Source organism: Ricinus communis, chromosome 1 (genome assembly GCF_019578655.1).
Source record: "Ricinus communis isolate WT05 ecotype wild-type chromosome 1, ASM1957865v1, whole genome shotgun sequence".
In the NCBI taxonomy this organism is placed as follows: domain Eukaryota; kingdom Viridiplantae; phylum Streptophyta; class Magnoliopsida; order Malpighiales; family Euphorbiaceae; genus Ricinus; species Ricinus communis.
The window spans coordinates 8938700-9054338 of record NC_063256.1 but is presented as its reverse complement, the minus strand read 5'-3'; the positions used below and the strand labels follow the sequence as shown (position 1 = coordinate 9054338).

Here is a 115639-nt window from a genome sequence, read left to right as displayed (position 1 = left end):
CAAAATAAAAAAGGGAGAGATCATTGCTCAAAGTGCCCAAAAATTGTCGGCAGATTCAGAAAACAAGAAATAAAGCAATATTTGAAGGGACAAGCCCAAATCCTGAGCCGACCTCTCAATAGATAGTAAATCAGTTCGAGGAACTACAAGATGGACAAATATGTTCTCATCTAACCTTAAAGCAGCCCCTAATAGTGTGACAGTCCCTTGTGCTTGTCAACCCCCTCCAAAGGGATGGACTAAGTACAACTCTGATATAGCATTCAGTGCAAATAGTGCATTGTCGGTATCAACGGAAAATTTGTGGATGGAACGGCAAAAGCCATCTCCTGCTCTTCTACCCTTCAAGGTGAAGCTACAACACTCGGCGAGACAGTGGTTTTGGCTCAATCTTCTAGTACAAGTAACGCTATTTTTGAGTTTGATTCAACAGTTCTATAGGAGATGGTTACACCTGAAAAAAGGGGAATCAGCTGGAAGATTGATGCTCTTGTTACCGATACTCATAGTAGGATAACATGTTTTGTTAAGTTTAGAATTAATTGCACACTAGTTTTTCTAAAGTCAAAAGAACTGCTAATAAACTAGCACGTTGTACAGCTAAGATGATGGGGAGTCTATTAAACAAAAACCATTGGATTAACATGATGGATAAGGACATCATTTTCATTCACATGGGGGAGACAAAGGACCCAGAAGTTTTTCCAGTTAACATGAAGAAAAAAACTTAAAAAGGAAAATTAAACAAAATATATATATGATTTTTAAAGAAAAAAATAAAAAATATAACAGGAGAAAACAGCCTCACACATTATGAACAAATGAAATACATAGGAAATAATGGAAGCATAGGGCGCTATCCAAATAATTTACTAACATTTTCCGTAACAATTCTTTGTCGGTCTCTCAGCATGGTGTGGATGCACACTTGAATATTCACCTGGATACACGAGGAGGAGGCAGAGATAGAATTATAGGCTTGGTGTTTCACCAGCTGGTCCTGGCCGGGCATTTAAGAGGGGCTGAAGAGCTTTAACTACAATACTCATGTTAGGCCTGAAGTCCGCTTCATATTGCACACACAAGGCAGCAACAGCCGCCATCTGCAAAAATTATCAATGTTTAATTCACAAATCTTTTACCTGACACTTTAAGATTTCCACTTTATAGCAGCCTCATAAATTCCATGGCTTCCTTGAAATCTAAATTTTTATTAGGTAAAAAAGGTGAATTCCCATGCTCATGCTCATTAGAAAAACAATGAGGGCGTAAACGAATGTGGAAAAGTTGAAGGGAATTGTGCTAGTGTTGGCGTTGTTCCAATTTTCCAATTAGAGGGAACTTTTGAATCAAATTATTCAAAATTTGCACAAAAATAGTTCGAGAAAGTAATGCCAGACCTTTGCGACTGCCTTAGGTGGGTAATCCCCTTGAAGTCTTGTATCAACACATTGCCTAACCTTGTCCTCGCTAAGTTTCGGTGTGGCCTGAGAATTTCAAGAACTCAATTATCAGTCAAGAAAGCATTTCCTATATTTTAGTTGCTGAAAATAGAGGAAGATGTGAGAATATTAAAATCAATTAGTACCCATGTCACAAGACTCTGCTGCCCCCGAGGTAATGTATGGTCAACTGGTTTCCGCCCAGTCAGAAGCTCAAGTAGCACAACCCCAAAACTGTATACATCACTCTTTGCATTCAACTGTCCAGTCATTGCATATCTGGCAAACCCAATAGGCAAATGTTCAAGGCAAGTAATCTCACATCAAAACTTTCAAACTGAGAATAACCTAGAAAACTCACTTATGATCAGTTTAATTTCCAAGGAGACAAAATAACAAAGCCAAAACCATGATCTAAGATTCCCAGCTGTAGATAATAATAAAAATGCTAACTTTAATTTCCTTGTCTGAGAGTTTCCAGCAATCATATGGAGCATCACTCAGTTTAGATTCCCGGTGGTAACACACAAATAAACCATAGAAACAAAGTGTCAGGTATTTTATATCTAAAGTATAGGCAAAAGGTATTTGATAAGCCACTGAACTTCCAGAGAAAACACAATTTAACTCCTAAACTTCGAAGTAGCTCAATTACATCCCTAAAGTTTGAAAAATAGAAGAAATTACATCCTTGAAGCTAACTCTATTTATTTAACGGATTTCTATTTAAGGCAGTTTCATTTAGCACCTATAACTGACTGAGTCTCATGCCATTACATGGTCAAATAGACAGAGTTAGCTTCAAGGATGTAATTTTTCTATTTTTCAAACTTCAGGGGTGTAATTGAGCTACTCTGAAGTTTAAGGATTTAATTGCACTTTGGCGGAAAGTTCAAGTATTTATCTGTACCTTTTGCTAAAAGTATATGAAACCCTTAATTTTCTCATAACTTCATATTAGACAACAATCAAAATGATATTTGACCTGCTAAAACATAAAAATGATGTCAATTTAACAAAGACGAGACCACCAACAAAAGGATTTCAGGTCTCGTTCTTCTACAAAGAATGTAAGAACAATAATCTATGGCATGGGGTATCCTATTTTCCTATTAAGGTTCAGTTTTCACATCTTGTGATTGTTTAGGTGCTTATATAAGCATTCTTATATATTTTTTGGCATCAGATTGTTGATGGCATTGACAATAAAATTATGTTGAGGAATTGTTATTTTTGATTTGTGTTTTTCTTATTCTCACTGATTGTTCTACATCAGTGACAGTGAAGTCCCATCAGTAACTTACTCAGGAGCATGGTAACCAAATGTTCCTAGAACGCGAGTGGAGTGAAGACGTGCTGCCATGTCTGGAGCTTGATTTGATAAATCAAAATCCGCAATCTTTGCAACATCATCATCAAAAATAAGAACATTGCTTGACTTAATATCACGATGAATAATGTGAGGATCAGCCTTTTCATGCAAGTATTCAAGGCCTTTTGCAGCCCCAACAGCAATTTTTACCCGCTGCTGCCACGAAAGTACAGGACCAGGTTGTGCTCCTTTAACACCTTTCCTCCCTGCAACAACAGGTTATTGATATTTAAATACTAATCACAAATATCCACTTGCATGGAATTTTATAGTATATAACTGAAATAATGAAGCAAGATCAGAAATACCATGAAGAATATCATGAAGAGATCCATTGGACGCAAATTCATAGGCAAGTACACGGGAATTTCCATCAACACAATAACCAAGCAATTGTACAAAATTTTCATGCTTAAGCCGTGATACCATGGAAACCTGTAAATTTGTACAAAAATTTAACAAGTAAACTCAAAAACATAGGCAAAAGTCCAATAAGAGGCAGATAAATTTAAGTTCTCAATCATACCTGTGCCAAGAACTCATCATCGGGCTGTTTGCTTGCATCTAATTTTTTGATAGCGGCAGCTTGCCCACTTTTAAGAATCCCATAATACACTCTTCCATATGAACCCTCTCCAATAAGAGAATTTATCCCAAAGTTATCTGTAACTTCCTTCAATTCATCCACTGAAATGGAAGGGACTTCAATAGGCTGGATTTTAACAGCCTGAGCTCCCCTTGGTGCAGTTTCTGATGCATGATAACCTCCAACATTCCCTGACAAGAAAAACTAAATTCAGATTACAGATAGAATTAATAGCAAAAACAAAGAAACCCAAGAATCTAAAAGCAATTTAAAAAAAAAAACTGAAAAACAAAAAATAACAAATGTGTATTTCTAATTTAAAAGCGCAGCCTTATCACCATAAATTTTATGAAAGACAAATTTCATTAAGAAATTCAACTAGTGGATTGACATAGATATTTATTGAGCTGCAAACTAAAAAATATTGAGTCCTGATGAAAACTGTTCAGTTTGGATAGTACCTGCTGAACTTTTAACAGGGTATGGACCTCCACTGTCAGCAGCTTTATGCATGTCATCTTCCTCACAGCAGCCAAAGCAGCTCATAATTCAGATCCTTAAAGAATGCCTCTCTAACTGAAAAGAAGAGGTTAAAAATGCACCAAATAAGCTCCTGTAAATTTCAAAACACAGAACTCAAGGGAAGAAAGAAAAGACACACTGAAGTGACAAAAAGAGCTGCCTGATAAAAGTTTATCAGGATACGACAACGTATAAACAAGTTAACTCAACTAAGCCTTAATTCCAAACTAGTTGGGTAAGCCTAATGGATAATTATCCTCTATTCTACCAGACTTTGTGATACATTCATAAGATACAAATAATACGGCTGAAGGTGAAGATTTCTCACACATTTTGACTGCATTCAATTTCACCTACTAAAGCTCATGTATTTTCTACTGGGTGATGGCCAGAAACAAAAGAAGAAACATCATGAAGGACCAATATGACATATTTCAAAAGTACAACAACCAAGGTTGAGGGTTAAGGAGATGGTTAAGTAGGACACTAGTACTATAGACCCATAAATGAAGTGAAGAAATCACGATACTCAGGACAGTGGTGACTTGCATTTGTTTGCTTAAAACCCATACGCACATTAGACAACAGCTAAATACGTACCTAAAGAGCAAATGTGTAATCAAATAAATTTAACTATTCCATGCAGTTACTAGTCCACATTATGAAATCAAAAAGAAGCAACAATAGGCTCCAGTATCCTTCAAATATCGAGCAATTAAAAGCACTTATTTATAGGAGTGCCAATAACCAACTGAAAAGAAAACTCCAGGATCAAATTGGGCTCCCTCAATCATATAAGTTGGCCACTTGAAAATGGGACAATGGATACAAAACAGAGATATCCACTTTTGGTTTCTAATATTACGGGCACCAGTGTCTTTAACATTTCTACTTGATCTCATTCTCCCCATAAACCTCCTTTAGTGTACAATAGAAACAAAGATTAAAAACTCATCATCACAAATTGACACTTAACGAACACTATAACTGCGATCAGTCTTTGCATAAATTCATCACTCCTGTATGCAAATAATAAGCAAATTAACATAAACAAAACATTATCTGATAACTGAACAGATCAAACATCAGGAGTTCATTGAAAATGGAAGACAGCAAAAAATTACACAAACAGGAACTCAAACTAATCAACAATTTCCTTTATTTGATTTCTTCAATGAACAAAAAAGAAAAGCTCAACTTCATTACCAGCTTACAGAGTCAAAGCAATTAACTGTAAAGTAAAATTAACAAAAGTTGATCACATGCATGGTAACTAAGCATCATTAACATCAAGGAAAACCGATAATTAAATTTTTTTTTAAAAAGAGAGAGAGAGAGATCGATCCAGACATGAAAAAATGCTGCAAAGAAGCTGATACCGTCTTCGATCAGTAAAGAGAAGGAGTATCAGTTGCTTAGATTGTAAAGATTACGGGATCTGAGCCGGCCGAGGTGTGCAGGATAAGGCGTTACAAGAGATCGAACGGTGGATAGATAGATTGGAGTTTCTTTTGACTTGAAGCTAAAAGACAGTCTTAAAAAATAATGCTAAAGAAATTAAGGATTTAATTTACGGTTTTGTTCTGTTTCATACTTTGTTTAATTGTTAATAATTTTGATTGGTTGTGCCAGCCAGGCTTGACTTCGCTGTTTTCCTATTGAATTTGCAGGGGGGTTTATTGCCTGCGATTAATTTAAGTAAAGGGACTTGCGTGGCAAAAACTTATTGGTTGTTGTCGATGGAACCAGTCGGAGAATAAGAGAAGACCGTTGACTTCCGTAGGCTGTGGTAGGTGTGTATTCAGGCGAACTTCTGATTTGTTTCTCTCCTTTTATTTACTTGACTTTTTTATTTTATTTTCTTTTTCTTTAAATATTTATTATTCCTTCCATTGTAAAATACTATTCTAAATCAAATATCATTTTAATAAATCAAAAGGGCATTAATATTGTATTCTTATTTATTATAAGTGAATGATAAAATAAAAAAGAAAAAAAGTACAATAAAAATTTATATTGAATATCTTATAAGAAATAGAGAAAATATATTTAAAAAATGCATATCTCGTAATTATTATAACTATTTTTTATTTTTGAAGTTTGAATTATCATATGCTATTTGAAAGTAATTTATCTAAATACTAGATTAAGGTCCTATTTGTTGGTTAGATTTTAGTACTCTATATATATGTGGTTAATGAAAAATGTTGTTAGTGAATTTCATTTGCATCATGAAAAATATTTTTAATCAAACTACATTAATTTAAATCAACAAAAGAATTATTGTTTTTTATTTTACTTATCAAGATTTGAATCATAGAAACAGATCATGAACAATAATATCTTTCGTGAATTTTTTTGCTTTTCGAACTGAGTATTTATTTTAATATTATATTAAAATATAATTTATGAATTAATTTACATACATTTGAAATGACTTTAATAATAGATGTAAATATTTTTTAGGTTTATTTTATTTTATACTTTTATCTTTTTTAATTTAAGTTATGTATTTTTACCTCTGATATAAACTTATGTTTATCAAAATTATAATAAAATATAAAATTTTAAAAGAGGCAAATTAACTTTAATTATACATTTCATTTCGGTCCCTAAGAATTTATTTCATAATACAATATGACGTTAATATTTTGGAACAAATAAGTAGCGATGTAATGAAAATTTTAAAGTTCAAGATATAGAAGAGAGAAATAAGAATTATAAATATTTAAAAAAAAAGGAATAAATGAAAGTGAAATAATATATAATATAACCTCCTTCTTAGTACCAACCTTTCCCTAATAATTTAAGATTTTTGTTGAAATAAAAAGGGAATTTTAAAGAGATACACTTAATTTTTAAATTTTAATAAGTCCAAACACTATATTTGTTATTAAATATATATAGTAGGTCAACAACATGTTATAGGTTATACATATTAACTTATTACAAAATAGTGTGTTTAACTTGTTAAAATTTAATAATCAAAGTGTTTAAATTCTTAAAAGTTACAATTTAGTATGTAAAATTAAAAAAAAATTATTAACTTAACAAATGAGATTCTACTATATTTTCACAATGAAAGATAATATTTATATGAAACATGGTAAATTTTTCATGTACATAATAAAAATTACAAAGATAGATAAATATATATAAAAATATATAAATAAATATTACACATGTCATAAGGAGATGTGTTAATAATTAACATTATAGTTAAAATTATCATCCTTAATAATGATCGATTTTGTTTTAGATGTTTATAGTATAAGTTAGAAAAGACAAAGTGTTGCTAAAAATTGGATATAATTTTAAAAAAAAAAATTGATGAAAGTATAACGAAAACAATATAATGATTGTGGTAATAAGAATGGTGTATTAATCCATTAAAAATAGATATTTTTTAAAGACTTTTTTATATTTTATTCTTTTTAATCTACTAAGCGGATAATATGTATTTTAATATTACAGACTCTGTAATTGTTGTTGACCTGCTATATATATATTTTCAATTGTAAGTATTTACTAAGTTCACACACCAATTTGTAATTTTTAAAACTTTAAATACTTAATTGTCAAATTTTAATAAGTTCATATATCGTTTTTGTAATTATTCAGCTTTTTTATATAGATTATATGTTTCCTACACTAAAATGTTAATAATTTCAATTTCACACACTAAATTGTAACTTTTAAAATTTTAAACACTTTATTGTTAAATTTTAACAAGTTTATACATTATTTTTATAATTATTCCTAAATTATAAAGAAGAAAAAGAGTTTTTCATCCAAATAATTTACCATCTATTTAATAAGTTAAATTATTTATTTTTATATTTTCTCCATTGTGGTTTTCTCTTGATTTCTTCACGCTTTAGGTATCACTTGGGTTGAGACATAATTCATAGATTTTATTTTTAAAATTTTATCAATTTGAATTAAATATAAAAATAACAAATTTCTATTTAAAGTTAAAAATAATTTTGGAATAAGATAAATTTATTAGGAACGATATTTGAATAAAAAAATAATATAACAATTCATTATTCTTTAAAAATAGTGAATCTTGGACTTTCCACCTACTAGATAGGAAATTAAAACCCTCAAAAATGAGAAATTTTGGTAGATGAGGGATTATTTAAAATCTATAGATTTAGAACATATTTTTACTTGTCAAATGATGTATTTAAATTATAATTTTTTTATTAATTTATTTATTAATAAATTACATTCCTAATTATATTCAAACTCTAATCTTAAGAGATAGAATATTAATTATATTTTAATATTATATTAACTAATAAATAATTTTCTAATCAAATAATGATACTAATTCAATCCTAAGAAATAGTAGTATATTAATTATATTCTAATATTATATTAACTAATAAATAGTTTCCTAATCAGATAATATTAGTAAATTTATTTTAAAAATTATATTAATTATATTTGATATTATATTAACTAATAAATTAGTTCTGTAATCCAATAATAATTCTAATATAGAAAATAACATCTTAAATTATATTTTTAATATTATATTTAACAATAAATTAAATTTTTAATTCTAAAAACTAGTAATATTAATTATAGTGATATGTTAATTTATAATAATAAAATTAATTAATAAATAAATTACTAATAAAATTTTAAAATTTTTAAAAAATAAAAATATTTAAAATAGTTAATTTATTATTATTTTTAAAATTTTACAAAACAATAATAAATACTAAAAATTTTATTAGTTTATATTTATCAATTTAATTTTATAATTAAAATAATAATTATGGCCGTGCAACAGATAAACCACCGGTTAAAAGACCGGTTAAAACTAAATTTATGGATTTTATAATCTTTGATGTGGTTTGTTGGCACAAATTAAGGACAGCAGACAAGTGTATATTGTGATAGAGAGGCATATTGGCCAAATTTTAAATTTTTCGGTCCAGTTAGCATTCAACTTCTATTGGACATATAGACCTAAGTGGCTAATAAATACAATTTTAATAAATGCTGTTCCAATCAATCAATTTTTCTCTTTTTCCTCCTATATAAATCTTAAATGCCAATTTTTGGCTTATAAACCAGATTTTTTGAAGTATCCCCTGCATATGAAAGGAGAATTTGCAAAATCACTACAACATATTATTGTTTATACGCGTGAATTGCAGATTGAGAAAGTGCAGGAAATAATAATTCTTACACTTTCATCTTCAGTTTTTTCTCATTGAAAAAAGAAGAAGAAGAAGAAACTATTGTTTCCAATATAGAAATGCATCCAAGTTTATTAAACAAATATCGTTGAATGAACATGATGGATAAGGATGATTCACAGCTAAGGGAGATAATGGACCAGATATTTTTTCAGGTAAAGAGGAACAACTTCAAGGAAAACATGACACAAGAAACAACCTCACACATTATGAACACACAGGAAATAATGGAAGCATAGGGCGCTGTCCAAATAATTTACTAACATTTTCTGTAACTTATTCTTTGGCAGTCTCTCAGCATACTTGCATATCCGCGGATGCAGACTTTAATATGCACCTGGATACACAGAGAAAGATAGAGAGATAGAATTATATGCTTGGTGTTTCACCAGCTGCTTCTGGTTTGAAATTTAAGAGGTGCTCAAGGGCTTTAACCACAATCCTCATATTTGGCCTGAAGTCCGCTTCATCTTGCACACACAAGCCAGCAACAGCCGCCATCTGCAAGTTCCAACATAAATAGGGTTAGAAATCCATCTTCACTTTAACCCACTCTTAAGATATCCACTTAATTGCAGCCGCATAAAACTACATGGCTTTTCCTTGAAATCTAAAAATCCATTAGGTAAGTAAAGGTGAATTCTCATGCTCATGCTCATGCCCATCACAGAAAAAGAAATGAGGGCGAAAATGAATGTGGAGGAGTTGCAGACAGTTGTACTAGTGTCGACAATGTGCCAAGTTTCCAATGAAAGATAACTTTCTTTGGTTAAATTATTCAAATTATGAACAAAATATAGTTCAAGGAAGTAATGTCAAACCTTTGTGACTGCCCTAAGTGGGTAATCCCCTTGAAGTCTTGTATCAACATATTGCCTAAACTTGTCCTCACTACTTTCTTCTGTAGCCTAAGAAATTCCAAAATTCAATTATCAGTCAGGAAACATTTCCTATATTTTAACTTCAGAGAATATAGCAAGATGCGAGAAAATTAAAACCGATTAGTACCCATGTCACAAGATTCTGCTGCTCCTGAGTTAATGTATGGTCAACTGGTTCCTGTCCAGTCAGAAGCTCAAGTAGGACAACCCCAAAACCATACACATCACCCTTTGCATTCGACTGGCTAGTCATTGCATATCTGACAAAGCAAATAGGCAAATGTTCAAGGCAAGCAATCTCACATTAAGACTTTCAAACAGAGATTAACTTGGCAATTTTACTTATGCTCAGTTTCATTTCCAGGAGACAAGATAACAAAGGCAAAATTAAGATATGACAAATTGAAAGGCTAACTTTAATTTCTTGCTATGATAGTTTCCAGCAATCAAATGGAGCATCACTCAGTTTTAGATTACAAGTGGTGACATGTAACTAAACCACAGAAAAAAAGTGTCAGATATTTGGTATCAAAAGTATATGAAGCCCTTAACTTCCTCATAACTTCATACTAGACAACAGTCAGAAAAGATATTTGATCTGCTAAGACAGAAATTATATTTCTATGTCAATGCAACTGAGACTAGACCACCAATCAAGGATTTTAGCTCTTGTTATTAAAAACAGAACAAACATAACAAAAATTGAGAACAATAATCTATGATGTATCCTATTTTCCCATTAGGATTAAGGTTTTCCACCATGTGATTATTCAGGTGCACACATAAGCATTCTTATAGACTTTTGGGCATCAAATAGTTGATGGCCATGACAATAACATTATGTTTGAAAAGTTTGTTTATTTCTCTGTGTTTTTTATTCTCACTGATTGTTCTACATCAATAACTAATAGAAGAACAATCTAACTAAGGTCAAAGTCTGACCTTTTGACCCTTAGTTCTAACTGTCTCCTAGGTTAGGTCACGTGTCCTAAGATAGGTGATGTATATTTAGTGTCTTTCCAAGCTTTCATTGTAAGGTTGGCCTCCAAGAGGACTTTAGCTTTGTCTTGTTTTAAGTCAGACATCCTAAGGTCGGTCCTTAAATTGCTCTGGTTAGCTTTCCTACTAGTTTGGTCAAAAGATCAAACTTTGAAGAACAGTGAAATCCATTAACTTACTCATAATCAAACGTTCCTTCATCAATGGCCTGAAGACGTTCTTCCATATCCAGAGCTTGATTTAATAAATCAAGATCTGAAATCTTTGCAACATCATCGTCAAAAATCAGAATATTGCTGGACTTAATATCATGATGAATAATGCGAGGATCAGCCTTTTCATGCAAGTATTCAAGGCCTTTTGCAGCGCCAACAGCAATTTTTACTCGCTGCTGCCATGAAAGGCCAGGATCAGATTGTGCTCCTTTAACACCTTTCCTCCCTGCAACAACAGATCATTAGGATTGTAAGTACTGATTACACAAATATAAGTATGCACCACTATCATGAAATTTAATAGTATATAACTGAAACAATGAAGTATGATCAGAAATACCATGAAGAATATCATGAAGAGAACCATTGGACGCAAGTTCATAGGCAAGTATACGCGCATTTTCATCAACACAATAACCAAGCAATTGTACAAGATTCTCATGCTTAAGCTGTGATATCAAGGAAACCTGTAAAGTGGAACAAAATTTAACAAGTAAACCCAAAACCATAAACGGAAGTCAACTAAGTGGGAGATATAACAAATTTAAGTTTTTAATCATACCTGTGCCAAGAACTTATCCTCGGGCTGTTCGCTTGTATCTAATTTCTTAATAACTGCAGCCTGTCCACTTTTAAGAATCCCATAATATTCCCTTCCATATGAACCCTTTCCAATAAGAGATTTTGTCCCAAAGTTATCAGTAACTTCCTTCAATTCATCCACTGAAATGGAAGGGACTTCAATAGGCTGGATTTCAATAGCCTGACCTCCCGTATCTGCTGTTTCTGATGCATCATCTGCTAGGATATATCAATTTTGTGTTACAGACAAAACTAATGGCAAAAACAAACAAACCCAAGAATCCACAAACAATTGCAAAAACCTGAACAAATTCTTTATGAAAATGAACAATTTCTAGTTTAGCACAACTGTTTTTTTTTGGCCAAAGATAGAGTTAATATATGTTAGTTGTTAATGTTAGTGAGGTGGGGATATTTTTAAGCGGGTAGTTTTACTCTATAAGAAATTAACCTCACAGGAGGTGGAGGGAGGTCTCAAAACTGAGATCTTGCATTAGTTTTAAAGCACAATCTTAACACCTTAAATTTGGTTAAAGACATAAAGTCCATTCAACAAACCCAACTAGCAGATTGGCATAGATATTTATGAGTTGCTAACTGAAAGATATGTCCTGATGAAAGCTGTATAGCTTGGATAATACCTTCTGAACTTTTAACGGGGTATGGGCCTCCAATGTCAGCAGCTTTATGCATGTCATCTTCTTCACAATAGCCAAAGCTCATGATTTAAATGGTTGAAGAATGCCCCTCTATTTTAAAAAAGAAAAGTAAAAAAGAGAAAGAACATTTAAAATGTACCAAAATAAGCTTGTGCAAATATCAAGACACATAAGTCGAGGGGAAAAAGCAAAAATCACAATTTTGAAGAGACAAAAGGAGCTACCCAATAGAAGCTTACAAGTATACGACAATGTAAAATTAAAGCAACTCAACTAAGCCTTAATCACGATCTAGCTGGAGTAATCCTAATGGACCGTTATCCTCCATTCTACTATAACATTCATAAGATACGAATACTATATTCAAGACGAAATCTTTTCACATTTTGACTGTGTTCAGCCTAAGCTACTATAGTCTACAATGCATACATTTTTGTACTTGGAGATAGCCGGAAACAGAAAATATCAGGAAGAATATGAGATATTTCAAAAGTACAACAACCAAAACTTAGGGTTAAGGATATGGTGTAGGAAGAGATCGAGTGATATAGACCCATAAATGAAGTGAATATAAATCGTGTCACTTGGGACAACTGTGACTTGCATTTGCTTGCTTAACCCTATACACAGAGTCAAAGACTAAAGAGTACAAGGGTAATCGAATTAATACTAAAGTGTTACAGTTACTCTTCCATGCAATGAAATAGTCCACATTACCAAATCAGAAGAAGCAACTCCAAAAAAAATGCTCTAGCATCCTTCAGATATCAAACAATTAAAAGAAGACCTTGTAAATATGAGTGGAAATAAACAACTGAAACGAAAACTCCATGATCATTTTTGGCTCTCTCAATCACAATTATGGGCAATCGAAGGGAGCAATCCTTAAAAATGGAAGATTTGAGACAAAATAGAGATATCCGTTTTTAATTTCTAAAATTAAGGGCACTAGTGTCTTTAACATTTCTACTTGATCCCATTCTCCTCATAGACCTCCTTTCCTTTACAATGGAAATACAGTCCTCTTTCTCCAGTATTCATTCAAACTGACTCACTGAATTAACTCAATAAATTCCGAAAGTGACATCAGTTTTCGCACAAACTCATCATTCATATATGAAAATAATAAGCATGTCTATAAAAGAAGTATTTATCTGATAACTACGCAGGTCACCAATTCACTGAAAATGGAAAACAACAAAATTAACACAAAAACAGAGCTCAACTTAATCAACAGTTTTCAAAAAATATATAAAAAGAAAAAACCCAACTTAATTACTGACTTGCACTGCAGAGTGAAGCAATGAACGGTAAAGTACAATCAATGAAATTGATCACATGCATGTTAATTAAGCATCAGTAAAATCAGGAAATTAAAGGAAGAGCAGAGAAAGATCGATCCTTACATGGAAAAGAAAATATTGCAAAGAAGTTGATACCGTCCACGACCAGTAAAGAGAAGAAGTGCCAGATGCTTAGATTGTAAAGATTATGGGATCATTTGCAGGTCTCTTTCATTTTATCCTGTTTCATTGTTAATTATTAATGATTATTTGTGCCAGCCAGACTTTGCTTTTCTTTCTTTTCTGAATTGCAGCCAGAGTTGACTTCACAGTTTTCCCCATTGAGTTTTTTTTATTCGGTGATATCAATAATAAGCTCAGGAAATTGTGAGGCAACAAGTGAACGGTTGTTGTTCGTAGAACCAGTCGGAGAATAAAGGGAAGACAGCTGATTTCAGTATGGCCGGCGTATTCATTTGACCTTCTGATTGAATTTTCTCCTTTCATTTACATGACTTTTCTATTTATCGTTTCTCTTGTTCTAGATTTTCTTTTCCTGAATGTAAATATTTATGTGCTTTGCAGAAAGATTTAAAAGTTAGGATTATAATTCCATCAGCTAGGTTTCCCCTTTGGTTCTCTCCTTCTTCCTAATTGAAAAGTCTGATGTCCTTTGCTAGCAGAAATTACGCACAGCGCAACCGATAATTCTTTCAATCTGCCCGCTGCATTTTGCTCTATCGCTGCCTATTATATACCCGCCATCTTTCGTTTTTCGTCTTGCTGTTTTGAGCTCTTTTTATCTTTTTATTTTGGCTGGCAGCCACTCATGGAAGTCTTAATTATGTTTTAACAACTATCCAGTTTTCAGTCTTCCAAATCCGTATCTTTCTTTAATCAAAAGGAAATTCATGAAAATGATGAAGGAATAGAAAAAACTTTATAGTGCAATGAACCGGAAAATGAAGAAAGAAAAGAGTTTTAACTCCGTATTCAAGCCAGAAAATTAGGTAATTATTTTTTTTAATGTACGAGCAGCAATGTCATTCAAAATGAATAATTGCTGTGGAGAATAGAGTTAAAGAGTACAAGATCCTCGGTAATTGCAGTTACTTGTGGATGCCTTCTGTGGCTGTCTTAATCAAAGTTGATGTAAGAAATTAAGGCATCATTCCTGCCACTAAAACTAATTAATGGATATTTAATTGGAACCTTTTATTCAGAAGTTCCTTTTGGGCGTCTGTGAGGCTCGGCGGCAGGTGGAGGTAGGTAATTAAGATCAACTGAACCAATCATATGGCTTTGGCTTTGTCCCTAAATATGCTAATAATTTCCATGTCGACAAAAATCTATATATGATTAATCCTGCAATGTTATTATTGCCTTCATACATCCCTTTAAACAAACATGTTCATTCGAATCATATTGTCTGAAACTCTTAAACCCATAAAATACTCTCCTTCATTTCACTATCATAATACATGACCAGCCGGAAATTGTTTCTGATAAATACAAGAGTTTGTTAGGCCGCATATTTCTTTTATAAACAAATGCTCCCCTTCTTATATTAATCCCTCTTTCCATCAAAAAGTGTAATTATTCTACAAATAAAATGCACTTTTCTTCCAACCTATTCTGAAAATATAATTTTCGACATGTTTTATTTTGATTGTTCCAAATAAAATTTAGTTGTTTTGATTATATTTTAAATTAAATTGATTGTCACGTTCTTTTCAAATGCTAAAATGATTGTTTAATATAATATTTATAATAAATTTATATTTATCTCAAAATAAGTTTAAATTTAAAAGATATACTTAAATATTGAAATCAAACTTAAACTTAAAATGAATAATTTTTTAAGCCAGGCCTGCTTGGAGTTTGATAGGCTCTTATTAGGGATGGAAATAAATGATCCATTAAGAGATATTTGAAATTCATCTTTTCTAAAATATAAATATGTATATACATACAAACTGATCCAAAATTTGTTTTAAATTTTTTACTACTTATACTTATCTCATATTCGATTAGCACTATTTACATATTATTTGAATTTGTTCATATCTATACATGCATGTATATACTTTTACAAACATCTAATTAAAAATATGTTTATATAAGTTAAAATAAACTAATAAAACAATTTATAGAAAAAATAAAATCCAATAGCTGCAGGTACAAAATTCGAGTCATATCCGGATACATTATTGATGCTAAGAATAAAATATAAATTTATTTAAATCCAATTATACATTTTTAAAATTTATTTGATTAGAGTACGATGAAGTTGCATATTCAAAATTATCCAACTTCTTGTCGTTCTTAGTTATAAAAGTGAAAAAGGCAAGCAAAAATATGTATTTGCGGTTAATTAGTTGGAAAGGTATTTTTTTGTGGTTAATAATTCCATCAAAAGTGTAATTATTCTACAAAGAAAAGGCATTCTTCTTATCCCAGTTAAAATTTAGTTGTTTTGATTATATTTTAAACGAAATTGATTGTAACATTTTTTCAAGTGTTAAAATGATTGTTTAATATAAGATTCATAATAAATTAATATTTATTTTAAAATAAATTTAAATTTAAAAGACATACTTGAATATCAAAATTAAAGTTATATTTAAAATAAATAATTTCTTAAGCCAAACCTATTTGGAGTATAATAGGCTCTATTTAGGGATTACAGTAAATGGGATATGTAATATACTAATTAAAGATATTTGAACTTTAAATATAAATATATATATTCAATCCGATCTAAAAATTATTTAGAATTTTTTACTACCTATACCCATCTCATATTTGATTCGCACTAAATTAAAAATCTGTTTATGTATGTATAAATTAAATTAATAAAATAGTTTACAAAAGAAATAAAACCTAATAGCCATAAATACAAAATTCAAATCATATCTGAATCCATCTTTCATACTAAAAATTAAATATAAAATTTATTTAAATTCAATTATATTTTTTTAAAAATTTATTCCATTAGAATACAAAAATATTGCATATCCAAAATTATCGAATTTCTGAACGTGAAAAGATATATCTGTGGTTAATTAGTTGGAAAGGTTTTCATTATTTGCAATTAGGGATTATAAGAAGAACAAATGCCTGGAATGGTTAAACCAAGAGAAGGGTGGTGGAGAATATATGCGCTGGTTGGGAAAATGTGGGTTCATGTCATGTGGGAGGTTATAATAGATAGATAGCACTCAACCAAAAATCAAAATGCGCGCAAATCGACAGCTTGGAAGAGAATTGGAGAAAAGATCTCCACCAAATTGGTTGGATTCGTGGGCTCATGTGCCCACTACCTACCCATAAACCCAGTACCCAAATACAAAACCCAATTCCATCCCACAAATAATAGAATACAAATCAAAACAAAGAAGAAGAAAAAAAAAAATATATATATATATATATATTTAACACCCTTAATTCTAAATTATATACCAAGAAAAAGAAATCACGTGGAAACACTGAGAAGCAACAAAAATATCCAACACTAAACAAACTATAATGGAAGTGCTTGGGGACAGAATCATTTCAGAACAATTAAAATTGGCATGCCGCTGAAACTATAGAGCATGACAGATTGTAAAATGACTTATTAGAGTATTCATATAAACTCCACAATATGATTCCTGGTAGCATTTTATTGTAATTACTGTTTGAATAAGCAAAATCTGTGAATGTAATTTTATTCCTTAGTTTGAAGACTAGTGTAATTGGCATCCACAATATGCGTCCTGGTAACATTTTATTGTAATTTGATTTATTCAGATTAATAAGGCCTCCATTTTTTTATATTTTATGTTTAAAAAGTAATTTAAATTGTTTTCGGATTCGGTTTAATCTCTGTTTTAATTTATCGAAGAATTAGAGTCTATTATATAAGTAGAGAAAACAACAAAATCATAAATTAAATAGCTAAAAGCGTGTATATTTTATATTTTATTTATTTTTATTTCTATTAAAAAATAATAAATAATGATTTTTTTTCTATTTAAGAAAGTAAATATATATATATATATATTCTACTACTACTACTATTATTATTATTGCTTGTTTGGTGTTTCTTCCTTTTCTATAAAAAGAAAAGATAGGATTATATACAAACTTTTTAAAAAAATAATTAATAAACATTTTTCATTAACTTGAATTTAAAACTATAATTTACAGCTATCCTCTCAAAAAAACACATCCAAAAATATCCTCTCAAAAAAACACATCCAATAGTAACCAAATTGGGCAAATATAGTTTATAAAAAAAAGAAATAGTTGGGCAAATGGAGAATTCGGTCTGGTCCATGAGAGCGTCTAATAAGGCGGTTCATAAGTTAGATCCATGTGATTATTAAGATATCTAATTGAATAACTACAATTATTATTTTAGTTTCAAAAAAGTACTTTTCTTTTCATTTAATCTCATCAGAGTTCCATAGGATGACACGTGGCAACTGGACTGTTGGATCCGGGTGAGACTCGGTTCGGCCCAGATTATTGGAACATGCGGTTGCGGACTCGATTGAGTTTTGACCCTTTCGAGGATAGTAATAATAAAATGAAAAGGGGAGTCAAAGTCAATAATACTGACGGTGACTGATTAACAATTTCTTTTGTTTGGTTCTGAGCCTAGGTGCACTGAATCTACCTTTCAGTATTGTTTGGTGCACCCTAGCAATCTAGTAAATTTCTATTCCGTCCTGCTTATGTAAACTTATGATCAATTAGAACCACATATTTATTTTTTCCTTTTGGTATTTGACAAGACTTTTCTTTCTCTCTCTCTAATCTTCTTAGGATAATTCATCATTTCTGTCCATTTCTATGTAATTGATATTTTATGGATAATAGTTTTATTACAAAGCATATTGTATAACAAGAATAAGAGAGATTAGTTTTTAATAGGACTTTCGCATATATATTTACTTATAACGAGCAAATATATATAAGTAAGCTTAAATTAATATTATTTAAATTATAAAATTAAATATCAAATATCTTTTTTCTTAACATTTTAGTATACTCTTTTTTATTAAAAAAAAAAGAAAAAACTAAAGCATTGCTTAGAAAATAGAAATTAAATTTTAATAAAATAAATTGACAATAAATAATTTAATATGAGTTAATTGGAAAAAAAAGTCTTCAACATAATCCTTTTTTATAAGCAGAAACTGATTTGAAAGAAAAATTAAAAGTTAAAATCAAAATAAGTAATGTGATGTGAGTTAAAAAAAAAAGTAATAAAGTTGTTAAAAAGGATAAAATAATTAAGAAGCGTGAAAAAGTAGTAAGATTTGAAAAGAAAAGGACTTTGACAATGGGTCGTACGTAGATAACTGATAAGCACATGATAAGGGATCCAATCCAAAAACGAAGAAGAAGAAGAAGAAGAAGAAGAAGAAAGGTAAATAAATAATATCCTAAGCAGCGTTGCAGAGAAACATATCCATCACGACAATGCCAGTAAAGAATAATAAATAACAAGGACCCAGCATTGTACGCGAAACACTGGATTATCATCTTCGCATTAAAAGAGAGTACTATACACTCTACGCTCACTACATTTCTTCTTTCTTTTTTTAATAAAAAAATTAAAGCATCTTTTCTCATTTTATTTTTCACAATTTTAAATTATTATTATTATTGTTTCAGTTATGGTGAGTGCGAGATAGACACGCGGTGTGTCAATCGGACCCACCATTTCTATGTTGGGTGTACTGTACACACACTCTCTCTCTTACAAAGGTGAAAAAGAAAAGGTACAAAAGATTGTTGATTACTTAACATTATTATTTTTGTGTACCATACACTATACCATGCCACAACTTTCATTTCCCCTTTAACAAACCGAAAAAAAGAAGTAGACTTCATCATCGCTATCGCCACCGTCCGAGCATTTCGCCTCCCTTGGGTTTTGCTTCTTTTCTGTGTTTTCCGGCATCTGTCCGATCTGGTTCTCGTCGAAGGGTTGGATAATTTTCTGGGCAAGTAATTTATAATCTGTCCTTTTGGTTCTTTGTTTTTGTATCTGTAATTTTACCTTGTTTGGAGTGAAGATTATGAAGTTGGGTTTTAATTATTTTGGATTGGAGAAGTAGGTGATTTGAGGGGTATTGGGTATGTGGGTTGCTCTTCATTGGAATCATGGGTGTGTGGGTGTGTTGTTTTTGGACTTTTGGAGAAGAAGTGAGGCTGATTAGGTGAATTTCACAAAGAAATTTACTTTTTTGTTGAGTTAGATTAAATTTCTGATCCTTTAGGCCAGAGGAACTGGGTTTTGTTTTACGTATTTATTTTTCTTGGATTCTTACTGTTTTTTATCTCAGTATCGGGTTAGTTGGGAAATTTTGGATCTTTTGGGTATTTGGACTTTGATCCATGGAGGCTAGATTTGGAGGTGAAGCTCAAGCTCATCATTTTTATGGTATGAGTGCTGCTGATTTGAGGGCAGTAGAGAAGAGAAGTCTAGAATGGGATTTGAATGATTGGAAATGGGATGGTGATCTTTTTATCGCTAGTCCTTTGAATCCAGTACCATCTAGTAACATGAGTAGGCAATTTTTCCCAATAGCAACTGGAACGCCAACTAATGGGAATTCCTCAAATAGTTCATCCTCTTGCTCTGATGAAGTGAATCTGGGAATTGAGAAAGGAAAGAGGGAGTTGGAGAAAAGAAGAAGGGTTATTGTCATTGAAGACGACAATTTAAATGATGAAGGAGTGGGTAGCCTTAGTTTGAAGCTTGGTGGACATGGTTTTCCAGTTAGTGAAAGGGAGATAGGAAATTGGGAAGGAAATAGTGGAAAGAAGACCAAGTTGGTTGGTGGTAGCATGAGCCGTGCTGTTTGTCAGGTAGAGGACTGTGGCGCCGATCTGAGCAGTGCCAAGGATTATCATAGGCGACATAAGGTTTGTGAAATGCATTCAAAGGCCAGTAAGGCTCTTGTTGGAAATGTTATGCAGCGTTTTTGTCAGCAGTGTAGTAGGTATGCATTTATTTGCTGGTGTCTTTAAATTGCATCTACTATTGTTTTCTGTATGGATTCTTACTACCGTGATAGAACATGAATTTATTACTGGTTTTGGCACTTTACTTAATGTTATGGAGCAAAATGTTTGTCACCAATGTTGTTGTGCAGAATTTTAGGATATAGTTGCTTAGATTCTGTCTCGTAAGATATTTGTCACAGGTTGCTGTATTCTACAAATTACATGGATTCTAATAAAGTTACTGTGACTTGCGGTTGCCTCTCATATCAATTATGTTCTTTCAAATTGTGGTAGGTTTCATGTCCTGCAAGAGTTTGATGAAGGAAAGAGAAGTTGTCGCAGGCGTTTGGCTGGCCATAATAAAAGGAGGAGGAAAACAAATCCTGACACTGTTGGTAATGCAAGTACATTGAATGATGAACAGACCAGCAGTTATCTGTTAATTAGTCTACTGAAGATACTGTCAAACATGCATTGTAAGTAGTTCTGTGTTTCACTGAGTAAAATTATATGGATTATTTACCTGTATGGCTTCCCTTCATTTGCTTTATTGCTACTGGGGACCCTGTGACCACAGTATTGTGCAGTAATTCTGCCTTTTATAAATTGCAGCTAATAGGTCAGACCAGGTGACAGATCAGGACCTATTATCTCATCTTTTAAGGAGCCTTGCAAGCCAGTCTATGGAACATGGAGGAAAAAAACTATCTGGGCTCTTGCAGGAACCTCGAGCCTTGCTGAATGGTGGAACTTCATTTAGAAATTCAGAGGTATTCCTGACTTTTATTTTAAATGCTTTAGGCCTTCTACGGTCCCTAAAACTACATCTGATAGTACCTTTTTCTGGGATGTCACAGCGAGTTCTATGCTCACATGGTGCTAATGGTCCAAATGTACAAACCTCTTCTTCTATGAAACCTAGCATTCCGAACAACTATCCAGCATATTCAGAAGTCCGGGACAGTACTGCTGTGCAAGTCAAGATGAACAATTTTGATTTAAATGACATATATATTGACTCAGATGATGGTGCTGAAGATATAGAGAGATCGCCTGTCCCTACGAACATGGGAACTAGCTCCCTTGATTGCCCTTCGTGGATACAGCAAGATTCACATCAATCGAGTCCACCACAAACAAGTGGAAATTCGGATTCAGCATCTGCCCAGTCACCTTCTAGTTCTAGTGGAGATGCTCAGGTACATTCTACAAAAGAATATGAATCGTTTTATCTTTTTAACTGAATATATATGGCACATAAAATAATTTCTTGGTAGATACTGAACTCCCTCTGAATGTGAGATGCTTTTTTGGCATTGGTATGATGGTATGTTCTTAGTGATTGGCTGATAATTTTTATTTCTTTTAGTAAGATGGCATTCAGGTGTATGGATTGACATAGTGACAGTTTGTCATTTGGGGAGTCATCTTTTGTTTTAAAATCAGATCAAATAAGGTTTAATGGTTGTACTCAAGAAATATTTCAAGGAATTGACCTATTTTCCAAAAAGTGCACATGGCAGCATTTTGGTCTTTGGGGTTATACATGTAAAATTTAACCGTGAACTTCCCCTCCTGTTCCAGAGCCGTACAGATCGAATTATTTTCAAGCTTTTTGGCAAAGAACCGAATGATTTTCCTCTTGTCCTGAGAGCTCAGGTACTTGAAATTCACTATTTTTATTGCAAATATCAGCATTTCTTCCATTCAAAGAATTGAGTACTGAAATGCTTTGATTTCCAGATACTGGACTGGCTATCTCATAGTCCCACTGACATCGAGAGCTACATTCGCCCTGGCTGTGTCATTCTAACCATTTATCTTCGACAGGCTGAAGCTGCATGGGAGGAAGTAAGCTTTCTGCTCATTTTTCTGATTCCCTTTCTCTGAAATGACAGGTTACATTTTTAGTCTCACAGTTTGATAACCTGTTGTATAGCTATGCTGTAACCTTAGCTCCAGCTTGAGTAGGCTTCTGGATGTATCAGATAATGCTTTCTGGAGAACTGGATGGGCCTACATTAGGGTGCAGCATCAAATAGCATTCATATACAATGGTCTGCTGCCTTTGATTTTCTATATAATTTATTTTTTGGTGACATGGTAGAATAATCTGGGAGCGAAAAACAATTAAATTAGAAATAAATGGGCATCTTTGGTACTGCAGGTCAGGTTGTTGTGGATACGTCCTTGCCTCTCAGAAGTAACAACCATAGTAAAATCGCAAGTGTCAAACCCATTGCAATACCTGCAGCTGAAAGAGCTCAATTTGTGATTAAAGGAATCAACCTGTCTCGGCCTGCCACAAGGTAGCTTTTGCCTTTGATTTCCATGCTAGTGAAATTTTGGGATCCATGTTATTGTTGTTGTTTTCTTTTAGTTCAATATGCTACTAAAGGCCTTCTAATGTCCTTCACTTTCACTCTGTCAGATTACTATGTGCAGTAGAAGGGAAGTATATGCTTCAGGAAAATACTGAAGAAATGATGGATGACATTGATAACATCAACGCACATGATGAGCTCCAGTGTATTAAATTTTGTTGCTCCATTCCCATGGTGTCTGGAAGAGGATTCATTGAGGTATTATTGCTACTACCTCTTATAGCGTATTGTGTTCTCATCTCTTAACATCATTCACTTTTGGGATATATTGTTGAACATGTGAGTTTTTGCTTATATGAAAACAGAATTACTGTGGCAGTCTTTCAGATGTAATATTGTTCTGTTGGATATACTGGGTTAGCTATTAGACTAATTTCACTGTCTTCTGGGTCAACATGTTGCCTTTGTCACGTGATAGCAGTGCAGTACTGTTAGTAGTTACCAATATTTACTTTCTAAATACAATTTCTTAATTTTTGCTCAATCCAGATTGAAGATCATGGTTTCAGCAGTAGCTTCTTTCCTTTCATAGTTGCGGAGGAAGATGTCTGTTTGGAGATCCGCATGCTTGAGGGTACATTGGAATTTGTTGGAACAGATGCTGATCTTGGTGGAAGTGGAAAAATTGAAGCCAAAAATCAAGCTATGGATTTTATTAACGAAATAGGTTGGCTTCTTCATAGAAGTCAGTTGCATTCTAGATTGGGCCACTTGAATCCTTGCACAGACCTCTTTCCTTTGAGCCGGTTCAAGTGGCTCATGGAGTTTTCCATGGACCATGAATGGTGTGCTGTAGTTACAAAACTCTTGAACATACTGCATAATGGAATTGTTGGCACAGGAGAGCATTCATCGCTAAACCTGGCACTATCAGAAATGGGCCTTCTCCACCGAGCTGTTCGGAAGAACTCTAGGTCTCTGGTGGAGCTTCTTTTAAGATATGTCCCTGAAAAATCAGGACCTGGAAACAAGTTGCCAGTTGATGGGAGCCATGTGAACTTTTTGTTTAGACCGGATGTTACAGGACCAGCAGGTTTGACCCCTCTCCACATTGCAGCTGGTAAAGATGGTTCTGAGGACGTGCTTGATGCCTTAACTGATGATCCTGGAATGGTAATTCTTTCTTTAGTTTACTTATTTCTTTTTTTGTTTCATTCAGTACATATCTTGAGCACGGACCACTTTCTTCATGGTTATATTTTGGTTAAGGTTTAGGAAATTATGCTAATCGTGTTTGACTGAATTATGGAAAATCTATCATATGGGGGGATTTTGTTTTATCTGTTGGGGTTTGGTTTTGGGTGGGTGGATGCCAGGGTTTAGTCTATTGGTGATCGATTTGGTTAGGTGCATGCCTGAGGATGCCCTTCCCATTTTCCTCTTGACTCTGCCTCAACAGCAAGTCTATATTCACTCGGAAGCTCTTGGCCTTAGATTCAATCCGTGCACTTCAATGCACGTGTCTGAAAGTTGAATTGTTTCTTGGATCATTTTTGGATATAAAAATGAAATTTCTGTTTGATTCAGGTGGGAGTTGAAGCATGGAAAAAGGCTCATGACAGCACAGGCTTCACACCTGAAGGTTATGCTCGCTTGCGCGGTCACTACTCATATATCCACTTGGTACAAAAGAAAATTAACAAAAGACCAGCTGCGGGGCATGTGGTGCTTGATATTCCAGGCACTCTCTCTGAGTGCAACGTTAATCAGAAGCAAAATGAAGGGGTGACTGCAAGCTTCGAAGTTGGACAGCCAGCAGTGAGATCCATTCAGCGATCCTGCAAGCTTTGCCATCAGAAGCTGGATTATGGAACGGCTGGTAGGTCTCTGTTGTACAGGCCTGCAATGCTGTCAATGGTGGCCATTGCTGCAGTTTGTGTTTGTGTCGCCCTTCTATTTAAGAGCTGTCCAGAGGTTGTTTATGTATTCCGTCCATTCAGGTGGGAATTGTTGGACTTCGGAACAAGCTGAGGTCCTTTTTCTCTCCAACTTGGATGACATATGATAGGTGGTGTGCAATTATAGACTGTAAAGTTGAGATTTCCTGTATAACCGGTGCTTTGGACAAGTTTCAGATTCATTAATATTATTGACATATCTATTTAACGTTTAATGTAATTTTTTCAGATGTAATTTTAATAACCTGTGACGGAGATGGTATTACGTGTGATTGCACTATATTATCTCCAATTTCAGAATCAAGGTAAACTATGGTTTCCAAATTAACCAAAGTGCTCCAAGACTTTGGCAATGTTATTTGGGGGTGTTTATGCATGTTTTCGAGTTATTAAGGCATAATTGTGCCTCATTGGCATTGTTTATAACGGCTTATATGGACAGATGATAACCTAGAAAAGCAACAAGGTATGATTTGTACAGAACAGTCTTTCCATTTCCAATTTGACAGTGAACTGAGCTTGTCACTAGAAATACACTTTTCATCCCAGAAAACAATTAACACTCGGAGTAATGTCTCATTCAATATGTTTGACAATTAGCAGAAGAGTGTACTTCTAGCTCTATGATTTATCTGGCCATCATTATGTTTTTATTTCTTATTATTTTCTTTTCTCTCCTGATGAAAAATGAGACATGAAGTTTTCATAGCACCGAAACTATCAGCTGCGTGCTCTGTTATAGTTGCTTCATTTCACCTAACCTAATGGTCATTTTGAACCTTATCATAAAACACCTATAATGTTTTATTAAAAAACAGAAAAAAAAAAAAAAAAAAGCCTTATTCGTGAAGAACAGAGAAATTACATGATTGACAACTCATGCATCAAGGTGAGTCTGTTACTCTTTACACTTGTCCAATTTTTGGCCCAACTGAATCTCCTTTCCATCTTTTCTTAAACCTCCCTCTCCTTTTCTTCCTCTTTCTTTGGCACATGTCTTCCTTTTCATTTTTAGACACACAAGTTAGTAGACTAGTGAGCTGCTTACACAGGGGCTTTATTGACACTTTATGTTTAGGTAGCCATGTGCATATTTTAGTTAAGTGCTGCTATGCAGTAGGGGATTTTGTTACTGTTAGATGAATGAGATTCTTATATGAATCTACTCATCCAATGGGTTTAGAACTTTCTGTGCATCAATTTCATGAATGTAACTTCATACTAAACACACTTTTTCATTCTCATTTCAGTCCATATATACCTCCACAAAAGGTTGCAATTTTGCCAAACTATCCTCCTTTGAATCATATCAGTTGCTTGTTGGGTTATTGCTGCTAAGGCAAGAAAAGATGGGTGTTTCTAGGCATCCATTGGTTTACCTTTCTCTAGCCTTTGCTTTACTTCTTTATTGTGCTGTTTGTGCAGGTGAGGAATTCCCCACTCTGTATAGTTTTTTTTTTTTTTTTTTTAAGCATGTTGCTCACTAGGAGATTATGCATCGTGCATTGATCTTACTCTGTCTCATGCCATGCAGAGTCAAGAATCCAAGGAAGAGACCAACAACCGTGGGCAAATACACTTCAGCAAACGGTATAAAGCTTTTTGAGCTCAATAAACATGATATGTGTTTTATAAACACCGCCCCGTTTTTCTTTTTTCTTTTTGTCTGTTGACATAAATCAACGAAGTCATTGTTGTTATAGGCAAATGATGGTCATGGCATGTGGTGCATTGCTAAGCCAAACACAAACACTTTAAAGCTTTCCCGCAATATTGAGTTTAGTTGTCGGCAAAAAGGAGTAGACTGTAGCCCAATCCAACCAGGTGGTAGCTGCTTCCGTCCAGAAACAACCATTTCACATGCCTCTTTTGCCATGAATCTCTTCTACAAGGCTGCAGGCAAGCACTCGTGGGATTGCCATTTCAATGGCACTGGCATCGCTGTTGCTCAGGACCCTTGTAAGTTCTCTCTAAGACCCTGGTTTTTCGTTTCTTTTTTTTTTCTTTTTCCTGACAATTGTAGAAATTACTTTTACATGCGTTGATTGTCTACTGTGTGAAATTTGACGGCTGAAGGTGCACCCTCGTTTGGCAGCTTTTGGCACTTGTATCTATCCGCTGTGAGGGGAGAGCTTGGGACGATAATACGGGAGTGTCTGCTTAATAATCTAGTAACTATATTATGAAGAGTTTTAAATTGTATTTGCGTAATTATGGCTAGAACTAAAGCTATCAAATAAGACTTATACATTATTTTGCATTACTAATCATATATAAGCGTGCCTCATTCAAATGAAATTGAGCTATTTTTCCTGCTTCCCTTTTTGACAAATTAAAAACAAGGAAAATGATTAGGGATGGGTAGCAGCAAATGGGAAGGCGCAACAAGGATTTAAGACATGAATGCTATATTAAGAACGATCATAGGAATCAAATACATTAAAACTAGCTATGGCGTTTATAATAAGAAGAATCTCAAAGTCAAAATTTGAAGAAGCAGATTAACTCCAGGCTTGCCCAAACACCATAGATAAAGGGTTGCTTAATCCAACCATGGCAAACTGCAAGCATGAATCAACAATTTGGAATCTCTGACATAAAATTGTAGCGCAAGTGACAACAGATAGTAGAGTAGAGAAGTAAAACAATATTTGCCAAAAGGACACGTTAATACATTTCACTGCTGCCCTGCTGCAAGGCAGTCCAGTGCCATAACCTCCAGCCAAAATTTCTTACATTTGCACACCAGCATTGGCAATAAAAAGGACAAAGAAAAAAAAAAGAAAAAGAAAATTGAATAGGGCATCTTATGTATGATATGGGATCATTGCAGATTGATTTAGATATATTGCAGCAGCAAGAAACAAGCCAAATTATTCATCAACTACCAGCCGAGAGCATCTGAAAGCAGCAGGGATAGGATGAACCACGCTTAAGCTTGATCCTTCTCCCACTTGAGGGGTTTGACGACCTCCCAGGTGAAGTCTGGGTCGTCCCTTCCAAAGTGTCCATATGCAGCTGTCTTCAAGAACCTGCTGTTTCCACCCCTCTTGAGATCTAGGTTGATGGTCATCATTCCAGGTCTAAAGTCAAAGTTTTCTTTCACGATCTTGAGTATCTCCTTGTCAGGTATCTTTCCAGTTCCATAGCTGTCCACAAAGACCGACAAAGGCTCAGGCACACCAATGGCATAGGAGACCTGGACAATGCATCTGCGAGCAAGACCATTTGCTACAATACTCTTGGCAGCCTGCCTGACAATGTAAGCACCACTTCTATCCACCTTGGTTGGGTCCTTTCCAGAGAAAGCACCACCACCATGGGCTCCCCATCCACCATAGGTATCGATAATAATTTTGCGTCCAGTGAGACCCGCATCACCGTGAGGGCCACCAATGACAAAACGACCAGATGGGTTAAGGTGGAAGATGGTCTTCTCATCAAGGTACTTCTCAGGGATCACAGGCTTGATTACGTGCTCCTTGAGATCAGCAGCAATCTCATCGTTTGTGACAGTCTCATCATGCTGGGTGGAGATAAGGACAGTGTGGACACGGACTGGAACCATGGCACCGTTGTCATTGTAGTACTCAACCGTAACCTGAGTCTTACCATCAGGTCTAAGCCAGGGGCAGGTACCATTCTTCCTAACCTCGGTAAGGCGAGCCCCAAGCTTGGTGGCAAGGACATGACTCAAAGGCATGAATTCAGGGGTCTCATCAGTAGCATAACCAAACATATGGCCCTGGTCACCAGCACCAATCTCTTCTGGGCGCTTGGTGAAGTGGCCATGGACACCCTGGGCAATATCAGGGCTCTGTTGCTCAATGTTAACTAGGACCTTGCACTTGTCGGCATCAAGACCAACATCGTCAGAAACAAAGCCAATGTTGCGGCATGTATCACGAACTATCTTCTCATAGTCTACTTTGGCTTTGGTGGTGATCTCTCCAAAGACCATGACCATGTTGGTCTTAGTGCATGTTTCACAGGCAACCTTGCTGTCAGGGTCCTGCTCAAGGCAGGCATCGAGCACCGCATCAGAGATCTGGTCACAGAGTTTGTCAGGGTGGCCCTCGTTCACGGACTCGGAGGTGAATAGAAAGGTCTCCATTTCTTTATGCTGCAATCACAAAATAGGATATCGATGACATAAGGCAACTTCGAGGAATCTAAGCTTGCTTTAACATAGTAGGGAAAATATCCACAGATGCATAAGAATATATCATCTAGAACAATAAAGTAAAGATATTCTTAGGACTCACTGACATTCTTCGAACTTTATGAAAGCATTTTACAACTGGAGAGAATATGTGCAGAAGACAATGATTTCATGATATCTTTAAAGGCCCAAGCACACCAATTACTGAATTAGAGAACAAAGAACTAACATATTCCTTTACCACTGAAATAAAATGAAGGCATAAAATATTTAGAACCTAATAACAGATTTGATTCTGTCATTTCAACCGCATCTGGTTGATACACACTGTGGGGTCAACAGAATGGGATCCACACTTGCTATTAAAGAAGTAGAATATTCCATGTAGTGAATGTTGCCAATCCACGCTATGAAAATAGCATCTCCATAAGGTAAATTTATTTTGCTTTGGAAATGATCGCTAATTGGGCATGGACAGTTCTTACTCCAATATTCTCCTTCCAACTTTGTGTTTAGATAGTTAAACTTGATAATATTTTCAACATTAGTATTTGTACATAAATTATAATTTCAACTAAATTCAAGCTACTCAAGTATGATCAAAAAGCATTTTATACAATAAATAATACTGCAAACAAATTTTAGTTCCCTATATACAGGACAATTATTCCATTGGTAGCATCCAGACTCATTTTTAAAACCACATGTAGAATAATAACAGACTTCCCAAGGCAAAATTCAACTCTATGCTATGGTGAAACCAGGCAGCATGTTTTGAAAATTAGTATAAGCAAAAAGTATATAATGAAAACATCTTCCTGACTTCCATTTAATTATTTCAGAGTGTCTGGATTTACACCAGTAATTAAAATAAGACAATTGTTTTTTGGCTAGATCTGTACAGGATTGACATAAATTTTTAATAACCCATTCCAGTATGCTAAATAATGTAAAAGTTAATCAGATCAATCCTCAAAAAGAAACATAGCTATGAACTTGAAAAATATCATGAGATCTGCTATTTTCTACTGAAAACTGGTTAATTCAGGCCTTACAGACACAATTACAAAGAAGAGTAGTCTAAACAGGCGATTATGAGATTAAACTTCAACAATGAGTGCTCAGTGGACCATAGTCAAACGCAACACTTCAGGAGCTCATAAACCCCATAGATCTTAAAAACAATTAAAACAATCAAGCTAAAAGCTTTCCTGAAGCCCCAGCAACTAACTATCAGATGAAACCATACTCATAAAACAACCTATAAAGCAAACAGATCTGCAAGCATTGACACAAAGCTTACTCAGAAGAATAACCAAATTCACTTTGAGAAAAAAGAAAACTCATTTAGCCATTTCCAAGTTCCATATAGCAAGAAAGGTTAGAGCAAAACAAGAAAAAATAGCGAGAACGATAGAAAGGTACCTTAAAGAGAAACTAGAGTTGTCACCGTACAGATCTGGACCTTAGCCTTTTGTTGTCTCTCTCTCTATAACCAGACCCCTTGATAATCGCTACTCAAAAGCGGCTCTACGACTCTCCCTCTTTTGACACTTGCTATTTATAGACCAAGAGGAACCTGCCCACCGGTTACCAGTTTGAGCAGTTACGATTCTTATGAATTTGTTTCGGAATCTGCATCGAATGGCTATTAATTGATTTAGGAACAAAATATAGCCGTTGGATGTCAGAATTTTGTGGGTGTAGGATTGGCCGGGGTTGGTGTGAGAGAGAGACATCATATTTGATCTTTTACTTTATTACTTTATTACTTTATTTCTTAGGTATATTTTATTATCGTCTGGGGAGATGACTGGGTTAGCCGGTCACTCACCAACCCTTATCGGTCGTAGGCTCAAGTGCACATTTCTAACAACTAACAACAGTGTCTGCGCCGCTTATTGTCCCAAACTAAAGCTGCTATTTTGGCCTCCCAAACTATAGGGTAAACTTTTCTTCTTCTTTTTTATTGTTATTTTTAATAGGAAACTATAGGGTAAAAGTTAATTCCATAGATTTAAGAAAGAAATACAAATTTATTAATAATCCCTTATGTATTTTAAAAATATTGCACTTGTTATTTCTTTGTTAGTTAAAAATATATAAATTGATCAAAGGACTTCCCTCACTGAGCTTGTGCTTGACTCTATTGAATCTAATACTCTCATTCATTCAATGCATGAAAAACTATTTCTATTAAAAAATTAAAGTATTTTATAGTATGGAATGTTAGGGACTGGATTGTAGAAACGAGGATTAACTCTATATATTATTATCTTATATCACCTAAAGTCCTATACAAAGTGAATTGCTTCAGTTATATAATAAAATTAATATATTTTATTTGTCCATCTTTTCTAATGTGCTTTTTTTTTATTTTTTTTCTCTTTCTTTATTAGGACTATGCCACGTGGCTAATATTTAGCTATTTCCTAATATATATATGTATAGACTTCATCAAGTAAATTACTTACTATTTTATTTTGATATGGTAAAATGTTTTCATTTTTATTTGTTTATATCTTATTTAGATAAGGGTTTATATTATTAACTCGGGTGGCTTTAAATTTAATGATAGTGTTAAGACAAAAAAAATTCAATTTTCTTGTTCATTCTTTAAAGTTTAATTTTTTATTTTTTATTTATTTCTCTTTAAACTTATGGTGATCTATTTTTATTTATTTTATTTTAATAAATATAATAATAATAATAATAATAATAATATATTTTTAATAAATATTTTTATAAAAATAGCGATATCAGTATATAATATTTTCTTTCGAAGAGAAAAAGAAAATAAATAATTAAATAAATTTTTATATTTTATATGAAAGTTATATTTTTTTAATTATCATTAATGCAATATCTACTTTTATTTTCTGAAAAAAATGAAGAAAAAGTAATAGCAGAGCCAAGAGTCAAGAGATAAATCATATTATAAGTAGGCGTTGGTTGGGATATACGTTCTCCAAGTCTAACCCACCAATAGAAGAGGTGGTTGGTAAGGAAAGGAAAGGAAAGGAAAGGGAATCATACAAGTAGTGCTAATTCGGAGCATAGCAAATTTGACCTTGGAACAATTTAAACATAGCAACTCAGCAGTTACCAAACAAACATCCTATTATTAGAAGGCCTCAAACGTTCAATTCCATTTCATGCTCTCCTTTTGTACAACTTGTTCTTGGCTTTGGAGACATTTGTTTTGTCTGAATATAGAAGCAGAATTGACAATAAATAAAAACACATGAAAACTAACATACTTAAAAAGACTTTATATTGAAAGAGAAGGTAAAAATTTGAGGTAATAATTAGACGAGTTTAATTAATCACACTTGAAAATGATGGGTTGAAGAAATTGGGTGGTTGGTATTTTAAGTGTTGAACAACTCCAAGGTCGTGGTTACAAGTCAACATCACACGCTTAAGTTCCTTCTTTCCTTCCTCAAGTAAAGTTTACCAAAGGTTGGCCACCAACCAAAATACCAATCACTAAAAATTCTAAATTTAATTAATTGATTTAATAATTAAATATACTTAATCACACTAATTGAATGGATAGCCAACAAATTAAACTAAATATTGAATTTTTAATTGATTCAAGATTTTTGAAAGTCCCAATTATTAGATAATTTTGGATTTTTAATACAAAATTATTAAAAAATACAAAAATAAAAATCTAAATAGTAATTAAGCTTTTCTAAAATAATTGCTCAAACTAAGCCTAAAGAAGAAGATGGCGCGAATGACGTGGCAAAAACTATTAAAAGTTGGGGCAGTTGGGATGTGCTAGGTGCGAAGGGAAGTGCGGTTCCCACTGATAAATAAAACCCAACAAAAATTAACTACAGTTTCATCCCAGCCACATGCATTTCCCAGAAGGTTGGGCCAACCGCCACGCGTCGGTTTTCTTCGTTATAATTGCTGGTGCGTGACACATACCAGGCCCAGACCACACTAACCCATGCTGCCCATTTTGTATAATAATTGAAGCACACGAAACACGTTTTGGATTTTAGGGAGGAAGGTAGGTGGGTAAACAACAAGCCTTGCTTCATGCTTTCTCATATAATTCTGTGAAATAATTCTTCTTTCTTTTTCTTGAATTATTAGTGGCTTTTTTCTTTCAATAATATATATATATATATTTTAATTTGATATCACATAATAACTTTATTCACTATGATTGAAGGTTTTATCATAAAAATAAAAAGGAATAGTGATGGATATTATATGATTAACAATGACGAGGTATCGTTGGGCCGGAGTGCCCGGTACAGTAGTGAATAGAAATACCACGTGCGATTTTGTTGTGGATTCAAATTCATATTTCCATTTGGCATAAGATTTTATATTCAGGACTTTAATTATAAAGGGTCCATGTTGTATAAAATCTTAGGGACATAAAAAATCTTCTTATATTATCGTTTCTGCAACCAAACAAAACTCTAATATCACCTTTAATCATTTATATCTATAAATTAAAACTATGTAATGTTCGGAGGCGTTGCTCTACTACCGTTCGAAATGAATAAATTTTAATAATACTTATTATATTTTAATTGGAATATAAATGAATCGTGTCAAATTAAAAAAATCTTAAAAATATGAATTCGGATCATTTCAAAAAGCTAAATTCGAGCTCGAATTAAATTAATAAGCTCCAGCCTATTCGAGTTTGAGTAATTTAGATTTTAAAATCTTTTGATAAATAAAATATTTAATTATTTAAAAGAGAGAAAAAAAGACAGTCGATTTATTAAAATAAAACAAAATAAAAATATAAAAGTCCAAACACTAGATAAAAAATAACTGAAAATGGTTTCTTACTTTTTTAAATTAATAATTCGATCCATCAAACTCAAGCAAGAGTAATACCAGTTATTAATCGTGTTGATTTCTTCACTAATTTAAGAATTATCTTCACTAATTTAATAAAATAAAAAAATCTAAATTGATGGGTCCTAATAGCCAATTATTTATACATATTATTTAATTTTAAATTCTCATTTTCTTAATTGTATACATATTATTATTTATGTTGCTTAATTTTAATTAGCATTCAATTTGGCTAAAATTATACTCAATTTCACCAAATCATGGTTAAATTGATAATTTTAAAAAAATCAAAATAGCAAATTACTACAGAAATTTTAATTTTTCAAAAAACGGTTAGACCTTTTTTATGTATCTCTTTTAGTACTCGCAAGTGCACGTACCGTTCCTATAGTAAGAGTAAATTCATCACAAGGTCGATCTCTCAAAAAACTATGAGACCATTTATTATAAAAACTAATTATCAACACAAAACAATAAAAATAAATCTAAATACTCTAAATCGGTATGTTGAGAGGGTGATATTCATAAAGTAAAGTAACTAAACAATAAATAAATATGTAATGTAAATGCAAATGCTTATTATCTAAAACTATATGCTAAAAACAATATTTAGTTTAGCTATTTACTTAGTAATCTCCTTATTTTATTTTAAGCTGAGATCTAATGAATTAGATGGTAATGTGCCTTTTTTCCTAGGTCACTCAAGCTAATGATGCAACTTAAATTTCTTATACCAACATAGATTAAAGTAGAGATCATGTTTCTAATGTTTTTAACCTAAAGACTTTCATAACAAATATTACTGCTAAATTGATATGATGGTCAACCAATAATAATAGATGAAACTAATAAATATATGAAGGTAAAGAAATCATTCATTAAATAAATAAATAACAAGGTACATACATAAGTAAAAAGACTAAACTAAACAGTTATGAAAATTAGCCTAACATATTTAACCCAATGATCATGGTATTAAATAAAAAGACATAAAAAAAAAAATCCCTCTAGATTAAGAATTTCTTAAAGTAGGAAGAAGATTGGTCCTCAGTCTGCAGTTCTTCAAAAGCTTCTTAGATTCTAAAAAGAGTAATGAAAACTAAAACTATATGTTTATGGAAAACTATAGAGAATTATGGAGAGAATAACGGTGGTAGGTGTAGAGAGCATGTAGGAGAAAATTCTTTTTTTTTTTTAATTAGATTTTGCAGAGATATATATAAAGGAGAGTCATTCTCTATATAAGTCTCTCTAGAGATGTAAACATAAGTCTATCTAATAGATAAGACTTTAAGTATTTTTATCTCCATCAAGTACTATTCATAAATAACTCTTAATATAAATTATAATAATTATACAAAATGTTCTTTGGACTTTGTAATTAGCAGTCCATGCATCTTAATCTTGGGACTTGACATGAACATATCCCATTAAGCTTCTTTTAGCTCCATATTTTCTTCTTTTTGCTAATATTCTTGAAAATAGACAATTAAGCTTAAGTGAGGTAAAAATACATATTTTCACCATATTATATATAGAAATATATCATTAATGCTTTAAAATACCTTTAAATATCTATACATAATTTGAACCGATCACTTTTAAATATATTGCATCCAAGTAGTTAAATGAATAGCAAAAATTTCAAACATATATACACTTTAATAATTTAAACTTATAACTCGTATATTAAATTTATACATATTAATGTTTGAATGTAAATATCAGGGAGAGTATGGGCCTATTTGGTTCAGCTGATCAATGCAGCTGATAGCTAGTGGCTGATAGCTGGTAGTTGATGGTTGATAAATAAAACGAGTAAAATTTTATTAGCGGTTGCTATTAGTATGTTAAATGATCATTGAAGATATAATTTATTATTAAATATATTTGATTTTATTATATTATATTTAATGATATAAATTAATAAAAATAACTTATAATAACTAAAAATAACTCAATTATATTTATTATTAAAAATATTTATAAATATTATTTAAAAGTAGAAATTTAAATTTAAATTCTATTAATAAAAATTCTAATTTTAAATATCATAATTTAAATATTATAATTATTTAACCATTGATAATAATTTTAAAATAATAATTATTTATTTTAAAATATAAAATTAATTTAAAGTAAATTATTATTAATAAATTTAAATAATGATCATAGCATCTAAATAAATAAAAAATTAAATCAGCTATTGACTGATAATAAAAAAACTTTAAAATAAAGCTGATATAATCAGCAGCTGATCGAGACTAAATAAGTTATTAGCTAATATTTCTTAAATTTTTATTAAATATTTTAATATAATTATTTAGTGATAAAACATTAAATTTATGAACCACACAATTATTATGTAAGAGTTTGTGAATAATAAAAAGTAATAAAGAGAGAGAGAGTAGGAATGGCGTCAATAGAAATGGATTTTTGTTTCACTAAAAGGTAATTGGTTATTTATAAAAAACATCAATATAAATTCACAAGTAACAAGAAAGGATTTGGACAAGTAAGGCTAATAAAGTAATGGAAAATGTGGATGTGTAAAAGAAAAACAAAATATATATTTAGAATAAAAATGTCTTAATATATTTGTGCTATTACTCTGCCGGCACGTTGAACCACAAAAAGCAATGGAAATAAATATACGTCCATTTCTTTGAATATCGGAATGGCTTTTATCTATATATCGTTCCAAAAAAACAGAAGAAATAAATGAGAAATGCTTTATCTACTTTCTAGAGATATATGTACCCAAATTGTTTTCAAAAATTAAATTTTAAATATTTTTATAAAGATAAATCTATTTGGATCTTATTAATCATTTTTTCTAAATTTATATGTTATAATTTTGATTGTACTTAATAAAATTTGAATTTAAAATTTTATTTTAAAAAATAAGATTAAAAATAATCATAATTTCTTTCTTAGTTAATACCACTGTAGAGACTTAGAATCACTCATTCATTCAACAAATTGAATTTCTGTCTTTCTTGCCGTCTCTCTCTTATTTATCTTTTTCTTTTTTTTGTACTTCTTTTTTTTTTTTTTGTGTGTTTTTTTTTATAAACAATGACATCAAACTCAATAAAGAATAACAAATAAAAAAAAATTATGTTATTTTTAGAGATGTAGCAAATCATTAACTACATCAACATCTTCATAATTCATAGAATCGTTTGAATTTTCAGTAAAATTATTATTATTATTATTATTTTTTTTAAATTGAGAACATGTGTATTTTTTTATATATCATTGTTACTTTCATCTTCTTCTCATTTATTATTCATTGCATCTGGATTACTATAGTCTCCATCAAACTGTCGTTTTCACTAATCCCAAATATTTTCTCCAGTAATTGACTTCTGTGTTGGTTATTATACAAAACCTCTATCGAAAAAGCAAGTGCAAGATAAGGAAATATTGAAAAAGAAACTGAATTTTTTTTACAAATTTTAGTTTTGTTTGACATACTAAAATGTCTTTCACCTTATACTAGTTTTATAGCAATCCATAAATTAATTTGGATTAATTATTTACCTGTTAAAATTAAATTATTTTAATTTTTAATAATCTGTTTATTAATTAAACCTAGATTAATGTGAAAAAAAGAGAGAAGGAGATTTCGATGCCACTGGTTAGATATTAAAAATGGAAAGGTTTTGACAAGATTTTGGCGGTAACCTGTACATGTTCTATGACAGCAATACACTATCTTGTAATAGCACTAAAAGAAATTAAGAGTGTTTTGGTGATTTAACTTTTCATTTTGCTAGCCGATTTGGATCGAACTGAACCATTTAGCGACACATTTTTAATAAGTTTATTTAATATTTCTAGATTTTTCTATAAAATAATAATTTTTTTGATCTTTTTCTAAATTACTCTCCGATAAAAAAAGACTGAGAAATCAACTGACATCTCTACCAAACTTAAGAGGGTGTATTTAATTAAGACTTTTGAAAACTTTGATGGAGTTTAAAAGTCAGGGTATTATCCAATAATAATTTTGAAGAACTTTGTATAAGTAATAAGGTATTCGATATAGACTTTTAAAGACTTTAAAAGTTATGAGATATTTAATTACAACTTTTGTAAAAGTCTTTAAAATTGAGCTAGTTTTTAAAAAGTCATTGACTTTTATAGATATGAGTTTTCATATACTTTTAATAATTTTTTATGCATTATTATGAATAAAAATTCTCAAAATTTCTCTTTTACCTTTCATCAAAATTTCAATAGACTTTTTTTTCTTTGAAAACTCATCTTTCTTTTTTTCAAGTTTTTCCGTATTATCGTCTTCATTTCTTTTTACTATATTCTCCAATCTTAAAAGATATAAGAAATTATGAAACTTTAAAAGTTAAAAATTATTTACTAATAAAATTTTCTTGTACTCACACATACAGAAAAGTTAATTAAAAGCCTTTAATTTAATTTAAAAAAAATCTCATAAAAAATATAAATTTAAAATGAAACATTTAATGAATTGTTGTGAGAAAACAATACCATATATAAACTTCTAGATTTTATTAGGAAGAGTATTTGGATAATTTTTTCTGTTGATAAGTATAATTGTTGGTTTAAGTATTTATCAAATAATTTAGTAAACATGATTATTATTGATTTAAGTATTTATTAAATAAGTAATAAATAAAATATAACGAGTATGACATGAATTTGGTGGTTTCATTAAAGATAAATTGTAATATAAGAATTTTATTTAAAAAAATTATTCTCTTAATAAAAAAAATAGTATTCATATTATGAGATAAAAAAAAATTTTAAACTAGTATAAATTTAAAACAACAATAAAATGAAATCTATTATTTTACATATAATATTACGTAGAATAATATTTAAAGTAAACAGAAAATAATAATAAAATAATTAAATTTATTTTTAAATAATTAAATAAAAAATAAATAATGGTCTGTAAAAATCAATAAAAGTCTATTAATATCTATAAAAGTATTTTTAAATAAAATCTGTTAAAAATATTTATTAAATCATATAACTCTTTAAAAATAATTTATTTAGAAAAAAATTATAATTTTTTATTAAATTTTAATTAAATACAAACTTTTATAAAAGATATTTTTAAGTCCGCAAATTTTAGCTGAGTCATCAAAACACACTGTTTTACAAGATGCTCGAGTGAAATCTCAAAAAAAATAAAAAAAAATAAACAGCCACGAAATTCACTCTGTCAACTACAATTATTGTCCAAAAATGCGAACTCCAAGCGACATAAAATCAAGTCCATGCAAGACTGATAACAACTGGTTTTATCAAAACCACTTCTTTAACTACCAAAATCATATTCTCTCTTCTTCACCACATGTGGCACTTAATGAATTTGCTCACTATATTTATTTTTTACACGTCATACCTATATTATTGATGCACTAGAAAGCCTTTTCTCTCGAATGCTATAATCAAGACTCACTCTCATGGAAATGGTTTATAATTTTCTCTTTGATGCTTGAGAATGGGATTTTTGCGGATAAATTGCTTTCTTTGGTTTTAAAAGCATGTTCTCGACTGGATTTGGTTAAGGAAGCAATGCAGATTCCATAGGTTAGTAAGAAAAATAGATTTTGGGTCTGATATGTTTTGCAAAATTCCTTGATGCGTTATGTGTAGGATGTCGATGCATAGAGTATGCTCGTCAAGTGTTCGATAAAATGCCAATGAGAGACTCAGTTTCATATAACTCAACGATTGCCGGTTATATCAAGCGTGGTAATGTTGACTTGGCACGTCAATTGTTTGATGCTAGCCAATTAATATGAGAAATCTTATATTTCGAAATTCTTTAATAAGTGGGTATATGCAGTTAGAAAATGGATTCAAACTTACTTGGAAGTTGTTTAAGAAAATGCCTAAGAGAGATCTGATTGCGTGGAACTCAGTGATTGATGGGTGTGCAAAATGTGGGAGGATGGAAGATGCTCGGGTTTTGTTTGATAGGATGCCGGAAACGACTATAATCAGCTGGGCTGGCATGTTTGATGGGTGTGCTAAATCGGGTTTTTGAGTAAAGAAAGTTCTTTTTTTCTTTTTTTCTTTTTTTTTTTTAATTTCACTTAAACACATTGTTAATGAGTGAGCTAAAATTTGCTGAATCATTCCTTTCAAAAAAATAACTCTGGCAGACGTATCAACTGATTTCGTCTCTTTTTTTTATCGGAGAGTAATTTAGAAATAAATTCCAAGCATTAATATTTTACAGAAAAATCTAAAAGCATTAGATAAATTTGTTAAAATGTTCAAAATTTAGAGATTTTTTGATAATTATGCCTATGTATATTCCTTGCGTTAATGCTTCCTTATGAAAATGGGTATTTTAATTAGATTATAACCTATTCGACTCGACTTATGATTTATTTAAATTTAATTTGAAAAATATTTAAAATTGCCTTGACGATAGTTAAGTAAAATTCAAACTTAAAATTTAAATTTTATTGACAAGTTTATATATTTAACCATATTTATATTATTTTATATTAATATTATTTATTTTATTATTTTAAATAATCAAATTAACTTGGCCACTATTAAACTGAGCTCTAATTAAATATTTTTTATAAAATAATAAAATTGAATCAAATCGAATTTTTATATTTTAAAAATATTATGGAATTGAACCTTATTTCAAAAAAATTAAATTCAATCATTGAATTTCATAAATTTAGAGCCCTCCATTCTGTGTGCCATTAATTTTCCATAGTGAAAAACTAAAAAAATTGACAGCGGTCCACCAAGAAATTTTCCATTCTTTTTAACACTAACAAATAATATTTATTAATCACATCTCCGGTTAATAAAAAAAATAAAAAAAATCATTAGATCATTAATGGTGACGTATAGGTTCTACTGATACAAGAAAGGATAGAGGCCAAAATGCTGTTATGAAAGGAAGGAACAAGTAGAGCATTTAATGAGCACATGTGACTACGGCTTTGTAATTAATCAGAATTAAAGGATACAACTGATCTGCCCAATTACACAACCGACCACAATTGGCGTAATAAACAGTGTCTTGAAATCATTTCCTCATTCTACAATCGATAACAACAAACTTATGATACATTGAACCCTGAATTCAATGTCTGCAAATGTTTACTCCAGTTATTACAGGAAAATGGTTTGGAATGGATTCCCTGTGTACCCCTTTTTCCTTTGTCATCAATGCATTATATTTTGGTTATATGATTGGAAGATGCACATCTTATTTCTTTAATGTATTTTCACGTAAATCAAAGAATTAGAAGATTGAAATAGGTTATTTTTCAGAATAATAGCTGATTTAGAAACATATCAAATCACATCAACCGATATCAATCCGAGAAAAGAAAAAAAAAGAAAAGAAATAGCTTGCAAGATAATGCTATGCAAAATCTCAGATTGGAAAAAGGACCCACATGGATAAAATTAGATTTTAGATTGCGGAATATCTCCCATTGATTTGAGCAAAATCCAGGCTAGCCTTCAATCCATTGGCTGGTATGGTTACTGGATAGTAGGAATTTTTTGCATCCATGCAATCAACTCATTAGCCAATCAGGAGGCAGAGGAAGATCTACATGGATAGGAATGTGGGCCAAACCAGACACTATAAAGAGCCACCTCCTCAGCCCACTTATCCATCAACAAAACCAACTTCATCAGGAATAGCACCAGCCTAAAGCCTCTCAACTCTTTAACTCAAGAAAATGGCAACCATGACTCTTTCATCTACATTCACAGGCAAGGCTGTTCCTTTGAGCGCACAAACTGAACTTCCGGCGACTGTCCGCAGCAGCAATGGGAGAGTAACTATGAGGAAGACAGCAGGAAAGCCAGCTGCTTCCTCTGGGAGCCCCTGGTATGGACCTGACCGTGTCAAGTACCTCGGTCCATTCTCCGGTGAGCCCCCATCTTACTTGACAGGTGAATTCCCTGGTGATTATGGTTGGGACACTGCAGGGTTATCAGCTGACCCTGAAACCTTTGCCAAAAACCGAGAGCTCGAGGTCATTCATTGCAGGTGGGCAATGCTTGGAGCTTTAGGTTGTGTGTTTCCAGAGCTTCTTGCAAGGAATGGAGTTAAGTTTGGTGAGGCAGTATGGTTCAAGGCTGGTGCTCAAATCTTCAGTGAGGGTGGTCTTGACTACCTGGGTAACCCCAGCCTCATCCACGCTCAAAGCATTCTAGCCATATGGGCAACCCAGGTTGTGCTAATGGGTGCTGTTGAGGGTTATCGTATCGCAGGAGGACCCCTTGGTGAGGTTACTGACCCCTTGTACCCAGGAGGCAGCTTTGATCCCTTGGGACTTGCTGATGATCCTGAGGCATTTGCAGAGCTTAAGGTGAAAGAAATTAAGAACGGGCGGCTTGCCATGTTCTCTATGTTTGGTTTCTTTGTTCAAGCTATTGTCACTGGCAAAGGACCTCTAGAGAACCTTGCCGATCATCTTGCTGACCCTGTCAACAACAACGCTTGGGCTTATGCCACAAACTTTGTCCCTGGAAAGTGAGCTCACCAATTTATATGTTAGGAAATGTGAGTTTCGCTATGCTTTTGTGATGTAACGAAATTGTATATTAATGACAAAAAGTTAATCAATTTCTTCGTGCTCGCAGTACATAAAATCAGGGTTTCTGAAGTTACAATACTATTACACAAAAAGAAGAAAAGAAAAGAACACCTTAAATAACATTTACATCCAAAATCAATCTAGAGCCCGAAGGACAGGAGGAAACCCGATTGTGGACATAACTGTAATCATCCTAAGAATTGTCAATAAAGTTGCAGAGTCAGTCCAGGTCGAGCCGAAAGGCAAAGTTGTTCAACCTGTAGCAACCCCCAATCTCTATAGCTTTGCAACTGAAGTTCAAACATGCCTTATTGTCCTAAAAATATGAGAAAGTTTTGAAGCATTCAGTGAGATCGCATAATTCTGTTGATATCTTTTTTGAGGTATCCATAATAGAAAGAAGATATTAGCTGGGTTAGAAGGGAAAAGGAGGATGCAGCCATTGGCAGCTCAAATTTGTAAGTAACCTAGAACTTGATAACCAGTTGAACAGACATGTATTTGGGTATAAAAAACCCCTCGAGTATAGGTTGTCAGTATGCCAGCAATAACAGCTAATGGCCTATTCTTAATGTAGCAGATACAGATAAATAGCTCCAACACCAAAATCCCAAATAAGATTAGGACAGAATTGCAGTACTACCATCTATCATTAGGATGCCAAAAACTCAATCATTTGCATCCCTCTTCCAGCCACCGCAATTTCATAACGGTTCCTATACAAGACAGAAAGAACATAAATAGAATAATCCTCCTACTTGTGAATCATACTTGTAAAACGCTTGTTGACTACTGTTAGGTGTACTTCACATACTAACCTTTCACAGGCTCTAGCATGTAATGTTTCTGGCTCTGGTACGCTGATGATTAAATGAGTTTGCTCGGTCAATTTACGGTGCTCCTTAAGAAGCCAGCATCTGACACGCTGGTCAAGCCCAGTAGAGAACACCCATGTGCCATCCGTCCAAACACCTTCATTAAATAAAAACCAATTCCAATCGTCAGTAGCCAACAAAGATGCTCTTGAATTTCTCCACAAATGACCTTGTAATATTCTCACAAGTCACAGGGTTCAAGTTTCTTAACAAATGGCAAAAAGAAATTCCAAATATTAAAAACCAGAGAAAGATAAGCACCGAATATAAAACTTATTTAGAAGCACAAAATAGTTAAACCTTTCATATTCACTTAAAATATAGTTAGACTCACCTATCTATAATCAGTCATTAATATGTTCAAAGAGATCAGAAGCAACTAAAATGAGAAGCAGGAAGAAAGGTTAGCAAAAATTTGGTACTTGTAAAGGTCTCAAATCAGAGACTGATTGGAGCACAATGTATCAAGCATATAAGGAAACTACTATACTACATACAAAGTCTAGAAGATGATTTTAATTTTACCTTTTATGGCAGAACTATGAGCTGAGGTGACTCTGTCATGATATGACAATCTAATTCCATACTTCTTGATCTGGCATTCAGTAACAAGAATAGAATTCTTACTACTTTCAGATTTAGCAATAATATTTACGGTGTCTGGTGTGACAATCTCAGAATCCTCGTGTGTTGATAACAATGATTTATTGAATTTGAGACAGTGAAGGGCTTGATCGTCACCCCCGCTTATCACACAGAACAAAAAACCAGAGTCAGAATTCCTTGAGTCCTGTATGTCCGAGACATGGAGGCAATTCACACCAGATTGGTGAACATTACAGAGAACATGCAAAGGGTGTATTTCACATATCTCACGCATGGGATCAACACTATTCACTTCTGGCTCCAGAGAAACATTATGCATAGCTTGCGCACAATCTGTTCTGCAGCTTTCAGCATCACTTGCATCGTTAACCAAATTGTAGCTAGTTTTCTTTCCAGCTTTAGAAGAAACTAAACTATCAGCTGGTTTTTTCTTAGATATATTGCTTTTTAATGATTTCCACCTTCTTCCCCCCTGACTTCCTCTCCCTGTGCGCGGCCGTGTCTGACAATGTATGAGTTTTTCTGTGTCAAGGGTTGACAGCTGCCTCAGAAAAGATTCAATGCTTTCAGTTAGATCCCAAAACGCAATGCTTCCATCAGTTGCTCCACTTATCACAATGTATGCGTTTCCAATATAAGTGGTTTCTGTAAATCAAGTTTACAATTAGGAATTATCAACCCCATGCAAGATAAACAATGACATCAATTTACCAAAATGCCGAGACAATGTCATTATAAGTTCTGACAGATCGAAAACTCAAATTACCAAACCTCCAGAAAGCAGATGAGCAGGAATTATGACATGCTGCAATGCCAAAACTGGTGACGATAAAGGAACCAATAAAGCAACATCAAACCTGTAAATGTGTGAAAAAGGAAAGAGAGAATTACAAGCGGACAAGATAATCACTACTATAATTCGCTCATAATGCATTAAAATATTAGTTCACAAGTACCATAATCGATGTGGCAAAACAAGAGCCCGTAATGCAAGAGTAGCATCTGAACAGGCAACAACGATAAAACAGACAGTCAACCTGAAAGGGAGAAAAGACAGGTAATTTTATTTTTTAATTAGATTGATGAGTCAACTGCAAGATTAAAATCATAGCAAAAAGATGAACAGACTCCCATCTCACTTGGAACCAGTACACTTCACATGAAAAGCAGTGACCGCCAGGTATCTCCAATCATCTTCATCGTTATCATCAAGACAACCTTTTGACTCTGTCTCTCCCTTTTCTTGTATAAGAGATCTAAATTTTGTATCAGGTTCCATGCTAGCAACGTTTTTAGTATTTCCTCCTATTTTCCTCCTATTTTTTGTTTTTCTATGAGCACTGGATATTTTGGCAGGCATGTCAGTGGAAAGCCATTTGAATGACATTGATGAAGATATACCCATACAAGGCATGTACCCATTTCCATTTTTATCTTCTTGTTTAACAAGTGGGTCCCCCTTCTTGTCTAGCCTCTTATCTCTCAGTAGCCACGATGTTAGAACCCGCTTTGCGCCAACAGAGATCAGTAGAAGTGGATTCCCACAGTTCTCTTCAAAGGCATTTAGTTTATATCTCCAGTCGGACATATTGGTCATATCTGAAGGAATAAAGTGCATCTTTGACACAAAGCATATTGACCTCACTGCTGATCCTCCCACATGCTCCCCAAGCAATTTCGATGTAGTCCAGCTCTCGACTCCAGGATTATACCTGCACCCACGAGACATCACAAAAATAGTCGCCAGCGTGGAGGATTTAAAAACAATTGGTCTATGTCTTGACAAATAAAAGAGTGATACATGGTGGTTGCATATTTGGAGTAATTCACACAAATATACAACAAAGGAGTTACAAAGGTGTCACAGCACCTTGCCCACCATCACAAATTATCAAGCAGAAGTGAGACCAATAATGTCAGAGGCAGATTAACTGCTTCTATGTATAAGTGGCCGATTATGATTGCATACCTAGTCAACCTAACAGTTCCATCTTCACACCCAGTAGCAATCCAACTAGATTTATCAAAAAGGCTATCCTTCCCATTTTCTTCGTTGGCGTCATTGTTAGATATAAAACATAAGGTATGCAGCTCTCTCCCATGAAATTGGACATGCATATGGTGGGGAAATATCTTCCTCTCACTTTCCAGTATCCATTGTCGATGAATATATATTATCTCATCCTTACATGGGAAAAAGAAAGAAGAATATTGAGCAAGAAATAGAGAACATATCAAAGATCCATAAGTCAAATAATGAGACAATGCTCCTTGACTGACACAAATACTTAAAAGCTGCTCAAAAAGAATAAGCTCCAAATATAAGTTAAATAGTCATCTCACAGCATATGCACGGTATATATGTGCGTGGGCGTGTGTGTGTGTAATATATATATGTGTGTGTGTGTTTATATATATATACCTTTTTGAGACGGTATGTGTATTATAAACTTTTGGTTCAGATAAAATGGTAGACTGAATAATCAAAATAGTGTCAGGAGAGAAAATTATATGTATTATGCAGAACCAAATTTCCAGAACCAATCTAGATGGACGAAAAATTATATCTCTAAAGAGAATTAAAAGTAAAAAAGTAAACAAAGAAAGTGAAAGAGAAAAAAAGAAGAAGAGATAGTAGCACAGGCTGCTTAAATAGTTTAAGAAAGTGAATGCACTTGTGATGTTTGACTGATAAGAAGCCCAGCTAAAAATGAAGGTGTCTGTGAAGGCTTGATATGTCTTATTGAGACTGTCCAGCATATATGCATGCATGTATAATGGTTGTTGTCATACAGCCTTGTTAGAGTCAACTATCTGCATGTTACCTAACATAATAGTTCCAGCCTCTAGACATGTATATTTACAGTATTTGTTTTTTAAAGTTTCCATGGAAGAGAGTTCAAATTAAGAAAAATGAAGAAAGATACCTTGACATATGCAAAACAGGTGTCCATCTCTGGTATATCACCAAGATAATAAGAATGAGGACGTCGCCATCCACCACATGGAATTTGCAGAACCTGCCCAAAGTCCAAGCATATGTTTAAGCATCAAAGAGACATGCAACCTCTCTATTACTGCAAGGTGGGATGAAAACGTGAAAAGGCACTGGTTACCTTTGCCTCAGTTGTTAAGTTCCAGATTATAAAATCTGTTGATGCAAATCCAATTGCATAGCCAGAGTTTGCTGAATCATAAAGAGAGTTGTTATTGGCAGAGACAGATTGAATCAGACTCAGTTCTTTCACTTGTTTCATCCCTATGAACTCCAGACTTTTTTGATCTTGGTCATATTCGAAATAGCATATGCAACCATCTGCTCCAGTCTGAGAAGAGACTCAAAACCAAAAAAAATGTAATATTTTAGAGTCCTTGCATTACATTTGCACATAAGCAAACATGGAAACTATACATGCACATATTGTCTCTGTCACAAGGGTGCCACTTTTCAAAGCTTTGGAATGCCAGTAAAAAATAAAGAAAGAAATGCTGATCCTGCATAATAATATTTTTTCTCCCTTTGAGATGATAATGCGGATACTAGCTCAGTAATGAAAGGAAAGAAAGTATCAGTTATCACAATGATGCCTTACTGTAATAAAAGAAAAAAACTAAAATTACAAATACATAATTAAACACTAGAGTCTTTATAATACCGAGCATATTTCAGTTTCACTGGAGCTTAATGTAGACACAGAAATGCTGGATACACTTGATATTCCATGAGCTCCTTTAAAGTAACTCAGAGGAGATATTTTTGTTACTGTTCCAGCAGGTGAGTCCAGCAACAAGCCCTTTGTTAAAGGATATAGAACAAGATTACCACGAAGATCCCCACAAACCAGAACCTGCAAATTCAGATATAATGAGCATGAACGCAGCAAATGAGATCCAATATCGATAATTACAATTCACTTTGAGCTCAAGACACAGACAAATTTACACGTGGACATCATATAAAAATGAGAACTACGTACATACACCTTTTTTGCCCATATAAATGGACCTGAATTTGTGTAATCTATACACTTCAATCACATCTCAGGTTCACAAGGATAACATTAGAGAGACATACTGAGAGAGAGAGAGAGAGACCTCATTGCTGGAGGATGCATCTAAACACATTATCCGATTCCCAAAACATGATGAGAATTCCGCTACAAGGGACACATCAAACATTCTGGCAGAAATGTGAGGAACAGGGAGTAAAGGATCAGGTAACTTCCAAATCTTCAAAACTCCTCTAGGATCAGCAGTAAAGATGAACCTACACAGCAGACATTGATAATCTTCAAGATCCTTTGTGTTAGATGAATGAACTAAGACTATGATGTCTCTCATAATAATGCTAAGGCATTCTGGTATAATGGTAGAATGGCTTGACAGAAAACCTTCATGGAAAATGATTCACTCAATTGCTATGGTGTAACCATTAAAGAAAAACAATTACAGGATCAGAGTACCTAGCCCATGGTGCTTCAAGGCCAGACAGAAACAAGAAACAAAAAAAGAGGAATAAAAGAAATAACTGCAGTGGATGGTTCAATAACTGTAACAAAGAAATGAATCCTCATCCCCCTGGCATGTACCTATATACAGCTGAGAGCAAGAATACCTGAGAAATATATTATGCATTGTTATACAATAGCACAAGCAATAGCCATTACCTATTTCCCAATGCCTTGCACCAATAGGTTCCCAACAGTTGTCTTTCTTTTTCAGCTGACCATGTAATAGTGAAGTTGTTATCAAGAGTACAAACAACGCCCGCAACTCTAACAATTGTCAAATTTCCTTTACCATCTCCCAAAGCAACCCAGTCATCAACACCATAGGAATGCCTGGGCAAGTTCTTGGACAGTAAGTCCATACAGACTATTGGTACCTTTTCGCTGACCTGGACAAGTTTAGTCCATTTTACTTCCTGGGTCTGAAACAATTTAGCATGATAAAGATAACCGTGGTTTGTAGCAATATAGAGAGTATCTTTACATGTGAAATGCAAGCAGCGTACATATTCACTTTTACTGCAACCAAAAAGAAAGCCAAGATTGATAGTAAATATTTGTTATAGATAAGAAGTTAACAAATGATAAAAACATCAGTAGACCAGAAAGGGACATGAAGGCGTGGAGGTGCATGAGGAAAAACGAACCAACTTTGGTTGGGTTTGACAACAGAGATGCCTGAACACCTTCTCAACTGTAATTTTAACAGCATCTATATATTGTATTAACAATTAAACCAATTCTTTTAGGCCTCTCAAACATGAGATGGCTTGGCACATCATTACCAAAGGTCACGAATGTTGCATCCCTCTACTGTTACCCAAAGGAACATGACCATGATAAGAAGTTATCTAGAAAAATCCCCATTACCATCATTCAGATGGTTGTCACAATTTATTGTCTGTTTATAAACTAGGTGTTTGTGGACAAGGGAAATTGCTTTGTGTTGGCCATGAGGAAGTTCAGAAGGCTTCATTGAGGAACCTCCAATTGGTAACTGGAATTACCTATCCATAAAACCAGTAGGCTCATATGAATTTGGAATTCGACTAGTAAATATCTGTATTCTGTCAATGAACTCTTCTCTCTCACTTCGTCCATCCAAGCTCTGGGGGAAAGAAGCAGGCAGTTGATGCACTTTTACTGCAGAGTCAAAACCGGCAGTAAGAAGAAGGGAAGAGTTCTGATCATACAAACATCTCCATACACCTCGTCCTCTGCATATTATCAACCCACAATTATCCGATAGAAATTGAATTATGTCATATTTTGAGCTATTGCAATATCAACTATGATCTCATACTTCATGTTCATCATTAGCCTGGTAATTATTAATCATAGATACCTATATAATAAAATTCTAGTACTCATTTTGAAATTATTGGTTGCATGGCATGCTTTAATACTCTAAAACCCAAGTTTGGAGATACCTATAAGTGACAAGAAAGTAGAACAGAGAAGAGTTGTGGAATCCAAACATAAGCTTAGGATAAATATTGTTCTTGTACAGTTTATCATAAGAAAATAATAATTATAATAAAAGGAAAAAATCCAATAGTGCAGTCATCTAATTCTCACTCGTGAATAATAGAAGAGATAGATGCAACAACTCGGGCACCAATACTGATTTAGTCAAATGCCTAACAGAAATAAGGACTAGAAAAGTAAAAACTTTTGTCAGAGAGATTAACATAAGAAAACACTGTAAAAAAGTAAAAACCTTTGTCAGAGATATTAACATAAGAAAACACTATAGAAAAGTAAAAACCTTTATCAGAGATATTAACATAAGAAAACACTATATAAAAGTAAAAACCTTTGTCAGAGAGATTAACATATGAAAACACTATAGAAAAGTAAGATCCTTTGTCAGAGAGATTAATGTAAGAAAATACTGCATTGGGATATGAAATTCTAAAGATTATTTTCAAAGTAGGCCAAATTGTATGCTTGTGAAGATTCAAATTATGCAACAAGTGTTCAACTTTCAAATAAGAAAGATGAGAAAAGCTAACTGTAACTTACATATGCTCCTTGATCATCCTGTGCTGCTTACCGTCCAATCCCCATACACGGCATGTACAATCTTCACCAGCAGTAACAATTAACTAAGAGTAAACATGGAAGAGATAGTCATCTTCAAATCCGACATGCTTGTTTAAAGTGGGGAGGGGAAGAAAAAAAAACAAATAAAGAAAATGATTGAAAGAAAGGATCCTAAATTAGTTTACACAGATGTCAAAAAAAATATTAGTTTTTTCTTAAATCTTTTATCTAATGCCATGTAGTAAAATTAATAAGACATGAGCACAGCAAAAATCTGCCAAATTTAGCCTATTATGCTTGCATTACCATGAGACTGGACTAAGCATTTGTACGAGAATTCATTAGAAAAGACATGAAATTTATTAGCTAAACATGCATCCACCAGAAACAAAATGGAGGGCCTGCCTCTGGCTCCTATAGTATGCCACTTTCTGAAAATTGATCGTGCAATCTCTAAGTAAAATTAGGTTTAACCTTGAAGAAAGTACTTTTCACTCTCTAATAGGAAGCTTATTATGTAAACAATAGGTGAACTTTTTATCAAACTTACAGAATCAAAGATACAGCAGTCCCAAACTCTAGCAGTATGACCAAATAATATAGTGCCAGCAGTCTCCATCACTTGATTATCAGGATCATTTTGCTCAGCTTCAACTGCCCAGATACGAGCACTGTGCCAATCAGGGAACTGTATAATTGTGTCCAGTCACTCCACAAAACTATACTAAGGATGCTAAAAGTTAGAGAATTTCTTCACCTGCGATCATCAGAGACTGAAACCAGTTTGGATCCATCAGAAGACCATGCTAGGCGAAATATTGAACCTTCATGTCCAACAAGTCTGCTTATATGGACTGCTTTATACTGCTGGCAATGCAGCTGGGTGGAAGACGAATTGTTTAGACGCTTGTCATCACCCAGGGCACTTCTCAATGTTAGAGAACCTTCATGAGGAACAACTTTCCAAATACTGATCTGTCCTAACCCAAATAAAAAAGACAATCAAGTAACTCAATGATTCCATCAAACACCATAATGGAATACCACAACTTAGTAACTGATGTCATAAACTATTATATGTAGAAATACAAGAACCTCATGATTGGAGTGAGGCAAATGCTAATAGTACACGTTCTAAAGGAGTTGAAATGAAGCACGCTTTTGTATCAAGGAAAGATATACCACCTCATTGAAAATGGTGCCAGAAGCAATTCGTAGAGATTCAAGATTATATCCCCACAGCCGCATGGAATACAAAAGGCACTTTTCTACAGTTTTACAAAATAACAAAAAGATTTGAGGGATTTAAAAACAAGTAAAAACATGAACATATATTTGCCCAAAAAAAAAAAACACTCGCCTGGAGATTGAACCTGAAGAATTATACTAGAGCTTGAGATATCCCAGATACAAACTGAGTTATCGCCACATCCAATGCCCAGGCAATCGTTTTCCTCCTTATTCTACACTCAGATCAAGGGAAACAATTAACAAACGATAATAAGAATTCTTACAGCTAAACAAAATATCAAAAACAGTAGAAAATAGTTACCTTTACGAAAGAAACATCTAACAGCCAATGATTAAACTTGGGCAAGGAATGAACTAAAGCTAAATCCACATGCATATGTGATGCATTTCGGGCAATATGTAAGTTAAACAGTTTCACTCTTTTTTCACCAAAGATAGCAACTTTGGAAGCAAGTAATGTAGAAGAAGATGATCCTTTTGAATTATCAATGGATTCACAAGTGATTCCATGCACACGAATTCCTTGAAACACTTGAAACGATTCTATTATGTTAACCTCTTCTAAATTATAAAGCAACAGCTGCGAGCCTGTGCCTGTTTCAAACAAAAAGAAAGCAATATTAGCTCATTAAAATAACCTAAAATCTGATAGCTAAACTAAGCAAGTACTTCTTTTACCGGCAAGGAGATAAGGAAGAGAAGAGAAGTGAGAGGGTAAGTGAAGAAAACAAAGAGCCGATATTTCGCCGAGATATTGCCCACTGTGTAGCCGCCATTTACTCTGTTGCTGCTCCTGCTCCGCCATGGCTGCTTCCTGATGTTTCTGTGCTACCGAAAAATTGCTTAAAGTGGAGGGTTTTATGGGCTTCTGGGCTAGAAGCTACAAATAAATGGGCCTAAATTCCAAGCGGCTTCTACTCTTGAAGCCTGACAATATTTATCAGTCATATTTATAAAAAAGTTCCGATCTTTATCCGTTTCTTCTTCTTCTTCGTTTCTCTTTTTCCCAACTGATCTCTATCTCTCTATTATCGATTGGTAATAATGGGGAAGACCAGTTCATTCAAGAACGAGTTTACTTTTGGTTTGTTTGTTTTCTATTTTATTCTTGCCATTTGCAGTTAGCTTCTTTTTGTTAACTACTGCTTCTGATAATTTATACGAATGAATAGATCTGTGTAATTGCAGAGCAAAGACTAGAAGAATCCAATGATATTATTGCCAAATACCCAGACCGAGTCCCTGTAAGTTTCACAATTACTAATTACATCTTTTTATTTATTTTATTATAATCTTGTTACAAAGTAAGACATCAATTTTGATTAAGGAAACACTTCTCTATCTATAGCTGTTCTGGTTTGCGACGTATTTCTATTTCGCTGCATAATTCGTCACCATGACTTTCCACGCTTTTCTTTTTCTTGTCGCTAAAACTTTTGGTCGCCAGAACGTTTTTGCGGCAAACTTTCTTTCGTCGCCACATTTTTACTTGAGAATTTTGCCGTCGTTGCTATGTCGCAGGTAATTGTTGAGAGGTATTGCAAAACTGATCTTCCCGAATTGGAAAAGAAAAAGTAAGTTTCAGCTTTGGCTTAATCTTTGCAGTTAGTGATACTGAAGTCATTATGTTTTGTTGAATCAATTGTTAATTTAACATCTTTGTGTTTGTAAGAGTTTGATGTCACTTTCACTAATGGCAGCAAAAATCACTCGAACACTGAACCTGAGTTCTGAAGCATCAGATTTTCTGTGAAAAGAAGATATTCAGTCCTAGAACCATTGCACAACCATATTCTATGACAACCTTATATTGCAGTATATAGATTTTCTTTTGAGGGGAATTCGAGGGGATTTGTGATCAAGTATTATGGCAATGTTTTAGATGAATTTTAGGACTTCATTTGATATTGAATATCTGATGATTTCGGTGTGTTGCATGCTGATAGAGTTTTTTATGATCCTATGCCTCCTTTCTCATCTTAAGTACACTAATAGTTCTAAAAGTTGCTCTCTCTTTCCTTTCGTAGATATCTGGTTCCTCGCGATATGTCTGTTGGGCAGTTCATACATGTACTGAGCAGCAGGCTTCGAATGGCACCTGGAAAAGCTCTTTTTGTGTTTGTCGAGAATACCTTGCCACAAACAGGTAAATTTGCTTTCATATGTTCCAATCCGATTAGAATGGACAGTCTTTTGCATGAGCTATCGACATTATCATTTTCACTCACGGGTCGGATGCATGTCTAATTATCTGCAGCTACTCTAATGAACTCTGTTTATGAATCCTTCAAGGACGGGGATGGATTTCTTTACATGTGTTACAGCAGTGAGAAAACCTTTGGTCATGCTACCAATTTCTATCTGTAATCATTTTACTCAGACGTTTATGTACAGTACTACAATTATCTATCATGACATTGCTGCGCGCATTTGGTGTATGGTTTCATGTCCTTTATCCAATTATCTGCCTAAGTAAGTTTTCCGAGAATATAGAGCAGTCACTTAAGATCATTACCATCCTCCATTATTAAAACGTTTGAATTTCATTTGGATTAAGGTTGTGGGGAAAAGGATAAGTGAAGATGCTTTGTACAGTTAAGTTATAGGGAGTGTCAAAAGACGGTTTTGGTATTGCCTTTTCAGAATTTGCTTCTGATTTGATATTGTGAAACAAATAATGACCAAGTAAAACTAGATATGCTTAAGGTCCAATTTGACCGTCAAGTTATCATCGCTCAATTTGTTTTTGTTTTTTTTTTTTGTCTTCTACCTTTGCGTTCAATTTAGTAAAAAAAAAAATATTAAATACTCTCATAAAATCTTCTTTATGCGCTATTAGTACCGTATAATAAATGAATTTCTCTCGTCTTTTTCTTTTTAAAATAAAAAAGAGGAGTTTTTAGAATTTAGAATAACCTAAGTGATAGGTACATCTGCAAACGGACTAGCCTCATGGGCAAGCCAACCAGAACAGTTGATCAAGGGGAGATACGCATTTGATTTTTAATTGTAAGTCTACTCAATCATCTGAATCAAAAAGGAACCCACATTCCATCATCGCCTTATTGTGTCCATGTCTCTGTAATTGCATTGTTGGATATTTAACTTCCAATCAATTTTCCACAAATTCAGGGATCAAACATCAAACACAAATATAAATATTATGTTACCTGTTTATATTGGACAAACAAAAAGAATATAGGACAACTCTTCAGAGAGACAAGACTTTTAGGAAAACAATTGCTGCTTCAGATTTCTCTGTTGTAGCTTCGCCCTATACATGCCCAATTAATTTTATATCATTGAACTTCACAAAAAGGCGCATCAGCAGTACAATATTTCTGCAATGTCCTCATTCTGAACTCACCATTTTCTTGTTTTCGTATACAATGTCTATGAACACTTGTGCTCAATGTTATAGCCCAGTGATCAACATTATAGCCAGTGGCTAATCCATTTGAAGCGAGCTCATTGTCAAAAACTATTACACAACAAAAAGCACAAAATTAATCACCTGAGTAAAATAAAAAGCCGTGAAGTTGTCACATATATGCAAGCAGGGCAACCACCACTAGATTTTCCATTGGCTGAAGGTTCATATAACACTGCCTCACTTCTTAATAAAGCATCTGCCAAAATAATAGATTATGGAAAGAGTTTATGGCCTCCCCCTTTACGCCATACACCACGAACAGGTAATCCTCCAGAAGGGTTATTGTTAACATCTGATGGGTCATCAACTGGATTGGGATCAGGATCAGGATCAGGTTCAGAGTTTTTTAGATCAAACAGTGCTGCCATTGAGCCATCACCCAGTCTCACCCTATGAAACTTTGATGTTTTCTTTCGTTGCCTATTCCCACTGCCTGCATCTCTACCATTCTGATTAGATCCATTCCCAGCAGAAGTAGCATCATTTTGGCTTCTCAGCTCCACTTGTCTCTCATCAACCATTACATGTGCCTTTCCTTTCGTACCACGATACCCATCCTTAGACAGCACCTCAACCTCTTCCTCTGGGGACTTGTAATTTGTCTGCAGTGTCCGAACAGTGCTTAGAATGTTATCTGCCAATCTGTCCCTCAAACTACTACCTTCACCATCTATCTTTTTGCCTTTCCTCGTGCTTGTACTATCTTTCAATTGGTCACCGCCACGACCCCAACCATTCTCTTGCAGACCATTGCTTCTCAAACTAGCATTGTAAGTGTCAACTAGTTCTTTTTGCTTATGGGCGTCAGGACAAAGTCTAGCCAACTCAAGCACAAGATGAGACAAGCCATATTCCCGTACATAATGCAGGTATTTCTCAGTGTCAATTGAGCCCTGACGATACTGTCCAGATACGTCTTTAAAAAAAGCATATTTGTCCTCATCATATTCCAGAGCTGCCCGTATCTTCTCTACCAATGATTTGTTTGCAGTATGAACATCATCCACTTTTGGCAGAACCTGGTTACTAGGTGATGTCTTTCGAATTTGTGTTGCAGAAACAGGAGGGAAATCTGAAATAGATGGTTTCAATGATCCAGTACCAGAAAGATTAGGAGCTGATGCAGAATGGGTGATCCTAATGACGTTGCTCAAGTTTCCAGGAGAACTGGCAGGTCCATGAATTAATGCGGGTCGAGCCTGAGCTTGGGACTGAATAGAACTTGCATAAGCAGACAAGACTGGTCCAGGATTCCGTGAAACTGAGGGTGCAGGACTATTGTTAGGCCTATACTGCACTGAACTACCAGAAGCATTTCCACGTCTTGGCGCTGGCCATGGCTGAGCTGAACTGAGAATAGTTGCATTTCTCGTTTGGCGTCGGAGATGTGCTGCCATTGTGTTATTAGTCAAACCTTCTGATTCTTGTTTGGGCTGTTGACTATTGCTGGTATTCATGAGAGGAGGAAAGGAAGATTCTTCCAAAGGTGTGCTCCTAGACCCTTGCCCCAAGGCTTGGAGATATCTTGAAGGCATTTCAGAATCCGTTGCAGTTAATAATTCAAAAGGCTGAACTAATGGATCAATATCATTTGCATCCCCATGATCAGAGACTAATTGTGTGCTTGATGATGAGGATGGCTCATGGGATGCACCTTCTGAGTGAGATGTTTCCAGACTCGCTTGAATAGCTATAGATAGTTGATTATCATATTGATCACGTTGGAATGTCCTTCCCCTTCCACGGCGATGATCTTGTTCGCTACTTCGCCGATATCGAAAACTAGTTGGTATCTAATTATAAAAAATTTGATAAGAAACAAATAATCAAACCAAAGAAATTGACAGAAAAACTAAGTTGAGTACTTTGGCCACAATCGTAGGCTTATCAGTAAATAAATCGAAACAGTGGAGGAAGTAAACAAAAATATTATGAGACAAGAATCATGTCCTCTCAAAGGGTGCTAGAATAAGTAAGAGCAAACATGCCTGCAGAGCAGCACTGCGTTGAGCACGAGACATACGCCCTCCATGTTCCATAGTATTGTGCCGCTGAAAGATAAAACAAGACCAAAAGTCAAGGAGTTGAACTGCCAAAGTAGGCAGGTAGGCAACAAAAAGAAACATAAATATTGTAGATCCAAAGACATACATGCACATAAAAATATGAACAGATACACATGTAAACAACATAGGTTATAATAACATTCAAGTACTCGGAAAGTCACCTTCATTTCTGCTTCAGATTGAAACACAACAAATTTTTTGGCCAGACAGGCCTCATCCTCACATAGGAAATGCTCCCGCCGGAAGTGAATCTATAACCAACAACTTTCATTTATCTCAAAATTAAAAAATAAATAAATAAATAAACAAGAAATGAAGTAAGAGTGAGCCTTCATACCTCAAGGTCATCATAATTCTTGTAATACTCATATTGTCCAGGATGCTGTCTGCATTTGAAATTTAAAAGTTGTTGACATTATCCAGATTCAGAATCTCCAATATCTCTCAAAAATTAAGTCTTTATAAGCTATAGGATGCATTACCTTTGGCATATATGACAAGTATAATGTTCAGTAGACATATGAGAGTACAACTCATTATCTCCATAAAATGGGGACCTGCAAAATTCACACATAGGATGCCCCGTGAATCCGCCTCTCTCACTTTCACTACCATCAACTTCAGAATCACCTGTGCTTATATGCTGATTCAATTGAGCTCTAGTGTATAGCTTTTGTTCACAAATAAAAACCTAGGAACGTTGGATAGAAGAAAATAAAAAGGGTCAGACAACCAAAGAAGAATAAGAATGATGCAACAAAAAAGACAAGGAGACTGTTTCGGACGGTGGGATGGTTTTAGGCCCTTGGTTGTAAATGCATAAACGGAAGAGGTGTAAATAGACTATCAGGTACAAAGTGATTGCAGATATCGCAGTGATAAACAAACAATCAACACTGAATTCCCACTCCCAGTGCACTCCAAGAAAAGGAGAAAAAATTATATCAGTAATAGCAAATAAGAAGGAATGTGTGCACAGGTTTTAATAAAGTGACTGTGCTAAATACCTCAACATACTCTAACCAATTAAAGAAACAAAGGGAATTAAAATAATAATCTATATATCACATGAAATCAGAAAATATGGGTTTTACCTTCCGCCCTTCCAAACATAGACTACACATAAGCAACTTATGACGATGAAATAAATGTCCCTTCAACTGCTCTATGTTCCTAAACCTTGCCCGACGCTTAGAACCATCATTTGGCGCCTCCTCCTCCATCTTGTCACATACACTACATGAAAGCCTACACATTGCCTTTATCATCTTATAATGGTCCACATCATCAAAAAAGGCTTGTGAGTCTTCATGATACGAGTAAGTCCCAACTCGACCCTCCCTTGGATCAGATGGCAAGACAGCAAAATCACTGATCATCCTTGTATAATCTCCTAAAGCCTACAACACCGATTCAAATCAATCAGCAAGAACAATTTGAAGCAAGAAAAATTATAAAAGAAAACTGAAAATTAAAGAACTTTAGTATTTAAAATAACAGATTATGAATTGAAATAAATAATAAAGAAAGAAAGCAGAAAAACCCTAACCTTGGTGATAAAAACGACGGGAGATTCGGTCTTACAAATACAGCAGCGTCGATCACCGCAGATAAAACGCAAGCGAACAACGCAGGTCGAGCAGACCTCACGATGGCCACAAGCACCGTAGGCCACCCATTCCAGGGTATCTGCGCACACCGCACAACTATCGTCCATGTCTCTCTATCACAGTTGAAATTGATTAAAGAAAAGATCCGATTAGATGGAGAAACGGAGGCTGATTGGGTCACTGAGAGATCTAGGGTTTACAAATTAGAAAATAGAATATGAGAATTGGGATAGGACTATGATTCCAGAAATTTTGGTATTTTAATTTGGGCCAGCAAACTTGTGGAGCTCTTCAAATTTTGCTTCTCTTCTTGTTTTTAAATCTTTGATATATAAAAAGAGAATGATCATATTTCAGAAAGTAATAATAATAATAATAATAATAATAATAATAATTAAAATAATAATAATAATAGTAATAGTAATATCTGTAGTATAATAATACGGATGGAAATAGAAAGATTTAATTAAAAGTTGTTACTAAATTCTTATAGATTAGTTACTTAATTAATTATAATATAAATATATCAAATTAAAAATTTATGAATTATTTTAGAAAAAATGAATGAAATTAATTAGAAATAAATTAAATTATTTTTATAATTTAATAATAAATAATTATTTATTTACATGTTTATAATTATTATTTATTAATATTATTTATTATACAGTTAAATAAATAAATTATTAATATAAAAATATAAAATGTAATATTTAATAAAATAATATTTATTGAACATACGAAATTATTTTATAAATATTTCTTTTACTGTATAGTAAGAATTTATATATTATTATATATTTTATAAATCTAATAAATAATTAAACTTTAAATAATTTTATATAAAATCATAAATATTTTTTATTTTTCATTCTCTTTTATTTAACAACTTATTATCAATATTAAACTTCATAAGTTTATTTTATTTTATTATATTCTTTACCAAAATTATTATTTATCGATAAATACTTATTTTATTTTATTTGACTAATTAATATTTATTTATTCTCTTAAAATAAGTTAATTATATTGTTTAATAAAATATAATAAAATAAAATATTCTTATTAATATTTTTAAATTTGATAATATAATACTTTTACTAGTAGATATTATTATAATTAGATAAAGAGAGATTTTTAGATAGATCTAGTGTATCACGTCGTTTTTAGACTAAATTAATTATATAATAATATTTGATATTATTTATTAATTATTATATTGTATTGATTAATTTATTTATTATTATTAACAATTCATAATTAAAAGCCAACTAATAAAAAGTAATAATTAAAAAAATAAAATTATATGTTATTGTACCGTTGATTTAGTTTACGGATAACATAGTAAACTAAATTTATTTAAAATTTCTTATACATAAAATAAAATTTTTATTTTAAGAAAAGATAGTAAGGAAAAATAAATTTTTAAATCTTCATAATAAAAAGAGTAAAATATTAATAAGATTTGATGAATAATTAATTTTGTATATAGAAATATATTGATAATATGTAATAACTTATTTGCAATAATCCTACTAATGAACTGTTATAATAATAAAAATCATGAATATTTGAACTAATATATCTATAGAATAAAATTAAAATTATTTGTATCTTTTTTCATATTTCTTGTCTTTATTTTTAAAAAAAATATGTATTGAGTTATTTGAACTCCATTGTAGGTTCATGTAGTGTGTAATATAATAATTTATCAATTTTATTTTAAGATTAGGAATATATATTATATTATGATAAGATTATATGACTAAATTAGACTAATAACTAATTAATTATATTAGAATTATAAAACTAAATTAACTACATATATAAGTATGAGAATATAATATAAGATTAATAATTACTGATTAATCCTAAAAGTATTTTAGTCTGTTCAAAAATTTTATTTTTATTTCTATTTTTATATTTATTAAATTATAATTTTTTCTTATAAATAATAATATAAAATGAGTTTATAATAAAAAATAATATTTTATAATTTCTATTCATTTTAAAAGCAGTAATAATATAAAATAGTTTAAAATTGTATAAATATTATAACATAATTCTTTTTAAAAATGTTGTTATTAAATTTTAAGTGATATATGTAATTAATATATAAATAAAAATAAAAATAGTAATTATTATATAATTATTAAATTAATTTATTAATTATTATATTTATAAAAATATTATCTTTAACAATTGAGTCATTATCTAATTATAATATTAATTTATTACTTAAAGTAATTTTAAATTTATAGTTAAAATATTATTTTTATAATTACAATTTTAGTTAATTAAAAATAAGCTATTAATTAATTAATTATATGTTAGATTGCATACAAAAATAAATGTATATGTTAATAAAATCCTATGTAAAGAACATGTGGATAGGTCGGTTTGAAATGTTGAATTCTACAAAAAAAATTTATTAATCCGATTTCTAAGAATTCACCAAGACATATAAAACTATGTCTATTGATTATTTCAATTACTATACCAACTTGAAAACTTTCTATCTAAACTTGGTGTATACACTCTAACTAATAGAAGAATAATATATATATATGAGTATTTTATAATTTGGTATTTAATGATTGATCCATATTCTTTAATGCAAACCTAATACATATGTGTCATTTGTCTATAATTTGATGTATAAATAATACATCAGGCTTAAATAAGAACTTTTTTATATAAAATTTGAATTAGAGAAAAAGAAAAAAGACATTTAAATAAAAAGAAAAGATACATTAAATAAGAAAATAAATAATGGAATATCTAGAAATAGATAATAAAAGAGATCATAAATAAATTTATATTAAATAAAAACTGAAAAATATAAGGAACAAATAAATGATAAAATTATTTCAAATCAAACTGTTGAGTTCAATCAAATTTAAGGCTAAATTTCATTATATTTCAAATTCAATTTGTTAGCATTTACGAGTTTTCTATGTTAATAAAAATTTAAATTCTATCATTATTCATTCAATAATTGTATCATTAGTAATTAATTTGCTGGGTGTGTGTATAGTTATAAAATATTACGAGTGAAATATGAAAAACTAATCAACAATACGTGCAAAACTAATAAAAACTCATTATCAATGACTCAATTTCGTCAAATTTTTTATTTTATTTTTAAAAAAATTAGTAAGATTTAAAATATATCATCAATTCCTTAAATAGTTTCACCTATCACTGAATTATATATCGCTAATATCTTAAGTAATTAAAATCATTATTAATGTTATGATTAGCTTTAAAATAATAATAATAATAATTACTTAAAATTAAAAAGGGGAAGGAAAGTCTAAATATTAGTTCCCAGACTCGCGAGTGTTCCCAAAGGTCAAAGTATGGCGAAACTTGGGGAGCAAGAATACAGCACCAAACCAATATTAAACCACAATATACTCTAACGAAAGGTTTCCTTAGATTTTATTACATTCTTTTTTAAACACTTTTTTTAGATAATTATTTTTCTATTTTATTTATTTAAATTTCAATTTAATAACTTATTATATATTTAATTTCCTATTATTTTTAATAATAAAAATAAAATAAATTTATTTACTAACAAAATAATACATTTCCTTTACTTATATAATATATTAGAATTTAAAAAATTTACGATTTTAATTTTTTATATAAATATTATTTTTCTATTTTTAACAATTCTATATTTTTATAATTATTTATAAAAATAAAATCTATTTAAAATAATTAAAAATAAAAAATTATTATTATTCATGTAATAAAGTATTTTTAAGATTAATTATCAGTAAACAATTTTATTTATTTATTAAAGAGAATATAATATTAATTTAATTTATTAAATAAGTAGTAAGTCATTAGATTGAAAAAATTGGATAAAATGAACTAATATAAGAGCAATTGTCTAAGAGAGTGTTCAAGAACAAATATTGCTACTCCTCTTATTAATATAACTAGTCGTTTATCGGTATGTTACCATTATTATTATTATTTTAATTATAAAATTAAATTAATAGATATAATTTAATAAATTTTTAATTTTTAGTATAAATACATAAAATTTTAAAAATAATAACAAATTAATTATTTTAAAATGGCTTTTATTTTTTAAAATTTAAAACGTTATTAATACAATAATTTAATAATTTTTTTAAAAATTATTTATTATTAATTTTAATATTATATAAATTAATATATCAATATTATTAATATTACGATTTTTAGAATTAAGAATTTATTATATAATTAAAAAATTAATTTATTATTAAATATAATATTAAAATAATACTATTTTTTAAAATTAAAGTCATTATCTAATTATAAAATTAATTTGTTGATTAAATATAATACAAAAAATATAATTAATATACTATTTTTTAAAATAAAATTAGTATCATTATCTGATTAGAAAATAATTTATCAGTTAATATAATATTAAAATATAATTAAATATATTATAAATTAAATATACATATAAAAAAATTAAATCTCAGAAATTAATATTTATAAATTTTATTGATTATTTAATTACATTAGATTAATTTGATTATTTTAATTATTTTAATTTCTATTATTAAGTTAGGATAATGCTCCGGTGGAAAAGAAAACATAAAGCTTTAGTTAGATTTGTTTGGAATTGTCAGCGATAAAGAAAATAGATTTAAAATTTATTAATTATTTATAATTAGATTTTATATTTTAAAATAAAGAATTATTATTTTAAAATAATTTTTAATAGTTAAATAATTATAACATTTAAAATTATGGAATTTGAAATTATAAATTTTTATTAGTAGAATTTAAATAAATAATTTTTATTATATTTTTAATAATAAATATAATTAAACTAAAAAATTAATTAAAACATTTTAAATTATTATAAATTATTTTTATTAATTTATATAGTTAAATATAATATAATAAAATAAAATATATTTAATAATAAACTATATCTTTAATGGTCATTTAATATATTAACAATAATTATTAATAAAATTTCAATAAACAATTTAATTTATCACTATCAACTAAGAGTTTGATTTACTTTTACCAACTTGGACTTTTGGGCGAAGAAGAAAAAAACTTTTGTGGTATACATTATTTTTTTAAAAATAAAACCATAGGTAGGAATTGTACAAAATTCAAAGAGTTAAACATAGTTGAAGGACAGTAGGCATATCTATGGGATAAAAAATGGGCTAAAACATTTCCCTTTCTACCTATAAAAGAGAAAGTGAGTCTGCCAGAAGAAGGGTTGGAGAGCATTTGTGGTATACACTTAAAACGGTGTGAAAGTGAATCAACATTATCTGTAGGCTCATTTATCAAATTGAATCAACAACTGTATACGTCCCCACTCCCCACCAAAGTAAATCTCAATCTTATTGTTTAAATATTGTTTCAAACACACCTCAGCAAACGAAATTACCAACTCGCCGTACTATTATTTATTCAATACTCAGCCATGTTAGATCATTAAACTGGCCACTGAGTTTTTCTTCATCCACGCTATGAAGATTCTTCCCCACCTCTTCATGCAATTTCAGATTACGCAGGTTCCCTGAAATCAACTGCGGCTTATTCTCTGGGTGCGACTGCACCTCATGGAACCCTGGGTACCACACTGGCGTCCCATTCTCGTAACCGTTCCACGTCAGCCTCCTCAGTCCACTCCCATCCAACCTGGCAACATATATATCACCGTACGGCTGAATCTGACGTGGAACCGCCACTGGCTCAGCAGATAGGCCTCCCAAGTTGGCTGTGAACAAAAGCCACTCTCCATCGCTGCTAAACGTCACGTGGTTTATCCTCTCCATCCACTCCCTCTCCTCCTCGCTCAACCTTTCCGATCCCTCCAGGTGGATTCTCCTTAAACCAGAGCCGTCCGGTTTTATCACATAGATGCTAAATGGGTTAGCATGTTCCGGTTTATGTCTGTTCGAAGAAAACGCTATAAGATCACCTTTAGGTGACCAGCAAGGCATTGTATCAATACATGCTCCCTCCGTTAACGGGCGTATATCACCTTTAAACTCTCCCTCGACGGCGTCCATTATGTAGAGGTTCTTATGACCAGACCGACCAGAGCGGAACACGAGATACTTACCGTCGGGTGAGCAGGCTGGGAAGGCATTATTCCCTGAGTCTTCTCCCGTTAGCATCTTCACATCACATGGGATTTCGTTACGATCAGGCTTCAGATCAGATGGGTCAAAGGTTACACGTGCAATTTGCACCGTTCTATTAACATGCGCGAAGACTGGACCCAGAGTTGTGTAGATCACGTTTTTCTCCGTGGGACTCCATGAGGTGTAGAAAGCTGTGCGGTCTCTGCTGAATAAAGTCCATCGCTTTGAACCGTTTGATCTAACGATGTGTAAGCCTTGGCTTAAGCCAGCATTAAATGCTATATAATCACTATCTGGAGAATACGAGGCAAATGATCCGTTGAGTCGCAGCAAACGTATACCCTCGATCGGAGATTTTACAGGTTCCAAATTTGGAATTGTGGTCTCTCCAGGAGCTGACTCACCTCTAAATCGGTGATACCCGATAAACAACGAATCTTGAGACACAAAGGGGTTATAGTGTTGGAAACTCGGGTTGATGAGCTGAGTAACAGGATAAAAAGTCTTTGAGACAATATCAAATATCTCAATATGCCTGTGAACCTTGCCCCGCCGTCTAGTCGCGACGACGATTCTTTTACCATCGTGCATAGCTGCAGGAGTCAAACAGTGAACACCTGGCGGAGTAACCCGAACCGGAGCACATGGAAGCTCAGAAAGATCATCGGAGAAATTAACTTGAAAAATGCTCCAAAATCCATCATCAGCCTTGCGATGGAAATAAATAGTGGAATCACCTGACCAAGTAGGCCAACCGCCTCTTTCACAAACAACAACTCGATTCTCGGGGTCGGATTGTTTGAAAACAACAATATCCGTAGTAAGCATCTGAAATTCAACATCCCAAATGCGAGACCCGTACGATCCAACGGCTATATACTTTCCAGATAGAGAAACAGCGGGACTATAGTCAATAACACCATAAGGAGTCAAACGAGTAACACTATTTCCTTCTTGATTCAGATCTATGGCGTAAAGAGCGTTCCAGCTTTTGTAAAGCTTATCTGGCTCTTGATGAGCCGAAATGAAGTAGAGACGGTTATCTTTTATGATGGGACGGTCATGGAAAAGGCTTTCTGGAATTCCAGGGAGTCGCTGAGGTAAGGGAAGATCAGGTTTGGATATGAAAATGGCAGGGAAATGAGATCTTTCGGAAATGTAAACGATGGATTGATTGTCTTCAGTAAATTGGGCGTTGAAGTTGAGAGATATGCCGTTGGTGAGGCAGCGTTCATCGGAGTTGGAAAAGGTGGAGGTGGTAAGGTGGGAAGGGACTTTGACGGAGTAAACGTCGAAGCCATAGGATTGGCGGCCAACAGTGGTGAAAACGATGGTCCCTTTGGGAACATCCATTTGGTATGATGTATTAGATGGTGTATGCTACATCGCAGAAGTCGGAAACGAGCGGGGTTCATAAAAGAAGGGCTCGCATGTGTGGTACTGCTACAAGACAGATATGGGATGTGTGCAACTGGGATTACGACACGTAGCTGTGACGGTCCACTTTCTTTTATATATTTTTATTTGATTTCATACTTTTCTGATTAATGTGGAAAACTGGAAATCTTGTTGTGCTATACTTGGCCATGCAAAATGTGAAAGGAATCCGGTCTTCAAATTATCACTCTCTTAGACCATTTTTTTTCTTTCTAATCCATCTAAAAATGTCAGACTATTTTATTAATAATTACACGTGTCAAATAATTTTCACTAATTAATATGCAAATGAATACTTATAATTAAATTTTATTTATTTGATTATAGAATTGTGATTGTAAATTACTATAATTTTTAGTTTCAATACAAATTTTTTTATTTAAATACTAATAGTCATAAATAGATGGATTAATCTATCAATATTTGAATCATTATACATACATATAAATTAATTAAAAAAATTCAGTAAAAGAATTAATTAAAAATAGTGATAATAATTGAAAAAATTAAATCCTTCAATGTTTGTATAAATTGAAAATAGCCTATTATAATTAGAAGGATTGAGTAATTTATTAAATTTGCATTTACACATGTCGCTAGATATGCAAATAATACTATATAATTTAAAGTAATAATAACATTATTGGACTTAATGAAGATGGCTATTAAATTTGTGCAGTAGCTTTATTAATAAATTCATTATCAGTCATGTAATTTTTGAATTACTAAATAAACTTTTAAGAATTTTTTTTGTTTAGTCTTAGTATATATATATTTTAAATATTAAACTGTTAAATAATTAATATATATTTATTAGTTTTAAATAATAAAATATATACTAATCGATAAATTTTTAGATAAATTCAATCTAGGTAAGTTATAAGACATATAAGTAGTACTACTGTTATTGTTAGATCAACTTTTGCAATAGGAGATAATCGATCATTTTTTCCCGTAGGACAAAGGGTCCGTATACCTTCAAATGTATGTCAAATAGGTTAAATATAAAGGGATTTTCAATTTCTTGCTTATTATATTACCTTAAAACTTGAATTTTAATTGGATCAGACGTTAAGAGTTCACGTATTTATATATAAAGAAAATGATCCCAATAGTTTGATGATAATATAAGATGCATAATTTTCCTTTTCTTTTTCAAAATAGTTTCTTCTCCATCGTCCTTTTAAATTTTACAATATTAAATAAATCATTTAAATATAAAAAAATATTTTATTTAAGTCCCATCATATTTTATTTTTATTTCTATAGTATTAGTGGTTTTAATATCTCTTTCATTTTCTTTCTAATTTATAGTAATAGAAAAAAGTATAAATATTAATTAATTAAGTGTATAAAAATTTATAGTGTATTTATTAAATATAAATTAGAGAGTAAAGTTTGAATATCCATATGTAAAAAGTTAACTAGCTAAGAGTGTATAGATGATATAATAAGAGTTTCTTATAGCTTAACGAAAGTTTTAAATTCAAACTTTAAATATGCAATTGTGTTAAAACTCTTAAAGAAATATTTTGCCACTCATAAGAGTCATGTCTGTCACACTCTGTATTAAATCTAAATATATACACTAAAAAAAAGCTAAATTAAAATTTTAAAGTTGAAATAAATATTTTAATGTTATAAAATACATAAACAAACTAACGTTGAATCTATTTAGAATTTTTTTTTATTAAAATTTATTTTAGTTATAATTAAAATATATAAAATTTTAAATTAAATTTTATTTTATTTAAAATATATAAATTTTAATAAAAAAAAATCTTATATAGGTAAAAGAAATTGGTGTCATTACTTTTACAGTTTGTCTCTTATAATTGCAATCAAAAGGACCGATGACAAAGGTTTTATTATAAGGATAAATCTTTACAGGATTCGCGATGGACCCTGACAGTATCCAGTTCTACCTACTGTTAGAGTTCGGTTTTACCTTGTTGAATTTTTGGGAATTTTTTTATTTATTTTAAGAAAATATAATTTTCATAATAAAGAATATTCTTAAAATATATAAACATTGAAATTTGTGTGAAATGACGAATAAAACCATCTCACTTACTGCTGCTGTTCTGCTTTATTTATTTTTCCATCTTATGTTATTCTGATCCCATAAACATGAAAATTTACTGTTGCTACTACTAGTAGCAGGCAGAGACGCATAATGTAAATGGAAGAACTTAGGGTGGTGTTATTTGCCACGTCTAACACCAGAAAAAGATAGACTACCAAAGCAGCTAACCAATTAAATTCGACTGTTTATATCTTAAGTTGTTAATGCCTGTAATGCATCATGTTTAATTTTTATGAAATGTATTATAAAATTAAGAATCAAAGTATTAAAAAAAGAACATAGTAATGTCTAGCATGGATATTATTTCCCATGATTTTGATGAACATGTCTCAACCATGAATTGCATGGAAAATAATTCTTAGCAAGCCCCAACAAGAAAGGGAGCAAAGAACCAGAAATAAAGATGTATATGATAATACCCCATCCATATGAGTATGATATAATGTTAATACTGTTTACTCATTCTCCAAAATATGAGCAGTCAGTCGGTAGAACATGATTTTCAAATTGATAATGTCACAACCTAAAGTAGAACATAAAAGCAGGAGATCTCACAAGCAGTTGGCATGCCTGGCAATTAACAAATGGTTTTCAGGAGAGACTACTGACGGAACATATTTAACGAGCTTTGCATCTAATCCACATTCTTTTGCCCATATCATCCTTCCCATGTCAATGATCTGTTTGCACATAAAGCCCAAGATAGCCCTTTGAACTGCCTTCATGTTTCTCACAGCATCTTCAACCCCATCTGCGTCCCCACCACATTGTTCCTCCTCCCTGTAACAACATAAAAATGAATACAAATAAGAGAAGGTGATGAACCAACTCTGATTACAAAATTAGACATAACTGTATCCTCTTCAAATTTTCAACATACTAGAATTCAGAAAAGAACCCATTCACATAAACATTACATAGATTGTAAATGGAATCTGCCGTCAATAGAGAGATCTGATCCATGGTCAGCATCTACTGCCCAGCTGGTGAACCATGTAATTGCATGAAATTCTTCCTTGGTGATCCCTAAATCAGCTATGAGATTTTTATCTGCATGGTGACCGAGGTTCATGTGATCAACTCATAATGAAACACAAATTAATGAGCATCCATATGAGAATGTCGCAGTTACTTATATAATGCTTCCACTGGCAAAGATGATGGCAACATGTTGCTATAGCAAGGCCCCTCAGGAAATCATTGTCACTGCAGTGTCCCATATTATGTTCACTAGATTGCTTGGAAAAACAACATCTCAAAGTCAAATCTACAAATAATAAATTAAAAAGATCAAAAGAGAAGAACAGGAAAACATTCAGTTTAATGGTCTGCCATGAAAGATCAATGATTTCAACAATAACAGACTCATGATTTGGGAAAGTTAATTTGGAAAGTATAATACTTACCGGTTGCAGGCCCACAGAGATGTTTTCCAATAGCTAGATATGGAACTCCTTGTAAGGATTCAACAGCATTCAAATTCAAATCCTCAACTGAAAATGCAAAAGTAGGATCTTATTATGTAGCAAGGTAGTTTAAAAACGTCTTTCCTATGCACTTTTTCAAAATATGTCCTCTAAATGTACTTAAATTAAATGTTCCAGGAAAATAAAAAGAACATCAAAAGATGTCACTCAATGGATCCAAAGTTAAACTAAAAGAATGTAGTAAGCGAAGGGGAAAAAAGGATAAATAGAAAGAAAAGAAGCGAAGATCACATAATGCAATCACAAAGTCCATTTCAACAACAGGATTTTGAGAAACCTTACTATCAATTCTCAAACGCTCTAATATCAAGCTCTCTTTCTGTCGCAAGGATCGATCAGCCTAAAAATGCATATATTGAACATAAATCAATGTCCAACAGCTCTAAAAATACAAATTAAAGAGAAAAGCCTTCAGTTTTGATTCTAGAAAACTGCGGGTAACATGACCATTCACAAAAAGAATATAATTTTGAACAAAACCAAACGAACCTTAAGTTTATATGATTTTCTCTCAACCAGAAAAACCCTTTTGATCCCATAACAATCTGCAAGCATCTGTGTCAAGTACCCTCTCCCCGCTCCAAACTCAACAACTGCAGGAACACAATTGGCGTTGTCATCATCACACACCTTATTTCCAAGAGTACTCTTTAACACTCCAAAATCCTCCAAGTTTCCAAGTATTGCAGCTTGTTGCTTGACATGTTTCTCTTGAAATGGTAATTTACTGCCAAATTTAAAACAAAAATAAAAATAACAGAAGAAAGAAAGAACCCATTTAGAAACCAAATTCCAAATAACAGAAAACAAAAGAAAACATTTGATTTGTGTTGATATACCTGTCTATTTCTCTCTTAATCCACATATTACATGCTTCAGGCAACTTAAAAGATTCCAAAATATCATTACATAATGAAGCATGAATCGACTCAATCTTCTTTATCAATTTATAGAATTCAGATACGGTCATGCTATAAACAGCATTTCTCTTCATTTCAGATGTGATGTCATCATCATCTTCTTTGCCAGCATTGATCCCTTTCTGGTAAAACGGTTGCAGAGACAACGATTGAGTTTGCTTCAATAAAGGACATCTCTTAATATGTCCTTCAAGATTTTCTTTAAGAACAGAACTAAAAAAGAAAAAGAAAAAGTGTCAAGTCAAATAGGGACAATGTAACTAGTGAAGAGCTAAACTGAGAGCATGAGAGTGGAAATTACTGTGAAGAATCGATAGGGCATGGGATCCATTGGCCATTGCACCTTTGCGTATGGTTGCCGCAGAAGCTTAAACGAGTTTTAAGAAGAAAATAAAGGGAATTAGAGAGTGAATAAAAATGAAAGAGAGAGAGAGCAAAAAGGAGCTTACGGTGAATCGGATAGCGGGGTATTAGCACAGGATCGGTTCTTTTTGGGAAGCCAAAACTTGCAACGGTGCTCCTCCATTCTTTAATTGATGGCGATATATTTGCAGCCCTACCGAGGCCGCATTTGGAAGATGGAACTGGAGAAAACTCCAGTTTGCTTGTTTGGACGCGAAGGGTTCCGTGTCCAAGACAGGGATTATATTTCAACTATCAATAACATAGATTAACATGTTTGGTAAGTTCTTTAGTAAACTTCTTGCTGATTTGCAAAATTCAACCCGGTGTTTAATTTGTACATTAAACATAACTTTTGTTGCTAGATTGATTTTATTGGTCTTACTGTCCATAACTCGATCCGAGATTTGGCACTTGTGGTGGTAGTCTACTAGTTTGATGGTTTTACTAAGCGATTTAAGGATCTGAAATTGGAGGACAATTTCTTAAAATTATTTACTTAAAAAATAATATAATTTATTTAAAATAGAGAAGCAATAAATATATCTCAAATTAAAATAAATATTAAATTTAATTTAAAAAAAATTATTTATCACTCAAACTTTTTATAATAAAGACTTTATACCGATTGAATTAATTACTATGAATATTTTTAATAAAAAATTTATGATTTTTTCACTAAATTTTAGTTATTTTTTATATGAATTTATATATTATGCCACTATTGAGATAAATTTATTATATCTCTATTCGAGATAAATAGCATTTTTCTTTTTTAAAAGCACTCGAGTCTATATTTTGGTTGGATCTTTAAATCTGACTTAAGTTGATATTATACTAATATTTTGTCATAAATAATAAAAATACAAGACCAAATAGCTCCACTATATTATGTGTCGCCACAACCATATTATTATGAGAAACATTTTCGACCCAAAAAATTTAATAAATTACCTAGAGACCCAGGACAAAACAATAAATCCAAGATATCTGAGAGCATATATGATTAAATTAGTAAAATAAGAGATTCCTTTATGCTTAAATATAAAGAATATATGATAAATAAAGTAAAAGTTAAGTTGCTTATTCTAATCCTAATTTCATTAATTTTTTTTTCTATGTGACTCGATAGTTGGAGTGGCCACATTGATTTTTCCATCAGCGCTATTTATCCATCAAATGTTATATTCTGAAACCAAGTGGGGAGAAATTTCTATCAGAAATTATTAATTATTATCTATAACTAGTTTTCATTCTATAAATATTTTACAACGAGAGAAAAGTTATATGGTCAAGCCTAATAAAAATGTCATTTTTTTTTAATTATCATAATTATGCTCTACATGTATACTTGGCAAGTCTCTTTTTACCTTGTACAGAATCCAATTCTCTAATTTAAATTATCTTTTGGAATTCGTTTTTATCTTACGCATAATCTACTACGACGCAGTAAAAGAAATGAGGCTACTAGAATTTTCAAATGATTATTTTGAAGTACAAGTTTTTAAGCCTATAAATATGCGATCGATGACTGATTGATAGGAACCTTTGTTCCTATCAATAAATATAAAAGCAGAGGAACATTAGTCGCATCAATAAATATTGGAAAATGAAACGAATTTACCATCCACCACTTAATAAAGGGAACTTGGAAAAACGAAAAGCATCCAACTTCACAGGAAATCCAAATATGCATGGCAAGATTCCAATTTCAATATTTTTCTTTTATCACAAAAAACGTAATGTTATGGGAATACTCAGTAAGAAATATCATATTCTATACAGTAATATTAATAATCAAATTATTTACAAAGCCATTTTAGGTAATTAAGCTGTAGAGACACCGTTTTATGTTCGAGCGACCATATATGAAAAACGAGTACTGTGCTTGTAGGTAAATAATGAGAAGCAGTCAAAACATAATCCTACATTAAATTATAATAATAAAAAGAAAACAATTGAAATAGAATAAAATCATCGACACTAAAATAAAAAGTTCACAAAACATATAACAAATTAAAATCTCAAGATATTTATTTTATTATGACACTACAACATGCCACATTTTATTCCTACATGTAATGCGTGGCAAGAAATACAACTGGACAAAACCAATTTGCTTGAATATGAAATATCAGATATAAAGATTAGATATCGCAATTTATCCATAGTGGATCATCAAATTGACCTGTAAGCTTATCCTCCACATCTTCATCCAAACACAAACTATCCAACTCCAGCTCACTCCTTGGGTGCCATGCTGGCGTGCCATTCTCAAAACCATTCCATGTCAGCCTGCTCAATCCACTCCCATCCAACCTGGTCACATGCAAATCTCCATATGGCTGGAATTGATTGGGCCACGACACTGGCTCAGCTGTAACACTCCCTAAGTTGCCTGTAAACAAAAGCCACTCTCCATCTCGACTAAAACACACGTGGTTTATTCTCTCTCTCTCCCCTTCACTCGATCCTTCTGATCCCGCCACGTGGATTCTCTTCAAGCCAGAGCCGTCCGGCCTTATAACATAAATGCTAAATGCATTAACGTTGTTCGGATTATGTCTGTTCGAAGAAAACGCTATCAGGTCTCCTTTAGGTGACCAACTTGGCATTGTATCGATCCACGGCCCTTCTGTTAATTGACGTATACCACCGTTGAACTCCCCCTCAACGGCGTCAATTATGTACAAGTTCTTATGACCAGATCGCCCAGATCGAAACACCAGAGACTCGCCGTCTGGGGAGCATGATGGGAAGGCGTTATTACCAGTATCTTCTCTCGTCAGGATCTTTACATCACAGGATACTTCATTATGATCAGACTTGAGATCAGATGGTTTAAATGTGACGCGTGCAATCTGCACAGTTGTTTTTGCTGACTCAAATATTGGACCAAGAGATGTAAAGATGACGTGTTTCTCTGTCGGGCTCCATGAGTTGCAGAACGCTACCCGGTCCTTGATTAAAGTCCATCGCTTTGAACCGTTTGATTTAACAACTTTTAACCCGCCACTTGAATCGACAAAGTCAGGGTTAAATGCCATCAAATTACCATCTGGAGAGAATGAGGGAAATGATCCGTTCAGTCTCAGCATACGAAGATCCTTAATCGGAGATCTAACAGGTTCAAGATTACGGATCGTTCTCTCTCCATGACCCGACCCGCCTCTAAACCGGTGGTACCCGATAAACAACGAATCTGCAGAAACAAAAGGGTTATAGTGATGTAAACTCGGGTTGAGTAGCTCAGTAACAGGATAAAATGTCCCTGAGGCAAGATCAAATATCTCAATATGCCTGTACTTCTTGTCAGGCCGACGAGTCGCGACAGCAATTCTTTTGCCGTCATGCATAGCAGCAGGAGTGAAACAGTGTACCCCTGGCGGAGTAACCCGAAGCGGAGCGTTTACAGACCCAGAGACGTCATCCATATTTTCAGGGAATTTGACCTGGAAAATGCTCCACCATCCATCTTCAGCTTGGCGATGGAAGTAAATGGCGGAGTCAAGCGACCAAGTGGGCCAACCACCTCTCTCAGAAACAACAGCTCGTTTATCCGGGTCCGATGCTTTGAAAACAACAATATCCGTATTAAGCTCGTGAAATTCGCCACTCCAAGGACGAGAGCCGTAAGATGCAACAGCTATGAAATTGCCAGAAAGGGAAATAGCAGGACTGAAATCAACAACACCAAAAGGGGTCAAACGAGTAACATTATCTCCTTCTCGACGACTATGACTAAGATCAGTGGAGTAAAGAGCTGACCAGCTTCTGAAAAGCTGGTCTGGCTTTTCATGAGCTGAGATGAAGTAGAGACGGTCATTCTTAATGATCGGACGGTCGTGGAAAAGGCTTTCGGGAGCAGATGGTAGTTGCTCAGGTTTGGAAAGATTAGGTTTTGATAAGTACATTGCAGGGAAGCCAGATCTTTCAGATATGTAAACAATCGATTGATTTTGATGGTGCTGTTGGGTGACGAATTGGGCGTTGTAGTTGATGGATGTGCCGTCAGTGAGGCAGTGCTCATCGGAGTTGGAGAAGTGGAAGCTGTTAAGATCAGAAGGGAGTTTAATGGAGAAGACGTCGAAGCCGTAGGATGGACGGCCAACGGTGGTGAAAACGACAGTGCCTTTAGGATTATCCATTAAGGTGCGGTGGGAGTGAGTGTGGATGTGTGTAGTAAAAAGTGTTTAAAGGAAGGTGGGAGTTGGAAACAACGGGGTGGCTTATAAAGAAGGCAGGTGGCAGAGGATAGATTGAAATGCGTGCGTGTGAGATTACGATATATAGCGGAGACCTTTATTATTCTTTTTGACTAATTATTATTCTTGGATTTTAAGTGCTATTATTGCCTGGTATTCTGTGGAGCGGCCCAGATAAACTTGTAGATCTGCAGTAGCAGAGACAGAATGTGAAAGGAATCAAGTGTCCAAATTAGTTTTGCATTTTGCAACAATAGTCATCGAGTTTGTTTTTATTTCTACGTCAATGGGATGGAATAGCTCTGCTTCGAGTCAATAATGAAATTGCCGGTAGCAGAGACATTCTCTAGGTTCACAAATTCAGAGTCAATTATTATCTGATCAGAAAGAGATTGTGGAGTTCCTTGTTACTAAAATCATAATATTATTACTAAAAAAAGTTAATTTTGATACTAAACGTTTTCAGATTGGCCTAAACATCATTACTACGCCAAGGACGGCTTTCTGAAGAACCCAAAGTGTCTGTGGTGATGCAGACTGAATGAACATACATTTCTCTTTGGTGAGAATATAAAATTTGTTAGTCTTATGACTTGGTTTGCAAGTATTAAACTTCCTGTGTTAAATAAACAACATACAAGACAAACCAAGTCCCTACAAGCAAAGGCGAGGTACATTGAAATTATATATTGTTTTTCTTGAAAGAGAGAGCAGAAGAGAGTGAGATTGAGAGAATAGAGCAGGAGCATTTGCTAAGCTTAGCCATCAATACTTTATTTATCAAAGGGAAAATCTTCCTTATACCTACTTTATATACAACAATTTTATACATGATAATTAATAAACAGGTAACATATGTTTAGCATTAGTAGAATTTAAGAGAGAAATTGGGGAATAATATTACTCAATTTTAACATATAGAAATATTTTATATTTTAATATTAAATAATTATCTTATTTTCTAAAATTAAAAAATATATATCAATTATTTATTAATATTAATGTATATTTTCATTAGATGAGAGAATAATTATATCGCTCCTTCCTAATATTAGAGATTTGGCAAATACAATTATTAAAACCATCGCTAATCACCGACAATGATATATACAGTAGGAGAAACATCTGGCAACACAATATGGTTTGGGTCGCAAATTTATCAATGAGGATAATGAAAATGATATGAGATCCTAAGAAAGATACAGTGGTTGTTAGTGGTACAAACACATTCTCTTTAGAAAAATCAAATACATCGTTTATGCTTTTAGAGTAAAAGATAATGTCTCTTGAGTGGAGAAAGCAAATCTCAAATCTCTTCCCACAAAAATGCTTACCAGATACCTCCAACACTTTTTCATGATTATCTGTCTTTTTTGTTTTTCAAGAATAGGGGCGGGTGATGGCTGTGGGGATCGCAAGCTGCTGGTGTCGGGGAATAAGAATTATTTAATTTTATAATTTTAGTATTACTTGATATTAGATAAAACTCGTCATTTCGTTTCTATATTTTTCGACTTCGATTCATTTAATTATTTTAAATTTTATTCAATTTCGATATATTTATTTTTATTTTATTCTGACGAAATATGTAAATTAACTAATTAATATTTTTTTTAATATATAGTGAGTCAATATAATATTTTATTATTTTCGTTAAAAAAATAAATAACGGCAGATTAAATGAACTAAAATTGAAAGATAAAGAGATAAAATGATGGATTTTACCTTGATATTATAGTCAGTAGTTTATTAATAGATTATTTGTAGTGGGACCATTCTTTAGCCTTATAAGGACAAATGCTACAACAATTAACAATAGTTTAGTGCTCTATTAAAATAGTACTTAAATTACAGGGTTTTGGACAATTTAAGTATATATATATATTGTGTCTAAAAATAATTCTAAGGCAAATATGCTTCTCACCAAACGTTAGTACATTATACAAAGACTGTAAAACATAGTGCATATTTTCCCGTGGTCTATCTTATTTATACTCATGCCACGTAACAAAATACCACTCAACAAACAATACCTATATTTCTTTTATTTTTATATACATTTACTTATTTTAACTGAAAAATGAATATTTATTAACGTACTCCATAGATCTTGTACATTTAATATAGAAGAATAGAGATTAGACTTGAAGAAATATAGATATAGACTAAATATCACAATTTATTCATAGTGGTCCACCAAGCTTATTCCCAACATCTTCATCCAACACAAACTACCCAAGCCCAGCTCAATCCCAAGGTGCCACGCTGGCATGTCAGCCTCCTCAATCCAACCTATATATTTCACCGTGTGGCTGTCACACTTCCTATGTTGCTCGTAAACATAATCCATTCTCCGGTATTGGTAAAAAATAACGTGCTTTATTCTTTCCCTACCCACGTCACTTGACCATTCTGACACCGCTACATGATTTTTCTTTTAAATTAGATAAATTAGTTATTTATTTAAATTTTATACTATTTTTATTATAGAATTAAAATAATAGATATAATTTAATATTAATATTAATTTTTAAAAGATAATAATAAATAAATTATTTTTAAATATTTTTATTATTTTTAAATTATAAAATTCTACTAGTACAATAATTTAAAAATAATTTATTAATTAATTTTATTATTATATAAATTAATATAACAATATAATTATTATATAATTAGAAATTATTTTATTGTTGAATATAATATTAAAAATATTATTATTTAATTATAAAATTAATTTATTAATTAATATAATTTTAATATAATTAAGATATTATTTTTATAATAGAATTAATATTTTTATCTGGTTAAAAAACTAATTAATGGATAAATTAATATTTAAATATAATTAATATATGATATATTTTAATATTAAGGTTACTGTTTAATTAGAAATGTAATTTATAAATAAATTAATTAATAAAAAAATTATTAAATTATACATAAGTTTGAAACTCATGTGTCAAAAGTAAATATAAGTATCAAAATAAAAATTATATATATCAAAAATTAAACATATATGTTAAAAAAAATTTAAATCCCAAAAATTAATATATATTTTTAACTAGATTTGGTGTATGTACCACAACTATAGAAGAATGATACTTTTATATATGAGTATTTTACATTTTAATATTAAATACTTGACACATACTTTGTCATTTAAAACTAATAAATATATGTTAATTATTTATCGGTTTAGTGTATAAGTGAGGAGATATATAGTAAAATTAAATAAAAAATCTCTCAAATCAGAGTCGCTTGTTATTATAATATAAATACTAAATACTCTAAAATTCTTCTTCATATTCTTATTTAATTTATTAGGCTAGCTCACTGTTTCATTACTTTCGTTTCGTTTTAAGATTGTATTTGTATCGTATTAAATCATGTTAAACATTATGGCAAAAGACAAAGTTGTTCTTAATGAATTTGTAAAGGTACTAATCATCGAGTAAAGATTCAACCGCATCTTCTCCTTTTTCATTTGTTTTTCTTTTTCTATCTGTTTTTCAGTTATAAAAACGGATACAACATACATTTGTTGATATGAAAAATATGTTGAAATGTATTAAAAGGGCACTAATGGCTCATCTCTTCTTCTTTTTTTCTTTTTTTCCCTTTACTATACCTCTCTGTTTTCTTGCATTTACCAAAACAATTTCCTTAATTAGTCATTTACTCATTCTTTCTATATAGCTTCCACAAATCTACTCAAAACACATCATTCTTTTTCTATCACTCTATCTATAATGCTTATCGTTTTCTTTTCTACTATCTTTGTTTGCTAGCTCGTCATCCAAATGGCAAATGCACAAGATACGAGGAGAGTGAATAGTTTTACTTCTTGAATTTGTCACCCATCTTCTTTCAGATTCAAGAATTTGTGTTCTTCAAGATGGTTTTAGTCACTGGAATAAAGTTTAATTTAGGTTACACAAATTTAATTTAGTCATTTTTTAAATTTATAAAATTTTAGTCTAAATCTATATATATATATTTAGTTCAAATAAATTTTATTTTGAACAAAAATAAATATGAAAAATAATTAAAGGTTTATAATATTATTTGAAATAATTTTAGTACAGTTAATATAATTAAACAATAAGTAGCTATTGCTAAAATTATTTTTGTTAGAACTGCTCTCATCTCTATCGCTTTCGACACTACCGCTACTGTAACTGTTTGTTTCATCGTCATTATTAAGAAACAAATAATAAGAACACTATAGTAATATTTATTTTTTCGTTATATTTTATTTAAATATATTTTCTAATTTAAATAATTTAATGTAAGAATTAATTTTTTTATTTTTCATTATATCCACTATCTTTTAGAGAGTGTGTAATTCACTTCCTCATTATTATAAAACGTATGGCTATTTAAACTAAATAAGTAAAAGTTTAAATTAAAATATCTATAAATTTTAAAAGAATTAAATTAAATCCAAACAATAAAATTATTGGCCAAATTAAACTTTATTTCAAAATAAAATTCATATTTTTATTGATTCTTTGTGGGTGACCAAGAAAATGAGTCAAATGGGTTTCCTTTTATCTTTTGTTTTCCCCTTGATTTTGTAAATAGAGACGATGAGTTTCTATTCTTAATTTTGTGTTAACGGCGGATCCATTGTTTATGCGGCAGTACGATGCAGCTGAAAAGGCCCTTTTAATCAATCAAATCAGGAAATTGCTTAATTACTTAGAGTAGCTGCTATTAGAAAAGAAGAAATTCTATATTTATATAGAATATAGAATTTAAAATAGAATTTAAATTTTTATAGATATGATAAAGCATTTTATATGATTTTAATATGATAATATATGATAATCATTCAATACGATAATTATAATGGGTTGCTCGGGATTCGAACCCGGAACTAGTAGGATAAAGTATAAATTTTCCTTGTTTGTTAAAAAATAAGTAAAAAAAATCTCTCTCCAAGACGTATTTGCATTTTTCATTGCACACGGCTTTCCCTATGTATACATCAAAACTTCAGTTCCCTTTCTAGATGAAATCTAAAGAAGCTGAATACTCAGTCACTCAATCCTTACTCGTATACTAATATAAAAAGAGATACAAGTTAAAATCAAACTGAGTTATAGAAAAAAATTAGGAAGACGTTGAAAAACATGTATTTATGAAGATTAAAATTGTTAAAGCATTCCTAATTATGCCTTTTATTTTAAAAAATATAATTTATATTATAAAGAGTATTTAAAAGTTTATTTACATATAAATAGTAAAATATTTTATTTAAGTCCAGTAGACTCTTTATATTTTGTTCTATATATTGCTTATTTCTATAAATATTAATAGTTTTAACTTCTCTTTCATTTTCTTTTTAATTTTTATTAATATATAGAAATTTATAGTACATTTATTAAATATAGATAAAGAACCAAATTGACTATTTACTTTATATTTAAAAAATAAATAGTTCATTAGAGTGCTATATTTTACAATAAGACTCTTTAAAATAAAGAGTTTGATATATATATATAAATTATATATGTTTTAATTTTCTTTTTTCTAAAAAATGCAAAGGAGATAGTTGGAGGGAAAAAGTGAAAGATATTAATTTAGAATTATTTGATTAATTGAGTTGTCTTGAATTTGTGACCTATCAAAGGGAGACGCATCTTATAGGCTTAGATATTTTCTAAATGTCCATGGCCTATGTATATTATGACACCTTCGCCATGTTAGTATTTAAATTTAGTTCTACTTGCTTTCATCTGCGTGCAATCACGCACAATTACATGTGAGAGAAAAAAATTCACTTGGTCTAAAATGACTAGTTAAGGTGGCTGGGAGAACCAAAAGAAAGTTGGAATGGCTAAGTGCCAAATTTTAAAAAATTCAAGTGGTTGTGTATGCAATTTGGACATTTTCATTTCAATCCTTATAGTCATCATAAGGAAATAAGATCATTTATTAAGAATCTAAAATCATATATTAAAAATAAGGAAATTATTATTTATTGCCAGCCCCATCCACCAATATCTCTTACAAAAACAAGGCCCAGATGACATCAACAAATAGACACAAAAGGGTCCAAACAAAAATTATTGGACCGTAATTCATAGGCACTCAGAAGGCCCAGCTAAAAATAGTCACGGAAGGTTTAATCCGTAATTTCATAGGACACAAGACGCACAACTACAAAACCCTAAAATTCCCTTCATATCTAAAGCGAGCCACACCGGCATTTGAAACCCTAGCCGAAAAGACCTCTTCATATTCCTACACTCTCTTTTCTCTGCATCGGTGGCGGAAAGATGCAGATCTTCGTGAAAACCCTAACGGGTAAGACCATAACCCTAGAGGTTGAATCCTCCGATACCATCGACAATGTGAAGGCCAAGATCCAAGACAAGGAAGGCATCCCACCGGACCAGCAACGGCTAATCTTCGCAGGAAAGCAACTCGAAGACGGCCGTACACTTGCGGACTACAACATCCAGAAGGAGTCTACTTTGCATCTGGTGCTGCGATTGAGAGGAGGGGCGAAAAAGAGAAAGAAGAAGACGTACACCAAGCCCAAGAAGATCAAGCACAAGAAGAAGAAGGTGAAGCTCGCTGTCCTTCAGTTTTACAAGGTCGATGATAGCGGAAAAGTGCAGAGGTTGAGGAAAGAGTGTCCGAACGCGGAGTGTGGTGCTGGCACTTTTATGGCTAATCATTTTGATAGGCACTACTGCGGTAAGTGTGGTCTTACTTATGTCTACCAGAAGGCTGGTGGTGATTAGGGCAACAAATTTAAGTCCTTTGAGTACTATGTCATTTTGAGATTATTGTTGGACCAAGTATTATGGCATTTCTTTTGTTGTTATGAGTTTTGTTTGGATAATTTTGGATGGTACTTCTTTTTGAAGTTATAATGGATAATTAGTGGCTCATTTTATATCTATAGATATGCTTCTGTTGGTTTGGTTGTTTGTTCATTGAGCTCTGTTGATGCTTGGTACTTTCTGAGGTGAACTGCAGGATTTCTTGATATTATTTCACAACTTTTCCGCATATAGAATGTCTGATATACAGATAAGATGGCTGTCTTCGTTGAGGTTTACGGTAGTTCAGAGAGTGCACTGGTATTTGTTGAAATCTTGACTCTATATGCATCTTCATTTGCAAACTTCTTCGACTTTGTACAACCTTGTTATGAGCTTGTGAGGTTATCTCATCAAGGGAGTTTGAGAATTTCTTCGACCCTAAATTCTGATAATGTTGCAAGTACAAGTAAGGTTTTCTTATAAGCAGATTTTTTCCAATCTGTATTCTGTGGGCGTATTCCTGATTTGATGCTATTTATCAATAGTATTATTCAGATTGACATTGTCCCGTGAAAAGTATTGTCCCTAAAGGAACTTAATTCCTTTACTGCTTCAAATAGCTTGTGACTTGTTAGTGTGGTCTGCAGAGGACAGTTCTCTTTTCAACTGTGAGAGCTCGTAAGGTTTTCTCATCAAAGGGAGAGTGAGAATTCCTTGACCCTAAATTCTGATAATTTTTTAGTTGTAAGGTTTTCTTATAAGCAAATGTCGTCCAATCTGTATTCTATGGGTGTATTCCTGATTTGATACTGTGTATCAATAGTATTCAGATTGACATTCTACCGTAAAAAGTATTGTGCCTAAAGGAACTGAATTCTTTTTCTGTTTCAAATAGCCTGTGACTTGTTAGTGTGAACTTTGAAGCTTTTTAGCTGGTCTGATCTGTCCATGTATAGCATGATAGCTATGTTACCATTCAATCACAAAAATGGCCCTCTGAATGAATGCCTTCAACTGTTTATGTTGACGTATCCATTTTTCAGAAAAGAAAAGCTCTGTTGAAATGTAGCCCAAGGTAATTCTTAGTTTTCTCTCTTGAAATGCTTTTTCTGGATGTTCAGAAGAAATTGCTTGCATTTGCATAAATTATAGACAACCCAGTGTGGAGTCTGATTACAGATTCTTAGAAGGTTTGCTTTGAATAGCCATTAGTTGTGCAAAACTCTATCCTTTACCTTTTTCCATGCATCTAGGGCGTATGATATACTTACGTATATGCAGTAATGACCTACTAAGTTAAATATTATTCCTTGTTTTTCCCCAACGGTGGCATCATAGCGGTATGTTTTTAGAACCCTTTCATTATCAATCGTCGAAACAGTGAAAAAGAGAACGCAGATAATATTCCCTGGAAATAAGGGATGGCAAAAATTGTGTTCTTCTTTTTTTGTCTAAAAGAAAGGAAAAAAGAACTGATACACAATAAACTAAAGCACTGCAGCTTCGGTATGACAAATGCGTGGGCACTTCCTTCAACTGTAAAATTTGGAACAAGGCATGCAAACGATAAATTCTGCTACATGTATAAGTAAATCCTCCTTTAATGTTCACATAAGCAGGCAATCAAACTCAAAGCACCAGTTCTAGCAGCAGCTAGTTTTAAGAATGAAAGATTAGTATGACCTCACAAAAGCATGAGGAAACCATTTGGGGAAAATGGAATTTTTCGCTTTGACGATCAATGAATATATTCCATAACAAGGTATGTGCACCAAAGCAAGGACAAAATACCTGTGCGATGAGCAAATTCATCAGGAACAGTGTCATCTGTGCTATAGTTGGTGTTCAAAATAAAGATAGATAAATATAAACATGCTGTTCATAGCATACCATATTGGAGCCCATGGTATGTCCAGGTCGAGGAATGGGTATGGCCACCTGGGATATGCACGAATTTATATCATTAGGTCTTTCAAGTAGAAAACCTAAATTGATGATATCTCTAATGGTTCCATATGGGAACTGCAAAACCAAAATAACTGCTTACCATGTAAAACCACAGGCATGAATCACCCATTGGAAAACAACATACAGGCAACTCCATTGCACAAAATATGCTAGCCGAAACCAAGGGAATGGCTGAAAGCAAGATATATGAGAATAATGTTATTGGTTGACTGCACGGTAACTCACTGTTATCTAGTAACTTTTGTAGATGCTTGTCTGTCTTATTTATAAGCAATACTTAATGTACTTACAAGGTCATTCAAACTAGTTTCCAGAAAAAGGAAAACAGCATTCAGAGTGTGCATACAACCCATCAGCTGTCAAGAAAAAATCAATAAGAAAATCATTGATATTTCCATTCATTCAAATCTATTTTTAACGGTGCTGGTAACAAGAATGAATTGCAAGAGAACCAGCTGCACCTTTCTTTAATCGATACAGCATGGTTGTAGTGATACTTTTCATTAGTGCAGCTAAGCAATGTTCCTCTATATTTTGACAAATAGAAGATAAAGAATAAACGCAAGCAGACCCTGGAATAAAATTGAAGACTAATAAATGCAGATCAACAATAGACAGTATTCTCACCACATTCAGTCCAAGACGTGCATTTGATCCAAATGGGACTATAATACCCCAAAAAATGACGTCTGTTAGGACGACAGCACCTGCACAAGTCTGTTATAAGATGAAATGATCTAAATATGTTAGCTTGAACTAGACTTCAGAAAAGCATCGGTTGCATTATGGGGGCTGCTAAAAGGCCTCATGGCTCAAGAATCAACCCATTGTTAACTGAGGTGTTAAAAGAAGGAAATGCAAGGATACACAAAATTCTATCTAATTGGACTGACCTGGTAAATAGATTGCATAAGATATCCCCAAAATCCAGCTCTTAGCCTAAACGCCTCTTGAGCATAATGACTTTGCAACTTGATAGTTCCCTTAGTTCCTTGCACCCTGTAAGTTACAGAGTTTGTAACTTCAACATATTCCATACCTCTTCTCAAAGGCTCAGCAGTTTCCCCATTTTCAGATCTTGAGGATATCCAACATCCATATCCAGATGTGACAGTGGAGAGCTGCATATAGAAAATGTCATAAATTACCAAGACATTATCTTGTTGGGAGATTTATGCATACTGCATTTCCACACATATCTCTCCATGGTTATGCACCATTATGAGGGCAAATGCTGTATGATAAGCCCCATGTCACAGGTAAATAAAACTGAAGGAAGGTGGTATGATGGTGCTTTGACTTACCGCAAAATACACCATTACTAAAACAAATGTCCACCTGCAGAAAGATTATTTTAAAAGATAAAATTAGAAAGCCTTTTAATTTCAGCAGCAGCAAAAAAATAACTTACAATGAAAGCAAAATTGGAATCCAAGACTTTGAAGTCACAATAGATACTATTATGAGCTTAAATGAACCAAAGTCGATTGATTCTACAAATACTGTGTACAAAGAAGGCAAAAGCTCTGTGTGGCGATACGTACATAAAGCATAGGAATATGGCAAATAAACGCAGAAAGTCTAAAGAAGAGAAGCCAAAGAGGATTAAGGAATCTCCAATATGGCCTCCACAAATTCGCCAAGTACAATGTGTCTGTCTTTCGCATTCTTGATTGTGTGAAAGGCAAGAAATATTGCGCCAATGATCACTAAACCACATATTGGTACTTGCCAATGGAGCAAGTATTTGATACCCTCTTCTTCCTCTTCTTCTTCGGATTTATAAACATTAATAGAGGATCAGAAGAGTGCTTGAGAGTTCAAAGCAAGAGGTAAAAGGACTTCAGAGGGGGGGAACTATTTCGAATTGCGTGGTGGTTGACCTCTAAGAAATGAGTTTTGGTTCGATTCAATGAATTGTCTGTTTATAAGTGAGACCATCAATTTCTACCCAAAGAAGAGTATCTGTTTCATGTACATGTATTATGCACTTAAAACAATATCAGAAATGGATAAAATATGTGTTGTTTTATGTACATTAACCGTAAATTAACAATATTTGAAGGAAAACTTTGGAACTAATATTAATTCAATATATATGCTAGAGCATATTTGTATTATCTGTGACACTATTTTGAATCTAATAGTCAATCAGAGCATTAGCCATCACAGTTCAATCAATGGGCTATTAGTTTTCCATCAGAAACTCCAAACTGATGTTCAATTGCTACCATTTGAAAGATTTACTTGCCAACCAATGAAGGCTGGCTTCCAATCCGGGACTAGAGTTCAGATGACATTTTCTAGTGAACCACTGATGATTACAGGTTTACAACCAATAAAAAAAGAGCTTGTTGGAGAATCATGTTATGATATACCATTTCTTTACACTAGCAATATGCTTGACTGACCTAAATGTTAAAACAAAATGGCTATACCAAGTGCAAGTGGAGAAAGAAAAAGAAACAAAAGAATTAACTTACTCAGTGTAGTACATGAAGATGGTAGCACCCCAGTCAGAGATATCCCAGAGTAGAAATCCACCCATGACTAAAAAGGAGATGAAACGAGTAGCTAGCAGCCAACCCGGGTGAAGTCCTTTCCAACAACTGGTCCATAATTGGGAGGAGCCAACATGGTTTCTAGGCATAGCATCTACAAACCCATCAGTATCAGGTCGAGCCACCAAGAGGCTCTCATATATGGTGGTAGAGTCCTTTTCCGAGGCAAGTTCCTTCCTCCATAGCACCCATAAAGAGCAAATGAAGGACACTGCAACAATGCCAAAACAAATGTAATCATACCAGTAGATCACGAGTGCCATAGTGAGTAGTGGTGACCCCTCTAGCCACACACTTGCTAACTATTATCTGTATGCTTCTTGAAAAGATTGAAATGGTTAGATACGATAAAGGCTTGGAATGATCATCGAGGATTGCAATATCTAGAACTTGTTTAGCTGAAGGAGGAGGTTTAGGTGGTGTTTTTCATACAGGAATGGTAGTTTTGACTGTTTGGTTGAATAAACAAGACTAAAGAAGAAAAATGTTGGGAATTAGCTCGATGACAAAGTGTTAAAGAAAGAATAATTTCCTCCTAATGTTGGTTAATTTGCTATCTTTTTGGTATTTCAATTAACAATCAGGGCATAACAGCCAGTCCATGCTATTTGCATAATGAATACGGGTAGCTGCTGCTATTTCTTTCTTCTTCTTTTTACTAGCTTTTCCATTTCCATTACCAAGTAACCATTACCGAGTTTAACAGCTTCCCAACAAGAAATTAAAGACTGCTTTCCCAATTTTCAATTGACAGAAATCTAACACATATGAAGGCAGTATCTGCACATATATATACGTTAGCTTTAAAATAAGAAGTTAAACCTCTCAGTATGCTCCTGCCCAATGAATTACAATGAACTGAGACTGCGATTTCCTATATTTTACAGAAGTCTCATGTATGAGAAGCTTCACTTGAACAGCCCAATATAAGAAGAATAAACCTTGTTTAAATAAACAAAGAGATAAGGAGCCAAGATACTGCCCTGCCATATCCAGATTTTATCCTTAGCAAGTCAACAATTAATGCCAGTGGCTTTGTGTGATTCATCGTTCATTCAAACATAGACGGTAAATCAGGCACATGGATCATCATCTTTTAAATAATTCGAAAAACGCTAAAGAATGACAAATTCAGCTTCATTGAGATATTTGCACAGACAGTTTGGTCGACAAACTCTTTAGAACCAAATTTTATCCGAAAGAGAGGTACAGCAACAGCAAAAATCCTCCTTTCCATGTCTCCGTCTCCGTCTCCGACAACTGCATTCTAACGGATCAGAAATGGCGCAGACCAGAGAGCTCCATTGGACTGACGTCTTAACTATGCATCAACGGGGTCGAATTTAACAACATGTTTGGATAGATTCTCACGGTTTCTGAGGATTTTATAAAGGTTTGAAATCTAAGAGGAAAGTATCATTAAATGCGCAAATATATTTATTATCTCTTATTCCTCTTGAACTAAAAGCTAATTTAATTGCGGGAGTGAGTATTGGAAATAAAATCCAGTAGTCCCTCTGATTCATTTGTTTGTTTGCAGGAGGAAGATGAGAGTTGCCATTGATCAACTTCTTGGGTGAGTCATTAACGATCCAGGACCATTCTCAATCAAGTAAGTTTTTGCAATTTATTCATGTGGGGGGGATCTTTAAGATAATTGTTTTCATTTTTGTGTTTCACTTCCGTTAATACTTTTATGGGTCGTTTGCAAATTTTTGTAGTACGATAATATTAACTAGCAATTAGTTTTATGGGTTCGGCAAAATTAATTCATTTATTTTAGGTTTAAGGTGAAAACATAAGTAGGGCTTAGAAATACTTAGTTCTAAATAGCAATTAGTTTCTCTTCCATTTATCCAAACAAAAATAAGAATTATTCCCCCTCTTATAGATTTTAGTTTTGTTAGACACTTATATTGGTAGTCTTCTTACTATTTCTCTACTATCTTCTTACAATTATAAATTTAATCCATAATTTAATTTTATAATTAAATAATAATAACGGTCATACAACGTATATCAATTTTTATATGTGTTTAATATTTTATATATAAATTTTTTATTTTAACATATATACTTTTTTTTGATACATGAAAATTTAAGTTTATATATAATTTTATAATTTTTTTATTAATTTATTGATTAATAAGTTATATTTCTAATTAAACACCGGTACTAATAATAAAAGTAGCATATTAATTATATTTTAATATTATATTAACTAATAAATTATTTTTCTCTTTAGATAATTAATTTTAAAAGTAAGAATTTAAATTATATTTTTAATATTATATTTAATAATAAATTAATTTTTAATTATATAATAAATTTTTAATTCTAAAAATAATAAATTTCAATTATACTAATTGTATTAATTTATACAATATCAAAATTAATTAATAAATATTTTAGAAATAATTTTTATATTATTGTATTAATAAAAAATATAAATTTTTTAAAAAAAGTTAAAAAAATATTTAAAATAGTTAGTTTGTTATTATCTTTTAAAATAATAATATTAAATATGAAAATATTTTTCTATTATATTTATAAATTTGATTTTATGTCATTCTAATAAGTCAATATGTGAACAATGCAGTGTAAGAGGCACGATCTTTCTATAATAGATTTACATGGTAAATTTAGCTATTAATATCTTTGTATTCCTCTTATACAATGAAAATGCAAATTTAAAAATGTTAATTTTCTCTTTGGAGGAATCACATTACTAAGCTTATCTTAAGAGAATATTATAAACAAATTAGTCTCAGTTTAGTTTGTACTATCAATAAAGTCTTTTTATTTTAGTTTAATTACAAAAGAATACTTGACCTTTGGTATTTTTTTTTAAATTTAATAATGTATTTTTAATTGTAACAATGTCATGTGTGACCTTACCAATTTTTTCAAAGCGATACATAAATGAGATTTCCGGTGAAGTTTATTCCATATGGCTACCAGAGTTCTGGTAAAGTAAACACGTAGAAATGGTGTGTTTTAAAGTCAAATCAGAAACGGTGCGTTTTTGACATCTTAAATTGAAGATCCTTGTTTTCAAATTTATTGTGCATCATATGCCCCCAAATACCCTAATTCCTAAATTTATTTGCAAAACCCTAACTAGGGCTGAGCACAGATCGGTACAATTCGGTTATCTATAAATCACCAGTACCATACCAAATCTCGGTTATTTTAAAATTGAAGGTACCAATACCGTACCAAACATAAAAAGATCCAATACCATATTGCACCAATTTTACGGTTAAATACAGTTCGGTTCGATGCTATTTTCGGTTCTAAAAGATTTAAAAAACACAACTTTAATCTCATCTTTAATCAAATACATTTAGAGAAAATATAATTACCAACTTAAAAAAAGTAGTATGAAAATATGAATTAGAATTGTAATCACATTCTTGAACAACCTATTTTTCAATTTAGTCACTTAATATTCAAATACAAACCATTAAAATAAATGTTACTGCTAGCATAAAAATATTTTGCAGATGGCAATCATTAAAATAAATAAATTTACAAACTTTATGCAGCACTAAAATACATGTTCAATATTAGCAAAGGAATATTATTACCTTCCTTCAAAATTAGCACTCCACATTTAATCTTAGCGTAATGGACTCACCAATCTCAGGATTTTGAAAAATTTCTACAATAAAAGTAAAAAATTACGTCAATAAAACTTAACAGCATCAACAATAAACAAACATATGTAAGAAGTATAGCAATGTTACTGGACTCTATGCTTTCAATATCCTCTATTGATTCTTCTAGTTGGATAAGTTTATTTGAACTTTTAAGCCAATCTTGACAACAAATGAGGACCTCCGCTGTTGTAGGAAGTAAAGAATTTCTATATTGATCTAGAGTTCGTCCTCCAGTACTAAATGCAGATTCAGAGGCTATTGTTGAAGCTTGGATAGCCAATACATCGCGTGCAACCTTGGACAAGATAAGATACCTTACTGAATTCACCTTCCATCATGCTAAGTTATCAAAATCAATGGTAAATTTTTTGCAAATTCTTTGAAGTACCTATCTAACTCAGATATTTTAGACAAATTCTGCTCTTTCTCTAAAAAGAACTCATTAATCTCTTCTTCTATTTCCGTATTACTTGGTCCACTATCATATGCAGATTTCTCTGAGCTCCCTACAACCTCACCCATATATAATTGATCCTCAATTATCTTGTATTCATCCACCATCAACTCTAAAGCTGTTTTCACCATTTTTTTCAATTTTTTTGCTTAATCTTCACCATAATAAATGGTATACTTAGCTTTAAAGTACTTTAATTTGCACCTAGCTTTCAAGTACTTTAAATATAGTATTATAGTATGTATACTAGATTACTAGTATCAGTATACTATGTGACATATTAATATATATAACTTATATTTTTATAGAGTATAAAGTATGTTATAATATTATAGTTATTTTTAATATGTATTATTTTTTCTCGATAATAATTGCTAGAATTATATAAATGATAAATATAAAATAATTTTTTTATAGAGTATAAAGTATTTTATAATATTATAGTTGTTTTTAATATGTATTATTTATATAATATAAATAATTATTAATAAATATATGTAAAAGATTCGGTACTACGATTTGGTCTGGATCAGTACAAGACGGATCGGTTCTGGTACAGTTATGGTACGGGTTTTACTAAAGAACCAGTACCATACTGTAATAGTAAAAAAATTCGGATGGGTTCAATTCGGTTATAAAAACTTTCGGTTATTTCGGTTATGGTATTTTTCGGTACGGTTATTCGGTTTGGGTGGGAATCATCGAGATCTATGCTCAGCCCTAACCCTAACCCTAGTTGTTCTTATTCTCGTACTTCATATGCCCCAAAATTCACATTTGTCTGCTAGTTTGAAGCTAATGGTGTTATATTAGGTTGATTGAAAAATTCATTTTTTGTTCTGGTCCTGTAATGCTTCAATTGCGAGCTCGATCAGTATTCGATGGCTTCACCCTGACATAACAATGGCTTCCTTATACGACAGAGATGATGAATCATTTGAAAGCTGAAATGGACACATTAGAAGAGGTAATGAAAGTGAAAATGGTAATGGAGTCAACGATGGTTAAAGTATGTAGCTGTGAAGAAAAGAATGAATTGTTTGAGTTACTGTAGAAAAATGTTGATGACTGCAGAAAGCTTAATTCTGAGAAGAAAATGCTACAAGAGAGCGTCCTGATGTGGTTTGAGAAAGTTTTGTATTTTACTACTCATGATTGTGGTTATTGGTATTAGCATTGTAATACCTATGAGTTTAGCTTAACTGTTAGATAAATGTTTGTATTGTAATTTGAACAAAAATGTTGAATAAATGACAATGTTAATTTATGATTATTGAGCATTTTTACATAGGCCATATAACTTGAAGTTGGATGCCTTGCACATATATGATACTAATATAAATCATAAATGGAGAATACAAGTATTTAAGAAGAGTATTTTATGATGAAAATAAAAGCATTATCTTCCTTCAAAACATTCTGTTCATAGGTGTGAAAACAAAGGCAATATTTACCTACAAAAAAAATAGTATAAAGACTGCTATAAAGAAAGGCACAAGTCTGTAAACAAGATAACATATACAATATTTCCCTAAAAAAGGAAATGTCCTGCTCTACATTTAATCACAATTGCAATAACCAATCAAATTGCTTGACTCTTTTAGGTGCCAACATGTGCAGCACATTTCCTACCATTTTTAGCTCCTCTACCACGACCTCTACCCCTCCTCTTCCACCTCTATTGTTTATTGAACATGCAATTGTTGGTTTGGCATAAGAGGGAACTAATTTGTCCTTACTTGCTGCTGCCTTTGCTGATGCTGCCTTAGCTGCTGCCTTTGTACTAGAAATGAATTTCACTCTCATTGATTCATGCATCTAGAAACCAAACACAATTGTTCCATTAGACTAGGCATAAAATAATAAGCAAAAAGTAGATATTATATTACCCTCAAATACATGTTGCCAGAGTCTTCAAAGATTCTTACTCCATAACCTTGGTTAATCTGTTTGTACAACCGTAGTAAATACAAATTGGGCTTCCCACTATTCAAATATAAACCAAATACAAGTGTTCAAATAACTTACTAATGCAGTTTCTTTTTTCCTGCTTTGAGACCCATTTTTAGTTATTAAGCCAGATTGAGGTCCACTTGGAGGTATGCCAGCAAATTGACTTGGTCCAGATTGAGGTCCACTTGAAGGTGTGCCAACAAATTGACTTGGTCCACTTGAGCTAGGGACATCAGATTGAGTTGTTGGGGAAGTTGCAGTAGATCCAAGTCGAGAAGTTGCTTTTCGTGGCCTGCCATGCTTGATTGGCAGTTTAGGAGGCCTTTTGAAAGATGGATCATTTTTCATCTTACAACTCCTCTTGTTGTGTCCAACTCCTCCACAAACTGCACAAGTCATTTGAATTCCTTGTCTGGACAACTTATTAGGATTCTTTGGATATTCAGTGATATCTCTCTTCCTGTTCTTCTTGGGTCTGCCAGACATTTTCTTAAATTTGGGTGCCTTGATTAGAAGCCCATCAGCTTGTGGCCACATTTTTCTGCCATTCAGTGGCTCAAGAGCATTTTTACAGGTTTCAATATAAGTTTCTACAGTATAGTACTTGTCCACAAAGGTTGCACTATCTTGGTTCATCCATGAATGCTAGAACATGCATGGATACAAGGAAAACCTGTTATCTGCCATGCTCTACAAGTACAAGTATGCATATTTATATCAACCACAAACTGATCCTCTTCTATGTTCACTTGGAACTTGCCACCAATAGCAGGTTTGCAAGTATATAATCTGCTATTATACTTGATTTCTTCAAGCTTAGTTCTTATTCTAAGTATGATGGAGTCAGTTAAACCACTAGCATGCATCAACTTACTGTGCATTCTCTCCATTATTGCACATCTAATCCTTTCTAGTATGTCTATAATGGTCATACTCCTAAATTTCATAATGTAGCCATTGCAGGTCTCGCTGACATTGTTATCAATCATATCACATTTAGGAAGCTCACAGATAAATGACTTACAAAATTTGGATGGATCCCTCTGTAAAAAATTGTTATAGGCAGCTTCATTCTCTACTTTAATTTGATCAATGGCTTCCTTATAAGCAGCTTCATAAGCACTTCTAACTGCACTCCAAACATGTTTTTTTAAGATATGCCCCTTAAACTCCTTTTTCCAATTACAATAAACATGCCTAGCACAATTCCTATGTTCAGCAAAAGGTGCTAGGTTCTTTATAGCATTAGTAAGATCTTGTGCAATAAAGCAAATATAACTATTTCAGTAAATACAAATATAAACTAAACAACAATTAAAACAGTCAAGAAAAATCACATTTTGTTGGTCTAACATAAAGGTCCAGCCTAAACCATCTGTAATTTGCAGCTCCTATAAAATAATGGTAAAAAACCAAGTCCAAAATTACTCATTTTCACATTCAACTACAACCCAAAAGATGGGAAACATTTGATTGTTCCCATCTTTAGCAGCTGCATATGATAATGCCCCTGCTAAAAAAGTTTTTAAAAAACACCCATCAAATCCAATAATGGACCTGTAACACTTCAAAAACCCTTTCCTCAAGGAACTAAAGCCTATAAAGAACCCTTTAAAAGTGCAGTCTTCATCAATGAGGAAATCAAATATGCCTTCGTTATCCACCCTTAGCAATTCAGCTTTATAGCTTCTTAACTTAGCATGATGTTCCTGTACAGACCCTCTTAGCATATTTATTGCTTTCCATTTTGCCCTATAACACTTTGTTCTTGACACTTGAACACATAACTTATCAAGTAAGTCATCCTCCAAGTCCTTCACACTCCAATTGGCATTTCTTCTGAATCTATATATATATATTCCTTAGCTATCCATTCAGAGGTAGCTTGCCTATTTTTCATCTTCCTAGGGCACCTATGCTCACCAACATATGTCTTAATAGCAAAGGTATGCTCTCTTTTAATCATGCTTCCCTACAGTCTCCATGGACATCCTTGTCACATCTCATTTGAAGTTGGTACTTGCTGCTTCTCATCACCTGCACATTGTGATCATTAATAATTGTCCACTTACAAACTGCAGCTTTGCACTGATGTGCATCTTCAAATCGCATTCCAAGAACTAGCTGTAAATACTTATGATCACATCTGGGATCATATATAACTTTTTTTCTCCTATTTCTTGAACCCTTTTCAATGTCATCCTCATCAATATTGTCTGAATTCACATCTCCATCAAAGTCTTCATATTCACTTACAAAGCCAGATGCTTCATGTCCAGCATTTTCTACCCCAGTAGTGCCATCAGTAGATGATCTTTTGAACTACAAATAGTGTTTCCATGTAATCTGTCAGCAAGCTCATCTACAGGCATATAATTCTTATACTTTGCTATACTTTTCCTTACTTCCACATACTCATCATCATCTGACAGTTCATTATTATTTAGTCCATCAACTATGTCACTCTCATCAACTGGTAAGTATTCATGATCCTCTTTTGATTATACTTGTTGCTGCAATTGCTCATTATGTTCAACACTGACATTAAACACAGTTTCATCTAAATTGTCACTCTCATTCTCAGTTTCATCTAAATTATCTACACCTTCTGGATTTTTACTAATACAGCTAACACCACCATCTTTTCCATAAATAGATTGACTTGTGCCACCAGGCAATGCTACTTGTCCTTTCTCTCATTCGATATAGACTTGTAATATACCATTGGCATCATCTATGTACTTAACCATATCCATTAAACTTTTATCATCCACCATTTCCCTTAACCCATCATTCAAACTCAATCCTGGAATCTTATAAGAAATGTTTGCCCCATAATACCCTAGTTTTTCTGCTTCATCAAGTATGTCCAGAAATCCTATCCTATCTGGGTCTAATCCATGTTTAGGCATAATATCTTCACCTACATAAACCATATTCCCACAAACAGATGCAAAGCGCCCACTATAGTTTATATATACAGAAAACATGTCAGACATTCTGTTGAAAGAGTACATGAATGTTAATATTTCAACAAGACAAACAAAATCATTACATGAATAAGACCCTACAGACAATGACAAACTCAAATAAATTAATACCAAAATCACAATACTCTAAAATGACAAACTCAAAAGTGCAGTAATAAAAAAATGATTAATGCCCTACCCCACACATATTGCACTCATCTCGTTAATGTAAAAGCTTCTTAGAAAAACCATTAACAATATAATAACTTACTTGTCCTTTTCCAGTGGTCAGTACTTCAAGGGACCACAATGTATGATTTTCTTTAATGTCTTTGTTGCTTCAAGGGACCATAATGTGTTTGATTCTTCAAAGCACTACAATGTCTTCGCTTCTTCAAACAAATGGATTTGGTAACAAATAATTTTCTCTTTCTCTTTCACTCTCTTTTACTTTCACTCTTTTCAAAGAAATGGTTTCAGTAACAAATAACGGCTATTTCAATTTTTGAGATTTAGGATTTTCTTACACCATATACGCCATCATTTTTTTTTTTATTTATGATTATAGCAGCAAAAAATGCACCGTTTCTCCACTCCAGAATGCACCATTTTTGATTTGGCTTTAAAATACATCGTTTCTACATATTTAATTTACCAAAGCTCCGATAGCCACGTGGAATAAATTTCACCGAAAATTTTATTTATGTATCGATTTGAAAAAATTGATAAGGTCGCGCATGACATTGTTAAAATTAAAAACACGTAATTAAATTAAAAAAACGTCAAAAATCGAATATTCTTTTGCAATTAAGCCTTTTATTTTCTCATAAAAGAACTAACATATTATATTCTCATAAAGAACTAACATATTCATATATTTTTCTCTTTTTGATTCCTATTTTATCATCTGTTTTTATTGTCATAATTCTTTTTAAAAGACTTTTCTTTTTATATTGATCAAGTTTACAATTTCATTATTTTACTTAAATGAAATTAGTTATATAAGTTGCATAATATCATATCAAATAAAATATGATCGCATATGGCGTGGGCGCCAAACTAGTTTGATAATTATTCTAATCCTAAAGGCATCTAATAAATTATTTATGGTTAAATAATAATAAATCCTTAAGATATTAATTATAGATATTAGTTTTAATATATATAAGTAATATATTAATTAATAAATTAATAGAATTTTCTAATTTTATACAATATGAATTGTTATTATATAAATTAAATTTTATATGTATATAAATAATTTTCAAATAAAAGTTTAATTAAATTTATAAATTAAAATTATTAATAATCAAAACAATAGTAACTCTGGCAGACTATTAGTTTATTAGAAATTGATAATTAATAATCTTTTTATCAAAAAAATTCACCGAACAAAAGAAAAACACTTCAACAAAATACAAAACATTGAAAACCAATTTCGCTTTCCCACACAAGGGGCAAATTTTTGGCATTTTTAGTCTCAAAATGCCCTTCACTTCTTTCTCTCTCTCTTTTTTTTTTTTGTCTATTTTCTTATAATAAATGTTTTATATATTTAGATTTAAATTTATTAGTAGTGAGCTGGTTTCTGATGTAACTATAATGGCCTTCTCAAACGAGCCTATTTATCTAATTTATTTCTTTAGATAGCTGGACAAAGCTCTTTACATTTTAAAGTATAACAAAATATATTGTAGTTACATGTTTTTTTTATTTAAAGATATATGGTTCCTGTGTATTTTTTAAGAGTATTATAAAATTATTAAAAAATATTATTTTTATTGTATAGTTTTAAAAAAAATATTATTTTTTTTTAAATTTTAAAAATATAGTGTTATTATTTGAAATTTTTAAAAAAATATGTCATGCTTTATGATATTGATCGTTTATGTTTATTTCTAAATTGCTATGTTAAGTTACAAATTGGATTTATAAATATTGTTAAATAAAATTCTATTTAATAATTAGATTCCATCTCTTTATCTATTATATTAAATTTAAAGCTAAACTTCTCTGTTGTCCTAAGTTTGATGCTTGATATTAACTTCAAAAAAAAAAAAAAAAAACTTTGTCATGGACAAATCTTTGATTAAATTGGGCAAGAATAATAATTAAGAAAGGAATATTAATGTAATAGGTGAAGATTCATTTTTTTTTTATTTCATTAGGGAAATGAGACTGCAGCAACAAATTGGTAAGTCTCGGTGAGTTGAGCCTTTCTTGCCTGTTTGGGAAGGTCAAAAATTCCAGGCGATGGAAGAGAAGCGAGGTCATAGGGTAGGCCTATATAGTTATATATATATATAAGATTAGAAGCATTGACAACCATAGCCCAGATGTTTCTTTCCGTGCAATTAATTGCTGCAACTGCAATCACATAGCGGGGCCTTCTTTTTCTCTTTTATTATTATTAGGTACTATTTGTCATCAATTTTTATTTATTTATTTATTCCAAAGGAATATATTTTTTTATTACAAGAGATAAAAAAAAGAAATTAGGAGAATTATATTTTAGAATGAAAATCTGTATCCGTCCATCCATCTGGTTTGCACATTGTATTCAATATATAAATAGCTTAATACAATATACTACCAATAGTTGAGGAAAAAAATAATAATAAAATACATTATAAAAAATTATTTATTTATTAATTAGAGATATTAGACCGTTATACATTACTGAAGCTATAGTTAAGAATTGACCTTGATCAATTTGCAAAATCATCTTGAAATTTAAGACTCCACTTTCAAAGTGGTGGCCCTTCACAACACCTATTAACTAATTAAAAATTAATAGACCCAATTCATACGTGACACGTTAAATTTTATGAGAAGCCATTTGGTGGCTTGAAATTTTTATTTAGTTGATATATCCGTCACAACTAATTCTTTTAGAATCCTAAATCTTCATACTTTTTTGTTCATCTATTTTGATTGACATATATTTATATGTGAGTGATTATGTAATGCACAGACTATGTTTGATGAAATTTTTTAAAAAAATACTGTAATTTGAAAAATGGATATATTCAAAATAATAGCAAAATTTTATAATTATTATAAAAAAATAAGTATAGATTTATTGAGAATGAAAAGTAAAGTTTAAATTTTGAAATTTATAATTTTAAAAAGTATAGTTTTGCTTTTTTAATTTATTTTTTAGTATTCTTTTAACACTTGTACAAGTTAATTTTATATTAGAACACTTGTTTTATATGGGGATGGCAGTCGGGCGGGTATTTTTCAGTATCCGACCCGACCAAATCCTATTAGGATAAACTTGAATAGTAATAAATGAGTTTGGGGCAGATTTGAGATCTAAATTTACCGTCTGTGTCCAGTTTGATTCGGATTTGACCATGCGGATATCCATTATCTGGATCCGATTATGTAAACGGATACGAATACAAATTACTCGAACCCAAACTCACTACCTATTTATTTAAACGAGTATCTTATAGGGTACTCGCAGGTACCCTACCCTATTAGATCCATTAAGAATTCTTTTATTATTTTATTTCTCGTAAGTATAGAATCTTATATTTTTTATAAAAATCAAAGTCATTCTATCATTAAGTCATTTAATTTTATTTTTTTTTGTAAAAAAGACATACATATATATACAAACATATACATATACATATATATGTATATATATATATATATATACACATATATATATGTGTCTATTTATAAATGTGGTAGATAAACACTTTGAATATGGAGTTGGAAGATATACAAGTTGTAATAAATATTGCATTTTATTTAATTTTTATTATTTATAATATTTTTTAAATTTTATTGAATTTATATTTGGTTTCTATTAGAATATTTAGATTTGATTAGTTTATATTTTGTAATTTTTTATTTTTATTAATTTAAATTATTGTAAACGGGTTCAGTAAATATGTATCCATTTAATTACCCGAGTATTCATATAAACAGGTTTTTAGCGGGTACGATATTCGCTATCCATTTAAATATTAATAAAATTTATTTAATAGCCATTTAATTTAAACGGATTTTAATCGGGTTTAGATAGTATAATAATATTCCTATTAGGATTTAGGAAGGGTTCAGGTAACAACAACCTCTTAAACGGATTTGGGATGGGTTCAGGTAAGCATAGTTTAAACGGGTTCGGATTCGGATTGTATTAAACGGATAAGTACTCTATCCGTTGCCATCCCTAGTTTAACACGCATTCCCAATAACATCAAAATGGAATTTATATGGTCCAAAAGAAATAATTCATGTTATAAAGACTAAATAAAAATTCAAGTGGTTAAGTAATAATTCTCATAAAATTTAAGGGAGCCACATATATATTTAATCTTGAATCTTTATATTATACTAATTTATTTCTACTTGTTTTTATTTATGTGGATACACATATATAAAAGTGAGCAAAATATAATTTATATGGTAAAAAAGAATAGTTAAAGTTGATAAAAAATTTAAAAATCATGTCACTATTTTTAGAAAATTTCGAGTATGTATTCCGCCAAAATTAATACTTCAATTGAAATGGACTAATTATACCAATTAATAGGTGTGCTTACAATTTCTAATCAACTTGAGCTCAAAAGTAAATATAGCACCAATAAAAACTTAAATTTATCTCCTTCATAAATTTGATAGAAAATCTTCAAAAGGATAGCAATCCAATGATTATTGGAATTATTTTTAACAACCGTAATTTTATTGTGTTTTAATATAACTAAATTTTCTTTTACTCACATGCATCGTATGAAAATATTAATTATTTATTTTATTATTATTTAAAAATATGATAATATATATATATCTATATATATATATATATATATATATATATATATATATATATATAATTAACCGTATAACTATATATATTCTTTTATTTTATTATTAATTTCATTTTAGTTTGTTATTATAATTATTTGCTTATTACATTAATATTAGATTAAATATATAGAATTAGTATTAGAAATGTAATTAATATATTATTTTTAGTATTATAAATTATTGTATAATAAAAAATTTATCTATTAGTTATTATAATATTAGAATATAATTTTTTAAGATTAGATACATTATTAATTTAAAGTTTTTATATAGTTGGCTTTTAGAATTAAACTTATAATACATAAATTACATTATATAATATTAAATTAAATTAAAAATTAAATCAACCTAATTAATTAATAAATTAATAAGATTTTCTTAATAAATTTATTCATCATTCCTTCATTCACACTTTTATATATATTATGAAAGAAGAGACCATAAATATAAAAACCAAATCCATGTATTAGAGACATTATACGCATATACTCAAATAAATGAAATAACAAGTACAGAGTATCTTTAACAGTATTTTTTTATAATAAAAGTAATTTAAAAAATTGGTTATTTCAAAAGATATTATTCCTATAATAAAAGGTATTCTAAAAAACCCCTTTGAAGACAAAATATCTTAAACAATATTCTAGAAATGAATAGTAATTTTTTTTATTTAAATGTGATTGACACTCTACATTGTGTTCTTTATTCACTTTTTTTTTTTTATATATAAATATTTAATTATTTTAGTTTATTTTTTTTGTTTTGTTTCTATAACCTTTACCAAAAAAAGTTAAAAATACTAATTAATAAAATACATGAAGATTTATTAAACTTGAAATGAAAAATAAAGTTTAAAGAGAAACTAATCTTTTACTTTATGTATAAAAAAATAAAAAATGTATTAAAACTTTTTATTTTATAAAATAACACTTTTTTGTTATGAACTATAAAATCACCTCTGTAAGATAAAGATCTAACAAAAATAGGCCGGCAAAAGAAAGAAGAAAAGGAAAAAGTTATGGATAGCAACCCAGAATACAAGGGAATTGCACATGGCAGGTGCTGATAACAAGGTTTGACTTGAAAACAGAACATTATATAATAATCATTTAATTCAATTTACTCCCCACGATCAAATAAGCCTCTGATTAATCAACCAGCTTTAACCACCGTATATCCTCCATCAATAACCAAGTTATGTCCACTGATATAAGCCGATTCATCAGAAGCCAAAAACAAAGCTGTCTCTGCTACATTCTTCGCCTTCAACGCAATTCCTTTCAGGTTTCCCAAATTGGAACAATTAGCTTCGACTTCACTTGGTTTCATATTGTACGCATTACAAGTAAGCGGCGTCGCAACTCCAAATGGAGATATGCAGTTCACTCTAATCCCATAATTTCCTAGCTCACAGCAAGCTGTTCTTACCAAACCAAGAATAGCATGCTTTGATACAGTGTAGGCATGCGGTCCAGTTCCACCAACAGAAGATGCTACGCTTGCAGTGCATATAATAGATCCACGAATGTTCTTCGCCACCATTGCCCGGGCAGCGTGTTTGATTGTAGCCGCGACCCCACGTACGTTTGTAGCCATGGTGTTGTCAAAACCTGAAAGGTCGAGTTCCAGGATTCCTGTCAGGGGACCTAGAATTCCGGCGTTACTGAAAAGGACATCAAGCTTCCCGTATTTTTCGACAGCGTAGTTCACTGTTTCTTCTACTTGCTTCTCGTCTCTTACATCGCAGTGGCGATAAGTAGCTTTGTCTGTACCCACTGATTCCACCACTTCTTGACCTAAGTCGTCTTGAACATCAGCTGCTATTACAAAGGCTCCATTTTCGACGAATAATCTCACTGCTTGTTCTCCTATACCGCTTGCTGCACCAGTTATCAGTGCAACCTTACCCCCCAACCTAAAACATCAAACTCACATAAAAATTACAAGTAATAATTCAGATCCGAAACTGGGATCTCTAGTTATGATTAAATTTACAGGAATTAAAAATCTAATTAGCAAAAGGGTTAAAGAAAGATGGAGGAAGCTCTTACCTTGGCTTAGACATTGGTGAAAGAACGTCGCTTGTTTTGCTCTTGACAGAGTAGCAGTCTTTGCTCGAACTTCTAAAATAAAGGCCTTGGATCTGCTGTCATATATGCTTCTCCGCCCCCATCAATATTTTAAGCATTTCCTTTTGTTGTGCGGCTTTTTTCTAAAATGCAAAGCTCGAGACAATCACTAGGCGTTTAAACCAACGGTTTTTATTATTTCTTCCTGTTTGATTTAAATCCTTGGCCTTTACAGTAATATTTTTGACGAAGTCAATTAATTCTCAAAAGTTACATATCAATCTCTTGCATTATATATGAACTGGACCAACTGTTATTTCTCTGCATATTTATTTCTGACTGGACGGATTCAGTACTTGCATAATTACGCAATTCGGAATTCTCTTTATCTTAATGCAAATTGGGTTTCGGTTAATTTAATGTAAGCCACATGGTCAAATCAGTATGCCTATTCACTGAACTAAGACAAGAATTTGGGAGATTTCCACAATTAAAAAAAGAAAAGGAAAACCTTACATCCAATATGTTTTGCTACAAAAGCAAACTCTAAGTAAAATCAGAGGACAGAGGGCAGTTGAGTGATTTGCATGATGCCAAAATCGCAAGAGAAATCCAAAAAAAGAACAAAAGAAATTGGGTCCAGGTACAGAATCAACTCGGTAGGTTCATGGTTATCACTATTTTCCTGGTATAGAAACATAAGAAATCCAAACAAAAACATAATTTACTATCTCTTCCCCTTTTGATCCTTCTAATTTCATGGGTACAAGAGACAGAATCCAAAGGGTCTTAAAAGTAGAATCAAAATCGAGATTTTTGACATCTTTCGTTCGATTGAAAAGTTCTCTCCTCCAGAAGATGTACTAATGAGGGGAGATTGTTACAGCGGCGATGATGATAGTTTTGATGAAATGGCTATGAAGAACGGTTTTAATTTTAAAAAAATACATGTGAGCGAGTGTGCAAGCGAGTGATTACCTCAATTTTTATTTTAAATGATCTTTTAAGTTTTGAAAATTATTTTTAAAAAAATCATATGAATAGATTTTTTTTAAAAAAAAAACAGGTTTGGAAAAAGAATAGTATATAAATATATATAAAAAGAATTAATATATTAAATTAATAAATTCTCAAATCTACATTTTGAACACTCAACTTAATTCTAAACGCACTGTAAATATTATATCATATTTACTTTTTTTTATTAAAAGTTATATAAACTTAGTAATAATTTAGATTAAATGACTCTTAAATAAAAATTATGATCTAATTGTTAAGAAAATAAGGTTTTGGATCTATTTAGTGGAGCTACTCAAGCTCATAAAGCTATTTAACTCTTTCTCCATCAACCAAACCACAAAACTATACTTTAAACCGGTCCGTACAATTTCCCATATTTTAAAACCATTCGATTAAAATTAATCAATTGCTCGTTCATTTACCCAATTATACTGGTTTAGTTTGGTGAATTAGTAACTCCTTAATTATTTATCTAATATAAAATATCTTGAACTCAAATATATTTTAAAATAGACTAGATTAATTTGAAAAGATACGTCAATATAATTTTTAAAATATCAAGTTTTCTTATTTAACAATAAAAATATTATTTAATTATTTTTATTCAATATTAAACTTAAATAATCATTTTAGACTTTTATTATTTTTACTAGGTGCGATATTTAATTTTAAATTTAATTAAGAATCAAATTGATTTTCTTTTCATCGGTGACATAAACCTCAAAAACTAATCCATTAATTATCAAACGGTAAAAAAGAAATCATAATTAGGCCAAGTTAAGTTTCATAGTAATTAACTCTATTATAATGCTTAAGTCACCAATAAACTAAGTTAAAGAAAGAAAACCTATAAATGAAATATAGCTTAGTTAAAATTTTGAGTTTTGAATTCTGCTCGTAAGAGTCTTGCCTAACACAAACATTTGAATTTAATTCTATTAAATGTTCATTATTTCGAGTTTTGAGTCCTGCTGGAAAGAGTCATGTCCAACACAGGCAATTAAATTTGATTCTATTAAATATTTATCATTAATTACCATTGAATTTGATTCTATTAAATGTTGATTATTTATTACATATCTTTTACCATAAAAATTGTTTTTAATTTTCAACTAAAAACTAAGTTTTTTTAATGCCTAACTGATCATAGACCTTAAAATTAAATTTTTTACCTTTAAGAGGTTAAATATATAAGATAGATATTCAATTCATGAGTTTTTCTTTTATTTCCTCTAATCTCTGAAAGCTTGTATTGTCACATTATTTCTTTACAAATTATACATCTATACTTTTCTTTTATTTCTTAGTATAACATTTTTATTTATTTATTTTTATGATTTTAATAACAAAATTTCATTTTATGAATTATATTACATAAGTTATTAACAATAAGTCAAATTTAAAGAAAAAGGAAAACACAACCATGATTCATAGAAAAATAAAAAAATAATATCTCTTTATATTATACAAATTAATATGAACGCGCATAAGATTACATTTATTAAAAAATTAATATTAAACTTTTATATGATATGCAATTAAGAATAAAAGTAAGATTTTATTTTTCTATTATTGCTTAGATATGAGAAATAAAATAAAAAGTGAACTTGCCAGTGGGTTTAAGTTGATTAAAATATACAGTATATATAAATCGAAAAAAAGAATTTAAAATAAAAACTAAAAGATGAAAGCACTTTGCAATTAATCAAGTTTAAATTCTTTATAATTTCAAATGATGTTAAACATAATTAAAATTTATTTTAGGTAAGGTTAAGATTTAAAAAAAAAACTTTTTGATCCATTGTTTGTTTTATCCTTTTTTTATAGGTGAAATATTTGTGATATGGATATCATATGACACTGAATCAATAACTAAATACAAAATATACATACGTATTTATGTTTGGACTCGAGCGCTTTGATTCAGTTACTTACTGTTGATTTTTTTGTTTCTTTTTTTTTGGACTACATAAATAAAATATAAAATATTTAAGAAAACACAATATAAAGTTTTATCTTTCAAAAACATGTTATGCCCAAAACTCTTTAAATCTCAATCTACCGAATCAGTGTATTAAGGAAGTTATAATTTAAAATGCTTTAATCTTTTAAAGTTTTCCTTTACCATCCATGGTTTTTCAGATAAAATAAAATTAAAAATTCTATCTTACCTTCTAAACTTTATCTTCATTTAATTTATAAAACTAAACTTTATCATATTCTATCTTTTCCTAAACCTAAGTTACCTATTTAATTCCAAAACAATTTAATCGGATCCAAATCAAAATCAAATAATTCTCTTAAACAAAACAATGTAGAGAACAATGAAACAATTTATATTTACAACGTTTAATTTAAATTCATTAAGAAATTCAAATTTTTTTTTTGAAAAAAAAGATATATGAGCGAGATAATAAAATAGAATTAATAAAATTGAATGAGATATTTTGGTATTATAAAATATATTAACAAACTAATATATAACTTATTTGAAAATTCTACTTATTTTGTTAGAATGTAGTTTAGCTATAATCAATTTTATACAAATTTGAATATATTTTACTTCATTCAAAGCACGTAAACTTTGAATTTACAAATGAATTTCATACATTTTATGGATTTAAACCAAACACAATGTTAGTTTTATTTAGCTTATGATTAAGTTTATGGTTTTTGTTAAGTTTATGCTTAATTCTTAGACTGTATATTGAAAAAATATGCTATAAAAGATAGCTCAGAGCACATTCAGTCAACAATAAACACAAAATACTGACCTTCGATATTAATTAAATCATTAAATTCAAAGAAACAAATATGCTAATTACAATTTTATTGAAGTACTTACATGCTTTGATACAAAAACAAAGACAGAGGCAACATTTGCGGTAGTCAATAAAAGAAATAAAGACACGGTCAACAAGAATTATATTGACCGACTGCCTAAAATGAGAGGTCATTTTTCTAGCTTTATTTTGTTGAGTACAGAATCTCAACATTAGAGCATTTCTAATTTAGTAAAGACATACTGAATATCAGGAGTAACTTGCTGAAAGATAACTTCATTTCTGATTTGGCACAGAAATTAGATAGTTGCACAGAATGCCACTTTGGCTGATAAAGATTTCCCAGAAGCTTTCCTAGAGAACCAAGAGACTTCCTTAGATAGTTGCAGAGGTCTTTTGTTGAATTTTGCAAATACTCACAACCTTTTGCCAAATAGCAGTACGTAGAAAACTGACAGTTGAAGAATAGGTGGAGTAGAGATTTCAACATCATTATCACATAGGCTACTAATAGAATGTATATTGACACCAATAGGCACGTGTAAAATTAGTTAGAAAATCTTGTGTTAATTTCTCTTGTATATATTAGCTTCTATAAAAGGCTTTTTAGGTACATATTTCATTTTATTCATTCTAAAAGCAAATATTCTCTCTAATTCTCTCAAGTTATGGTATCAGAGCTTTTTTTTTCTTCTTCTAATTCGAGATTCTTGATTTCTTTCTTTCTTTCTTTTCAATTGAAATTAGGGTTTTTTCTTTCTCTTCAATTAAATTTGAAATTTTTTCTTAATTTCTTCAATGGCTACTGAAGAATCTAATTCTACACAAACTTTCAAGATTGATGATCAGAATAGTGAATAATATATTCACCCAAATAAAATTCCTTCTTTACTATTAACTTCTTCTCAATTAACCGGTAACAACTAGCATAGTTGGGCACGTTCTACGAAGATGTCTTTGATTTCAAAGATAAGTTTCAATTTGTTCATGGTTCAATTAAAGTTTATAAGGAAGAAGATCCTTCTTACAATGCTTGGTTGAAATGCAACAATCTTGTGCTTTCTTGGCTACAGAGGTCTCTTAATATAAAAATTAGGCAAAGTGTAATATGGCTATACTATGCATAAAATCTTTGGACAGATCCTTATGATCATTTTTTACAAGGAGATCTTATAAGGATTTCTGATCTTCAACAGGAATTCTTCTTTCTGCAACAAGGTAATCCTTTTTGTTACTGCTTATCATACCCAATTGAAGATCTTATGGGATGAGATATGTAATTTGAGGCTTTTATATGCTTGTGAATATTCTGGTAATAAGTATAGGAAACAAGACTTTATTCTAAAGTTTCTTAAAGGGTTAAATGATAATTTTTCTGTCCAAAAGTTTCAGATTCTTATGATGAAACTAATGCCTCCTGTGAATGAAATCTTTGCTATTGTGATTCAACATAAAAGATCTTTGAATGCTGCTATAGTTTCAAGTGATTCAAATATACTGCTTGCTGGTTAATTTAATATGAATGCTAGAAATAGAACTGTTGGGTTTAATCTTGGATATAATCAACATATGAAGACTATGAATGGTAGTAATGGTTTTCAGAATATGATGAGCGGTTTTAGGCAAAAGACAGGAAATCAACAATTTAATCCTGGTAATAGTCAAAAGAAGTTTTTTAGCAATTCTAGAAATTTTTCAAATAATGGGGCCAAGAAACCTACCTGCACTTTCTGTAAAATATATGGTCATCCTGTTGATAAATGTTACAAAAAGAATGGATTTCCACCAGGATATAAGGGAGCAAGCAAGAAATTTTAGAGTTCTGCAAACCAGATTGCATCTTTTTCTCCTGATAGTTAGGATTTTTCAACTACTGAATAGTTGGCCTATGAAATGAATCATGATAATCATAATTCTTTTAATGAATCTGGTGATGATGGTCCTATTACTTTTACAAAGGATCAATATAATAGTCTGATATCCATGATTCAAGAAAAGGCGATTGATTCTCAGAATGCAGTCACTTCTCATATCAATGCTCTATCTTCTATGCTGAAAAGGTAATATTTTATGTTTTTATAAACAAATTTGTGATAGTAAATGGATTGTAGATTCATGAGCTACCGATCATATTACAAATTCTCTCAGTTTTTTCAAAAGGCATTACAAAGTTTTAATAAATATGTGAAGTTGCCTAATAATGAATTAATTTAGGTTACACATATAGGCATTGTTGAATTATCACCTTCCTTAACTCTTCATAAGGTTTTCTATATACTAAATTTTGCCTTTAATCTCATCTTTACTTCACAGTTAACCAAAAATAACCTTTACTGTCTTATTTTTTCTTCCAATTTTTGTTATATATAGGACATGAAACTTTGAAAGATGACTGGTATAGCTAAACAAGTGAATGGATTATATCAGTTTTTACAATAAGAAGATACTAAGAAATTTTTAAATTTCTTTCCTGTTACTTGTAATGTTGTTGATTTTACTTTGTGGCATAAAAGAGTAGGCCGCTCTTCTAAACAAGTAATGAAATCTTTTGATCAATTTCATAATATTGTTGATTAATGATAATTGCTTTGAATGTGAAGTTTGTCATTTGGCTAAATAAAAAAGGCATGTTTTTCCTGTTAGTAATTCTCTTTCTAATTCTGTCTTTGATCTTGTTCATTTAGATATTTGGAGTCCTTTTCCTGTCAAGAGTATATATGGTCATTCATATTTTTTAACCATAGTTGATGACAAGAGCGGATTTCTATGGATTTATCCAATGAGGCTTAAGTCAAAAGTTAGAAATTTGGTCATTGATTTTTATCATCTTATTAAAACTCAATTTTCAATTAAAATTAAATATTTTAGAATAGATAATGGCAAAGAATTTAAAATGACTGATTTTTACAAATCAAAAGGGATTGTTCATCAAATTTCTTGTATTTATACACCTCAACAAAATAGTATTATTGAGAGAAAACATCAGCATATTCTTTCTGTCGCGCGAAGTTTAAGAATTCAAGCCAATCTTCCTCTTTGTTTTTGGATTGATTGTATCCTACATTATGTTTTTCTAATTAATAGGACTCCAATACCCATTTTAAACCAGTCAACTCCTTTTGAGGTTCCTTTTAAAGTCAAACCTTCTTATGCTCAGCTCAAAGTCTTTGGTTGTTTAGCATTTACTTTTGTTTTACCTCATCCTAAAACAAAAATGCATCCTAAAGCAATCAAGTGTATTTTCATTGATTTTTCTAAAAATATTAAAGGTTACAGATTATACAATTTAGAGGATAAAAGCATTTTTGTTTCTAGAGATGTAACATTTACAAAAAACAGGTTTCCTTTTAAAGAAAATTTTGCTATAATACCATCTAATGATGTTATTATTCCTGTTTATCAAAATGAAAGTTTACTTGAAGATTTTAAAAAGACAAATTCAAATACAGTTGATCCACTTCATTCATCTACTACTGAAATACAGTCTTCTCCAATTAATTCAGGTACTACTTCTCAACCTTCTTCCAGAGCTACTAGAACTATTCATTTACCATCAAAATTTAAAGATTTTGATATTTCTTTGCCAAAACTTAGAACAACACCACATAGTATTTCTCAGATTCTTTCCTATGAAAATATTTCACCTAAGTATCAATCCTATATATGTAATACAACAATAATACCTGAACCAAAACATTATAATCAGGCAATTTTACATGCTTGTTGGAAACAAACAATGGCTGAAGAAATAGCTGCTTTAGAGAAAAATAATACTTAGGAATTAGTTCCTTTACCCAAGGATAAGCATACTATAGGTTGTAAATGGTGTATAAAACAAAGCTTAAAGCTGATGGAACTCTAGAAAGATACAAAGCAAGACTAGTGGCTAAAGGATATACTTAAAGGTCTAGAAGTAACTTTCTTGATACATTTAGTCCTGTAGCAAAAATCACAACAATAAGAACTCTTATGGTTGTAGCTGCTGCAAATGACTGGAATCTTTGTCAGCTTGACATCAATAATGCATTTTTGCATGGTGACTTACAAGAGAAAGTATACATGGGTTTGCCTCCTGGTTTTAATCTAAGCAGAATAATATGATTTGCAAATTAAAGAAGAGCTTGTATGGATTGAAACAAGCAAGCAGGAAATGGAATGAAAAGCTGACTGTTGCATTACTTCAGATTCCTCTCTTTTTACTAAAAGTACTGGATCAAACTTCATTGCTTTAGCTATTTATGTGGATGATATTGTCTTAGCAAATTCAGACATGACAAAAATTATAAAGATAAAAAGGTTCCTTCATGATACTTTCCAAATTAAGGATCTTGGAGAACTAAAATTTTTTCTAGGATTAGAGGTTGCCAGATCCAAGACTGGTATTAATCTATACCAGAGAAAATATACTTTAGAACTTCTAAAAGAGATTGTTTCTTGGGAGGAAAGCCAGTATTGACACCAATAATATCCACTAAGAAATTATCTAGAATAGGAGGACAGGTTCTACAAGACATTACAGGATACATAAGTTTAGTTAGCAAGCTACTGTATCTAACTCATATTAGGCCTGACATAGCATATGCAGTATAACAGTTATCTTAATTTGTTCAAGCACCTACATATGTTCATTTGACAGCGGCTCATAGAGTTCTCAGATACTAGAAAGGGACTCCAGGACATGGTTTATTTTTCCCAGCAAAAAGTGATCTCAAGCTTAAAGCTTTCAGTGATTATGATTGGGCTTCATGCCCTGATTCTAGAAAATCTATCACTAGCTTCTGTGTTTTTCTAGGTTCAACATTGATCTCATGGAAATAAAAAAAGTAACAAACAGTCTCACGATCTTCAAGTGAAGCAGAATATAAAGGTATAGTTGCAATGACATGTGAGATACAATGGCTTCACTTTCTCCTTCAAGATTTGCAACTTCCTTTTTCTTCAGCAAATCTGTATTGTGACAACTTGTCTGCCGTCAGAATTGCATAGAATCCAGTATATCATGAGAGGATCAAGCATATAGAAATTGATTGCCATCAGAGAGAAGATTCAAGATAGTGTCATTAATCTTATGCATGTCTCTTCATCAAAGCAATTGGTTGATTCCTTTACAAAGCCTCTTTCTACAACTTTATTTCAAATTTTTATTTCCAAGTTAGGCATCCAGAATCTGTATGCTTCGGGGAGCTAATAGAATGTATGTTGACACCAATAGGAGTTAGACACGTGTAAAATTAGTTAAAAAATCTTGTGTTAGTTTCTCTTGTATATATTAGCTTCTGTAAAAGACTTTTAGGTACAAATTTCATTTTATTAATTCGAAAAGCAAATATTCTCTCTAATTCTCTCAATTTATAAAACTTATTAACTACAAGTGCCATCACTGCCAATTCCCCATCTAAAGAGTCTACTTTTGGTGGCTAATCTTTAATGCATTATAAGCCAGCAAATAAAACTATAACCAGGAATGTGCAATTGACCCTATTACCTAAACGATAATGAACCATGGACCTGGAAATGCCTTTGCCTTTCAACTGGTGTGATGTGGCTTAGTGAGTCCCCAAAAGCACAGATATTTTAGCTTAGTTTCAATGGTCAAATTAGCCCATAAACTGTCCTTCTGAGCAACAAATATCCCAGATAATGTTTAATAATGGCAGCGGTAGTCCATTCATAAATTCTGTCATGTCACAAGCCACCTTTACAATTAGGCTTACCCAAGAAATCCCAAGAGACAGGACAAGTTTTCCTTACTAGAGCCACCATCTCCTTACCACAAGAAATTCCTATACAATCCTTGGGGAGTATAAAGATGCTATACCAGTAAATAGTATTTATTTATTTACTTAATTTTAGCCCATAAAAAATGCCATTTTTGGCAAAATATCATTATTTTTCTTTCCATATGTTGTTTTAAGACGGGAACATGAATCAATAAAGTACCAGTACATAACACAACAGTAACACAAATTAAGACTCAATTTAATGACTTAACAATCGCAATTCAATTTCTTTCTCATAATACCCCTTCTCTAACTCATTAGCCCAATTTAATAAAAAAATAAAAAAAATAAAAAAAAATTTAAAATTAATAAAAAATATCATTATTATTATTATTATAAATTTTTTTAGAAAAATATAGTGCACTTTTTGTTGTTTCATGGATTTTCTTTGGTTATTTTATCAAAAAACAACCAATACTGTATTTCTAAGAAAAAGTTAAAAAAACATATTTTTTATGTTTCTATACAGTAAAAATGGGAAAAAAAATTACTGTATTTTTAATAAAAACTAAAAAATATATTTTTTAGTTATATTTCAAAAAGAAAAGCTCATCAGCCCAATATAAATTAAGACAAGAAGGCTCAAAGAGAAGAAGACCCATGTTCTCGTTTGGTCCAAAATCGAGCACAACCACTGTCAATCCGCCGAATGATTGGATGATAATAGCTGAGACCTGGCCCACAATTAAACCAGCAAATAATTGGTCCGTCCAACCACACAGTAACAGCCAGGTAAGACAGTAAAGAGTACGACAAAATAAGCAGAGCAGGGAAAAAAATTGAAAAAAGAGAAAATATGATACCCAGTCGCCTTCTATCTCTCTCTCTTTCTCTGCTGCTCTGATAATTGTAAGTACTACATTTTTAGTTGACCATGTCTGCGACAGCAAATTCTATTGCCTCTATTTCTACCTCAACAGCTTCACTCTCTCCTGCCCAATTGTCCACTAAAAACACTATTAAAAACCTTTTCTTTTCCATACCCATACCCATACCCACATCTAAATTATATACTAGTACAAGACCTGTCTGGTTCAGAATCCAGTATGGATCGTCTAAGAAAACCTCCATGCTTACTGGGTTCAAGCCCTTTTCTCCTCCTGTCATGGAATGGCAGGACTGCACGTAATGAAGATCATCTCCTTTGACTTCCATTTTTTATTCCCAATTTTTTGTTTTTGATATATTCTACTTTCATTTCTAAATTTTTTTCTTTTTAGTTAATGAAGGTTAGTGTTCAATTTGATTGAAAATGCAGGGTTAAAATGGAAATTGATGTGCCTGTTTCTGTTGCTTATAAGTGTTACTCAGACCGTGAATCGATTCCTCGTTGGATGCCTTTTATTTCTTCTGTAAAGGTTGAATTTGAATTGCATATTTTTCGTGTTAGCTAAAAGGGGCATACTTTTTATTGGTCATTAGTGGATGTTCTGATTCTGTCTTAATAGATACTGGAAGACAAGCCTGACTTGTCACGTTGGTCGCTCAAGTATCAAGCATTTGGTCGTGATATTGAATTCTCTTGGCTTGCTAGAAATATGCAGGTACTAGCTACCTCTCTTGTTCTGCTGCAGTTTCAAGCATTCGCTTAATTTCATGATTATCTTCTTGCAGCCAATCCCAAATCAGAAAATTCACTGGAGATCCCTAGAAGGTCTTCCTAACAGGTAGTAGGATAAAGCACGGTTGATATTTGTCCATCAATATTCATTGTTGCTTGTCTTGACTAGTTTCGGTTATAGATTTGCATCTGATCGTCCTTTAGCTGAAATCTACAACAATTTGTAAAATACGATATGCCATTTCATTTGTTTTAAACTGATAGCAGATTATCTAATTGGCTGTTTCTTACATGGCAGAGGTGCTGTTCGATTCTTTCCTAGAGGTCCTCAATCGTGTACAGTAGAAGTAAGACTTCTTCTATATACAACGTTTCTTTTGATGTTCTATTATTACTTGTAGTTCAGGATTATCCCCTTATTGACTTTCGTCATTACAGTTTCTTGCCGACAGTTTTGGGTATAGTTTGACCACTTCGTCTATCCTTCATGGACTAACAAAAATGCGCCTTAAGTTTACTAAACGAATTTATTTAATAGGCAAAGTGAGGTTGAATTCATCTCCCACATGTTCTAAAGCCTGTGAGAGGAATAACTGAATTATAAAGAGGAAACAAAATGATTTGTTGCTTCCACTTGAAGTGCATATTTCGTCTTCCTTCTTTTTGCCCTCCAAAATCTCCTTTTTGCTTTCACTGGTTAAAGCATTAACTTAGCCCTCACAGTTGTGTCATTTCTTCTTTTCAGCTAACTGTTTCGTATGAAGTTCCTCAACTTTTAGTTCCAGTTGCATCAGTAAGCATTCTTATCTTAATATTTTTTCATTACTTTAAAATAGGATCCCCTGTTTTTTGCTTGCCTGACACAAAGAAGAAAAAATTGATAAATGTGCATGTTGATCAAAAGGAAAGAGGACAAATACTGCATTGCATCAGAATACATTATTTTACCTGAATTGAAGTGATGAACCATTTCATATTTGCCATTATATTTTCTCTCAGGCACTGCAACCTTTCCTTGAGCGCTTGCTTAAAAGTGGTCTGGAAAGATTTGCAACATTTGCGAAAAGCTCTTAAGCAGATGACCCTACAGCTCAACTGGGTCCCTATACTTTTGAGATTTAACAATTGTAAACAATTATTTTGATGTGGAAATATAAGAAAATGAAATATAGTTTTCTTTCAATTGCAATTGCTGTTAGCACAGAGAAGTCGAGAAACTTTTCTCGTTGATTTTATTATAAATTTGTACTGGACACCGTTACTTTGGGATATATATGTACCCATTTCTTAAATTTATTGACGGCATTATTACATGAATGAATTTCCCAATGATTTGATTAGCCCCAACCCCTAACTTAAACATGCACTAGAAGGCTGTTGACGTCAATATCATCATGGTCACCATTGGCACAACAGATTTCATTCTCTCTATGCAGTTGAAACACCGAATATAGGTTTCTCTTCATTTCAATCCATACTTCTGCTGTCAACCGACCAAGTATCTATTATGGGCTACCTGAACATCAATCTGTCAAGTGGATTAGGAATATTCTTCCT

At 31.8% G+C, this 115639-nt stretch overlaps 16 protein-coding genes and 1 long non-coding RNA gene across 24 annotated transcripts; 7 read left to right on the top strand and 10 right to left on the bottom strand.

Moving 5' to 3' along the window:
- Window positions 1–645: 645 nt before the first annotated feature.
- On the bottom strand, window positions 646–5515 carry LOC8265893 (pto-interacting protein 1). 4 transcript variants are annotated; one of them, XM_048374641.1, is made up of 8 exons: window positions 5273–5515; window positions 3862–3976; window positions 3341–3604; window positions 3123–3249; window positions 2747–3020; window positions 1589–1721; window positions 1401–1487; window positions 646–1103 (listed from the first exon to the last, which is right to left on the bottom strand). In XM_048374641.1, the coding sequence occupies exons 2-8, from the start codon at window positions 3916–3918 to the stop codon at window positions 972–974; spliced, it is 1074 nt and encodes a 357-aa protein (XP_048230598.1). In that variant the 5' UTR covers window positions 3919–3976; window positions 5273–5515; the 3' UTR covers window positions 646–971. The 4 variants fall into 4 exon arrangements, with proteins under 4 accessions (XP_048230598.1, XP_002515200.1, XP_048230601.1 ...); XM_002515154.4 differs by having other exon boundaries at window positions 3341–3591; XM_048374644.1 differs by having other exon boundaries at window positions 5302–5496.
- A 3668-nt stretch (window positions 5516–9183) lies between these two features.
- Window positions 9184–14079, bottom strand: LOC8265894 (pto-interacting protein 1). The gene is made up of 8 exons (XM_002515155.4): window positions 13881–14079; window positions 12457–12564; window positions 11796–12031; window positions 11574–11700; window positions 11198–11459; window positions 10147–10279; window positions 9960–10046; window positions 9184–9639 (listed from the first exon to the last, which is right to left on the bottom strand). The coding sequence occupies exons 2-8, from the start codon at window positions 12536–12538 to the stop codon at window positions 9508–9510; spliced, it is 1059 nt and encodes a 352-aa protein (XP_002515201.1). The 5' UTR covers window positions 12539–12564; window positions 13881–14079; the 3' UTR covers window positions 9184–9507.
- On the top strand, window positions 13846–14375 carry LOC125370178. The gene is made up of 2 exons (XR_007216093.1): window positions 13846–13981; window positions 14072–14375. It is a non-coding gene; the product is annotated as an uncharacterized LOC125370178 (long non-coding RNA).
- Window positions 14376–19552: 5177 nt separating this feature from the next.
- LOC8265895 (squamosa promoter-binding-like protein 1) lies at window positions 19553–25259 on the top strand. Of its 2 annotated transcripts, XM_015716890.3 has the most exons (11): window positions 19555–20758; window positions 21057–21238; window positions 21375–21532; window positions 21620–21961; window positions 22347–22421; window positions 22506–22613; window positions 22702–22819; window positions 22930–23071; window positions 23194–23344; window positions 23636–24259; window positions 24674–25259. In XM_015716890.3, the coding sequence occupies exons 1-11, from the start codon at window positions 20151–20153 to the stop codon at window positions 25115–25117; spliced, it is 2952 nt and encodes a 983-aa protein (XP_015572376.1). In that variant the 5' UTR covers window positions 19555–20150; the 3' UTR covers window positions 25118–25259. The 2 variants fall into 2 exon arrangements, with proteins under 2 accessions (XP_002515202.1, XP_015572376.1); XM_002515156.4 differs by having other exon boundaries at window positions 19553–20758; window positions 21375–21961.
- A 777-nt stretch (window positions 25260–26036) lies between these two features.
- Window positions 26037–27272, top strand: LOC8265896 (major pollen allergen Ole e 10). 2 transcript variants are annotated; one of them, XM_048374851.1, is made up of 4 exons: window positions 26037–26469; window positions 26579–26634; window positions 26748–27003; window positions 27121–27272. In XM_048374851.1, the coding sequence occupies exons 1-4, from the start codon at window positions 26394–26396 to the stop codon at window positions 27228–27230; spliced, it is 498 nt and encodes a 165-aa protein (XP_048230808.1). In that variant the 5' UTR covers window positions 26037–26393; the 3' UTR covers window positions 27231–27272. The 2 variants fall into 2 exon arrangements, with proteins under 2 accessions (XP_048230808.1, XP_048230809.1); XM_048374852.1 differs by having other exon boundaries at window positions 27140–27226.
- A 399-nt stretch (window positions 27273–27671) lies between these two features.
- On the bottom strand, window positions 27672–30804 carry LOC8265897 (S-adenosylmethionine synthase 1). The gene is made up of 2 exons (XM_015716880.2): window positions 30632–30804; window positions 27672–29167 (listed from the first exon to the last, which is right to left on the bottom strand). The coding sequence occupies exon 2, from the start codon at window positions 29156–29158 to the stop codon at window positions 27977–27979; it is 1182 nt and encodes a 393-aa protein (XP_015572366.1). The 5' UTR covers window positions 29159–29167; window positions 30632–30804; the 3' UTR covers window positions 27672–27976.
- A 10885-nt stretch (window positions 30805–41689) lies between these two features.
- On the top strand, window positions 41690–42659 carry LOC8265899 (chlorophyll a-b binding protein of LHCII type 1). The gene has a single exon (XM_002515160.4). The coding sequence runs from the start codon at window positions 41767–41769 to the stop codon at window positions 42568–42570; it is 804 nt and encodes a 267-aa protein (XP_002515206.1). The 5' UTR covers window positions 41690–41766; the 3' UTR covers window positions 42571–42659.
- LOC8265900 lies at window positions 42613–52730 on the bottom strand. Of its 2 annotated transcripts, XM_015716868.3 has the most exons (21): window positions 52595–52730; window positions 52218–52510; window positions 52026–52128; window positions 51851–51933; window positions 51423–51640; window positions 51216–51336; window positions 50645–50727; window positions 49627–49836; window positions 48779–49138; window positions 48207–48378; window positions 47768–47959; window positions 47228–47437; window positions 47039–47131; window positions 46081–46295; window positions 45251–45823; window positions 45068–45148; window positions 44883–44968; window positions 44031–44756; window positions 43449–43602; window positions 43274–43346; window positions 42613–42946 (listed from the first exon to the last, which is right to left on the bottom strand). In XM_015716868.3, exons 1-20 carry the CDS (start codon window positions 52719–52721, stop codon window positions 43283–43285), a joined length of 4164 nt encoding a protein of 1387 aa, XP_015572354.1. In that variant the 5' UTR covers window positions 52722–52730; the 3' UTR covers window positions 42613–42946; window positions 43274–43282. The 2 variants fall into 2 exon arrangements, with proteins under 2 accessions (XP_015572354.1, XP_025012442.1); XM_025156674.2 differs by lacking the exons at window positions 51851–51933; window positions 52026–52128; window positions 52218–52510; window positions 52595–52730 and having other exon boundaries at window positions 42613–43346; window positions 51216–51319; window positions 51423–51610.
- Window positions 52731–52859: 129 nt separating this feature from the next.
- Window positions 52860–54354, top strand: LOC8265901 (autophagy-related protein 8i). Its single transcript, XM_002515162.4, has 5 exons — window positions 52860–53000; window positions 53105–53160; window positions 53438–53490; window positions 53944–54062; window positions 54174–54354. The coding sequence occupies exons 1-5, from the start codon at window positions 52961–52963 to the stop codon at window positions 54281–54283; spliced, it is 378 nt and encodes a 125-aa protein (XP_002515208.1). The 5' UTR covers window positions 52860–52960; the 3' UTR covers window positions 54284–54354.
- Window positions 54355–55053: 699 nt separating this feature from the next.
- Window positions 55054–59341, bottom strand: LOC8265902 (E3 ubiquitin-protein ligase ZNF598). Its single transcript, XM_048372042.1, has 7 exons — window positions 58965–59341; window positions 58510–58815; window positions 57898–58106; window positions 57753–57801; window positions 57577–57666; window positions 57338–57400; window positions 55054–57142 (listed from the first exon to the last, which is right to left on the bottom strand). The coding sequence occupies exons 1-7, from the start codon at window positions 59130–59132 to the stop codon at window positions 55562–55564; spliced, it is 2466 nt and encodes an 821-aa protein (XP_048227999.1). The 5' UTR covers window positions 59133–59341; the 3' UTR covers window positions 55054–55561.
- Window positions 59342–64099: 4758 nt separating this feature from the next.
- LOC8265903 lies at window positions 64100–66578 on the bottom strand. The gene has a single exon (XM_015716813.3). It carries the CDS (start codon window positions 66507–66509, stop codon window positions 64473–64475), a length of 2037 nt encoding a protein of 678 aa, XP_015572299.2. The 5' UTR covers window positions 66510–66578; the 3' UTR covers window positions 64100–64472.
- A 2507-nt stretch (window positions 66579–69085) lies between these two features.
- Window positions 69086–71772, bottom strand: LOC8265904 (tRNA:m(4)X modification enzyme TRM13). The gene is made up of 9 exons (XM_002515165.4): window positions 71536–71772; window positions 71388–71453; window positions 71006–71299; window positions 70656–70893; window positions 70449–70506; window positions 70086–70172; window positions 69812–69946; window positions 69597–69729; window positions 69086–69459 (listed from the first exon to the last, which is right to left on the bottom strand). Exons 1-9 carry the CDS (start codon window positions 71610–71612, stop codon window positions 69231–69233), a joined length of 1317 nt encoding a protein of 438 aa, XP_002515211.2. The 5' UTR covers window positions 71613–71772; the 3' UTR covers window positions 69086–69230.
- Window positions 71773–73497: 1725 nt separating this feature from the next.
- Window positions 73498–75888, bottom strand: LOC8265905. Its single transcript, XM_002515166.4, has one exon. It carries the CDS (start codon window positions 75634–75636, stop codon window positions 73636–73638), a length of 2001 nt encoding a protein of 666 aa, XP_002515212.2. The 5' UTR covers window positions 75637–75888; the 3' UTR covers window positions 73498–73635.
- A 5975-nt stretch (window positions 75889–81863) lies between these two features.
- LOC8265906 (ubiquitin-40S ribosomal protein S27a) lies at window positions 81864–82614 on the top strand. Its single transcript, XM_002515167.4, has one exon. It carries the CDS (start codon window positions 81981–81983, stop codon window positions 82449–82451), a length of 471 nt encoding a protein of 156 aa, XP_002515213.1. The 5' UTR covers window positions 81864–81980; the 3' UTR covers window positions 82452–82614.
- A 1283-nt stretch (window positions 82615–83897) lies between these two features.
- Window positions 83898–87694, bottom strand: LOC8265907. Its single transcript, XM_002515168.4, has 8 exons — window positions 86927–87694; window positions 85748–85781; window positions 85337–85564; window positions 85071–85160; window positions 84734–84799; window positions 84523–84614; window positions 84366–84413; window positions 83898–84266 (listed from the first exon to the last, which is right to left on the bottom strand). Exons 1-8 carry the CDS (start codon window positions 87265–87267, stop codon window positions 84149–84151), a joined length of 1017 nt encoding a protein of 338 aa, XP_002515214.1. The 5' UTR covers window positions 87268–87694; the 3' UTR covers window positions 83898–84148.
- Window positions 87695–101768: 14074 nt separating this feature from the next.
- On the bottom strand, window positions 101769–103162 carry LOC8265908 (short-chain dehydrogenase reductase 3b). Its single transcript, XM_048370607.1, has 2 exons — window positions 102921–103162; window positions 101769–102784 (listed from the first exon to the last, which is right to left on the bottom strand). The coding sequence occupies exons 1-2, from the start codon at window positions 102932–102934 to the stop codon at window positions 102022–102024; spliced, it is 777 nt and encodes a 258-aa protein (XP_048226564.1). The 5' UTR covers window positions 102935–103162; the 3' UTR covers window positions 101769–102021.
- A 10103-nt stretch (window positions 103163–113265) lies between these two features.
- Window positions 113266–115399, top strand: LOC8265909. 2 transcript variants are annotated; one of them, XM_015716848.3, is made up of 7 exons: window positions 113272–113646; window positions 113780–113879; window positions 113970–114065; window positions 114136–114188; window positions 114381–114429; window positions 114828–114875; window positions 115082–115399. In XM_015716848.3, the coding sequence occupies exons 1-7, from the start codon at window positions 113396–113398 to the stop codon at window positions 115154–115156; spliced, it is 672 nt and encodes a 223-aa protein (XP_015572334.1). In that variant the 5' UTR covers window positions 113272–113395; the 3' UTR covers window positions 115157–115399. The 2 variants fall into 2 exon arrangements, with proteins under 2 accessions (XP_048230899.1, XP_015572334.1); XM_048374942.1 differs by lacking the exon at window positions 114828–114875 and having other exon boundaries at window positions 113266–113646.
- The last annotated feature ends 240 nt before the right edge of the window (window positions 115400–115639 follow it).

What these genes read in the sequence shown, in the direction of transcription:
- LOC8265893 (XM_002515154.4), bottom strand. Translation starts at nt 3,946, where the DNA reads ATGAGCTGCTTTGGCTGCTGTGAGGAAGATGACATGCATAAAGCTGCT. An exon ending in ATGATGAGTTCTTGGCACAG is followed by an intron (nt 3,250 to 3,340) that starts GTATGATTGAGA and finishes ACAAATTTACAG; the next exon opens with GTTTCCATGGTATCACGGCT. An exon ending in TCTTCATGATATTCTTCATG is followed by an intron (nt 3,021 to 3,122) that starts GTATTTCTGATC and finishes CTGTTGTTGCAG; the next exon opens with GGAGGAAAGGTGTTAAAGGA.
- LOC8265894 (XM_002515155.4), bottom strand. Translation starts at nt 12,538, where the DNA reads ATGAGCTTTGGCTATTGTGAAGAAGATGACATGCATAAAGCTGCTGAC. An exon ending in TCTTCATGATATTCTTCATG is followed by an intron (nt 11,460 to 11,573) that starts GTATTTCTGATC and finishes CTGTTGTTGCAG; the next exon opens with GGAGGAAAGGTGTTAAAGGA. An exon ending in CACTTAGGGCAGTCACAAAG is followed by an intron (nt 9,640 to 9,959) that starts GTTTGACATTAC and finishes TGGAACTTGCAG; the next exon opens with ATGGCGGCTGTTGCTGGCTT.
- LOC8265895 (XM_002515156.4), top strand. Translation starts at nt 20,151, where the DNA reads ATGGAGGCTAGATTTGGAGGTGAAGCTCAAGCTCATCATTTTTATGGT. An exon ending in TTTTGTCAGCAGTGTAGTAG is followed by an intron (nt 20,759 to 21,056) that starts GTATGCATTTAT and finishes AAATTGTGGTAG; the next exon opens with GTTTCATGTCCTGCAAGAGT. An exon ending in TAACTGATGATCCTGGAATG is followed by an intron (nt 24,260 to 24,673) that starts GTAATTCTTTCT and finishes TGTTTGATTCAG; the next exon opens with GTGGGAGTTGAAGCATGGAA.
- LOC8265896 (XM_048374851.1), top strand. Translation starts at nt 26,394, where the DNA reads ATGGGTGTTTCTAGGCATCCATTGGTTTACCTTTCTCTAGCCTTTGCT. An exon ending in TTATTGTGCTGTTTGTGCAG is followed by an intron (nt 26,470 to 26,578) that starts GTGAGGAATTCC and finishes CATGCCATGCAG; the next exon opens with AGTCAAGAATCCAAGGAAGA. An exon ending in CGCTGTTGCTCAGGACCCTT is followed by an intron (nt 27,004 to 27,120) that starts GTAAGTTCTCTC and finishes TGACGGCTGAAG; the next exon opens with GTGCACCCTCGTTTGGCAGC.
- LOC8265897 (XM_015716880.2), bottom strand. Translation starts at nt 29,158, where the DNA reads ATGGAGACCTTTCTATTCACCTCCGAGTCCGTGAACGAGGGCCACCCT.
- LOC8265899 (XM_002515160.4), top strand. Translation starts at nt 41,767, where the DNA reads ATGGCAACCATGACTCTTTCATCTACATTCACAGGCAAGGCTGTTCCT.
- LOC8265900 (XM_015716868.3), bottom strand. Translation starts at nt 52,721, where the DNA reads ATGGCGGAGCAGGAGCAGCAACAGAGTAAATGGCGGCTACACAGTGGG. An exon ending in CCTACTGGTTTTATGGATAG is followed by an intron (nt 49,139 to 49,626) that starts GTAATTCCAGTT and finishes TTTTGGTTGCAG; the next exon opens with TAAAAGTGAATATGTACGCT. An exon ending in GTTTTGCCACATCGATTATG is followed by an intron (nt 44,969 to 45,067) that starts GTACTTGTGAAC and finishes ACACATTTACAG; the next exon opens with GTTTGATGTTGCTTTATTGG.
- LOC8265901 (XM_002515162.4), top strand. Translation starts at nt 52,961, where the DNA reads ATGGGGAAGACCAGTTCATTCAAGAACGAGTTTACTTTTG. An exon ending in CAAGAACGAGTTTACTTTTG is followed by an intron (nt 53,001 to 53,104) that starts GTTTGTTTGTTT and finishes GTGTAATTGCAG; the next exon opens with AGCAAAGACTAGAAGAATCC. An exon ending in AATACCCAGACCGAGTCCCT is followed by an intron (nt 53,161 to 53,437) that starts GTAAGTTTCACA and finishes GCTATGTCGCAG; the next exon opens with GTAATTGTTGAGAGGTATTG.
- LOC8265902 (XM_048372042.1), bottom strand. Translation starts at nt 59,132, where the DNA reads ATGGACGATAGTTGTGCGGTGTGCGCAGATACCCTGGAATGGGTGGCC. An exon ending in ACTTGTCATATATGCCAAAG is followed by an intron (nt 57,802 to 57,897) that starts GTAATGCATCCT and finishes TTTCAAATGCAG; the next exon opens with ACAGCATCCTGGACAATATG. An exon ending in AACGCAGTGCTGCTCTGCAG is followed by an intron (nt 57,143 to 57,337) that starts GCATGTTTGCTC and finishes TTTTATAATTAG; the next exon opens with ATACCAACTAGTTTTCGATA.
- LOC8265903 (XM_015716813.3), bottom strand. Translation starts at nt 66,509, where the DNA reads ATGGATGTTCCCAAAGGGACCATCGTTTTCACCACTGTTGGCCGCCAA.
- LOC8265904 (XM_002515165.4), bottom strand. Translation starts at nt 71,612, where the DNA reads ATGGAGGAGCACCGTTGCAAGTTTTGGCTTCCCAAAAAGAACCGATCC. An exon ending in CCAGTGGAAGCATTATATAA is followed by an intron (nt 69,730 to 69,811) that starts GTAACTGCGACA and finishes GTCACCATGCAG; the next exon opens with ATAAAAATCTCATAGCTGAT. An exon ending in AGATTCCATTTACAATCTAT is followed by an intron (nt 69,460 to 69,596) that starts GTAATGTTTATG and finishes ATGTTGTTACAG; the next exon opens with GGAGGAGGAACAATGTGGTG.
- LOC8265905 (XM_002515166.4), bottom strand. Translation starts at nt 75,636, where the DNA reads ATGGATAATCCTAAAGGCACTGTCGTTTTCACCACCGTTGGCCGTCCA.
- LOC8265906 (XM_002515167.4), top strand. Translation starts at nt 81,981, where the DNA reads ATGCAGATCTTCGTGAAAACCCTAACGGGTAAGACCATAACCCTAGAG.
- LOC8265907 (XM_002515168.4), bottom strand. Translation starts at nt 87,267, where the DNA reads ATGGCACTCGTGATCTACTGGTATGATTACATTTGTTTTGGCATTGTT. An exon ending in ATCTTCATGTACTACACTGA is followed by an intron (nt 85,782 to 86,926) that starts GTAAGTTAATTC and finishes ATCTTTCTGCAG; the next exon opens with GTGGACATTTGTTTTAGTAA. An exon ending in TAGTAATGGTGTATTTTGCG is followed by an intron (nt 85,565 to 85,747) that starts GTAAGTCAAAGC and finishes TTCTATATGCAG; the next exon opens with CTCTCCACTGTCACATCTGG.
- LOC8265909 (XM_015716848.3), top strand. Translation starts at nt 113,396, where the DNA reads ATGTCTGCGACAGCAAATTCTATTGCCTCTATTTCTACCTCAACAGCT. An exon ending in ATGGAATGGCAGGACTGCAC is followed by an intron (nt 113,647 to 113,779) that starts GTAATGAAGATC and finishes TTGAAAATGCAG; the next exon opens with GGTTAAAATGGAAATTGATG. An exon ending in GGCTTGCTAGAAATATGCAG is followed by an intron (nt 114,066 to 114,135) that starts GTACTAGCTACC and finishes ATCTTCTTGCAG; the next exon opens with CCAATCCCAAATCAGAAAAT.